Source organism: Brassica napus, chromosome A10 (genome assembly GCF_020379485.1).
Source record: "Brassica napus cultivar Da-Ae chromosome A10, Da-Ae, whole genome shotgun sequence".
Taxonomy (NCBI): domain Eukaryota; kingdom Viridiplantae; phylum Streptophyta; class Magnoliopsida; order Brassicales; family Brassicaceae; genus Brassica; species Brassica napus.
In genome coordinates, this window is record NC_063443.1 from 12,733,799 (window position 1) to 12,877,977 (window position 144,179).

At 33.5% G+C, this 144,179-nt stretch overlaps 13 protein-coding genes, 2 long non-coding RNA genes, 1 other non-coding gene and 1 pseudogene across 17 annotated transcripts; 8 read left to right on the forward strand and 9 right to left on the reverse strand.

The window, feature by feature from the left end:
* The first annotated feature begins 11,097 nt into the window (after positions 1-11,097).
* On the forward strand, positions 11,098-16,184 carry LOC106371619 (homeobox-leucine zipper protein REVOLUTA). The gene is made up of 18 exons (XM_048743037.1): positions 11,098-11,953; positions 12,106-12,271; positions 12,356-12,429; positions 12,524-12,614; positions 12,704-12,799; positions 12,927-13,040; positions 13,128-13,211; positions 13,285-13,440; positions 13,514-13,588; positions 13,657-13,763; positions 13,850-14,024; positions 14,105-14,293; positions 14,363-14,443; positions 14,753-14,887; positions 14,968-15,305; positions 15,394-15,502; positions 15,580-15,729; positions 15,800-16,184. Exons 1-18 carry the CDS (start codon positions 11,721-11,723, stop codon positions 15,977-15,979), a joined length of 2,553 nt encoding a protein of 850 aa, XP_048598994.1. The 5' UTR covers positions 11,098-11,720; the 3' UTR covers positions 15,980-16,184.
* Positions 16,185-16,298: 114 nt separating this feature from the next.
* Positions 16,299-19,807, reverse strand: LOC106371618. The gene is made up of 3 exons (XM_048743036.1): positions 18,508-19,807; positions 17,582-18,252; positions 16,299-17,503 (listed from the first exon to the last, which is right to left on the reverse strand). Exons 1-3 carry the CDS (start codon positions 19,794-19,796, stop codon positions 16,482-16,484), a joined length of 2,982 nt encoding a protein of 993 aa, XP_048598993.1. The 5' UTR covers positions 19,797-19,807; the 3' UTR covers positions 16,299-16,481.
* Positions 19,808-26,913: 7,106 nt separating this feature from the next.
* LOC125579677 lies at positions 26,914-27,032 on the forward strand. The gene has a single exon (XR_007317734.1). It is a non-coding gene; the product is annotated as a U6atac minor spliceosomal RNA (small nuclear RNA).
* Positions 27,033-33,669: 6,637 nt separating this feature from the next.
* LOC106371621 (E3 ubiquitin-protein ligase WAV3) lies at positions 33,670-38,150 on the reverse strand. Its single transcript, XM_048743038.1, has 2 exons — positions 37,738-38,150; positions 33,670-35,853 (listed from the first exon to the last, which is right to left on the reverse strand). The coding sequence occupies exons 1-2, from the start codon at positions 37,945-37,947 to the stop codon at positions 33,961-33,963; spliced, it is 2,103 nt and encodes a 700-aa protein (XP_048598995.1). The 5' UTR covers positions 37,948-38,150; the 3' UTR covers positions 33,670-33,960.
* Positions 38,151-45,654: 7,504 nt separating this feature from the next.
* On the reverse strand, positions 45,655-50,755 carry LOC106370396 (annotated as a pseudogene).
* A 1,078-nt stretch (positions 50,756-51,833) lies between these two features.
* LOC106370397 lies at positions 51,834-54,345 on the forward strand. The gene is made up of 3 exons (XR_007317215.1): positions 51,834-52,570; positions 52,727-52,878; positions 53,032-54,345. It is a non-coding gene; the product is annotated as an uncharacterized LOC106370397 (long non-coding RNA).
* A 2,820-nt stretch (positions 54,346-57,165) lies between these two features.
* LOC125579001 lies at positions 57,166-58,446 on the reverse strand. The gene is made up of 2 exons (XM_048742179.1): positions 57,288-58,446; positions 57,166-57,230 (listed from the first exon to the last, which is right to left on the reverse strand). Exons 1-2 carry the CDS (start codon positions 58,444-58,446, stop codon positions 57,166-57,168), a joined length of 1,224 nt encoding a protein of 407 aa, XP_048598136.1.
* Positions 58,447-67,170: 8,724 nt separating this feature from the next.
* LOC106371622 (P-loop NTPase domain-containing protein LPA1 homolog 1) lies at positions 67,171-71,159 on the forward strand. Its single transcript, XM_013811702.3, has 8 exons — positions 67,171-67,425; positions 67,519-67,699; positions 68,332-68,648; positions 68,754-68,835; positions 68,941-69,342; positions 69,415-70,131; positions 70,206-70,319; positions 70,547-71,159. Exons 2-8 carry the CDS (start codon positions 67,523-67,525, stop codon positions 70,913-70,915), a joined length of 2,178 nt encoding a protein of 725 aa, XP_013667156.1. The 5' UTR covers positions 67,171-67,425; positions 67,519-67,522; the 3' UTR covers positions 70,916-71,159.
* A 2,465-nt stretch (positions 71,160-73,624) lies between these two features.
* Positions 73,625-78,165, forward strand: LOC106370398 (high affinity nitrate transporter 2.4). The gene is made up of 4 exons (XM_013810410.3): positions 73,625-76,157; positions 76,348-76,699; positions 77,178-77,293; positions 77,411-78,165. The coding sequence occupies exons 1-4, from the start codon at positions 75,700-75,702 to the stop codon at positions 78,066-78,068; spliced, it is 1,584 nt and encodes a 527-aa protein (XP_013665864.1). The 5' UTR covers positions 73,625-75,699; the 3' UTR covers positions 78,069-78,165.
* A 1,586-nt stretch (positions 78,166-79,751) lies between these two features.
* LOC106363943 lies at positions 79,752-87,931 on the forward strand. The gene is made up of 6 exons (XR_007317216.1): positions 79,752-80,843; positions 80,939-81,002; positions 81,081-81,200; positions 81,282-81,443; positions 81,530-81,700; positions 82,477-87,931. It is a non-coding gene; the product is annotated as an uncharacterized LOC106363943 (long non-coding RNA).
* Positions 87,932-88,549: 618 nt separating this feature from the next.
* Positions 88,550-92,899, forward strand: LOC106370400 (high affinity nitrate transporter 2.3-like). Its single transcript, XM_013810412.3, has 3 exons — positions 88,550-91,451; positions 91,699-91,814; positions 91,909-92,899. Exons 1-3 carry the CDS (start codon positions 90,630-90,632, stop codon positions 92,579-92,581), a joined length of 1,611 nt encoding a protein of 536 aa, XP_013665866.1. The 5' UTR covers positions 88,550-90,629; the 3' UTR covers positions 92,582-92,899.
* Positions 92,900-106,671: 13,772 nt separating this feature from the next.
* Positions 106,672-108,207, reverse strand: LOC106371623 (heavy metal-associated isoprenylated plant protein 3). The gene is made up of 5 exons (XM_013811703.3): positions 108,076-108,207; positions 107,813-107,951; positions 107,521-107,729; positions 107,336-107,423; positions 106,672-107,253 (listed from the first exon to the last, which is right to left on the reverse strand). Exons 1-5 carry the CDS (start codon positions 108,082-108,084, stop codon positions 106,904-106,906), a joined length of 795 nt encoding a protein of 264 aa, XP_013667157.2. The 5' UTR covers positions 108,085-108,207; the 3' UTR covers positions 106,672-106,903.
* A 2,377-nt stretch (positions 108,208-110,584) lies between these two features.
* LOC125579217 (transcription factor RAX1-like) lies at positions 110,585-115,094 on the reverse strand. Its single transcript, XM_048743040.1, has 3 exons — positions 114,197-115,094; positions 113,931-114,060; positions 110,585-113,536 (listed from the first exon to the last, which is right to left on the reverse strand). Exons 1-3 carry the CDS (start codon positions 114,330-114,332, stop codon positions 112,798-112,800), a joined length of 1,005 nt encoding a protein of 334 aa, XP_048598997.1. The 5' UTR covers positions 114,333-115,094; the 3' UTR covers positions 110,585-112,797.
* Positions 115,095-117,353: 2,259 nt separating this feature from the next.
* On the forward strand, positions 117,354-120,405 carry LOC125579216. The gene has a single exon (XM_048743039.1). It carries the CDS (start codon positions 119,155-119,157, stop codon positions 120,247-120,249), a length of 1,095 nt encoding a protein of 364 aa, XP_048598996.1. The 5' UTR covers positions 117,354-119,154; the 3' UTR covers positions 120,250-120,405.
* A 7,980-nt stretch (positions 120,406-128,385) lies between these two features.
* Positions 128,386-137,210, reverse strand: LOC106371625 (vacuolar protein sorting-associated protein 24 homolog 1). Of its 2 annotated transcripts, none has more exons than XM_048743041.1 (6): positions 136,987-137,210; positions 136,723-136,799; positions 136,552-136,654; positions 136,341-136,462; positions 128,603-128,797; positions 128,386-128,484 (listed from the first exon to the last, which is right to left on the reverse strand). In XM_048743041.1, exons 1-6 carry the CDS (start codon positions 137,096-137,098, stop codon positions 128,401-128,403), a joined length of 693 nt encoding a protein of 230 aa, XP_048598998.1. In that variant the 5' UTR covers positions 137,099-137,210; the 3' UTR covers positions 128,386-128,400. The 2 variants fall into 2 exon arrangements, with proteins under 2 accessions (XP_048598998.1, XP_013667160.1); XM_013811706.3 differs by lacking the exons at positions 128,386-128,484; positions 128,603-128,797 and adding exons at positions 135,670-135,919; positions 136,043-136,237 and having other exon boundaries at positions 136,987-137,209.
* Positions 131,951-135,550, reverse strand: LOC106369732 (serine carboxypeptidase-like 47). The gene is made up of 10 exons (XM_048743042.1): positions 134,637-135,550; positions 133,956-133,998; positions 133,673-133,841; positions 133,475-133,594; positions 133,256-133,399; positions 132,987-133,137; positions 132,797-132,885; positions 132,454-132,712; positions 132,216-132,339; positions 131,951-132,120 (listed from the first exon to the last, which is right to left on the reverse strand). The coding sequence occupies exons 1-9, from the start codon at positions 134,740-134,742 to the stop codon at positions 132,323-132,325; spliced, it is 1,098 nt and encodes a 365-aa protein (XP_048598999.1). The 5' UTR covers positions 134,743-135,550; the 3' UTR covers positions 131,951-132,120; positions 132,216-132,322.
* A 1,265-nt stretch (positions 137,211-138,475) lies between the features above and the next one.
* Positions 138,476-140,881, reverse strand: LOC106371629 (probable glucuronoxylan glucuronosyltransferase F8H). Its single transcript, XM_013811707.3, has 3 exons — positions 139,842-140,881; positions 139,477-139,727; positions 138,476-139,363 (listed from the first exon to the last, which is right to left on the reverse strand). Exons 1-3 carry the CDS (start codon positions 140,526-140,528, stop codon positions 138,898-138,900), a joined length of 1,404 nt encoding a protein of 467 aa, XP_013667161.2. The 5' UTR covers positions 140,529-140,881; the 3' UTR covers positions 138,476-138,897.
* Positions 140,882-144,179: the final 3,298 nt, after the last annotated feature.

Consider the following 144,179-nt stretch of genomic DNA (forward strand, 5'->3'; position numbering starts at 1 on the left):
TATACCAATGTGATTTAGTTTTACACAGCACGTAGATCGAATTTGAAATGTGTTGGCATCCAAATAATTCCTTTTACCACTTGACCACATAGTCCTGAATTATTCATCTAGCATATTTACATACAAGAATGTATACAGTTATTACAAGATAGATATTTTGGTTAGAAAAACGTTGAACAAATAATTGCAAACGTAAACTTTAATTTGTTACTATATATAATCATATATAGTATAGAAAAACAAACAAAATCACGGAAAGATCGTAGAATAATTAATATACATATTTGTGTTACAAAAAAAAATTAATATACATATGAATTCCAACAAAAAAAAAGTTACAAAAATACGAAATCACAAATAACCAAAACATCGCTGATGTGTTCATAATACAACTGTTCAATCTCAATTTTCAAATATTAGAACGAAATTATGTATCAAACTCTAAAAAGACCATGTTCAAAAAAATAATATGGCACTTTTTACTAATCTGAAATAATTTATGTTTTTCTTGCAAAATATTGTTATAATATATAATAAATACACCAATCTAATTTGAGTGGAAGAAACATCTTTTGGTTTTATAATTAAAACCTTATGAAAAATAACTCTCTGAAACTATGAATTTTTCAGTTTCTTTTTTCTTTTGATTTTTTCTGTATCTATAATCATGAGCTATAATCTATAAGAAAATTAATAGAGCAATAGAACATGGATAATGGTTAGACCAAAAGCTATAGATCAAGAAGTTTGAGACTCTTCATTTTTCTTCTCTATAGAAGCTTAGACTAGTCATTCTTCTTTATGTTTACTATTTTTTGTAAAAATTGCTGAAAATTATATATTTGTCTCTTTATTTATAATCACTAATTAAATAATAGTTTCCTAAATATAATCAAATTATAATATTAACTTTCTAAATTTACATTGAATATCAAATCAAACACCAACAGCTATTTTTTACTTTCCAAAATATATAAATTGATATAAATGTTCATTTTTTCATGACTTATTGCATTTTTGTTAGTTATGTAAACAAAATTTATTGGTTAATAAATACGAAAATTAAATTTAAATATAGCAATCTGATTTTTAATAAATATATGATTTTAAATTTATAATTATTACTAAAATAAATAAAAAATTATGGGCCCTCTAAAATTTTGAACTATGTTCCACCGTTCCACTTGCACGTGGAATGACAAACAAGCAACAACTAAATTCGATTAGCTTTACAGACGGCTTTTACAGGTAACGTATATAAATTATATAGTTTGTAATTTAAATATAACAAATGCATTTAGTTTCACCTCCTCAAGCCTCATCAAGGCATGAAGGAAACCCTAAAACTCATGTTCAGTTCTGGAGTAACGCTTATGTCAGCAATCTGTCAGAGCGATTAGTTTTGTAAAATAATACTGATTAGTGCTCTAATTACGCTAAAGACTAAAGTAGCTGATACATCAAATCTAGCCACATCCCCCTCCATTAACAAGTGGAAGGCTTTTTTCTTCTTTTGTTAAGAAAAGTGGAAGGTTTTAATTCCCTTTTAAACATAAACTACACACATATATAAATGAAAGAGAAAGTTTCCACCTTTTGTAATCTGTAAGGGTCAAGTATATTTTGAGGGATACTTCTGTAATCATGTGTATTGATATATACTTCTCGTACTAAACAACTTATGAAATGTATGTCTTGCTTTTCTTTGCCTCTGGCCAATGCTTACTTTTGGTCAAAGACTCAAAGTCTACAAAGCGTTCAAGACTTTCAACTCCATAGATTTATATATAATTACATAGTTTAAACTATCTTAATAATTATTGATCTGCATTAATTTCTTTTTCCTTGTCCTAGTTATCTGCTCACTAGCTTATGGTGGTGTACTGGTCAAATTGTCTTATAAAGTTTTATCATTGCAATGTCAATCATAGTTGTTTATTATAGACGTTAAGATATTGAAAATTCATATGTTCCAAAAACTTAGTTTGACTTTGGTAAAGATAAAAAAAGCAAAAGTTGAGGAGAAAACAAGAAAAATCATGAAGATCGTGCCACGGACGTTTATATAAAAATGGTAAACTGGTAACAACATATCAGCCTTCAGTCAACTACATTAATTAGCTTAGCCTTACTAAATACTCATCGAGTTGTCGTTATCAATGCCAATCGAGGAGGAGAGGACCAAACCTTTGTTTCTCCTAGATGGGGTTTTGAACAGTTATAATTTTATAACGCATTGTGGTCACACTCACATATGCAAAATCATTTCACGTAGGCCTAATTAAATACAAACGAGAAAAGAGCCTTTTGATTATTTCTTATATGTGTAAACTCAAACACAAAAAAAGTTACGTTTTTAAAACAATGCAGACGCAAAGGAGGAGAGGGCACAGAGACATTATCAAGATTTGAAGATGTGATGTGAAAAATTGACAATTATTCATTTTCGTTCATTAAGGAATTTAGTCGAACGACAAAAAGAATAATGAAGGGATCTGATGATTGGGTCCCAGTTAGGTCAGGTCTCCACATTCGACAGCTACCTCTAAAAGTACTGATGGGGCCCATCATAGAGACAAAGTGGGCCCATATGATTGGATCTTTTATTGGCCCAGAATATTTGGGTTTATCGAAGCATGTCCCATTTCCCACATTATTCTCTTTCTCCTGCAAGCAATGGGCTCTCATCACCTCTGTAAAGAAGGCAACAATCTCATCACAAATACACTGTATACATACCTAATCTTAACCTAAAATATTAGGTGTATAGTCTCTCTTGTATAATCACACTATGTACATATAACATATTACATTCTGTATAGGTGTACATGATACTAATATATACTTCAACTACATACTCTATGAGCTTGTAAACACTTCAACTTTTACGTTCCAGAACTTAGCACTGCTACTAGTTATTTTGGAGTTGGATCACACGAAAACTTTGTTTCCTCTTCAAAATTACAACTAGAATAAGAAGCTTCTTAAATCGGTAGAAAATGTTGTCCACAACAGTTAAAAAAAATAAAACAGGTTGAAAACATTCGGAGGATAACAATTATGAACGAAAACATATGAGTACTTTAGTGTTTTAAATATTTAATTAACAACAATTATTAGTTTGAAAATGAAACAAAATGTGAATATTTTGTTTTTAGTTCTTTTATCGTGGCCAAGAATATTATTATGAATAAGACAATTATAATCACAAAATCAATAGACGACTACAAAGTATTTAACACATATTTATTATTATATATTGAATTTAGGCTGCTACAAATATTTTTAACACATATTTATTATTATATATATACACACATATCTGTGTTTCTAACATGTATCTGCTTTCTTAATTTTTTTGTTGCTAAATTTCTTAAAATTAGAATCGGTTTTGATGTTTTCAAGTGCTTTTATATGCAGTTTAAATTTTTATTAATTTTGATTCAAACGTTTTCACTATGGGTTTTGGGATAGGATATTTTTCTTTATTTGAATTATGACTGTGTTTGCTGTTAGCACAATGACCATAAATGTGTATATTAATATATATTGATATCACCATTAAATAACTTTGTCTACACTGAATGCTATCACTCATGTATCTGGTTGACTGGTTGAAACATTTCAAAATATACGGGTTAGTTTTATCGATCAAATTACATAATTATCTTATTTTTACGTACAAGTTTATCTTGGCATCAGTCGGAAACTATTCTAAATTCAGATCATGCATGATACGTTTTCGAACTATTCTACCTTGTAATCGACTAGATAATCGATAGGGTTAATAAAAAAAATTAGTTTGTTCCTTCTGTCTATTCTACGCTATTTATGTTAGTAGTACATTACATCAATACCCAATAGTCTATTTCTTTTTGAGAAAAGATTTAAGGTTCACCGCACCGTAGCGTTGTTAATAATAACAAAAATTTCTACATATACCTATATATTTATATATTTTTGTTATTATTCGAGCCACACTACAATTGTTCCGCATATTACAATTTGGAGTCTTAGTATATGTACCCGGTAGTTTCATCCTTTTATTCAGTGCTTTAACCTTTTGAAGACTATATATGCTCTTTTAATTTTCAAAAATGTTATTCAATATAATTTTTGATAACCAAAAATAATAGCCACGGACCACAGCAGAAAGAATAGTTCTACAGTAAATACATATTTTATTAGCTTAAAATCTACTAAACGTCAGAACATGGATTCAAATTTATTTAATTGTTCGAATATTTAGATTTTTTTCTCATCTAAAACATTTGGTTTATTGTTTCTATGTTTTAACTTTATTACTAGTGAAAAGAAAAATCAGCCATTAAGATGAGAATTCTCTAGCTGAATATATACAAGAAAAAGCAATTACAGCTTTTGACCCAAAAAGGGAAAAGATAATTCTAGCTTAAAACCTTAGTCATTAATCAGTTTAATCATTTGTATAGACACACTTTAGATATATATTTCTTTTTGCGAGACAAATGATATATAAGAAATACGATTGAGGGTATTATCTTATATAAGCGATGCTTTCAACAAAATAATAAAGAACGTATTAAGATTTGAGTGAGGCTTAGATAGAAGGCCGACAAGTCACATTATATCGTATGTATATGATTATTCATAAATGGTACACTAAACCTATACGTTATATTGAGAGGTAAGTAAAGTGGACAATAAATAGGAGAAGAAAATGTTAAATTTGGGTGGGGAAGTTAGGAGGGGACAAAGTGGAGGAATATTAATATCCCATCAAGACCAGCAACATCAACAACACAATATATATATTTGACAAATAAAAAGCAAAAGATAATATTTAAAACAAAAAAACAAAGCAAGAGTGTGACATTTTGACCTTTTCCATATTTAAATTTGGATTTATTTCGGCTTCCAAATGGTTTATTTATCTCAAGGAATATTATTGTGTATAATTTGAGTTTGTACTATAATGCGAAACTAGTGGGGACACTTCTTTTTTCTTTGTAGCAACTCGCGACATGATTTTTTTTTCAGGCAAAACGATTAAAATTTGTTAATATCAAATACAATTTGACACATTTACATGAAATATGATTTATAACCAATTTTTTCTAACATTTTTTTCTAAAAAAAATTGGAACTTCAAAAATATCAACATGATGGTATAACTGTAACATAGACTGATTCGTTAACTTATACTATATCTTCCGTTACAGTCTTCTATGATTTTGTTTTTGATTGTCATTTAATATGATTAAAAAGAGGATTTCAATCTCATAAATACCTTATTTTGTTTTACTCAGTACTAACATCATATTTTAAGTGAAAATGCTTTGAATTCAATGGTATTTTAAATTAAACAATATACAAGTCAATCGTTAATTCGTTGTGTTTCTTACCATGTTTAGTGCTTAGATATGTAATATGCAGTTTACGTAGATTCCGTAGGTAAGCTAGTGCATAATGCAACATGCTGCAAAATTGAATTCTGTTTAAAAAAAAAAGTTGAACTATTTCTCTACGTTTCGGGCGTGTTAGATCGTGTATTGCATTATTTAATAAAAAAAACGTTCGTCATTGATTGTAAATTGTTTTACTGTAAAATGTTAAGTCTGTATTTATGAATATGATAATGTAATTGAATCGAATTTGTAAGCGTTCTACATATATACACATACATAAATGAATGAACGTACTTGGTTAGGACATGTTTAATTATATTGCATGTCCAGTTAAATCTTAAAAGGAATATTCGTACTCTATTTTCAACAAAGATGGTGAAAAAGCAACAACGATGGTTACGTTCTAAACACTTCCCTTAGGCCTTAACTGGACATGTTAGCCAATAATTTGATTTAAACAGTTTCAGTTTCTCTTTGGTTTAGGCTATTGTCGTCATGTTACACATACACATGCACACATTAATTAATTTGCATAAAATACTTTATTGTTGAAACATATAAAATATTTATATAGCGCGTAATTTTCTATAGAATTTGAAAGAATAGAACAAAGAATCATGGTTTCATCACTAGACACTACGAATAAAATAAGGTAATCATTGTAACCAAAAAGAGTAATTTCAACCTCAAGTTAAAAAGAAGAAGTTGATTATATAACCATTTTTAATAACTGTTTTAAAACTGTTTAATTTGTCGCTTGCGAAACAATCAAGCACATGGGTCAAACATATATACTATTTTAGTATAGTATGAAATTGTGCATTATCATTATGAGCCACAGCTAACGACAAGTGCCTCAAAATTTGAATGAATCTTAAAAATAAATAAAAACATGACTGAAGAGAACCTTAAAGCAACAGATCTATGAGTGACAATAACAATCATATACATTAACAAAACCGATATATTTCTATTTCATATGCAATACAGAGTTGATTCAGTTAGTTGTAAGATGACACTTCGTTAATGGATCCGACTCCAGGTGTGGTTGGTTTTTTTTTTTTTTTTTTTTTTGTCAAACCCAGGTGTGGTTGGTTCTACACATGAAAAAGGTATTTTGCCATAGCTGAATATATATAATAGTATGATCAAGTTAACTTCTCGGTCAGAATAATATATCCACCTTTGATAAAAAAATAAAATAATATATCCACCAAATAACAAAACTATTTTTGAAACAATTTTGTAAAATGTGTGTTTAGCAAAACAAAATAATTGTGTAAAATGTATAACTACAGTCAAACTTGTAAGAATATCTCTAATCTATAGCTATTTCTACTTCTAAAATAGTATTTAGAGTTAAAATTGCTCTGACCCACCTTTATTTCTTCCTTTATAATAGAGATTTCTATTTTTTCCTTTATATATAGAGAAATAATGCAGAGTTGATTGCATTGTTCATATACATTGAAGCATATCTCATCTCTATTATGGAGTTCCTCTATTTTAGAAGTGAAAATAGCAAAATATATTGGAGATGGTGACAAACGGAATGAGAATATCGTAAAAGATAAAATAAATTAAATTAGCACTAGCTGCTACAGTACCTCATGTTCGTAACTGGTTATATAATAGCTGAACAAAGGTTATTATACTGAAAAGTAGCTGGTAAAATATTAAGATCATAAATAAACATGGTAAAATATATAGGTAAGCATATAGATTACCAAAACAATAAAATTGTTGAAAATAATGAAGAAAATAAAATAAAGAGATAAATGGGTGTAAATGTGTGGTCAGCACGTGAGAGTTACTTTTGGCGCATGCGAAAAGCTGATGAAAATACCACGTCGTCAACACTTTTCATTTTATATTATACTGAAATGGTTTCAGATTGAAAAGTAAATAAAAACATTAAAATGAAAATTCTTTCGGCAAATCAATATTCATACAATCAAATCAACGTGCAAAATGGCAATTGTGTTTGTCATGGTTGGGGAGTAAAAATGCGGTAAACGTATACACTTTGTTCGTCACTAACGTTTTAACTGCATGTTGGTCTAAACACGGTTTTTTCAAAAGTGGTTTAACACGGTAAGGAAAATGTAGATAGAATAATAGAATACCCATTAAAAACATAAAACGATATAGCTAGCATAAAAAAACACATAAAAAAGTTATGTAGATATACAGTGAGTTTAAATAGATATATATAGTACAAGAACGAATTATAAGAAAAAAAATAAAAAGAATAGAAGAAAAAGGGAGAAAACTATTGAGGCGATGTGTGACAGATAATCGAAGTCTGAGAGAGAGTGAGGCCATAAAAGAGACGGAGATTGTCTGGAATTAAGGAACCATTATTATTTTCTATTCCCCCTTCTCTCATTTTTTTCGTTTATCTCTCGCATTTTCCGTAGATTGTTTTCTTTACTTTTATAAAATCCACATTTAGTAGACAAAACAAACTTCTAAAATGTAAGGCTATATTGTTAAATGCTTGGTTCCCTGCAATTTATGCGATGTCCTTTTATGTTTTTTAAAATGATAACATGGTTTAAATTAAGTTCTAGACTTTTAGTTTAAAAAAACGTTGTAACAATTTCTATACTTGGGTTGCATATTTGTTGAATATTAGCCTGAGTCATTCAATAAATTTGAGATATTTTCAGATTAATTTAAAAAAAACACTTTCCAGTTAGACGAAAATATATATTCCATCTATTTTAAAATTTATAGATCTTGATATTAATAAAACATATTGAAATTTTAATAATATATTCTTCCTATGGTTATATATTTATCTTAGTTTTAAATCATAAATATCAATAAATATTTTATTTATACAAACTACAGTTAATTATTATTATTATTATCTAATAAAATGCTTAAAATATAAAATGTATAGTTTTGAGATAATTTTTAAGAAACACATATGTTTCTGATATGGAGAGATCATTTATATATGACAGCATATAGATGATACATATTTTGTTAATCTATCGGACTCATAACAAACTCTTTTATATGTAAAATTACTTGGAGTTTTATTGCGCTATGTGCATAAACAATAATTTGAATGTAATATTTTTTTATTTTATATTTTTATATTTTAGCTTCAATGGTTTGAAAAAAAAATCATATACATATTTCTGTAATCTTATTTTTTTTTGTTTTGGTTTAACTTTCTCAATTTGAGTTTACTTAAATTTTAATAAAGTTAGAATTGTATTTCATAAAAACAATTTTAGTAATACTATATTATATTAAATTAGATTATTATTTATTTTAAATATATCTCTTACGACTTAGTTATATATATGTATATAACATATTTAAATATATTATAATAATTTTGGATTTTTGTTGGTTTTAGTTAAAAATATGTTAAACTGAGAAAAATCAATTTGTTAATTAATCTAATGAACCGATAAATTTAAATAATTTTTTAATCATTTACCAAAAAAAGTTGATTAGTGCTTTATTTTTGTATTTTTTGATGAGACATTTACAATTAATTTTGGTAAAAAGTATATTTATAAAAATATGATTTGTAAGGTCGTGTCAAAAATTATATTCGTAACTATATTTACTAATTAGTTTATTTTTATAATGCATATATATACATATATATATATATTAATTTAATAGTGATATATGAGTTATTAGTTTAAATATATTTTAATGGTTTTACCAAAAAATGAATAATTATATAGAAATAAATAATGATGATATAGAAGTTAATAGTTATTAGCATATTTAAAAAAAACTTACCAGAAATATGTAAAAATTTAAAAAATAAAATTTACATGTCATAATTAGATTAGTATCATGTCACATTTTTTGAAAGTCATGTCATTATTTTTTTTAAAGTGATTGTAATGATGATACATGTACAAATCACTTCGTAAATAATGTATAGAGAATCTAATATTTTGTCAATATGAAATTATTTACTTAAAAGTAAAAAAAATACAGAACTAAAAGAGGTATTTTACTCGGAACCAAAAGAAAGTAACTTTTATATTTGGAAGTTGGAACCAAAAGAAAGTAAAAAAGTTCTTTTTTACAGAAAGTAATTACACTTACAGATGAAAGTAAAAAAGGCAGTATGATGTGTTGTGTAAAATTTTCAAAGAGGTTTAGTCGTAGCACTGCGTTTGACTGACTGATCACTGTCTTCTGATTGCTTTTTTGATTTTAAAAATTGTTTTCAAATAAATGATGCGCTGCCTTAATCAGTTTGTAAATGGTAGTTTAATAGTAACTGGCCAACTTAACCTTTTAATAACTCCAACGATGGCTTTTAAATTAGCATTCGTGTCTTGGCGTGTTCTTAGCGGTTTAGCTCCTTTAGACAGCCTTTTGTAGGATAGCAGTCATAGCACCAAGTTATTCTCGTAAACCTTTTAACAGAGTTTATATTTATATTCTTGAAATAAAACAAAATTGGTTCGTATAATAAAGGAAGATAAGACATGCTAACAAATAAAACACCACCATTACAAGACATACTTTGATTGCTTGATGTGTTAAAATGATTATGTCAGAGACAGAGCGATCATAGGCTTTTCTTTCTTAAACGTCCATTCTCGTTTCCAGTAATATATATAGTTCGCGATATTCTGAAATTTTACAATTCAAAATTTTCTTTTTAGTAAAAGTATTATATATTATGGTGGATATCTTAAACTCCATTTGTATTCACAGAATGTTACCTCCTTAGCATTAAAAAACCAAGATATGGATATGCGACACAAAACAGCACTTGATATTTTATGTGATCTCATGAATGTATTCTTCAAAACCTTGATAACTCTCTCGTCCATCTTCCTATCATGTATCATCAAATATAATGTCCCAATATTTTAGAAAATTTTAGGCAAGCTAACTAAAAATCCCATGATAGTTGTTGGAGGTATTCGTACGTTATGGACTTCTCATGTGAATTTGGATCAACTATGCGTTCATTCCTTTGTGTGTTAATTTGAGCTTTGACGTCAATGTTCTTATTTCATTCTTGCCGGAACAATCTATTATTATTTTTATTTATCAAAACCATTCCTTTCATCCAACTATGACTTTTATCTTTAAAGTTAGGTTTCTCTAGAGTGATCTCACTTTCATCATTTGGCGGCAGCTTATTTTTATTTTTTACAGTCTAGTAAAAACTAACTGAAAATTATTATAAGAATATAAATAAGTCATCTAAAATTAATTACTCACGGGACTAAATTTTTATTATTTTCTATCTGTATATACATTTTATTTTTCTACAAACAGAAAAAAATATGAATTACAATCAATCAAACAACCAACACTTCATAAAAGAAATAGACATACAACAATAATGTATAAAAAACTAGATTTTGTTCCTTTAGATTCTTACCATTCGCCAACTAGAGTTGACAGATTATTCTTCCAGTTTAGTCAAGATTTTCTTAAATAAAGTCGATTATGAACCGAGCTGATCTTAATCCAAATGGCAAATTCAAAGTAAACAAGTTACGCTATAAAATAAAATAAAATAAAACAAATGTAATAAAGTCTTACAAAGTTGTCATTTCAGACAAACAATAGGGTCAGCATCGTAAATAAACGCCGAATAAATAAAATAAAATAAAAAGAAAAGAAAAAACGCACAAGTTTAGCTTTTTTTTTTACAGCAGCTTGTCGGTTTGCGTGCAAATCCTCTGTTTCACAATTTCTTCTTTCTTTTATTCTTCCCCCTCTCTCTCTCTCTGTTCTTATTAAGCTCAGACAGCGGACACACATCACTTAAACTCTCCCCCCTTCTTTCTCTCTCCTTCACTTTCTCACTTAACCACACACTCTCTCTGTCTCTCCTCTGTATTTTAATTCCGTTTAAATTGTCTTCAGATTCTTGAAAAGAAACTTCTCAGCTTCAATTGTACCCAAAGGCTTATTATGTGTCCTCAATTCTGATAATGCTTCCTTCATCCAGTTAGTGTTTCTCATCACTCTTTAAATTGTGTGAGTGTTACTCTGTTTTCATAAAAGAATCTCTCAAAATTCTCAGATCTTCTGAATCTTTCTTCTTATAAACTTCTTTTTTTAAATTTTATTTTAAAACTTCTCATCTTTTTTTTTTCTTTTATCCAAAATTCTCAGAATCCACATGTCGGATTTGGTCTTTCGCTACAAGCCACGACCATAGAATCTTCTTTGTCTGAACCAAAAAACAAAAAAGACTTTCAATTTACGTTTCTCTTAAGAAACTGAAACATAAACAGACGGACTTTCCTAAGAAAAAACAAATAATTAATTAAAAAAGAAGTAAAGAAGAAGAAGAAGAAAGTTTGGAGAAAGAAGATGGAGATGGCGGTGGCGAATCACCGAGAGAGAAGCAGTGATAGCATGAACAGACATTTAGACAGCAGCGGCAAGTACGTCAGGTACACGGCTGAGCAAGTCGAGGCCCTCGAGCGTGTCTACGCCGAGTGTCCTAAGCCTAGCTCGCTCCGGAGACAGCAGTTGATCCGTGAATGTTCTATCTTGGCCAACATCGAGCCTAAGCAGATCAAAGTCTGGTTCCAAAACCGGAGGTAATATACGATCTTGGACCACTTTGTGGGGACTATTAGTCCTTTTTTGTCTGCTTGCTTTGCTCTTACAAAGAGTTTCCTGTTTAGTGGGTTTGTTGTGAAAGGACCAGATTTGGATCCACAGCTAATTATCTTGTTTATGTTTGGTTTAGGTGTCGAGATAAGCAGAGGAAAGAGGCGTCGAGGCTCCAGAGCGTAAACAGGAAGCTTTCGGCTATGAACAAGCTGTTGATGGAGGAGAATGATAGGTTGCAGAAGCAAGTTTCTCAGCTCGTCTGTGAAAATGGATATATGAAGCAGCAGCTTACTACTACTGTTGTATGTTAAAAACTTCTTTGTATTTAAATGTTTTGTTAAATGGATCAATTAAGTTATTTGACTTTGATGATGTGTGTTCATCAGGTGAATGATCCAAGCTGTGATTCTGTGGTGACAACTCCTCAGCATTCGCTTAGAGACGCTAATAGTCCTGCTGGGTAAGAGTTTTTTTTTTTTTTTTTTTTTTTTTGTGAATTTGTAGTGACGTTTATCTCTTGGGGCTAATGAGTTAATTTTTTTTTGGTTTATTAGACTGCTCTCGATCGCAGAGGAGACATTGGCAGAGTTCCTATCCAAGGCTACAGGAACTGCTGTTGATTGGGTTCAGATGCCTGGGATGAAGGTTTTACACTCCTCTCCTCTCCTCTCATTACTTTTGTTGCTATGTGTAATATTGAGATCTGATGTTTTGTTTTGTTGTGTTTGTTTAAGCCTGGTCCGGATTCGGTTGGGATCTTTGCTATTTCGCAAAGATGCAGTGGGGTGGCAGCTCGAGCCTGTGGTCTTGTTAGTCTAGAGCCTGTCAAGGTAAGAAAGAGCCATTCAAGACTTATTAGTGTCAAACATGTTACATTGTTAAACCAGTTTGGTGTTATTAGTGTCAAACATGTCACATTGTTAAACCAGTTTGGTGTTATTTTCTTTCTTTTTGCAGATTGCAGAGATCCTCAAAGATAGGCCATCTTGGTTCCGTGACTGTAGGAGCCTTGAAGTCTTCACTATGTTCCCTGCTGGTAATGGCGGCACCATTGAGCTCGTCTATATGCAGGTAATTCTATCTCTCTTTTGGTTTAGTATTCTATCTCCCTTTTTGAAAATAAATAAATAAAAGTTTATAAATGACTTTTGGTTTAAGACATATGCACCAACGACTCTGGCTCCTGCCCGCGATTTCTGGACCCTGAGATACACAACGAGCCTAGACAATGGCAGTTTTGTGGTATGCAACTCCCCATAATGTTATGTTTGTGTATGTCTATCTCTCTGGTTATTGACTTTTTTTCTTTAATAAGGTTTGTGAGAGGTCACTCTCTGGTTCTGGTGCTGGTCCTAACGCTGCATCAGCTTCTCAGTTTGTAAGAGCAGAAATGCTTTCTAGTGGGTATCTAATAAGGCCTTGTGATGGTGGCGGTTCCATTATTCACATTGTGGATCACCTTAATCTTGAGGTAAGTAGAATCTTCTTATTGTACATTTTGTGTTTGCTTCCTTTGATTCTTAATCAGTCTACTTGCATTGTAGGCTTGGAGTGTTCCTGATGTGCTTCGACCCCTTTACGAGTCATCTAAAGTCGTCGCACAGAAAATGACCATTTCCGTGAGTGTATATAACATTGACATATGATTGATTCATAAGCATATCTAATGGATGAGTTCATGTTGTAGGCATTGAGGTATATCAGGCAACTAGCTCAGGAGTCTAATGGTGAATTAGTGTATGGATTAGGAAGACAGCCTGCTGTTTTAAGAACGTTTAGTCAAAGATTAAGCAGGTAATTCAATCATAAGCTTGTAATTGTATTTGATCTCTTGCTTGGTGCTTAAGTTATTATTATGGTCTTGGTGTGTTTTCTTGCAGGGGATTTAATGATGCGGTTAATGGGTTTGGTGACGACGGATGGTCTACAATGCATTGTGATGGGGCTGAAGACATTATCGTTGCTATTAACTCTACAAAGCATTTGAATAATATGTCTAATTCTCTTTCCTTCCTTGGAGGTGTCCTTTGTGCCAAGGCTTCTATGCTTCTCCAAGTAAGTTACTTGTGACTTAGTTTTGGTACTCTTGTGTCCTTGGACCCTTTGTAATGTGTGTTGTTTTTTTTTTGTTGTAGAATGTTCCTCCTGCGGTTTTGATCCGGTTTCTAAGAGAGCATCGGTCCGAGTGGGCTGACTTCAATGTTGATGCATATTCTGCTGCAACTCTTAAAGCTGGTTCTTTTGCTTATCCGGGGATGAGGCCTACAAGGTTCACCGGGAGCCAGATCATAATGCCTCTAGGACATACCATCGAACACGAAGAAGTAAGGCTTCAAACTCTTTTCTGCTGAAGACTAAACCATTATTTTTAATGTGGTGTTAATTTATTGCAGATGCTTGAAGTTGTTAGACTAGAAGGTCATTCTCTTGCACAAGAAGATGCGTTCATGTCCCGTGATGTCCATCTTCTTCAGGTATATCTTTTAAGGGTGTGGTTGGTTAACTTTTGAGTAACTGAGAGTAATTTAATTGGAGTAAATAGGAAGGAAAAGAGGTAGAGTAATAAAAACAAGAAATAATGAAAGTCTAAACAGTGCTGGGAGTAATTGTTTTTCACCTCAAAAACAGTGAGAGAATAAAGTGATATGTGTACCCTCTTTCTAAACAGTACTCTGGGCGTAAAAGTGATGAAAAGCAATTTCAAATGTGTTTTTCAGTCATACCCTAAATCTTGAAGTTTCTCACTGTTTTATAGTTGAACTGACCTTAATGATGTATGGCAGATATGTACTGGGATTGATGAGAACGCTGTTGGAGCATGTTCAGAACTAATATTTGCTCCCATCAATGAGATGTTCCCAGATGATGCTCCTCTTGTTCCTTCTGGATTCAGAGTCATACCCGTTGATGCTAAAACGGTACTTGTCTTAGCTCCATCTTTACTTTTATACATTGCTTGTGTTCGAAGGCTCACATTTTTTGTTTTCATTTCATTCAGGGAGATGCGCAAGATCTGTTGACAGCTAACCACCGAACGCTAGACTTAACTTCTAGCCTTGAAGTTGGTCCAACACCAGAGACCGCTTCTGGAAACTCTTCTTCTAGCTCAAGCTCAAGATGTATCCTCACCATCGCGTTTCAGTTCCCTTTTGAAAACAACTTGCAAGACAATGTTGCTGGCATGGCTTGTCAGTACGTGCGGAGCGTGATCTCATCGGTTCAACGTGTTGCAATGGCCATCTCACCCTCTGGGATAAGCCCAAGTCTGGGATCCAAACTGTCCCCGGGGTCTCCTGAAGCTGTTACTCTTGCCCAATGGATCTCACAAAGTTACACGTTAGTTTTTTTTTTTTTACTTATGATTCTTTATTACATACCCTAGCTAAGTAATTACTGTCTTAACGTATAATGCTTGTTGTTACAGTCACCACTTAGGCTCGGAGTTGCTGACGGTTGACTCGCTTGGAAGCAACGACTCGGTATTGAAACTTCTATGGGATCACCAAGATGCCATTTTGTGTTGCTCTTTAAAGGTGTGTGTCGTGAACACCATTAGTTCTAAACATTTTTAACTGTACTCCGTTTTAATATAGTCTGGTTATGTTTGCAGCCTCAGCCAGTGTTTATGTTCGCGAACCAAGCTGGTTTAGACATGCTAGAGACAACACTTGTAGCCTTACAAGACATTACACTGGAAAAGATCTTTGATGAATCTGGTCGAAAGGCTCTCTGCTCTGATTTCGCCAAGCTGATGCAACAGGTATAAACAAAAAAAAGAACTCTTTGGTCAGAAGAAAATGTTTTGAGACTCATTTGTCTTGTCTGTACAGGGATATGCATGCTTGCCTTCAGGGATCTGTTTGTCTACGATGGGAAGACATGTGACTTATGAACAAGCTGTTGCTTGGAAAGTGTTTGCTCCTGCTGCATCATCATCTGAAAACAACGACGGCAATGATAATACTTTGCATTGTCTTGCTTTCTCCTTTGTAAACTGGTCGTTTGTGTAATTTGTATTTTCCTGTGAGGTTATTTAGGAAGGGCTAATCAAATCTACATTTAGACAACTCTGTTTTTTTTGGGATGTGTAGACATCTGTTTGTCTCTGTTTTGGTCAGATGCTCCTCTCTTTTCATTGTGTTTTATTCTAGTGAGGATTTAAAAAGAGACTTGGTATGATGAATCTATTTTATGAAGGAGATGATTTGCCATCTACATAGAAAGAAACATTGATGTCTCTTGTGATGGCTACAGAGACAAAGGTGACAACAACAGTGTATTCATCAGAATCAAATCATGTTTCTTTTGATGACACTTCAAGTTCAGAGCTATAGTGAAAAAGTGGAGTTAATCAAAGGTTACAGAACATTTACTCTTTTGCCTTTAGACAGTTACATATCTCCTTATATTTATTTCCATTCTACCATATAGTAATATATAACTAATTTAAAAAACAAAGAATCAACAAGAATCCACAGAGAAAAATTACCGGTCGGCAAAATGGGAGTATCTTCAGAATTTCATGCATCTAGCTGGTAAACCTGTCTGATGATTGACGGCAACAATCTCAGAGACATTGTTGCAACGAAGAACATCTTGACCAAGCTTAGCACCTGCAGCTTTAAGGCCTTTAAGAGAAACCGGCATGTTAAAGAGGTTGAGTGACGGAAGCTTTGAAGCCGGAGGGAGTTTCTGGTTCGGTAAGAAGTTTCTGAAATCATCCATAAGCAAAGGAACTTCGAAGTCGGTTTTGTTGTGTTTCACCACGTTGTCTTTGGCTGCAATGTGAGCTCCTGGTTCCATGTGGTTGGTCGAGAAGCTTTGCTGGTTAGGGAAGTTCGGGTAGAGACTAACGTACCCTCTAAGGTACATCATGTCGATCAAGAACTTCTTCCAAGAAGCTTGCCAACCATTGGTTCTCGATTTCGGAATCTGAACGGGATTGGCTTTAGCGTTCTCGGTGAATCTCATGTTCATGTAGACGTAGAACTCTCTCCACTGCTTTGGGAAGAAAACAGCTCCCCAGCTGCAAGGTAGCTGGTGAAGGTACGGTGTGTGTGGGTGGATCTGTTTGAAGAAGTCTGTTGGGTTCCATTTGGGTCTCTCTTTAACGACCTCGACGATCTTGGGTGTGTAGAGAGAGATGGATGCGAGTTCCGGGAAGGAGATTTGAGGGTCGTAGTGGTAAGCGAGGAGAGAGTATTTGATCCAGAGGTAGTAGTAAGGAGAGACTTCGATGTCGTCTTCGAGTAAGAGACCAAAGTCATCATCAGAAGCTGGGTACCAACTCTCACTCACGGCTCGGATTAATCCTCCTTGGATGATTCTTCTTCTTAAGGTTTTTGGTCCGTGAGGCCAGTCGAATGTGGTCACTACTTTGATCGTCTCTTCGTCCACTTTGCTATCCATGTTGAAGCTGATAGGTATCTCGTCGCCAAGATAGTATGCATTGCTCAAAGACCTAAGCAATCTCAGTAAAGATTGAGCTCGGTTTTGTGTGATGATGTTCACTGAGACTCTCATCTTATTCCAGTCTGCAACCATTTCAAATTTCAGATAAGCAAAAAGCCAAAGGAAAAAAACAGTAAAGAGGTAATGAAGATTCTTCTTACTTGGCAAAGCTGTTGATCTTAAATCAGCCATCCACAAAACCTTAGAGATAGAAGCTCTAGGAAGAAGAACCAATGCAGTGCCATTACGGTTAGTCTCAGTAGCCATTTTCAAAGCTTTCTTGACATTAGGATCAGCATCAGCTACCGTAATCACCACGCTCGGGTTATGGATCTTGATAAGCCCTTTCATACTCGAATACACAGCTTGCAACACAGGAACCTCAGAGTTCGACACACCCAAGATAGCTCCCACTTCCAAATCGAAAATCTTGAATCTCCTCTCATTGCAAACCACCTTAGGCCAGTTCAAAGCCGATGCAGCATCCTCGCACGCACAAAACTTCCCTCCTGAAACCGCGATGTAAGCCTTTTTACCAACGGTAGTTCTGAACTTCTCAAGCAAAGGACCAAGCGCTTTGACTTCATCGATCGAATGCGCGTAGAACAGAGCGTCGATCTTCTGAGGATACATTGCAGCCCATTGGGTTATGTAACCAGTCGAAAGCGCTTTCCACCATTGGTTGTCTCTGACTTCCACAATGTTTTTGAAGATCACTGTGGTCTCAGAGACGTAAGCGAGTCTATGTTCACTATCTCCCCACGTCTCTTTGTCATTTGGATCCACAGGAAGCACAAAAGAACCTGCGTTTCTATACTTCTGAAGCTGGTAGCTGCCAAAACACAAACAAATCATTACGTCAGAACAAAGTTTCCTTTTTAATATAATCATCATGATTACATAACATTGCCTAAACACGTGAATCATTTACTCTCACGAAAATCATCATCCTATAGACGTTACCGCAATGATTATGAAAGTACACAACTTTTAGGTTATTATTATAATACTTTTCTATTTCTTGACTTTCAAGTAATTAGAACACTGCCTTGTTATACACCCCAACATGTGAAAAGACGAAACTAACCTCAGGTGAAGATCTTCGCCAGTAGCGAACGTGAACGGCTTCTCGATGAACAACGCTTTAACGAGCTCAGCTGACAAGAACCACGAGCTAGACAAGAAATCAACCTGGAGGATCCGATCCAGAGTGATGTCGTACGCCGGATCAGGCAAGTAAAGCCCCGCCTCCTTTGATCGGAACTTCCTGTAGCTCGGGAACGTGAAATCCTTCTGCCGGAAAGGAAGAATCCGTCCGATGCTTCCGAGAACAGAGTTCTCGTACTTCTCCGTCCCCGCGACGTGCGCGAGCATCTGAAGCATCTTCTTCCCGGGGATCATATCGTCGTCGAGGATGTAGACTAGATCCGCCTCCGTTTGGAGCGCGATCTGGAATCTCCCGTAGTACTTGAAGTCGTAGTTCGAGCTGATGAAGCTGATCCGAGAGTCGTTGTAGCTCCCGGCGATTCGCCGGAGAGAGGGTTCGTTGGGGCTCCCGAAGGCGAGGACCCAGACATGGTGAAACGGCAGCGTTTGGTGGAGGAGAGAATCGAGCTGAGCGCAAAGCGTTTTTCGTTTGAAATGGTTTAGGATCACTGTTACTTTGGGTTTGTTGGGCCCGTTTAAGGCCCATTTAGACTTCATCTTCATCAGCTCTTCTAAACTCTCGGAACCGAGATTCTTCTTCTGGAAGACTAAAACGTCGTCGTATAGCTCTCTTTTCATCTTGATCATCTTCTCGTCGTTTGATTTCTTCTGAGAGAAGTCAATCTTCTCGTACTCGCAAACCTCCGCCGGAGAGAACACCGCCGGAATATTCTCCTCCGATGATTTCAGAAAGGAGGCAGAGTCTTGTATATGGCTGACGACATGAGGGGTAACAATGTAACTACGCATGTTATGGGCCCATTTGGTGGCCCAAGTGAAGTCCGGTTTGGCCCGCAAGTCAATAGAAGGACTCATGTAGTAGAGAAGTCCAGTGGCGTAGACGGCAAATACGAACTGAAGAAGCGTCAGCACCGTCACGAACTTGGTGGAGTTGATCTTCCGACTTGGTTTTGTTTTGCCGGCGGAATAGTCTCCAAAGATGCTCTCTATGTAGTCACCGTCCTTTCTCACCGCCGGTGGCCGGATAAATCCCATTTTCTCAGAATCCAAAACCTTATTAATCTGAAGAAAACAAGAAAGAGAGATATAAGAACGTAAAGGTTGGTGTTTACTTTTCTCTTCGAGCTTTTTATAGCGATGTATATATAAGAGGAACGAGAGAAATGCAAATATAAATATATAAACTGAGATTTGTGGGCGAAGAAGCATTACGCAAGGAGGATATCTTCACATGGGGCAAACGTTCATTAAGAATAAAGTAAAGGGTTTTGTAACTCCTTGAGTTGTTATTTATTGAAGAAAATATGATTTAATAATTGATAATTAGGACAATACGCAACGGGAAAAGCCGGGTTCATTGGCGTATAAAATGGTTACCTTTGCATTTAACACTTGCATATGCTATGTTTTTCATTCTGTAAATTCTATATTGTGTTTGTATATATAAACAATTATACGATCACACGTAGTCCTATGATCACTCCAATCGCGTTGTTACATATGAACGAACAATATATGTCACTTTTCTCAGTATGAAACATAGTAAAACTTGTGGCATCCAGATTTGTTCAAAAAGCTTAACCAAAACGAATTTTGATGCTCTCTATTCATTGATATCATTTAAATGATAATTTAAAGATTAATTATGCAGCCTAATCGAGAACGAGATACATAAAATATTTTTTTTGGAACTCAACTTTCATGAGATGCATAAAGTATATTACCTTTGAGTACATGATCGATCGTATTGTGGGAACTCAAGCCTTTTCTTATTCAACAGACGATCCACACGATATATTATAATACAGTAGAGATTCTCCTCGAAATAATTCAAAACTGAAGTGAAAAGAGTCCAAAGAATCGAAAGAACGAAAGATTTGAGTAGAGAGTTTGACCCCAAAAAGTATAAAGAAGAAAGATTTGAGTAGAGAATGAGTTATTGAAAGTTTGGAGTACAAAAACATTTTATACAAAATGTTTCGGACAAGCGACGGTTTGACTTTGCATGTCAGATACGTAGTTGAACTTTGCAGCAATTTGCCACCTTTTGATTATATTATATATATAGTCTCTCTGTTATCTTAATATTCTACATTTTAATGGCCTTTAGCCGAACATTTTACCAGAAAAGCTCCGTTTAAATCCATACATATATAATGACAAGAAAATACTTCTTTTTTTTTTTTGCTTACAGAAAACGACATCTTTGGGCAAATTAGTACCTTTCTTTCTTATGATTGTTTTGATCAATGGTTATTTTCTTACTTAGATTACGAGTTTTTGAGGTCGTTCACGCATGTGTAATTTTAATTAAGAATTTAATTATCCTTAATCACTCAATTGGAAATACAGTAAACATGATTGCTAACTTTTTTGGACGTCGCTTGCAATTTAATAGTATAGATTTAGCACTATACGTATGCGATTCAATACGTGTCGAAGTAGATACCAAATGTTCGTGTACACATTACTTCTAACTTTTTTTTGGTTGTATAAATTAGGCTAATAACGGTGTCCAGAGTGTTTCTCACGATAAATTCAGAATCCATTTACATGATCGGATTTTCTAACTTACATATATACATCTTGGATACATTTCAAAATGAGAATACATGTGAGTAAATTTCCGTACGTAGAGCTACTGATGAGCATAAACAAATTCTCAGACATTTAACTACTCATGTAAATTTTGCAGTCAAGTACTAAAAAGATATGAATCAAGAAAGACAACGTATGATCAAGGAGAGCAAACTATTTCAAAAAAAAAAAGGAAAGAGAAAACCACCATATCTTTTACAACCTGTTTTTTTTTGTGGTATGAATGTTAAAAAGCATTACAACCTGTTAGTTGAAGTATCTTAATTTTTGATTTTGTGTACAATGATATGTTTAGGCCGCTGGTTGATAAAGTTTGGAGACTAGCTAGAAAATAACATAAAAGGAAAATTTAACGAAAATTAAATCGTGATGGCCGGTCTCTTCATATATAGAAAGTTCTGTAATTATATATTTTTGAAGGAAGTTGTAATTTGACTTCTCAGAAACCAACCCTTTTTCACGACCAAGCAGCTTCGTTTGTTTCATTGTACCTAATATATGTGGACCGACACATAGTCATGAAGACACGGATTGTATAGTGTAATTACTCATTTGAACTTCACCAAACTTAGCTTTTTGTAATTTGTCAACTTTCATCATAGTGTCAAATACACCACTTTCTAATGTGTATACAAATATCTGATTAAAGTCCATGTTCGAGTGGTATACCGTGTACATATGTTTGATTCAAAGTCGAGGTACTAGTGCGTTATTATTAAATTATAATGTACTTTTGCTTGGTGTTTTTATTGTCACATATTTCGATCATAGCCTATGGTTTTCTCATCATCTTCTAACATGAACACCTTACACATAAAGTTGATATTTGTATAAGAAAAATTAAGAATCAGCTATTAGAACTAATAAAGCTTATTAGATGGTATGTCCAAAAAAAAGGATGAATAGCATAATAATTCTCTCCATGCACTTTGACATATAATTTTTTTTTTTTTTGAAAAAGGTTTACTTTGACATATAATTCTGTCAATATACATTAACAATTTCTTGATTTCTCAACGAAATGGTAAATTGTTTTCTCATTGCAACTTGAGAAGTATCTAAATAAGAAGACTAATTCTTGGGTTCACCCCTTAGGGTGAACCTATAGGTTCACCAACCACTAATAAGTTGCCAACTCATATCCAGTTTTTTAGAAAAAAAAAGTTAAGAAATAATTAAAAATATTATTATCAACCAGAAAAAAAAACAAAAAAAGGAAAAAAAAAACACGACGGCTTGACAAGCCGGGCTTGTAAACCTTGTTTTGTGACCAAAGAGTCACGTAGAAGAAGATGAGCAAATAAGAGTAGCAGAGAAGAAGGTACAGAGTCGTTAACATAATTGACCATATAATTGTTAGATTTTCTAACATAATTGAGGTGGCAAACGTCAAAGTCGTTTAAAGCCGTGGTAAAAAATTCTTCTTCTTATTGGTTACAGAGAAGATAGATTACAGAGAAGAGACGAAGCTGTGTTTGTGATTTTCGAGTCTCCAATTCCTTGCTTTCAGATCTAATTTTGAATAAACCTCCGTCCAATGTACTTGTAACCCTAACAAACTATTTCTTTTTTTTTTGGTCAACTAACCCTAACAATTTATATATAAGATTGTTCTTGCTTTTGGTTTTACAGAAAGTTTGAGAAAGAATGGAGAATAATCAATTAAGTGGTCAAAAAACTATTCTTGGTGGTCAGTATACATGTGCTCACTTATGTGTGCCGTCCTTTGGAAATGAAATGCGAATCCAACTTTGAGAAGCTCGTGGTCTAGTTTGTACACAAGTGCATAGAACATACTGAGAGCGTTCTTGCTGACTTTAATTTCAATCATGGTTCTAACCATAACAGAGACTTGATCCAACATTTTTAACAGTCCTGTAATCAAAATTTTATTGATTAGATTAGAAGACTTCTTTGATATAGTAACTCATTTTTTTGTTGAAATTGTTGAACTTTTGGCTTGGCCTCACCTCACAGCCAGCCCACTCTTGCTCTTGCTCTTACTCTTTTTTTTTGTTCTCTCTTTGTCTCTGTTTTTACTCTCTCAGTTCTGCTTGTGTTTCAATACACAAGCTAGCACACACTCTCTTTACTCTTTCACGTTTGGTTTGTTCTTGTAGAGAGAGGAGAGATAACTTTGTATGCCTACATTTTTACTTACTCCAACTCTTATTCTTATGAGAATTGGATTTATCTTTCTTACAAGACCACATATACATACATTTTTAATTACTCCAACTCTTATTCTTATGAGAATTGGATTTATCTTTTTTACAACACCACACATTAACTACTACACATGTGTTTGTAACCAATGTCAAGTAGTGGCATCTTCTCTCACATTGATTTTCTTCTTCTACGTGACTCTCCTTGGTCACTTCTTCTTGTTTCTTCGTTTCTTACGCTTCAAGCTTCCTTCTTCTTCTGCTTTTTGTTCCTTTTTTGTAGCTTCTTCTCTACAATTCTTCTTTGCTCCTCTTCTTCTTCTACGTGACTCAAAATAATATAAAATTCTATAATCAAACAAGGATGAAAACTAGAGAAGAGGCAAGGGAGAATATGCAAACCACAGAAACGTAACTTACGGCTTTAAGGACGTATCCAGTAGAGATGAAATCAAAAACATCTTTGCCAAATTCATCAGTATGATATTTTTGGTGACGCGACATATATAAGTACAACTACAAGACATAGTAAATGCAGACATACCAAAATGTCAAACTGAAACATACATAGCATACAACGATTTAAATTGATCTCTAAATAGTCGTCGCTCCCAACCCTATAGAAAGCAACAAGCGCTGCCGTCGTAATTCTAGCTGCTGCTCCTGTGGTCGGTGTTTCTCACCGCCACCGGGAGCTGCCTCCTCTCATCGATAGCTCTGTCCTCTCAGCCTTCAATCACGGTATCCTAGACGCGTTCGAGAGATATGGTTCCGTCTGAGTTTTAGGGAAGGATTCGTTGTCTGTCCAGATACGGGATCTCCTTTGTTTGGATGGAGTTCTGAGTGGTGCAGGTCTCGTCGGCTTCGGGTGGTGGTCGTGAGCTAGTCAGCTGGGCTCCGACATCGGTGAGGTTGGATGGCCTTGTTTAGCCGCTTGGTCCTCCTTTTTGGACTGTCCTTCTGATGTTTAGTATATGTGGTTGATTTGTATTTAGTCATGTGTTCCAGCTATCGTTAGTTAGTGTATCCTGAGACCTTTATGGACTGGGATTTCACGGAGAAGAGGTTGAGTTTCCTCATCATTATTTTGTCTTGTGTAGGTTGTTTTGTTAGCTTCGAAGCTTTTTCTGGTGCGCGGTGCAGGACTAAACCGGCTCTGATGTGGGTTGCTACTTCTTCCATCGATGTTGGTAAGGCGACTTTTAGGTGGATTTTTGATGGTATAGCGTATTCGGCTTTCGGTTCAGTTCCTCAGTTCTTTTGTGTTAAAGGTTAACCAAACGACGATCTATGTTGGTTTAGATATGGAATGCGAATTTGATTTGGGTTTGTGTGTCATAAGGCAGTGTTGGTTGTGGCTGTTTAGTTTCTCCGGCTTGGATGTTTAGGCCGTGGGATTTGGCTTCGTCTCATGTCCTCTATAGTGTTAAGTCGCTTACCATGCCTGTCTTCGGTAAGGTCTCGTCGCTCGACCTGTGGTTCTATTGTTGATATGTTTAGTGTGAGGCTGCGATGCTGTGAAGTGGTGCTTTCCCTTGGTTTTAAACCGACGGGTTCTCCAAATTTCTTGGTAAGGGACTTTGGAGCTTTAGCTCAATCGCGATCGGCTTGTGAGTAGTTGATTGTTAACCGCCGTCTTTGTCGGCTGCTCGAGTTGGAGATCCGTTATCTCGTGGCTTCCTCCAGTTGAAGCTTATTCTTGAGTGATGGTTGCTCGTGGTTCTATGTCGGACCTGATCTTGGATCTCTTCTCGCAACTCAAATAAATGGAATCGCCATCGCCTTTCGCTTATTCTAGCTTCCTTTGCTTTATGATTAGTATTATGAACTTTAATGGTTTTAACTATGGTTCTGAGGGGTAATGTTTACCTCGTCGGCTTATGGCTCCGAAAAGGTTTTAGACCTTTGTCGGCTTTGTGCATTCGTGCTTTAAGTTAATAAAAATCTAATAGATGACAAAAAAATATACATAGCATAAACTCTTGTGTGCTTCTAAAGATATCGCCATCTAAAGGTTAAATCAAAACTACCGATCGTTGTTAATCATAGGCTGTGATTGGTAAAATCTGAGCGTAAACTAGAGTAAATCTTTTTAACCTGGTCCCAACACATTCGGAGTAAACATTTTTTTTGCAATCACAAGTTCTGTTTTTTTTTTCAGTGATAATATTTCCACTTCATAAAAGTAGCAAGCAAGTTTACTCTAGTTTGGTTGGCCCATATACGTTTTACTCTACTTTTTGTTGCGCCAACGGACTAACCAATCACAGCCATAATGTTTTATTTTGCTTTGAATGCATTGATTCTAGATAACTGCTATGTAAATCCTTTTTTCATCTACAATGGTATTAATGTTTTTTTTTTGGTAAAATATTAAATTTACTACCAATTTTTGAATTGTGACAGAAATACAGACACAATACTAGAAAAGTAGAGAAATAAAAACAAAACTACAACAAAGATACACCCAACAACAACCAATAATTCAGCTTTAGAAAAAGATACATCAGAAAAACCAAACAACCACCGCAACGAAGGATAAAGTTCCAACCACATCAATCCAGCTACGAAGAAAACACGCCGCAACTTTTCTGGAAAAGTACGAAGCCGCAGTCACAACAGACCCGCAACAACAATAAATCACTGCAGCTTTCTTACGAAGTTACAACCACATCAGTTCCGTCACAACGAAAAACCACAGTTTTGCTGGAAATACGCAACCACAACCACATCAGTCCCGTCACAGATTTGAACAAAAATAAATGTTTCCACTTTACTTCTTTCTTTCTTTACAATTTGAATTAATCTGAATTTTATTGGAATACAAAAAGGGAAAACGAAAAAAGTAGAATAACATTCACCATACGAAAAAGAAAGAATTGATAAGTCCTAGTTGGCCATTCACTGATCGAGCGGGTTTTGGTGGATAAAATTATTTAAAACCGACTGACATATAATTCCTTTTTTATTCATGAGTCATGCCATAAAATTGTTTAATTGATTTTTACTATAAAATACTGTTAATTACTATTTCACTTTTACAGATAAATATAAGTAATTTGAATTTACTGTGAGACTTGGGAGGTAGATCTTGAGATCCAAGAACACAGGCTGCAGCACATGAGCCAGTCATATACCGATTGTCCTAAATACCAAACAAATTTATTAATATTCACGGAAAAGAATATACGAATAGTTACGTATGCAGTTGTGTTGAACAGAAGAAAGTTATTTAGGACGTCTCGTGATATTTTTCGTGATGGTGATTTTTTGTCAACTTTTACTCTGTAACATACAAAAATACTAGGTATGTGAGTATGTGAGTTGATTTCATATTAAAAACTAGGTATGTTGATTTTTAGTTTCGGTCTGTACTGTTTTATTTTTAGAGATGTTACTTATTTTTATTTAAATAGTTATATGTTCGAAATTGTCTATTTTGTTTTACAATTATTGAAAAAATATAAATAAACTGGAACATACATAATATCTATTTGAGGATTAAGATTGATAAAAAAATATCTAAAACCTTTTTTTATATTTTTGAAAATATCTCAAATATGTTGCTCGTTGAAATGAGAGATGATTGGCATCTCTTCTGACAAAGATGTGATTAACCTTCGGGTCTTTGAATGCATCTGGTTAAGTTTCTCCACCCTCGGGTAGATCTTAACCCATTTCAAAAAAAAAAATATCTTAAATATTTATTTTTTAGCCCTTGATATATATACTCATAGATTGCAAGGAGCTGATTGCAACGATAGAACAATCACAAGTTTGGCCCAAATTTTTAACTAAGCTGGAAATCATTCAAACTCTTCGGTTCTGTTTTTCATCCTTCAGTATCAACTACTTCCCAAGGACACAGAATGCGATTGTAGATTCATTAGCTAGGAAAGCCCGTTCTTTTCATAGACCTTTATGTTATATTAGTTGTTCTATTCCGGTCTAGTTACCCAGACCACCTCAAGTTTGAGTAATAAAATAGCCGTTTATTGCAAAAAAAAAAACTCTATCTCAAATATTCGTTATGAAATCATTCTTATATCTTCCTCAATTCAAACCACAAAAATAATTCACTGTTGGTGGCCGAAATATTAGTTAAATATGATTTGATGTTTAAGTAGAAAAAGATGGTTCTTTCGTCTTGGATCCGTAGTATACTAAAAACTTATCTATTTAAGGTGAATTGGTTTAAAACCCTAAAAAGATGAAAATACTTATGATGTTACTAGTTTGTGTCTATGGAGAAATGTATAACATTGTGGGATTTAAGGTATTTGATTAATTAAGGTAAAAGTCTAGTGTATGGAATGTAATTTCCAATCTATTTATATAAAATAGAGTTTGCTCTCTCCTTAAAGAGTCACCTAGAATTCCAGCTGGTGTTAATATAAACTAGACAAAATGCCGACAATAATATTTATATAACATGTTTATTGATTTAAGTGGAAAATAATTCTTTTTTTTTTGTTGTTAATTCGAGTGACTTGAATCAGAGTCGGGATATACTTAGTCCAATCAAATATTGAACTGGGTGGAATCTCAAATAAAATTAACTAATAAACTATGTAATTTAAAACAAAAAAAATCATTTACTTCTTCCATATAGTACGATTTATAACTTAAACATATACATCAAAACAAAAATACTAATTTATATCAAACATTGTTACGAACCCAAAAAAAATAAAGCGCGAATCACAATCTAGTTTCAAATTTGAAATAAAATATTAATTTATTTTCTTATTTTATATTTATAATTGAATTAACAATTTATATAATTTATGAAATAATATTTTCTGTTTCATAGGAAGTAAAATTTTGTCATTTTTCTTATTACATAAAGATTATCATTTTGAGTTACAATGCAATTTTTATTAAATTTGACTTCAATATTAAGAACATAGATGTGTTTCTTAAGAACATGAATTCATTGTTGCTAAAAAAACCATGAATTCACTGAAGTTATTTTTTAAGAGTATGTATGCATTTATTAAGAACATGAACGTAGATCTATTTATTAAGAACAAAAATTATGTTTCTTAAATTTTATTAGTTAAATAGATGTATTTATTAAGAACATGAACATAGATCTATTTATTAAGAACACAAATTATGTTTCTTAAATTTTATTAGTTAAATAGATCTATTTATTAAGAATATAAATTATGTTTCTTAAATTTTACTAGTTAAATAGATGTATTTATTAATATACACCATTAGTTAAATATATGTATTTATTAATATAGAACATCTAGTATTACTTGAATATTATGTTTAATATAGACCACTGTACTACTAATAGTTTATATGTAATGTAAAAAAATTCCATTACTTCATGTCCAGCCAACAATATCAACTTCAACCTCAGCTGTTTGGTTGTTGAGGTAGATTTAAGCCGATGTAGTTGGCTGGTCCGGTGGTAATGTAATTTTTCAACGCGAGTCGTCGTAACAAGAACAGCTGAATTAATCAGCTGACGTTTTTGTTTTGGCTGGTCGGGCGGTAATGACATTAACACAAATTGTTTGTAAAAACATGTATTTTCCAGAAGATAAAGAATGTTTCTGAAAATATAATTAATCTAAAAATAAGAATATATCCTACAAAATTTATATATAATAGACAAAAATATAATAGTAAAAATTAAATATAAACTATATAAGTGATGTTAACATCCTCATCATTTATATATGTTAATTAAAATATATGTACAATGTATATGTAAAGTTATAAGTAATAAAAAAAAATGTAAAACTAAAATATTAAAAAAAATATTTGATAAAAATGTAGGAAATAAACAGCAAAAAATCGTCAAAATACTAGAAAATAAAATTAGATAATAAAGGAATTTCATTATCAAATCTTATGAAATAAATATGATGTAAAACAGATTAAACTAAATAAATATAGATAATTAATAATTAGTTCATTAATTTAAATATAAAAGTAAAATATAATTGGCCAACTATTTAAATAAAGTAAAAAAAAATGTTGAGACCTTTAAAAATTTTCATGTGAAAAAAGTGTGAGTCAATGGTTTTTTTTTCTCAAAGCATTGACCGCACGCAAGGCCGGCTTAAATATGGAGACAAACGATCGCCCCTGACTCAATTCGTTGTCCTCTATATCTTAATAGATAGGGATCCGATTTAAAAAAACATGTATTTTTATATTAAAAATAAGAAAAGGGGCCCAAATTTTTTTTTATATGAAAGTAACTCTATAATATTATTTGAGAAGTCAGTTTCCTATGTGTCACTCTCATGTTAACTCTTACGATGGTTGATTACACTGATATTCTTAATGAATTAACTTACATTTAAAATACTATTATTTATTATTTTATTTAGTTTCCTTTTTAAAAAAATTCTAAAAATATACACATATAATAAAAATGAATTTTTTTATGAAGTTAAAAAAAAGAAGAATTGAAAAACGAAAATATATGTATATATATTATATGATTTCATAAAAAAAAGAAAGTTCACAAAATAGTAATATTACATTTTTTTTTTTTTAAATAACATAAAAGTTTATTTAGAACTAATAAAATACTTTCTTTATATCTATATTTTCTTAGATGAAAATTATAAATTTCTATATAACATGATTTCATTAAAAACAATTTACACATATAATCTTGATATTAGAAACAGAAATATTATTTCTTCTAAAACATAATTTAAACAATACAAAATAGTTCAAATTAATAAAAATATTTTTATATACCTATATATTTTCTTAGATGATTACATAAAATAATTAAGTAACATAAACTAATATATGTTTAATCATCTAAAAATATTTTATAATTAGTATATTGAATTGTTTTATTTATTTTTCATAAATTTAGTTGACTATAATATCTTTCAATTACAGCAAAAAAATATAGATAAATTATATTTTACTTATATAATATTATTTTAAATACAATCACAATTTGTTTAATGCTTATTTTTAAGAGTTTCATAAATTTAGTTGACTATAATATCTTTCAATTACAGCAAAAAATATTGATAAATTATATTTTACTTATATAATATTAGTTTAAATACAATCACAATTTTTTACTGCTTATTTTAAAGAGATATTAAAAAAACTAAAAAGAAAATTCTAAAATAAACATCGTTTGATCAAATAGTTACAAAATAGTTTAATGAGGTATATATATATTATATTTTATCATTATTAAAGTTATTTTTTCTTAATATTAAATATGCTTTTAAATTTTATGTTTTTGTATTTGTGGAACTTAATAGAACCATAATCAAAATACCAAAGCAAATCTGAATTCTCATTTTTAAGATTATTCAAATAAATTTTAGTTTCCATTCAATAAATCAAAAGCATGAAGTTATTTAGAATTTTTAAAATATTTTAATTATTGTAAATATTGATATGTGTACATGAGCTTTCAAAAATGTATCAGCTACTTACGCATGTAACTTCATATTGATCATCCTTTATTTTCTAATATTTTTTTTAAAAAACATCAACATATAATATAAAAATACATGCACATTTGACTTAATTATAATAAAAAAATAATTATACTTCATTTATAATTTGAAAGAATATATGTAACTCAATATACTCACAACATGAATGATTCGACTAATCCAACTTATATCTAAAATCATAGATTTAACTACGATAAGATTATATAATTTTATAAGAATAGTAATTTATTTTATAAATATAAATCATAGGATAACTAAAAAAATATTAAAAATCAAAATAAAATATTAACCAACTGTTACAATTTAGTTCTTTTGTAAAATTTATATATATAAATGAGACTTCAGAATATTATCGTTTCGTTATATTAATTTATGTAATTTGGAATCATACACTTTAGTTTATTTTTTTATTTCATTCTAAGCACAATATATCTTAAGTTATACATAATCTTCATAAAATATATTTATATATCTAAGATAACAACCAGCTAAATGTAAATAAGAAATTAATCAAAATTTTAATATATAGAATAAAAAATATTACAATTGAATTCATATATGCAATCTAATTTACCCAAATGATAACTTAATCGACTAAAAAACAACAAAACCGATTAGATATAACATACATAAAAATTAAAGTAATATAATATTATTAATATAAATGATGCATATAAATTATAAATTAATTTAATATTAAATGTAAGTAGCAATCAATTATTATAATATATTTACTTTAGAAATATTTATATCTGTGCATGAGTATGGGAAAATCACCTAGTTTTTTTTTTATTTTCACAGATTTATTTTCAAAATTACTACTGGTATTTTGAAAAAAAAACAAATATCTATCAGTCTTTTTAAAGAAAAATAATAGTTTAGAAATTAAAAATTTGTTTTGTCCCAAGACCCCTGACACAATTGAACCGGTCCTCATTGCACGGCTCTGTCCACAAGAAAATATAGGTGTATTTTCTTTTTGTGAAATTATGGAAACATAAACTGTATATGTATAAGATATTAAGAATAGTTGACAAAATAAACGTTGACGAAAAAAAAAAGGGTATATGTATAAGAATATATTGATTTAATATATGCATGTGTAAGCTAGCTAACGCACAAATAACGGAAGAACCGAATTGAATTTGTCAGTATGATTTTTCTGATGGCTGAAGACGACGAAATTTCCCATAAAAGTTTTTAACCAGAAAACGTAAATTGGTACCAAAGCACCCAACTAACCAACACGCGGACGTTAATAGTATTAGAAATACCAACTTCTTATAAGTTGATACTATATGTTGTAGTAAGTCTAGACATGCATTTTCTATCAGGAAATACATAACAGTCGTGAAAACTATTTACATAGTTCATCATTTGGAAAATAAGGTGTGCTAAGGGAAATTAGCAAAAGTATATTAAATTTTAGCATATTTATGAAAGTTTCTCCACAATCACAAGATTCACAACTCACAAAAGCTTATACCCGGACGACACGGTTAGAAACGAGTCGTTCGAGCAATTAAGAGAGAGGTGAGAGAATATTCTCTCTGTTCTCTCTCTTCCCCAAATCTCATCTTCCTCGGCGTTTCCTTTTGATTCTCCTCCGGTGGCTGGCGGTGAGCCTTTAACCGTCGGCCACCACCCCTAATCGCTCTCCTTGATCCAATCCTCAACCCTGTTAAGCTAAGGTCTCCTCACCTCCTCTTTGCTCCTCCTTCTCTAGTCTTCACCTGATTGCGGCCGGATCCGGTGACTAAATCGACATCTGGGTGTATCCCCACTGTCTCCGGAGAGAGGGCGAGGTCGTGATTGGCCGGCTGCTTGCAGGAGGCACCGTCGGCTTGGTGGATCTAGGGTTTTGTCTAGGTGTGGATCTGGGTCAGATCTGCCTCTGAGGCTTGCTGGAATGAAGTGTTTCGCTTCCCCTCCGGTCTCCGCCTCCTCTGACTTTCCCCTGCCTCCTCCTTCGGTTGCTCATGTTAGAGCTTCCCCGCTTTTGTTCCCCTGGTTCGAAACGATATGACGAGCATGAGGATCTCGTTGGAGACCTCTTCCTTATTTCAAGAGACAACAGCCATGGCTTCCTACGGTGGTCGTTTGACTCCCCTGCTTGCTACCGAGGTCGTCTACTAGGGTTTTGAGGACAACCCGATGTGGTGATTCATTTGCATTTAGGTGGAGCCCTCTATCACCTCTCGGACAGTCTGTTATCGAGGAGCTTCAAACCTCCTTTGCGTTTCATACCCTTGCTTTCAAAGCTCCGACAGTCTGACATTGTGTTATCTCGTAGTCGTGCTGCATTCTTTGTGTCGCGTGGGTGGTTTTGGAGCCTGTTTGTACCACCTACGCTTGACCGTAACTTGAGCCTCAGCGTAAGCAGCATCACTTCAGGACTAAACTTTTGTTAACTGTCGAGATAGCTAGGGGTTGGTTGGTTGACGTCCTCCTCCAGCGGAGCTCTGGGGCGTAAGGAAGGCGCTTCCGTCGATGCCTGCTTGGAGCCACTTCGGTGAGTTCTCGACTAAATCTTCTCTGGCTATTCTCTTGCTCTTTCGGCTTTGTTCCGGTTCAGCAAGAAGCGTTTTGGATAGGGTGCTTACATTGTTGTTTCTCTTGATCTTATTGCATTATTAACTTCAAGCTTTCTCTTGTTAGAAGCTTGAATTTAATCTCTTAGTCTCTTAGAGGTTTTTTTAAACTTTTTGCGGCCTTTAAGATGCAAATTGGCTTTGTAAGCGAATTGTGGATGCAATTTATTTGTATCCAAAACTTTCATTTTGATTAATGATATTTACCATTTAGCAAAAAAAAAAAAAAAAAAAAGCTTATACCCCCACCAAACACATTAAGGAAAAATAACAAAATTATAATTATAATGAGGAAAAAAAAAACAAGTCACTCTTACTAAAAATGCCAATATATACGATGTACCTAATATATTTTTCTTACCACCGATTCCACATTTGTCCCGTTTTCTTTTTGTTTCAACCACTCCAGAAGCTAATCATTCAACTTATACCCCCAAAACTGAAAAATTAAACGTAAACTACCCCTCCCAAATTGCAAACAAATCTTCATAACAAAACAAAAAACGAAGAAAATTTAAAAAATGCATAATGTCATCAAATAGCTTCTAGCAATTCACCTAGCTCTCGGCCTCGCCGGAAAAGTGAGAGCTTGCCGGAGCTTCCTCCGAGCCGAGGGGCTTGGATTAGGATTCGAGCTCGAGTTCGCATTAGAACTAGCCCTAGGGCATCCAAACGTCATGGTCTGAGAGAGATTCACCATATCCACCATCGACTGCGTCTGGTAACTCATCGTCGTAGTATCACTCATGTCACCTCTCGCCGTGGCTCTCTGCCACGAGTGCGAGCTAAGCCCCGCGAGTACGTAAGCTCTCCCCGAACTCTCGTACACTTGTCGGCTCGCCATCCTCTCCTGCGTCTCCTTCAGCTCCGCACACAGCGACACACACAACGCATCTCCCGCTTTTCCCGACACAGTCTCCGACAAAACCCCACGACAAGTCTCTAAAACCGAAACAGCTCCGGTTAAATCCCCCCGTTCAGCTAAAACCCTAGCTTCAGAGATTGCTTCCGCCGCACGCAACCTAATTTTTTGCCTGTCAACTTCAACAGACACCACAGGTCTTTGTTCCAACACCGGTCTGAGAATCTTCACTTCGCCGGAATTACTCAAATCAACCGTCTCTTTCGTCACGGGGTCTCTGTAAACGCATCCAACCTTGAGCAACGACATTGAATCCAAAACCCCATCCACAACGGGAACATCAAGATTCACCAAGAAGTTCCTCTCCTCCTCTGCATAAAGATCACCGACTTCGATCGAACCGGTTCTCGAGTCAAACCGGTAGCTTCCAGCTTTAACCGAACCAATCTTCAACATAGGATGAACACACTCAATCTTAACGCGCAGCTCTTGAACCATAACGCTAAGAAGACCACCAATGCACTGCGCAAACGCGTCTTGTATAACCGTCTCGGACTCTATGAAAGAAAACGTCCCTCCCGAGTTTTCAGCAATGGAATGCATCAAGGAAGCGTCGTGGTCAGCGCCGAACCCGAACGCGTGAACCGGGATCCGGTTTACTTCTTTAGGAAGAAGCGTTTTGTAATCAGCACCTTTGGTGTTGGAACCGGTGGGACTAGTCATGGTGTATGTATCCTGACCGTCGGATAAGAGGACGATGCTGGATACAGAGTTCTTGAATCTACGGTCGATCAAAACCTTTGCACCTTTCGTTAACCCCTCTGCTATGTTTGTCCCACCGTTTGAGACCAACGAGTTAACAGCTTGTAACGCCTCTTGCTTACCTGTCTCCGTCATGAGACGGAGAGGGAAGCTACGGCGAGATGTTGAGGAGAAGGAGATGACTGAGAGACGGTCGAACGGGCCAAGATTCTGAATCACAAACCCCATTGCTCGTTTCAGTAAAGCTAGTTTCGTTCCCGCCATGCTTCCGCTTACATCAAGAACCGTGACTAGATCAACAGGAGCTCGGGAGGAAGAAGAAGAGGATGAAACAGGAGGAGCTTTTAGGTTGATCAGTACAGAGAAGTCCTTAAACGAAACCGATCTCACAACTTCAGAGATCTCTGGATACGTTTTAACTTCCAGCTTCCCAGAGACACCACCAGGTTTGGTTGATTCAGCAGGATTGTGGTGTTGAGGTTCCAGAGCCTCGTCGTCGTTAAAAACAGCAGGCTCGTTGTTAAAGATCATGGAGACGGGTCTTAGACGTTCAGGACGCGGAGAAGGTTGGTTCTGAGACGACCTGCGCGGTGGTATTGTCATCCATGCATCGTCTCTTGGTCTAACTATCGGTTTAGACTTAGCGTTAGGGATCTGAAGAGGGACTTCGTTCCATTTCGCGCGACAAACGGGGCAAATCTGGTTGCCGTGTTGAACGTTGGTGGTGATGCAGTGGAAATGAAAGGAGTGAGAGCATTCCGCTGTGAAGATTGCGTGGCCTTGTCCTGCTTTCATCGTCGTCAAGCATATAGCACATGTTTTCTGCAATGTAACAAAGCAGAATCAGATTATGGATAAAGATTCTTCTTAGTTTGAAGAAAATTGAAAACTTTTAAGGAGAATGAAAATGGGTTCCACGTAATACAGACAAGTCATTACAAGAATCCAAAGGAACCTGACATAAGTGAGTCTGTGACATAGTCTCTGACACATTTGTTTCTGTTACTATGAGCCTCTATTATTGAATAATGCATAAAAAGAAGAGCAAACCAAAAAAAAAGATGGAATCTTCCATTACCATATAATACCAGGGGGAAAAAGTCTCAGAGAATGAGTTTAGTCTAACCATTAGGTATAGAAGTTTGACCATTCAATAATATTAGACCCAAACAAAAGCTGGTTTCTTTGTTAGAATATTGGATATTGGAATCTTGATCAAAGTTTATTCGGAATCTATGAGGTCAAACAGTTAAAAGAACAATGGACAAAGGACACAGCTTTATAAAGTTAAAGGACAGAATTAACCAGATCAGTAATTAAAAGCTTTTTAGGCATATTCAACGCCATAAAGATGAAGGTTGAAAAGTATTAAGTAAATGCAAAGCAAAGTTAAAGAAAGCTTTAAAATTTTGAAGAATAATATCAAATTAGTCTGAGTTTTTCTTCACAAAGATAAACCAAATGCTTATGTAAACAGTAACGTAATTTAATGGCTAAATCTAAGAATTATCTTGGTGAAGTTTTAAAGTACAACTTTGGTTAACTGTATACTTAAGATTAAGATAAATGTAAATCAAGAACAGAAAAGCTAAAGTGGATTAAGGATAATATATATATAGTTAACAGCAGATTTAAAACTCTAAGAAGGGTATCAATCAACAATAATTGAAAAGTTGAATGCAAAAAAAAAGCAACCAAAAAAGAAGATTGGTCCTTGAAGTGCACTTGACTATTGTCCAAAAACTTTATCACTATAGTGATTCCATTACATTACAACAAGTTGCTCATCTTTAACAATACCAAGAAATATTACACTCTAAAACAAAATTAAAAAAAAATTGAGAAAGAAAGAAAGAGACAGAAGGCACTATAAACCAGCGACAAAGACAGAACAAATAGAATCCAATCTTAAGCCAGCTATCATGTCAAAATTTTGATGAAGATATAATGATTCCTGTTATAAGTTAAAGTTTGTTTTGGAGGAAAGACGTTTACCAAATTCTAATCTCACTAATCATTCTACATTTTTATCTACTAATATCCCCATTAGCCCTCAAGACATTATTACTTAACCTTAAAAACAAGTTTTTATTTCATTCATAGTTTTCAGAATGGTTAATATTTTCAAATTCTAGTAAATCTCTAACACAATAAAATCTATTAGCTGATTTTAAGTTGATAAACACAAACATATGAGGGTCATAGTAGTTGAAAACCACATCTAATCACATGGAACATTTTCCATTTAACTGCTTGGTTTTTCATAAATTTGTTTTTAAGTAAATGAGTTGTTATTGTTTACTCACAAATTAAAAAAAAAACTACTCCTAGTAAAGATCATTTGATGTGCGTGAAGATCCAAACACTTTTAAGAGAAAAGAGATTAACTGAAGATTAAACAATTAAAAAGTACAAAATAACAACTAAAAAGTAAATTTTAAATTAGTTTTGGATTTCCAAGAAAGATTAGCACTTGGATTTGCTGTATTAAACCAAAACACAAAGTTTTGAACAAAATCAAAATTTCACAATTTAATATATTTTTAATTTTGCATAAACAAAACAAATTTGACTGGAAATATTCAACCAGAAGAAATCTAATGGATCAAACACAGAGATGAAGAACACGGAAAAAAAAATCTAAACTTTGTAATCGAACGTAAACAGAAACGCTTTATAACGATGATTGGAGAAAAAAAATCAAACCTTTGAAGAGGATATGCTAATGGACCTAGGCAATCGGAGACCAGAGGATGACGGAGTCGGCGTCGTGGGCCTTGGAACCGTTACGGGAGAAAGCGAAACGGCGTCGTTGGATCTTCTCGAGAGAGAAGAAGACTCTTCGAGCGTTTTAGGAACGTAAAGGCACAAGTTTAGACCCAAAGCTAGCTTTGCTTTTCGCCATTTGCTTCCCATTTCTTTTCTTGCAAGAATCAAAATCTATAGAAATGAACGAAAAAAAACGAAAATTTCGAAAAGGGCTTGTCTGAAAATTTGAGGAGAAAATCTTCACGTCTTATCTTCTGTAGACATGTGTTTAGAGCATCTCCAAAGTTTATTTGTCTGCGCAGAGAGAGAGAGAGAAACGGTGGGGAAGTTTTTGACCTTCTTTTAGATGATGGACGGGTAAAGGGTAGTTTGGTCAATACGTTTCATAATGAAAACTTGGGAATTTTTTTTTTTTTCCGTCAATAGTTTTTTAATTAATAGAAACGGGCCAAGCCCAGAAACAAATTACAACAAAAGCCCACTAAACCTGTCGGCCTAAAATTCGTTACACAATTGGGCCCATTCCAGCGGCCCACCTTGAGAAACCCTAGACACACACTGGAGTGAAGCGCGGCCGCCTCGCAGATCCGTCTTATCGTCGCGAGGACACGTGTCAACATCCTCGACGTCGAGGGTCACGTGTCGCGAGATCAGCACGTCACACCCGCTTCTCGTCCTCACCGGAGATCGAACTTTAGGATCAACCGGCCACACCGGGACTCCGCAGATCCGAACCTCTTCACCGTCTCTTCACCGTCAAGAGCTTATGGGACTCTAATGCCGGAGAGAATCAATCGCCGTGGCGAGATCTCATCCACCCCCGTTCACCGCAGCCGCCCAAAGCCTCGCAAGCAACCTCACTCTTTCCGTCGGAAATCATCCTTTCCTCCGACGCGACCAGAAAAAAACTCAAAACCGCAACTAGACGCCGAAACTAAAAAGAAAAGACGGAAAAAATCTAAACCCTAAAAGACTAGGGGACTGAAGCCGGCGACGTAAAGCTGTGATAGCCTTTACCCCCCGGAAGCTAGATCCGACGACGGCGGAACTAAAGAAGCTTCTCCGCCGCGAAGACAAAGGACCGGCGGCGACGGATCTGTGAGAGCCTCCGTCTCCCGGAGCTAGAACTCGAACTATTGACCCCCCCCCCCTCCTATCCGCAAACCCCGCCGCGACTCCCGAACCAGAACCACACCGGTTGGTGGCTGATCTGAACTCCGGCAAACGGCAACCGAATAAGAAGAAGAACGACATGACCGGATGATTTTACCGAAGGGAAAAGGGTTCCGGCGACGGCACGGATGCTCACGCGCCGGCCGACCGCCGGATCCCCTTTGAAAAGACTTTTCTCTCTCTAACTTTTCTCTCTCTTATCCTCAAAGCTTTTTTCTTTTTCTCTTCTCGAAAAAAAAAAAAACTTGGGATTATACCAAAGTTAAATTTGACCTTTGATTTTTATGTTTTTAGTGTTCTTTTATTGGTCAGATACGACTTTTACTATTGTTCATTATTTTGTTTCCTAATTTAATGCTACTGACTAGCTAGTACATCTAATTTTTGTTTTGATTTGATTACAGCCGCTTAAAATACAACTTTCATAAATTAATATTTAAGAAACTAATAATTTAATAAATCAGTATTTATTGGTTGTGAATAAAATTTACAATTTAATAAATTAATAAAACGTTATAATTTTGACATTATTAACATTAATATAAAATGCTTTATTGTACTTTTGTAATCATTTTGATCCATATATATATATGACATTTTTTTTCTAATAATTACATCATATCTTCCAAATATGGCTTTATATTTTGATAATTTATTACAGTTATTTTGTTTTCCTAAAATTATTTACTTGATGATGTTTGACAATGTTTTTGTCAAACAACAAGATGAAGGTATGAATTTTCAGTTAGACGATTTTAAAAATTTTCTATATATTTTTCTGGCTGTACTTTTTCCTCCCAAGAAAAAGACTTCCAACACAATCTGATTCTTCCATGAATGCATCTACCTTTTCTTTCATAAGAAAATGACTGTGCTAGCGTTCATTAAAACTTGTAATAAGAAAGAAAGAAAAAATAGACTGAAACTTGTAATAAGATTTAAGCCGTGGCCGCTGAAGTAGTTGGAAATTATTCAATGCATGCATGCCTTATACAGCCTACTTGTTTAGTTTTTGTGAAGCAATTTCTGCAGTTAATATTTTGCAAAATATAAGCCATACCTTGAATTATACATGACCTTAACTTGCAAACTATCCAAAATTAGCTGAGGAGTAATGACAAAACAGTTGATTGTCACGACTTATGGTCATATATCATCAGCAACTTAAATTTAAGCGTATTTTAAGATTAAAATTGCATATTGTTTTGGATTCTCTTAGTTCCACAAGTAAAAGCTCTGTCAATGGAATTTAATATACAGTCACAGAATGATGGATCACCAACTTCTAACCACTGCTCCAGAGGGGGAAAAAATACATGCACGTATATAAAACAAAGATCCTACTCCTAAGATAAAGGTAGATAGTTTATCTTAAAATAGAAAATTTGGAAGTTGTAAATTCTCTCGCTGACTCGCTCTTATTTAGACTAAGTTTTTCCCAGAAATTTACCAAAATATATTTGAACATAAGAAGGATTCTGCCAAGTGATATTAATTGGTATTTTATGAAAGTTAACTGATAATGAAATAAGTTCTTACATTCATAAACTGATAAAAGTCATTGTCCTAAAATACGGCTAAAACCATTTGAACTATGAGTGTAGGAAGCCCTTTTTCCAAAAAAAAATTATTTAAATAAAAAACTATGAGTGTAGGAGTATCAGAGTATGGGTTGTGTCAAATGCGTGCGGGTGCGTGCATTGATTCATGGGAGTGTAGTAACTCTTAATGCTATAGAGGAAAATTGATAAGGAAGTGCATTAAGTATGGTTGAATAGGAGAGGGAGAAGAAAAAGAGAGGAGAAATGAGTTGAGGATAGGAAAAAAGCAGGGGACAAAGATAAAGCAAAAAACTTCATAGCCATTAATTAGAGCCCATTCATTAGGTGGAGAATATTGAAATTGTAGTCTATTACAGGGTGTCAACCATCATAAAGAATTCTTTAGACAAAACAAAAATCTCATGGAGAAAATAAAATCCAACCAAACAAAATATCTAATATTCACATCTTTAGATTATAATAAGTTGCTTATTGTGTAATCTTTTAGGAGTCCTTTCATTTATAATAACTTTCAGGTATAGAAGAATATTTACATGTCATATAGCCTTTTCTGATAGAAGAGAATTAGACATGAGAGTATTATTGTAAATATAAAGAATGTGTAACATCCCAAGTTGAGAGTAAGGAACACATGAGTGAAAAGTGATATCATTCCACATGGCATAGAGGTTGATTTTTGTAGAAAGTACATTGATCGGACTAGTATAAGGTATATACTAAATTACTAATATACCATACGAAAAGTTGGGTCGGATTACCCCCACCCCCCCCCCCCCCCCCCCCCCCCCCCCCCCCCGGCTACTCAAGTATTTCTAGATAGACAATCCGGACTAGTGAAGTACTTCTACATATTTCTGTTGTCCTGATCGACAAATATTATTAATATATGGGGGAGTGAAGATAAATAGTTAAGTTACAATAAGAAAATATAAATAGTTGCAGAGTCTCCCATATTCGCCATCTTTATACATTTGTAAATGGTGAATGAGCTAGTTTTGTTTTATTTGTCTTGGCACGTAGAAATAAGATAACTTTAACACACAGAATTTAGGATAAGAACAAATCTAAGCAGTGGGTGTCATGCTCTCTTAGAAGTATATTTGGGGTTCTAAGGGTATAAGTTAGAGTTATATGAGCCTTTTAAATTTAGAGTGGAGACTGTGTAGTTGTTGATCAGATGAATATATACACATAACTTTGATGGTGTTACAAAAACATATATTTGATTAACTTAATAACTTAACCTATATATATGCCGTTGAATTTGAAAATCTGGTAATAATACTACGTCGGCATTTTATATAAATGACTAGACTATAAATTTGGTCAAGGAACTGATACATATGTTGTCTAATATACTATAAACAACAAAATTGGATATAGTAACTTTTTGTTGTTAATTCTTTATATGTGCGTGTCACAGTGGATAAATGTGGTGGAATAATTCGTCTATATGGAGTTTTGATGAATAGATGTTATATATGATATTATGATGCTTCGTCTATTAATACAAACACCATGCTTTGCTGTATACAACCTAACCAAGATTGCGAAATGTAAAAGAAAACAGATCACTTGCAGCCACCAAAAGTCATTCTCCCATCTATTAAAAGTCACCCCTAAAAACCGGTTTCATTTATTTGCACCCACGGTATCTTGTGACTCTTGTCGTGTTATTATTAACCTTGTTCTTTTCATTTTACAAATTCCACGCGATTTTTTTATAATCACATATATATATATATATATATATATATATTATTGGCTAATTTATTTGAGATAATACAGACAGCTATGGAGAGAGTGAGATGTCAATGAAAAAACATTAAATTATATGCAGAAAATGGATTTTGGATAACATGCCAAAGCCGAGAGTTTCTCATTGGTTTGCGCTGAATCTTCCTCTTCCCTCAAGTTCTCTTACTTGAACCTCCGCCGTTTTGTTTGAACTAAACATATCTTTTTCGCTTCTTATTAAAATAGTATACACATGAAAGCCGAAGATACGTGTTGTCATTAACCACCCTTGGTTTTTTACTCAAAGATTTTAGGTTTTCTATAACCTCGTCTAGTAGAAAATAAAAACCAAAGCGATAAAAAGCGAAGAACAAAACAATGGTCTACTAACGGTGTTTTAACGTTCAATGATTCCAACTATGAATCGAACTCTTATCTTATCTTAGTACTAAAAAAAAAAAAAAACTCTTATCTTATGCTATGCAGATCTCGATTTGAAGTTACAGAAAAAAACAAAAATAAATGTAGATGGTTGGTTTAAATACCGGACGTGAAAAACAAAAGAAAAATACCGGACGTGATCATTTTACATGCAACATATTATAAAAAAAAACTCTCTTTTGGTTATTACTTTTTAGTTTTATCAATAAAGTTTAATCATTTATAATTTTACGTTTTATTTTATATTTTAGTTTCAAAAATAAATACATTAATTATATTCTAAAATATCAATCTTCTGTATACCAAAAAAGCTAGAACATCAATATTTTATTTACGAAGGGAGTATGATTTTAATTAGTGTAAATGTATATAAATCATTGTGTATTAAAATGCTTTTTATTCAAATGATGACATAATGTTAGTGAAGAATATTAACTAACACATAGTTTGAATTCAAAGATAGACGATTTGGTCAACAAGCAACCTAATATATATTTTGGATAACAAAGCACGAAATCAATTGTTTAGCAAAAATACAATATTTTATTTTTAGAATGTTATTATTAGCAAAAACTGGTCAAGATCAACATTTAATTATGAATTGTTTGAACATGCCATGTGGCTTAATAATTTATAAATATTATTTTGTGTCTAAATTCAAATCTGCATAAATATACTCATTCAGCAAAAAAAAGAAGAAGTAATTATCATTGTCCCGTTAAATAAAAATTTACCAAATTTTTTTGCTTATTGTTTAATAAAAATTGGTATAATACAAATTCCAGTTGGCAAACCATTTACATAAATAGTTCCTAAATCCTTTTTAGTTTATTTTGCCGTAACTTTTTAATTCAGTTTTAGACAAATTATAAGAATATAGAGAAAGGTGCAAGGGATCAAATTATCAGTTTTCATTTGTAACATTATTCGTTTTCAGTCCATAACTTGAATAGTTTTACCAAATATATTCTATTAGAATAGAAGTCATAACTTCATTCATGTAAGATTTTTTAATTTGAAACATCTTTTAAAAATTTTATGTATTTTATTAAAACTAATATCACATAAAATCTTTGGGTTACTTTAATCTTAATATCTTTTGATGATTTTTCATTTTAAATATAAAAATATATATTTTGAAAAATCTAACAAATCTGTTTGAAAAGATTTTAACAAGATCTTAATTTTCAAAAATTAAATATAAATATTTACATTAATTTTGTAATTAGTTTAAATTATTATTATACATTAATATATAACTTATCATTTATAAAATAAAAATAAAAATTATATCCTATTTTTTTTATCTATTATATAATCATAATCAATCTTATTAAAAAATATTATATTGAGCTAAATACATGTAAATGTTTCTACATGTATTATATAGTTTGATAATATTAACCCATCTTACCAACATAAAATATTTATGTTCAAAAATATAATATGTTGGTAAGCCGGATTAACATTATCAAACTATATAGTACATGTATAAAAATTTACTTGTATTTTATTAAAACTAATAATATAAAATATTTGTAACTATTTTAATTATGATATATTTTCATTTAAAAAATAATAATAATAAAAGTATTCTAACAAATCTATTGATAATTATTTTAACGATATTTTAATTTTCAGAAAGTTTATGTAAATATTTTCACTAATTTATAATTAGAGATGAACTATTATTATGCATTAATATATATTCAATTATCGTTTATAAAATGAAATATTCTATCATATTTTATAATCATCATCAATCATGTTAAAACAAAATTATTATATTGAACTAAAATGATAAAGTTATATTAAATTGATAAATTTATAAATTTTACTTTTCATAAATGTAAAATATTCATGTTAAAATATAATATGATGACATAACGACTTAATATTAGTAAACTATATAATACATGTATAAAATTAAGATTTTTCTATATACAATAATATATTATTTTAAAATAAAAGTAAAAAAACATATTGCTAAAAAGAAACCAGCTTTGAAAGGTAGGTCCGAATTTAGCATAAATTAAATACAAAATTATTTTCAAATATGTTGTTTCGTGCATATATTAATTTGTTTAATAATTAAATGCAAATACAATAAGATAAATATATAATAAGAAGCAAAAAATATATGGTTGTTTAAACAATTGATTAACTACAACATATAAATTATTAAATCATTAAATTATTGTATCTGAAATAGTTATATAAATATTTAAATATATGATTAATTTTAAAAAATATATATTATTAATAATCTAAAATAAATATCTACCTATATAAAATAGAAAACAAACATCGCACAGTTGCGCGGATCAAGATCTAGATCTCGTATCAGTCTTACTATTCAAGTCTCAAGATGGTCATGATCAAACCATGAAAATCATTAATCAATAAAATCTAAAACATCATAATAATTTAAATCTCAAAAACCATTTAAAAAAAAACAACACACAGAAACTATCTATTTCGAGCTACAATTTAATTAAAGACTAAAGTTTATCCAAGCGTTGTTCCTCTTGTACTTCGTCTCTACGGAAATGAAAACCTATATATATGAGCAACAATAGTCACCATGTTCTCACAGGTTGGCCAGACGTTATGGGAATTAAAAGAACCAAAAAATGTTGAAGATTAATTTATGCAGCACGATCTGATATATGTCCTTTCACGGTTTCACCACTGTTTGGTGGTACGGTGTTTTCGTATACACCTTCCTGTTTGGAATGTTTCCGCAGCTTCACCTGGTCCCGAAGGTGTCTTACTGTCATGCAATATTGTGCTATGTTACGTTATTGATGAACCCGGCTCATATTCCTATCGTCGTTTTATATTTCTAGTAAACTTGAAATCCATAGAAAGAAGTGAAGGTGACAAGATGTAATGTATGTTGTCATAATCCATGATGTTGAGAAAAGATGTAAAAGGATCATGATCAGGCAATACATGTCAGTGTAACAATACCTTATAAAAATGTAGTACAAACTTTGATATTTTTTATTTAAAAACAAAAGATTTCCAAAAAGGACGAATAAAAAAGTTACTATATCTTAAATGGCTAAAAGATACTGAAACTCAAAATCATAATGGATCTTCTCAACCACCAGAGATGAAGAAGAAGCTTTGGAGTTTTGATTCTTTAAACAATCCACCATTGATTTTCTTAAGGAACCAGAGGTTGGTAATTGGTTGCAAACCCATTTTACTAGAGATCCCATCTCTCCGCAGCTGTTATCTGCCCTTGCATCCACGAAATCGGCTGCGTGTTTCACCAGAAGCTCCGACAAGATTACTCGTTTAGCCTCCGTAACCACCACCGAGGCTTGCAGATACTCCATTTTAGATTTCTCTAGCTCTGTTGCCACTCCATCTCCGGTGTATATCCTCACCTTCATTATTGTTACAAAATTAAATAACCATTAATAGTGATAATCTAAAACTTTAAAATGATAATGTACAGTTTATCTATAACAGATCTCTATTTTTTTTTTTTTTTTTTACAGATCTCTATTTTATCTATCAAGTGCTTGAAGTAGTGAACATAAAAAATACAACACTGCTCTAATGATACTAAGAATGCTAATTAACCTTATAAATTAATTCAAGTATAGACATTAAAAGGTTCATTGTAGCAGATTGCTTTAACAAAAGTGAGAAGTATAACTTTTTTTTTAAAGTATAACTTACCGCAGGAGAGGATCGAGTTCCGCATGAGAGAGCAAATATGATGTTAGGTTCCGTTGTTTCTACGCCGTATAGTTTACGAATGATCCTTTCTTCGCGATCCTATGATTATATATGCATGTACTAATTAGCGAATTCTTAAGATTAGTCGGATAAATTGAAGATGATTATTGAAATTTTACATATACCTTACTCATGGTAGAGTTTGCAGGCTTCCGTAGAATAAAATGCTCTATGGTATTAGCACTTATATTTTTGCCTCCAACATTTATTGTAGCCTATAGTTTGTACTTCGGTTATTGCAGAATTTTAATAGGTACGTATGAGTAATTTGGAGTTGGTTCATCTAGTGTTTATTTTAGAAGGGTAAAAAGAAAAACATACCTTATTGTAAACAAGAGATTGTAATTTCTCAGTTGTTTTTGGAACTCCATGTTGTAAGTATCCCTGGTCATACGTGGAAGCAATTAGAATACGTATATACATAAATATGGACGTTGATTTGTATTTAAAAAGAAGAAACTATCAAGTCTCTTGTAATCAATAAGAATATCGAAGTAGAGCATATTACATGCATAATACACGCATTGAACATGTTGATCCAAAACGCTAGCTTTTGCTGATGGCTCAACACTCTCAAATCCACTGTACATATGTCTCGAGATTGTTCATCAACACCCTGCATTTGGTTCATAGCTATAAATTTAGCCTATATAAGAAAAAAAGTAGTGGCCAAGTTTTTTCGAATTGTACCTGAGTTTCCGGATCAAAGAAACTGAGCTAGAGCTCGAAATGCACTTGGAATCCATAGAACTCGAAGTGAAGATGACTAGATTTTTGTACGGACCAATGTCTCTAGCCAAAGATGCTTCTACATCAAATATTCCATAGGGATCTTGTTGTCTTGATTCTTTATAAGACACAAGATTCACGGATTTAGACAAACCGGATGCTGTGTTGTCCACCCTAAAGCTTTTTGAGCTTAAAGAGAAATGAGCGGATCTCGAGACAGGACCCGATTTCTCTAGCTCCATGACTCTTGTGGTTCTAAGGAGACGAACGTAGATAAAATTGAGACACTTCATGATGTCCTCGGCGAGCTTGTTTGGGTGCCACTTCTGTATGTTTTGTCCATCTTCCATTAAAATTGTGCTAGATAGAGATTTTGGTGGGAGGTCTTGTGATGTATCAAGTGCTACACGATCCTTATTAGGCTGCAATAACACATCATATTAAGCATATAGTAAGAGTAAATTAAACGAACTAAATGAAGCATGAATTTTTTTTTTTGTTGGTCACTGAAGCATGAATTAAAAAATATATATAAAACACACCTTCGGAGAGGAGTATCTAGGTTCACGTAGGGGCGAAGGCGATTTCATCGTCCTAATCACCTTCTTCGTATTAGTATTCTCTTGCAACTTAGACCGATGATTTTCCTTCTCGACTAATCCAACTTTCTCGTTAGATTTGTGGAAGCTTTGGGTCGTGTAATCACCTTTTATGGCTTTGTTGATGAAATGCAATGTCCTTGTCTCAAATGTGGCATTCTCTTGATGATGACTAGTGGGAGATCTGCTGTTGTTGTTTTCATTCTTCATCATGCCTTTGTTCACTATAGGGCTTGGAGGTGGGAAATTAGGGTATTTTGGTAATTCAGGAGTTTGATGAGTGGTTATATCATCATTATTGTAACTCTCATTAGCTTGCCACGCTCTTCTTGATGAACTTGTTGTTGCTTGTCTCAAAGTTTCATCTTGTTCTTGCTTGAGATTTATCTGGAGATGGCTTATTTGAATCTCTAGTCTTGAGATTTCCCCTTCCACTAGCGATAGTTCCGTTATCAGTTCCTTCATCTGCATTATAATAGTGTAAGGTAACTTGTTTGAATGCTCTGCTGCTAACAAAACGTTAATAGTTTTTTCCTTTTCATAACAAATGATAGTTACTACTTCAGAAATGATAATAAATTATTTCTTTACAAGTTTGATATATATATTATTTACTCAAATATTAGAAGTTTTTTTTTAAAATATAATTAATATGTTAATTAATTAGGAATATCAAAATACTCAAGACATCAATTACTAAAAAACTAGGAAAATATGTATTTTAGATATTTAAACCTCACAGCATATATATTCTTAATACTTAATAGCGATTGAATATATGGTTTATTTGAAACATTATTTTCTAATCGAGGATGCCTGAACTCGGTTTATTATTTATTAGGGGTGGGCGTTCGGGTACCCGTTCGGGTTCGGGTCGGGTATTTCGGATTTTCGGGTATTTCGGTATAGAGGTGTAGAACCCGTTCGGGTATTTTTGTAGTTCGGGTCGGGTTCGGATATTTTTAGTTCGGATTCGGTTATTTCGGATCGGGTTCGGATATTTAGATTTTGAAAAAAAAAATTAAAATTTTCATTTCTCAAGTTTCTTGTATTTAAAAATATAACTTTCAGTTAACTAATTTTTATTTCTAATAGATTGAATGGTTAATAGATTTGGACATAACATTTTAAAACTAAAAAGACACTAATTTAGTTATTTTTTAAAAATTTTGGATGTATCTTTTTGTTAATTTTTGAAATAAAAAATTTGACATGCATTTTAAGTGAATAACAAATCATTTTTTTCCGTAATTGTATGTATATCATATGAACTTAAAGTATGTGTAGTATCAATATAAATATTTTATATAAAATGAGAGATATAAACTAGAAATATAAGGTTAATTATACATATGTTCGGTTATCTTCGGATATCCATTCGGGTTCGGGTATTACCCGTTCGGGTTCGGGTATCCAATCTCTCCTTATTCAATACCCGTTCGGGTATTTTGTTACTTCGGTTCGGATTTCGGTTCGGGTTTTTCGGATCGGGTTCGGGTGCCACTTCGGATATCGGGTAAAGTGCCCACCCCTATTAATATTTATCATGCCTTTTGTCCAGAAAGCGGATCTAACTATTTTGTTTGATTCGCAAAATATTAATTAATAATTATATGGTTGACCTGAGGCTTGGTTTAAAAGCAACGTTACCAAAAATACGTGTATGATAGTTTATAATCATCATCACATATTATGGTTTTGCTGCTTTTTTACTCTATCCAAACTTGGAAAACATTACTTGCTCTGCCACAAGTATATTAATATACACAGGTATATATGGAGAAACATGTATTAAAAGTAGGTACCTTAGGAGGGAGAGAAGCAGGAAGAGTAACGGAAGAAGAAGAAGGATGTTCATGTTTTTGGACTCTCTCCAGTATCTCACGTGTCTTTTCTTCTTCATCTAGCATCTCCCTTAACATCCACACCTAACATTATAAATTAATACATTTTCTAACTAATTAGTAGTTACCATAATATTACCTGAAATTATGTGAAAAACTTTGTGCTTTTAAACAAATGATAAAGCGTTAAATTGCCAGGGAAGTTTATTTTGTAAATGTAGAAATACCACAACTTATCAACTTTTTGTCTGCTTATTTTTGATCATATATAGTGCCATTCATGGGACAGTATATTTCATGAAACAATTTCAAAGATAATATTGAATCGGAAACGTAATTGGGCACCTACAATACCTTGATATATGTATATATTAGTATGTAGATTTATAACAACATCCCTTGGTGTTTGCCTAGATATAAGCATAAATATGCAAACTGCTTTAAAATTGATTCCCATACCTCTTTCTCTATTTCTTCCTTTTTCTGCTGCCCATTTGGCTTTTTTGTCCTCTATACACACCAAAATTTTACAAGAGAAAATAATAATCCACTAAGCGAGAACATACAAAAATTTATTCATAATACTTTTCATATGACAAGGAATCATGCAGAAACAACTGATGATCAGAATATGTGTTGAGGTTTATGACTGGTTATATAAATTCGAGGTTTCACCATAATTAACTCGGATATATATATATATATGTTTATGCTAGCCACTGATTTTTTTTTTAAATAATAGATATCTATAGTTCGAGTTGTATGCAAACAATTCATTAATTTGAACTTTAAAATGATAATAAACAAGAATCACAACAAAATAAAACTCACAACACTATGAGGGACATTGAAGGGAGAGATAGAGCGAGGGAGAGTTGTGGTGGGCATGGCTAAGATGGAGCAGTCGTCCTCGGGACTAGACCACCGATATGAAGATGGAGCAGTGAGGCAGAACCGGGAGGAAGATTGGTTGTGCCCTGAAGGGAGGTAATGGTAATGAAGAAGGTTAATAGAAGAAGAACGAGACATTGAGCTAGGTTGGCTTAAGCTTCAAGATGAAGAAGAGAGCGACCGATGGTGAGGGTTTGGTGAAGGAAGACGGGAAGCAGTTTTCGTAGCTGATGCTCTTAACCGTCCTTGAGGGAGAGTGGTGGGTAGTGTGATATTATTTTAATAACGATTTCTCATTTTAATATTCGGTTTACTGTTATATGATTTGTCGTTAGAGTACAAGGGGATTATAATTTTAGGCTCACCAATCATTAAGAACAATTAATATATTTGTAGTTGTAGAATTAATGTAGAGGAAAACCATCCCATCACCACACACAGGAGAGGAGGTAAAAAGCAGTTTCTCGTAATTTCCTAATTTTCTTACAAAATGAGTTAAAGAAGGTTACTGCAATCTTATTAATTTGATGAGATCAACAAGAATTGAAAGGAACTTGTATACTAAATTTTTATTTATAACTTTTAAATGTTAGCCCTGTTCGTTAGCTGACACGGTGACGAGCGTTCAAAACTAAAGGAACAAAAACAGAATTCAAAAGGCAAAAATAAAAGATCTGGTGAAAGAATCTTTGGGTTTCTCAACGCTGGGAAGAGAGAGAAACATATAAACAAGCCGCTGTTTTAATTAGCGACACCTGAACCACCAAATTTTTTTATTATTTTGCCGCTGCGTCTTCTGTTTTACACTCCGGCGACCAGAAAAGAAAAAAATCATGCCTAATTTTTAGTCGCTGACGCCAGTCGTGGCGATCTCGAAACGAACAAAGCTGTTGTTTATTACAAAAGATTTGAGTCCTTTTTGGTTAATCAGCAGAGGATTTTTATAGAAACTTTATTTATTACTACTTGAAATTATTTGTAGTATTTATATGTATATAAATATCATTTAAATTTCTGTTCGAATTCTTATAGATTTAATAAATAATTAGATTTTTTTACTATAAACGTTACCAATTAATCTGTCACTAATATCCAATGTTCAAAAAATATGTCACTAAATTGTTTAATTTAACATATTTAGACTAATTTAGATCGGTTTAAACCGATTTAGAACAGTTTAAATCGATAGAAATCAATATAAATCAGAATTTAAGAAAATTGTTTCGGATGAAACCGAGTTGCCACCTAAACCGATTTTTAAGACCCTGCTAATATCATTAGTAGGCTAACTATATCCAAAGGAGTCGGTCGCTAATCATTGTTATTGGGCTTGAAGATGAGCCCATGTAAAAAATGCTTCTTTCAGCGAGACATGATTTTCTGAGCAATCCCCGAAGCTAACTCCGAACCTCAAACTGTTTTCTTCACCGCCTACAAAAAAGTTGGTTGGTTATTAAGCATCCCTGGTTCACGCCTTTTTGGCGGTTGTTGGTAGTTTAGTATCGATTTATGATCGAACCCGGTCCGACCAGCGTGTATGGAAAAATTGAGTGGTTTAATTTGCCAATTATCTAGAAGAACCTCGCTAAACCCCTCCCTCCAACTTTCTCGGCATCCTCCGGCGGAAGAAGATTCTCCGGTACACTCATATGTTTATGCAAGAGTTTGAGTTAGGCTTTCCAGTAGAATAGCTATAGTTTCAGATCCGAATTGGGTTTAAAATTTCGAACTTTAATTACTGTTTCTGCTCTTACTTACTGATTCTATCTTTGAAGTTGTAAGATGAGAACTTTCTTTTCACTGATTAGGAATCATCTGGTTGAAGAGTGAGTTAGGTGTGTGTGAGTTTGTCATTGTCTGGTTTGAGAAACTTTGTTAATCGTCATGGAAGATATGTTAGTCCATTTTTCTTTTTTGGTAGTTAGGGGACTTGAATCTTGAAGATATGCTCAATGCTGCATCACCTGGTATTGACGAAATAGTGACATAAATATTCTTTTTCTTCACTACTGAGTTTGTCAGTGTAACCATCCCAACGGTAACACCATTCTCTTACTTGTTCATAAAGATCATTTAGTTTACATGTGGTTACTGAGACACTTAGCTTTATTCTTCTACCACATTAAGGATAACTTTGAATATAAGTCGGTCTCTCCTTCTGGCATGTTCACTTGGCTATTACCTTTCCTTTTAGGTCATGGCAATAAACGAGTCTTTGGGATTACATGCATCTTTAAGAAAAGAAAATGTGGCCAGTTCACAGGCTTGTTGTTAATCATCTTCTCCCTCGTTCTGAATCCGACTGCAAATTTTGCTCAGTGAGACGAAAGGTAGCTCTAATTTCAGGTATAGAAGGCTACTTCTTTTGAAAAGTTACCATACAAAAGAACGCTGCACAGCGGCTCAAGATGATCAACTGTGTCTTTTCACTTGTTGCTAGCTACTAGATTGTTTACTTGGTTACTAATCTTGCAATTACCTGTCGTCATACTTGCTCAGGTAATGCTTTTATGGATAGCCGCGGGTTTGGTGTGCGATTCTTGTGAGTTCAGTTGCGTTTGCTTTGGTGCATTTTAATGATGTTTTGGTGTTCCTTGGAGTGGTTTTGGGTTTGATATTCGCAAGGTCAAGGAACTTGTTACCTTCGATGTTGTTGCATAGCTTGTGGAATGGCTTTGTGTTCATGGAACTAATGCGATGGAGATATCTTCTGTAGGTGTCTGTTTTTTACCTTCTTATTCTTGTAATTGATTCATGTTATGATTTGTAGTATTCTTTTAATTAAATGGACAGTTCAGTTGTAAAAAGAAAAGAAAAATGTCAAAAAGAAGAAAAGGAAATGAGAAATTTTCAAAAAAAAAAAGAAAGAAGTTTAGCACTTTTAAATCAAATAGAAAAAGAAAGACCATACTGAAATATTAATCTATACAGCAAAAAGTTTTGGTACAAAAAGAAAAAGATTAAACTGGTTATACTTTGATTTCGTCTTTTTGATCTTTGTAAACGATTGGATTAAGCTTCCATCTTGATAGATATGAAGCATATCATATGAAAATGACATTCACATAATATATATATCTATATAGGCAAGATGTGAATAAGTAAAAAAGAAAAACATGAAGTGCATGTCTTGTAGCTTCTAAGTCTTATCATTATCTCAGTTTAAGGTGGTGATATCAGTTATCCGCCCCTTGAGCTCGATTAAGGCCAACTAATCCTTCTTCAACTTATAAATCCATTACTAATACTGACAAAAAAAATCCATTAGTTATAACTCTTTTTACTTTTTTTTTTAATTCCACTTATCGCGAAAGGTTTGGATTTTTAAACAACTTTCCCAAATCTTTTCTTCCTCTTTTCTATGTATAATATCCAAGTATAGTATACATGCCATACTTAGCGAAGAGTTTATATCTATTAATATTAGCCTTACACATGTTCATGGAGCTTATATTATTCTATATAGAACACTTTGTTTAATCCCTAGTTATAACTTTTTGTTTTGTAATAAAATATTTAAATAACTTGGTCTTACCGGCTGCCCTCGAGTTGCAAACTTAGTTTTGATTAATATATAACACACTACGGTAGAAGTTTACTTTTGGCTGCGTATCTTTTTGCTTATTTGCATATCTCCGCAAAGACTAATGCAAGAAATGAATTCAACGTAAGTCCATATTAAAAATATAGCTTAGATAGACTCGGACCAAACATCGACCTCCTCGGGATAGCGGGGAATGTATAATTTGGCCAGCCGAAGCCATCGCCGTCAAATCAGACACATTAATTTGGTCAACAAATTCGGGGATCAACCCTCCGATCTATGTTAATATGTATGGTTGGTTTTATATATGTGTTTGTTGGTTAACTAAAACTCCACTCACATATAAATGTATATTACAATATGAGTAGATGAATTTATTAAGATTGTGATACTTTCTTTCTCTAATCTTATAAAGTTGCCTAGAGCGATATTTATAGTGACCAAAGATATAAAATAAGCTAGAGTGATTGTATTCTCACTTGTTTGCTTATCAATTGAGTGTATATCACACCTAAATATCGAATCAGTTATTTTTACTGTTTTATAGACAAAGTTGGGTTATAGATCTCATACTTTACTAGAGAAACTAAATAATTAATTAATTTAATTGATTTGTAAGTTTCAATATTTCTAAATACAGGCAGACTTACCGGTCCTTTGTAAAACACTAAACAATAAATTGAACTAAAATGTTTACTTTCTTATTTAAACTGACAATAATATTATGGTTTAGAGAATGATGTAGTTGAGTGCTTATGTAATTGGCTGCTTATGAGTCGGCACTTCTTAATACATCGTTTGGTTATTTAAATATGATCACCTGTGGCGAAATTGGATGATTTGGCTGTCGACAAGATGTGGTAGCCTCTTTGGCACTAGGATTCTGAATTGCAACATATAACTTTGTATAAACATATATTAGGAAAGTACAATTTGAAGAAGGAAAAGTTCAACAAAGATTCGTAAAATGAAAATGACAGAAGATAATTTATAATGGAAAAGATAAATATAAAGTCCGCGAAGCAGCTAGTGTTTGTGTAATTAATATCTAGTAACTCTTATTTTTATCATTGTATATTCATCGGCGAGCTTTGTTACCTTTGAACATTGAATTTCAAGATAGGCATAACAATCAAGAAGAATCTTAGTTGGCAATTTGTAAACAACTAAGAAAATATAAAAGAATTTCATTTGTGTTTAGCTTTATGTGCATGCTAACAAATAAAATAAAATAAACTGACATGTTGTATTTGCATATATATAATCAATGTAATGGAACTCAACTACCTAAAGCTTTTTTTACCAAAAAAAAAACTACCTAAAGCTTTTTAAAGTTGTTTTCTAGAGATTGAGAAAGAAGAAAATCATTTTATGTTCCAACATGCAAAAGATACAGATTTTCTCCGTTTGTGCATGTTTAGTGAACTTGTAACTTAGTGGTGGGTCTCCACAAAGATCAGTTATGTACGCCAATGACCATAATCCTAACCAATGGCTATTTGTTGAATCCCATAGGTTTTAATTTTTAATCAGGAGAACAAATAAAGATGGTCAAGCAAAAGTTATAATTATTTTCCTATACAAACTAGGCTATATAAAAATTTGCAATAATATAATTGGATAGACGTGTTCGTACAAAAATATGTTCCCTTTTCCGCAAAATAAAGTAACCAGCTATTTGTTTTGGAAATTAGATATTGAAGTTTTGACACAAAAAATTCAATTTGTGGTAATTTAAATATATATTGAAGATAAGCTCCAACTATGTATTTCAGAAGATTAAAGGATCAATACGCATGAAACTTGATATATATTATAAGCACGCAAGTTTAACCTAATTTAAAATATATATGGAGGAAATTCACCACTGTATATTTCAATATGTTTTATCAAAAGGCTGTTGCATGTTTTTTTTTTTTGAGAAAAAAAGGGCTGTTACATGTTATAAGGTAATTACAACCCATTACAAATTCAGATTTCAAACCAACTAGTGGAGACTATACAATTTTCACATAGAACAGGAGTGTTTTAAGAAGCTTGAGTGGAGAAGGGTATGCATGCTAAGATAGGGACGACAACTATATACATTACTATTGAGACTCTGGAACATAACATAACTTAACTTAAATTTGATATAATCTCTTTGAATTTGATTCCTAGGTTGTGTAATTCTCAAAGTGATGTATTGCTCGTCAAGTACACATTTTCTTAACTGAATTTATAAACTGAAAATAGAGATTCATACCCAAAAAATTACAATATAGGGTAAAAGCTCTAGCTCGTATAACTCAAACACATCCTACCTATGATATCACAAATTAGTGTAAGTAGATAATTTATCAGGAAACCGGTGAAAGATCTAGGATAACTAAAGTAAAGAACACTCAAGGATTTTCAAACACAAACTTGTTTTATTAAGAATCTTTTAGACAATCCAACAGGACTTAGTCTAATCCGAATGATACAACGTCTAACCTGACTTGTAACGGACCAATTCTCAATCTACCCAGTGCACTAACGATGACAGCTTCACCGTTTGCTAACCTAACGTCTGCTACTGAACAAACCTCAGAGCATGTAAAACAATTCTCAAAAGCGTAACCTCGACACCCTGTCAAGTTCCCTTTTTATATCCTATTCCCTAAGATATCTAATCTTCCTGATATCTCTCCAACAGACGAGATCTCTGATTGCTTCTCTCTGAAGCAATATCTCCGTAATGGTTATCTGCCACGTCATTAACTTGTAACGGCTTTGTTACGCGATATGTCACATACCGGTTCAACCGTGTAGCACTTGCTCTGCTCAACATTGAACCGGCTCCAACTTGGAGCTAACATTCTCCCCCTTTTTGTCTGAATGTGACACTCTCAGCATCCTGCACATGTTATAGCCCAAACAAGAATTCACAAGAACAAGAGCTCATAGAATACTAACTAATGGATACAATTAGTAACCGAATCAAAGCACATGTCATGAGTTACACTCCTAAGGATAATCCGATACATAATCCGAAAACATGAAATGAAACAAATTACATGACACAGGTTCTAAGTCTGTGTTTAGTTGTGCTGGTTCATCCATGCTGCTCAGCCACTCTCTGTGTCTTCATTCTCTGTGTCTTCATTCTCCCCTTGGAGTGGATATTCTCCCCCTGCAGAGATGCACATTAAGACAAAAACCATTAGATAGTGATCAAAAGCACATTTACCCCGCAAAGACATCTTACTCCTGAGCCTGCCGCGAATTCCTTTGAGAAAGGAGATTGCATGGTCAATGTCTTCTTCAAGATTAGGTTCCTTCGAATCCGCTCCAGAGCCAAGACCAGCTTTCTTGTCCTTGACAACCAGCTTAGGAAAGTCTGACTCTGCTTCATCACTATTGTCTGGAGGTATAGTGCGCTGAATTAGGATAACTTGCTGGATTAAGGTGGGCAAGATGATCCTTCTTTTCTTTTCAGTCTCGGTGTTCTCAGCCATCCTCAGGATCTGGTTGTAGATGAACTTTCCAAAGTTGAATCCTTTCCGAAGATGAAGCATGTAGACGAATCGGAGACGTTCAGCATTCATGGCTGTGTAGCTCATTGTTGGAATCCAGTTTGAGCACACTAGTTTGTACAACACTTGATTTGTAACTGTCAAGTACTTCGAGCTCATGTCTTCCCAACGTTTGATTCTGTTCCCAGAGAGAAAAGTGCAGACTTTGTCAAGTTTCTCCTTCATCCAGCTAGGGTCTTCCTCACAGTGCGGAATGCAGTACATTGTGTTGATCAAACTCGGAGAGAATTCTACCAACGATCCTCGTACGTAGACCGCAACTCCATCTCCTCTAGGTTCTGCATCCCCTAGATTGGCAACAAATTCCCGAACTACAGACGGCTGGAATGAATCAGAGTCACAGACCGTATAGAGTAGACCGGCGTCTGCAACTATCTTTTTAACATCTTGAAGATTCTTATCTGAGAGAGAGAGACACTGCTGGTGAATGAACTTCCTCGGTTTGAGACTGACATACCTTTCTCTAGCCTCTTGAGTCATGAATCGGGCTGACAAAGGTTTCTTTGATGGTCGCAGGAGATCTGGTTTCTCTTGATACAAACCTTGGAACGCAGTTCGACTGTTTTCATACCGGGTTTCTTTGGGAAGAATCTCTTCCTGCATGTCTTCTTCCTCTTCCGATGAGTTCTTTTCGGACAGAGACTCCACTTCGGGTTCGGAGTCCTCCGGAGGTGGAGTACATCTGATTCGGCGTTGGGATGATTTGCGTGGGTTCTTCCGAGAGCTGGAGACTGCAGTTTCAGGTACCTGTGTCGGTGGTTGAGCTGAGTTGGTATGGCGAGTGAGTCGCGAGCTTCGCCTTAACGGTTGCATGTTGTGGAGCTGTGAGATCGCCGACTTGGTGTGTTACACTAGAGGGGGTCGCGTTTTACCTAAAAAGAACCCCTTCCACCCTGCAAACACACATTACTTGGCCCAAGATAAAATGGCCCATTAAGCAACATTAATTGTGAAAAGCAAGCTAGGCTTAATGATTCATGTTTTTCAATAGGTTACACTACCCATTATGTGTGTCACACACTCTCTTTACATGACACATTTGTGAGAGACCAGGTGAGCAACCATCAATAGATCATGAACCTGAGTGACCTGAGATTCGGATTACAAGGTTTTACGTACAGGGCTACTTACATAGAGTCTGTCACGATGGGCCAGTCACGGAAGTTCAAACTCATGCACAAATCTAACCACACATCAAGTCACCAGCAAAGTCTTCTAAGTATCCTGCTGAGCATACACCAATGAGTAGCTGTTTCTCAGCTGAGTAGCTGTCACACATCAGTTCCAACCGTTTGAGCCACACACACTGTTCCTGAGGTTACATTGCTGACACATTACCTGCCTCTCACTTCAAGCTCATCGGGAGGATTAGTCAACTTCTTATTTCCCCAGAGGTCAGACCATGTTTATGTTCAATCAGAACAGTGATCGGTGCCAGTTGAAAGTGTGGTAACACCCTGATCCAGACCGAGTGCTCGTCACACTGAACCATTGTTCTGACATCTGCCCAATCAAGACAGTGATCGGCTCCAGAAGCACGAGTATGGTTATACCCTGTTCCAGGACGAGTGTCTATCACGCTGGGCCTTGCTTACCCCTTCCTTTAATATTTTCTCTTTTGTGGGCACTTCACCATTTTTTTTTTTTTTTTTTTTTTTCTTTTAGTTGTTTTCAGGTGTTTCTTGATCCACTCCAGACAGTGATCTTAGCTCAGACCGAAAATGCGGTGACATCCTGATCCGAGAAGAGTGTCTTTCTCCATGGGATATGTGTCAGCACCGTGTTCCTCAGGTCTGGTGTGAGTCTTTCAGCTAGTTGAATTTGTACGCTCAGGGTCTTGCTTGATGTGGACTCGATATGTGTTTATTTTTGTACATGCAGACCTTCCCAGCTGACCCCATGATGCTCTGTTCAGAGGTCTACGATTCCCAGGGCTTTTCGGAGCCCCAGGAAAGTGTTGAAATCCAGTGGTTTAGTGAAAATATCTGCAAGCTGATTCTCAGATGGTACATGTTCAATAACTATCAATTTTTGCTCAACCAGTTCTCTTACAAAGTGGTGTCGTAGGTCGACATGCTTAGTACGAGAGTGCTGCACTGGATTTTTGGTTAGGTTAATAGCACTCATGTTATCACAATGAACAAGCATAGAGTCAGAGAGATACCCGTAGTCCACCAGCATTTGTCTCATCCAGAGTAGTTGAGTGCAACAACTCCCCAATGCGATGTACTCAGCTTCTGCTGTGGATAGTGACACACAGTTCTGTTTTTTGCTGTGCCAAGACACTAAGTTGTTCCCAAGGAAGAAGCACCCTCCAGACGTGCTTCTTCTGTCATCGACACATCCTGCCCAATCAGCGTCGCAATATCCTGCTAGATTCACATTAGTCTCAAATGTATAATGTAGACCAAACTCTAGTGTACCTTTCACATATTTGATGATTCGTTTGACAGCATTCATATGGGATTCTTTGGGTGAGGCCTGGTATCGAGCACAGATGCCCACACTGAGACAAATGTCTGGTCGGCTTGCAGTGAGGTACAAAAGGCTGCCAATCATGGCTCGATATAGTTTTTCGTCCACTCTAGTCCCTTCTTCATCTTTAGATAGTTTGGTTGTTATACTCATGGGGGTTCTGGCAGTCTTGCTGGTTTGCAGACCAAATCTCTTCACCAAGTTCTTCGCATAGGTGCTTTGAGTAACAAAAATTCCATCATCCATTTGTTTGACTTGAAGCCCAAGGAAGTAGCTGAGCTCACCCACCATGCTCATTTCAAATTCCCTTGTCATTGTGTATACAAATTCATCAACTAGGGTCTTTGAAGTGCTTCCAAAGATGATGTCGTCGACATACACTTGTATCACCAGAATGTGTGAGTCTATCTCTTGAATGAACAATGTCTTGTCCACGCCTCCTCTCTTGAAACCGGAGGCGATGAGGAACTGAGTCAATCTCTCATACCAGGCTCTAGGGGCCTGTTTCAGACCGTAGAGAGCTTTCCTCAGTTTGTATACATGATCAGGGAAATGTGGATCTTCAAATCCCTTTGGCTGGCTCACGTAGACTTCTTCTTGGAGAAGTCCATTTAGGAAGGCGCTCTTGACGTCCATCTGATATAGTTTGATCTTCAGTTTACACGCAATTCCAAATAGTAGACGTATTGACTCTAAGCGAGCTACCGGAGCGAACGTCTCATCAAAGTCAACACCTTCTATCTGTGAATAGCCTTGTGCAACTAGTCGAGACTTGTTTCTGACCACATTGCCGTTCTCGTCAGTTTTGTTCTTGTGTAACCACTTGGTTCCGATAATGTTCGCACCGTCGGGTTTTGGAACTAAGTCCCACACATGTAGTCTTGTGAACTGTTCCATCTCCTCATGCATTGATGCAGTCCAGAATTCATCCTCCAGTGCCTCTTGTAGGTTCTTTGGTTCCGATAGAGAGATGAAGCATTCCACTTTTGCTAGCTCTGTGAGAAAGCATGCTAGCTTGACCATATCTTTAAAGTTTATTTGCTTCTTCCGAGTTAGGCGTTCATCATACACTCCTCCAATGACGTCGTCAGGTGAGTGATTCTTGTGCACATTGACTTCGGAAGGTATGATCTGGTCATCAATCTCAGAGATCTCTTCCTGAGGAGGAGTTAGTTCAGTATCTCCAGTTATTTCTTGTGTGACACACACGTTTCTTCGAGTTACACCTTCTTGATAGAAGCCAACTCTGTCATCAAAGACTACATTCACTTTGTCATCAATTAGCTTAGTTCTAGAATTATAGACACGGTAAGCTGAGCTATTTGTAGAGTAACCAAGAAACATCCCAACATCACTTTTAGCATCGAACTTCCCCAAATGATCCTTATCGTTCAGAATGTAACAGAGACATCCAAAAACATGGCAGTAGCTGAGGTTCGGTGTCTTTCCTTTGAAGATCTCATATGGTGTAGTCTTGGTCTTAGGCTTGACATACACTCGGTTGATGATGTAGCACGCTGTATTCACAGCTTCTGCCCAGAATCCAGATGGAACCTGATTACCAGCCAGCATTGCTCTGGCCATTTCTTGAAGTGTTCTGTTTTTCCGCTCAACGATTCCATTTTGCTGAGGTGTTCGTGGTGCAGCATACTGATGTTGTATGCCTTGATCCTCGCAGAACTTGTCAAACAGGTTGTTCTCAAACTCACCTCCGTGGTCACTGCGAATTTGAACGATTCCTCCTCCTCTCTCTTGTTTGAGTTGCAGAGCTAGAATCCGAAAGCTTTCAAGGGCATCTGATTTATGTCGTAGAAATCTTACCCAAGTGAACCTGGAAAAATCATCAACTAACACAAAGATGTATTGCTTTCCAGCAACACTTTCAGGTGAGATTGGACCCATAAGGTCTATATGAATTAATTCAAGGACACGTTTTGAGTTAATTTGAGATACCTGTTTGTGCTGAACTTTGATCTGCTTACCTTTGCAGCATGCACCACATATGCTATCTGTCTGTTCTGTGAGAGCTGGGACTCCTCTGACTACCTCAGCCTTCACGAGTCTTGAAAGACCATTGGTGTTCATGTGACCAAGTTTCTTGTGCCAGAGTTCTGTCTGTGATTCTTTAGCAGTCAGACATTGACTTGATGGTTTCCACATGTAGCAGTTGTTACCCGAACGATATCCACACAATACAAGATCCCCTCTGTCGTTTACTGCTCGGCACTCTTTTCTGTCAAAGATGACTTGGAGTCCTTCGTCACAGAGTTGGCTCACACTGATGAGATTGGCTTTCAGACCTTCGACATAAAACACATTTATGAGACGTGGGAGATCAGCTCTATCTGTCAAACCAACACCGAGTATCTTCCCTTGACCTCCATCACCGAAGGTTACTTTTCCACCTTGAATTTCTTCTACATTCTCCAGACATTCCAGGGTTCCTGTCATGTGCCTAGAGCAGCCACTATCAAAATACCATGGGAGATCAGTCTGCTTAGCGCTGTCAGTTGATGTGTATGCCACGTTTCCCACTATCATCTTATTACTCATGTCTTCATGTAGATGATCACAGTTCTGAGGAAGTGACATTTCATCATTGTGTTGTAACACAGCCACTTCATCAGATGGTTCCCAGTCTCGAATGAATGCAAGATTGCACATTATGGCTTTTCCTTCTCTCTGATCACTGATAGGAGTGGGTTCAGGTCCTGATCCAGTCGTCTCATCAGCGTTGATCCTTAGTGGTGAGACTCTGTTTCCATATTTTGGATACAGATCAGTCTTAGCGATCCACACATGTCCCACTTTGCTAGGTTCCATGAAGCATCTGCTGGTCCTCCAAGCGCGTTGAAGTTGATTTCTCATGAAATGACAGTTAGTGGCCTTATGACCTGTTTTGCAGCAAAACATACATCCATTCTTTCGTTTAGTGGAAGATACATTGAAGCTCTTTGTGGTTGTTGGATTGACGAAACCAACTGTCTGAGGTGTGCTTGAACTCGTCTGTTGAGAACCTTTCACAAACGTCACTCCTTGAGTCAGATCCTTTGACTGAGAACAATAACCTTGATATCCAAGTCCACGGCAGGTGGCTGGTGATTGTCCGACACTCAAAATGTGATCAAGTTTGTCAGATCCAGTGTTAAGCATCCTCACTTTCTTGTAGTTCTCACTGAGCTCGTACTGCAGCAGTCGACTCTTTTCTAACTCCTCATTCAGCAACAGCTTGGCTTGATCATATCTGGTCTCCAGGCCTTTTAAACGATGTGCCTGATCTGAGATGGTTTTCTCAAGAGAGTCTCGTCTCTCTTTTTCTCTGTTTTCAGCATCCACAGGAGTAATTTCATCACCTTTTGCCGGTTGTTCCAGTTCAAGAATGTTTACCTGAGCCTTTAGCATTGCTCGATCCTTGATCAGTTGAAGATTCTCAAGACTCAGCTCAGTGAATTTATCAAACAGAAGTCGGTACTCAGATTTGAGATCGGGGTTATCTCCTTCTGGTTCTATCTCAGATTCTGAATCTGTCATAGAGATTGTCTCACATGCGTCATCTTGGCCAACCAGAGCTACAAAGTTCATAAGTAGTTCTTCATTGTCACTGCCCTCCTCAGACTCTGTGTCGCTGAAACAGATGAGTGATTTGTCCTTTTTGAGGTTGTTAGGACACTCGCTCCTTGTGTGTCCATACCCCTTGCATTCAATGCATTTCAGTTCCTTTCTTTTGGTCAAGGGACATTCATTACGATAGTGACCGTAGCCTTCGCATTCATGACATTGTAGTTCCTTTTTACGGTTTCCTCTTCCTGAGTCATTTCGTGCGTTCGAGCGATCACTGTCTCTGCTCTGAAATCGGTTGCTAGACCTGTTCTGTCCCTTCTCAACCCGTTTAAGCATTTTGTTGAAGTTCTTAGCCATAAGACTCATGTTGTCCTCAATTCGTTTGACACGATCAATCTCCTTATTGTCTGCAGTAAAAGCAATTCCTTTTTGCTCTTTGGGAAGTCCTTCTGTTCGTTCAAGGTCATGAACTTTGAGAATCCCTGCCAGTTGATCAAATTTCATCTCATCGGTGTTGATTGCAATCTTCAAGACAGCTTTGTATGCCTCAAATCGAGGAGGGAGACATCTCAACACCTTTTTTACAAGTTTCTTTTCATTATACTTCTTTCCGAGAACAGAGGCTTCATTGGCTATGGAACTGATCTTTGAGATGAAGCTCCCAATTGACTCATCATCCTCCATACGTAGATTCTCGAACTTAGAGGCAAGATGGTCAATTCTAGTGCGTCTTACACTCGTGTTTCCCTCAAAGTGATTGATGAGTGTGTCCCACGCTTCCTTGGCTGATTCACATCCCTGAATGATTTTGAATTGATCAAGATCAACAGCTGAAAAGATCGTTGTGAGAGCCTTAGAGTTGAACTTTGATGCAGCCTTATCAGAGTCAGTCCACCTTTCCTTGGGTAAGGGTCCAATGGACTTGTCATCCATCACCATGGTGGGAACAGTCCACCCTTGTTCAACAGCAGTCCATGCGTCTTCATCTATCCCTCGAATGATATGTCTCATTCTTGCTTTCCAATGCCCAAAGTTCCCCTCATCCAACATGATAGGTTTTTGTAGTGCAACGAGTTCCTTCATAGTTTCCATGATTGTCGCAGGACCTCAACCTGTGTGTAGACTCAATGAGTCCACAGAGGTGACCTGCTCTGATACCAAATGAAAGATCTAGGATAACTAAAGTAAAGAACACTCAAGGATTTTCAAACACAAACTTGTTTTATTAAGAATCTTTTAGACAATCCAACAGGACTTAGTCTAATCCGAATGATACAACGTCTAACCTGACTTGTAACGGACCAATTCTCAATCTACCCAGTGCACTAACGATGACAGCTTCACCGTTTGCTAACCTAACGTCTGCTACTGAACAAACCTCAGAGCATGTAAAACAATTCTCAAAAGCGTAACCTCGACACCCTGTCAAGTTCCCTTTTTATATCCTATTCCCTAAGATATCTAATCTTCCTGATATCTCTCCAACAGACGAGATCTCTGATTGCTTCTCTCTGAAGCAATATCTCCGTAATGGTTATCTGCCACGTCATTAACTTGTAACGGCTTTGTTACGCGATATGTCACATACCGGTTCAACCGTGTAGCACTTGCTCTGCTCAACATTGAACCGGCTCCAACTTGGAGCTAACAACCGGAACACCTGAATCTAACCGGCCGGACCAGTTTAGAACCAACAAAGTCCGCCATGAATTGATTTACCAATACATTTGATCATTTTATAAATTTCTTTTGTAAACAAATTAATATTAAAGAACTTATGGAGCTCCGTTACAAACAAGAGAGAAATATGAAAATAATTGACGGGGTCCAGTCATGGCCGCTTAGTCACCTTCATGGATGCAACGTTTGTCCTCTGACCCGATATGGGCCACTATTCTTGTCTTTTTGGTCTTTTTCTTTCCTTTTCTCATCACAGTCAGCTGCTTTGCCCTTGTTATTATCACATGATTACTACATTTTTTACCACTGCTTGATTCTTTCTTTCTGGCCCCACAGGATGGCTTTTAAATGCAATCAAGAAGGCCCATCAAAAAAAAAAACTGGTGGTTCCCTAAAACACCCTTTGATCTAGGAGCTGATAGTGATACAATGCGTTGGTTGAACACATGATTTATGGCGGAAACTAGGGCGACTTTCGTCATTCAAGGAAGGAATTCTTGTCCCAGGAAGACTTTAAAAGTCAAGACCGTTAAGTTTTTGATTAGATGAATCATGCGACAATGAATATTCAGTTAAGTTCGTTTTTGTTTCTGGAAAGATCATAATGTTTTGGACAAGGAGAGCAAGTCTAGGCGAAAATAGATTTAATATTATACGATGATTTAACAGATTTATTTTTGTATAATTTCTACTTGTGCACAGTCCCAAATTTTAATTTGTTTCTGTTGTTCTGGTTGATGATAACAAAAACAGAAAAAAAGATCTGTGGTTACGAAATAATTAAAAAAAAAACAAAACCAACTTAACATTACCAATTAACGATTGATTAAACTGAAAAGTGAATCTGAATTATCAATTTTGCATTTAGTTACATATTTGTGAATTTTATAAAGAGGAAAAATATCTTTCGAAACATACCATTTTGATCTTCTTTTTTTTTAACGCTGATTTATTATGATCTTACAATTATGATATAGGAAAGATTACATAGACGATTCGACAACCGCGCTGTAGTCTGCATAATTGTTTAATAAACCGCGCTCTTTCCGGGACTTGAAACCTAGATTTCCTGTAATCTGCAATAAATTGCATAGTCTGGGATTTGAATCCCAGACCTGGGTGTAGAAGCCTTTAAACCTTAACCAATAAGCTTCGGTGCTTCCACATATACCATTTTGATCATGCTTTTGGTATTTAGCCAAAAAAAGTTTTCCAGAAATTGGGTCATCATATATAATGATACATTTATTTAGAACAGATTTTGGTAATACAAACTCGTCAAATAGATTATTCACTAATTTTTGTCAACTATAGATTGTTTACTTTTGTGAGTTGGATACATGAAGTTTTGGATTGAGTTTTTCTTTTACAGGAACTAAGATCATGTATTTTAAAATATATAGTATAATAACCATAGTGTATGTAATTTTTTAGTTTAAAACTTATTACTACTTTTCCTCTTAAAATTTGGATCCTAATTAATTGTTGACGAAGACCGGATGAATTGGGGTCGGCGAAAAACTTGGTTATAGTTAAAGAAAACACTTGGTTATAGAAAATTTAAAATAAAAAAGGTCAATTAAAAACCCCGACACATGTTGATTCGCCGGTTCGGTATGTAACTTAAGCTGGTTCTAACTAAAAGTTCTTATACCAGAATTAACCGACTGTAATAAAGAGCAAACCGGAAGTCTGAATATGTATTGACGCGGATTAGATTTGGTAGGGAGCAATTTAATTAAAAACAAAGTTAATCTATCAACATTTAAAAGGAAAAAGATAGATACTGTCTGAATTAGAAAAAAATCCAAATTAATACCCCAACAAAAGAAAAAAAAAGTTTTCTTCATCTGTAAAGGAAACGCGACAAAAGAAAAAGAGAGAGAGAGAGAGAGAGAGAGAGAAGAGGAAGGTGGGCTTTAAAAAGAGAGGACTCGTGGAGGCTTTACTGAAGCGATCCGTGGAACCAAGCTGACACAAAGTGGCCACAACATCTTCTCCTTCTCCGCCTTATAACGTTTGATACATTCACAAATCTGCACCCTAATCTTCACGCTTGTTTCCTTCCTAAACAAGGTACGCATTCCCTCATGGATCCATTATTTATTCCTGCATGTTATTGGTTTTATTATCAATCTCACAATCAAAAACTTCTTTATTATTTTGAAGAAACATGACGGACACGACGAAGGTGATGTACATAGTGGTGGTCGACGGCGATGTTGATATAACGACGGCGATTCTCGAAGAAGACGGAAGCGGGAATTGGAAAGATTCGTTTAGGTATACGCGTCCGGTTTTGCAAAGTACTCTTCAGCTCATGGGATGCAAAGCGCGTCACGCCTTCAAGGTCATCACGCTCCTTCTTTCTTTTTTTTTTTTTCTCAGATTCTTTTTTTTTTTTGGGGTTTGATTTATTTTCCGATAACATCGCTTTCATCGAGTTCTGATTCTTTATTCTTGTCCTTTAATGGTTTGAGAGTATTTCCATTTAATTTTTATTTTAATTATAAAAGTTATATGGATGGAACAATATCATTCATACTAACGAATATGCATTTTTAGTCAGGACTTTTAATGGATTCTAGAACAGAGTTGTGTCTGGATTTAGACAAGTTTTAAGCACGTTGTTTTGTCGTCTCAGTTTCGTACTTTGGCTTTACTGACCGACATGTCTTTTCTCTTACAATATTTATTTTTTTGGTGAATGAGATGATTAATTATTTTACTAATATTTGAGATTGAAAGTAAACATGACTTTGATTCTACCAATGTTTTTTCTAATTTGGATTGTTTACTGATTTTACAGAATAATATGTTTACATTTGATTAGTGTGATGTTATCTAATTGTATTATGTTCCTCATGTCTTTGGATTCTATGTTCAGTCTTTTCATTAGCGTCTTTGGTTTCTTATAAAGGCACTATGTTTCAAGATAGACCCTGAAGTCCTGGTATTTTTTTTTTCTTTGGTTGTGAGCAGATTAGCCGCAGGGTTTTTGAGTTAATAAGAAGTGAGGGATCATTAATACTTTCCCCCTCGCATGGGAAAGAATCTGTATTTGGGAAGGCAGTTGATGCTCCTTCAGCTTGTGATGGTGTAGAAAAGGTTAACAAAGTTAATTTCTCAGCTACCAATGATGCTGATGATAAGAGCAAAAGTAAGCCGTTTGAGATGTATAAAAAGCGCACAACAGTTGTTGTTTTGAGGGAGACATTTGTAAACGTTGTCTGTGACGCTCTTGCTGAATACAAGTATGTGGGTCATGACCAAAGGGCTGACTTGATTCTGGCCTGCAAGTAATTTTTCTTACCATTAATCAGAAACATTTATGTGGTGAAGATATCAATATGCTCTTTTACTTCTCATAATCATATCTTAAGAGTTCTTATTATTTGATGCAGGATTAGAGAAAGGAAAGAATCTGTAACGGTTCTGCTGTGTGGCACTAGTGGCTGTGGCAAATCTACACTCTCTGCACTTTTGGTATTATTCATAATAACTATTTATGAGCTTTAGATAGCCTTTGGGAATTCGATTTTAGGTTACATTTTGAGAAGCTTATATTAATGATGCATCTTGTGTTAACAGGGCAGCAGGTTGGGGATTACAACAGTTGTATCAACCGACTCAATCCGTCATATGATGAGAAGTTTCGTTGATGAGAAGCAGGATCCTCTGCTCTGGGCTTCAACCTACCATGCTGGAGAGTACCTCGACCCTGTGGCAGTTGCCGAGTCTAAAGCCAAAAGAAGAAGAGACAAAAAGATGGATAGTTATGGAAAATCACTACTTGAGGACGAGAAACCAAATGCCTTTGCAGATTCTCAGTCAACCACTCCTGTATTGTTAAGCCACAAGCAAATGGCTGTAGAAGGATTCAAGGCTCAGAGTGAAATGGTGATTGATAATCTCGATAGGCTCATTACCTCATGGGAAGAAAGGAAAGAGTCTGTGGTCGTTGAAGGAGTCCATCTAAGCCTTAACTTTGTGGTAATTAAGTCTCTCTCTTTGTAACACATCTCATTTTGTAATAAGTAATTCTAACTTCTTGTTTTTTTATAGATGGGGCTGATGAAAAAGCATCCTTCAATAGTTCCTTTCATGGTTTACATCTCAAACGAGGAGAAACATTTGGAACGGTTTGCTGTAAGAGCCAAGTACATGACCTTGGACCCAGAGAAAAACAAGTACGTGAAGTATATACGTAACATCAGAACCATACAAGACTACTTGTGTAAGCGAGCCGACAAACATCTAGTTCCCAAGATAAACAACACCAACGTTGACAAGAGCGTGGCAGCAATCCACGCGACGGTCTTCAGTTGCATGCGTAGGCGAGAAGCAGGAGAACAGCTCTATGATGCTACCACCAATACCGTCTCTGTGATAGATGACGAGTATAGGAACCAGTGTACAGCTAACTCGCTGAGTTCCAAGGGAATGTTTCAGCTGATCCAAAGAAAAGGCTCTTCTAGGAATCTAATGGCTCTTCTGAATACAGATGGGACTTTTGCAAGAACTTGGCCGCTTGCTGGTAAGGTTGATGAGACTGGGAAGCCTGTCTTTAGTAATGAGACAAATGGAATGGAGCATCCTGTTTATGGATACTTACAGAAAGCTGAACCGGTGAATCTTCAGTTTGGTCTGTTTGGGATCAGTGCTTGGCCTAGTGATGGAGCCACGAGCCGCGCTGGGAGTGTGGACTTGGGTGAAAACGCTAGTAGGCATTACTCTTCTTGTTGCAGCTCGCCTAGGATGTCTGAAGGAACTTCCAAAGAGGTATACTCTTGTTTGATTCTAATGTGGAATTTTTTTTTGATGATTCAGTATCTTATATGGTATGTTATTTTCAGCTTAAGGAGGAGCAGTCCGTGCATGGTAGCGATGAAGAAGTGGAGGATGATCCTCCTGAGCAAGAAGATACAGATTTTAGCGATGATGATGATAACAAGCGAGACCATGAAGAGGTAAGATGTGTGTTTCAAATGGTTTTCTTCAGACCGACCCTGAAATTTTAGGGGATATTTAGTAAGAGTTTTTTAATAATTTTTAATATAAATTTGTGAATTTATATGTAATTTATTTAAAAAATTGTGGGGGCCATTTTGGCCTATGTTTCACTAGTCTATGCTCAGAATCCGGTCGTGTTTTCTTGTGTTTCAGTAACTTGAGTGTGTTGGTGTGATTGTTACAGGTGGGTTCAGTTGATGAGCAGTCTACAAAGTCAGACGAGGAGTACGATGATCTTGCAATGGAAGACAAAAGCTACTGGACAGATGACGAGGAAGAGTCTAGAGATACGGTCGCGGTAATGTCTGAGAAAAACCACAAGCCGGCAACAAAAGATGACAAGTACATACAGAACTTGGATCTTTTCCTCAAGACAGCGAATCAGCAGCTGGTCGAGCCGCTTGAGCTATGTGCGTCGCTGCTCACGTGCGAGTATGGAGATGCAAGACTCTGGTCGGGTAAAGAAAAGATGAGGAAGCGTTCTCTAAGCATATCAGCTCTTGGAAAACGCGGGTCGGGTTTGGGTGATCCGATTCTCTTGGGTGCCCCATGATCCTTAGCTTTGGTTGCTAGCAAACTCCTCAGTTTATTAATTATGGTTTAGTCTTTAGTTTAAGTTTTGTGTGTTCGTGTGTGTGTATAGTCTTGCCTCAAACCTTGGGGTTGCTTAATGTGCACTTTTTTTCTTATGACTTGAGACCTTAGATTCTAACTTTGCTTCAGATTTTAAGACTAAAGTGTATACTTCGCTTTACTTGGGAGTTCAAATCAAACAAGTAAAATCTTGGATTCATGTCACTTTCTACATACAATTCCTGGCATTGACAGAAACAAAGTTGGTTCAGAGTTGTTTTGACTGTTTTATGTAAACGACAGTACATAGATTGACACTGTCGAAATAAAGTGGTGCAGCGCGAAGCAGATGGTTATGTCCAGTGGCGGAGCCAGAAATATTTTTTAGTAGGGTCAAAACAAAATTATTCATATTTTTTTAAAAAAATAACCTACATTACAATTCATCTATTCTTTATTTGTATCACAATTTTTTTAACAATATTTAGATTTTATTTGAATAAACAATAAATACAACCACCTAAAAACCAAACATCATTAAAAACATCGTTATAATTTTTAACATTTTTAATATTTGTATTTTGGGAACAGATGCATTATCTATTAAGAATAACAAACTAAATTACATATTTAAATACATAAATTGCAAATATAGATCTTAAATTTTCAATGAGTTTAAATCATGTCATATCTAACTTGATATAAACACAAAATATGACCTACAGATACTAAAGTAAATTAGAACGTAAACATGTTTTACTTGTCTTTTTGTAATGAAAAGTAAAATATATGAAAACGAAAAACACTAGCAAGAAAATAAAACAATAAACGTAAAAGATTTGTTGACATTTTAGATAGTAATTTGTGGATTCATATTAAAGTGGATTCAAATTAAAACTGAGTCCAAAATGAAGTAAGCCCAAAAATAACTTAAAATAATTCTTTGATTATTTTGTCTTTCGCGTTATTTTTATTTGTGGGGTCAGTTAGAAATTTATGCTGGGTCACAAACAAAATTTATACAAGAAAAACACATAATTTTTTTTATTTAGGTGGGGTCAGCTGACCCCCCTACCACCTTACTACCTCCGCCCCTGGTTATGTCTTAGATTCAAGATTTAAAAATCTTAAATGTTGAGTAATGAACCTAAAAATGGAATTATGTGTATATGTGGCTGAGGTCAAGCAGTGTACGAGCAATGTATGCAATGTTGTATAACAGACCACGAGTGGATTTTTATTCACAACTTTATTTTGGATATATTTTTGTTTGTTTAACTATCTCTGAAATATAAAGTTTTATTGATTCCAAAAAAAAAAAAAAACTTTTATTAATTCCAAGCGGGGATTGTGATAGAACACAGGACATAATATCAAGACGATTAGGATTTTTCTTTCAAACGCCTTAATCAAATACTAAATTGCCCAACTGAGCTAAACTATAAATTAGCTTTAACGTAAGATGAACTCCATAACCAAATGTATCAAAAAGCAAAACTTAGAAATGTACATTCAGTATTCGATATGACCAAATTAATATGTTGTTCTGATTTCTGATTTAGAGGAATTATAGATTTTGATCTAGAACTTGGATTAAAAAAATGCATTCATTACCAAAATAAAATAACATAACCTGATGACATCATCGAATTAAATTCGCTAATGGAATCCAGAGAATTTGACATGCAATTGTTGGACCGCTTTAGTCTTAGATACACGTATAATTCACAATTTGGTATATATAATTATTTGTATGCGTCTGTAAATCTGCTGGCATTGTAACCAGCATGTTGCTAAGGCAGTGGACAATATAAGATTCCTTTTGAGTGTTTTGCTTCTTTTTTTCTTTAGAATACATTCCCAAAAAATACATATAAAATGAAAACAATCAGAATAATTTATATGGTAGCGATAAGGATTTTTTTGAACACCGATTATTATACTATTAAAAAGAAAGCTACCACCCAACTAGGGCAGAGTTGCAGTAGCAGTACAAAGGGCTGATTTTGCTAAGTGATCAGATGTGGAATTCAGAAGTCTTGCAATCAATTTAAAAGAAACAGAGCAGAAAATTAAAGATAGATTTTCGATTTTATGAATGATTCCGTAGAGATCAGCCGGATGATCCTTCGAGATGATTGCTGCCAAGAGATATTGGCAGTCTGTGTTGATGGTCTAGTGAAGATCTAAATAACAAAAAAAGACGAAATTAAATTGAGAGAGAGAGAGTAGAGAAATAGAAAGAGAAAGTGGAGTTTTAGTTAGTCAGTATATTTATGATTTTTGTTTTTGAATCACAGTGGATTTATGATTTTTTGTGTATATATGCAGGACCGGCTCAACACTGTTAGGGATCCTACGACAAAAGTATTTTTTTAACTCTCTAAAATTTATATACAGATAATATTTAAAATATTATTAAAATTTAATCGATAAAATTTTGTAATGAAAATAAAATTATATACATATCAAATAATTTTAGACCCTTTTCAATTTTATTTATTATATTTATAATTTTTTTCTATATAAAATATAGATTTATAAAAAAAAAAATTGAACCTCTTAATTATTAGTATACGAAAGGATATGTGCTTGAGTCCGGGGTAGTCGCACTGTTTGTCTGCCCCAAAGAGCCGGCCATGTATATATGACCCAATTTTTCTAGTAATAAGTTGTCTTAATAGAAATTTCAAATTTCCTTGCGGAAAAGACCATAAACGCAGAACCGCTAAAAGTAGAAACACGTTTTTTGTCACAAAACATGTACGTCATCATGAATTAACACTAGCTAAGGAACAAATATAACGTTCTCTAAATATTATGTGATCACTCTTTCTAAAAGTGTTAATCAAAAAACTTATATATGGTTCTTTTTGTCATCTTGAGTATTTTTTTGTTACAAACATACAAATTAAATTATCGAAAACAAAATATTATTTATTGCACGTATCCTCTGTATTTTCCCAATTTTGTATTAGTTTTAGTGAGGAAAACGCATTGTGACTTTTTAACTATAATAAGTACAACTGTTATTCTGCTGTTACAATATTTCTAAGCATAGTTAGGGATCTGATTACATCATCATCAAAACTATATTTTAATAAGTAAGAATCTAATATTTTGTTTCTTTCTATGACACTAGCTAATATATTTTAAAAAATTAACCCCAAAATAATATACATATCAAATGAAACCTTTCAGTCAATGCAAAGACATTTTCACGTAGAGAGGAAGGATCACCTGACTTTTCCCCATGTATGAATGAATATAACGTAATGAATCACGCCGTGATTTTCTTGGATTGATTACCCCATTATGTGAAGAAAACTCAAATTTACCAGTTTACTCCCCTCCTCTTGCATCACAACTTTCAAGAAAAATTTACTTCTAATAACCAGTAGAGCTATAATTAACCTAAATGAATTTCTCATCTGTAACACTCTATGGTTCCTAAATAAAAAGAACCCTACCTCTGCCATCGATATTTTTTTTGATAAACCCTATCGGCCGATCCGGTCGGTTTCAGGAGGAACGCACTTAATGCTACAGAGTGAATTGGCTACCACACTGCTTACTGCTTGAACCGAGTTTAGAATACTTTCCGACTAATGCTAGAAGATAAACCGATCATCTATTGCGATCCACCATGTAAATCACTTGGGCCCAAGTCAAGATTGACCAAATAATGATAATTTAGTTCCCATAGAAAATTGAATCCATAACTAATGTTGATATACACCAAGTCTCAAGAGATTATCACTAGACTACCACCACTAGACTACCACCACTTGATTGCCACCGATACTTTATGGTATATAATATTTGTAAAGGCAAAAATTTACTCTCTGCAAGGAGGAATTGCTGTGTATTTACATATGAAAGATCACTATAATTTTCTCGAACTTACATTTCGTGCAGTTTTTTTATTTCCATTTAAGAAGTTTAGGACCGAATCCCATAATCTTTTTATACCAGAGACAAAAACCGATTACTAAATCTCTTTCTCGTAGAGACTGAGATTCGTACCTAACATATTCACCCTTAGAGCAGAAGGTTTTACCAATAGAGTTATAGTAGCTCCGGGTTCGTGCAGTATATTATCAATGTACACACCTTAGAATATAAATATATTTAGCTTTCTTATATCGGGTATAAAATTATTTATTGGAGAGAAGATCCCACATCGGATATATGAAAGGGACCATGATAAGTTTCTTGGACTTCCAACTTAAAACCAATTGGCAATTAGTGGATTGACCCAAGTCCCTTATATATTACTCAAGTCCCTTTCATATATCCGATGTGGGATCTTCTCTCCAATATTATTAAATCAAAGAAAACATATTACAGCGACGAAACTCGAAATAAGTAGTAATTCTCCTTTCAAACATCTAATTCTGAGAATACGGACAGGTGTTTATAAATACTAAATTGGAATCTAAGTGAACCTTTGGGACGTAAGACGAGGCTTAACTCTCGTTTAAGCATGCTCGCGGCGAAAGTGAATATTCCACATTATTATTATAAGACACAACTAGTATAATTGTAATCAGTATCACATAAGACAAATTTTGGGTCATTAATTAGCGTTAAGAACTATACTAATATAGTATAACTATATTATATGCGTTAAACGAATCCCACTTATGGCCTTTTAGAATCTCCATCGGCTCTTGCTAAAACTTTCGTATCTCTATATAAACCAATCCTTCTCCTTTTGTTCAATATAACACAAACCCACAAGCAAAATAATAATAATACAAAATGGCTAATGGTTTGGGTGAACCGGGAAGCTCAATGCACGGAGTCACCGGACGAGAACAAAGCTATGCATTCTCGGTCCAGTCTCCTGTGGTTCCTTCGGACACATCAGCAATGTTTTCTCTTCCCGTGGATACCGAACACAAAGCCAAAGTCTTCAAACTCCTCTCATTTGCAGCTCCACACATGAGAACTTTCCATCTTGCATGGATCTCATTCTTCACTTGCTTCATTTCCACTTTTGCTGCTGCTCCTCTTGTCCCCATTATTCGAGATAACCTTAATCTCACCAGACAAGATGTAGGAAACGCCGGTGTTGCCTCTGTCTCCGGAAGTATCTTCTCTAGGCTTGTTATGGGAGCCGTTTGCGATCTCCTTGGGCCACGTTATGGATGCGCATTCCTCGTCATGCTCTCGGCTCCAACTGTCTTCTCAATGTCTTTCGTTGCTGATGCCGGCGGGTAAGCAGGCTTGTATATTGTAAAATTGCACAAATCTAAAGTGTTACTTTTACTAGTTTGAGACGTCTTATCTAAAAATATTTTTGCTAAAAGTTATTTTATTTTCAACAAAAAGGTTAATTAATTATTTGTTAATGATTTCATATATATGTATTCAATGTGAAATTTCTAACAAGTTGTTTTACGATAGGTACATAACGGTAAGATTCATGATCGGGTTCTGCCTTGCCACCTTCGTGTCATGCCAATATTGGATGAGCACGATGTTCAACGGTCAGATCATAGGTTTAGTGAACGGGACAGCGGCTGGGTGGGGAAATATGGGCGGTGGAGTCACGCAGCTGCTCATGCCTCTGGTCTATGAGATCATCCGACGGTTAGGGTCCACGTCCTTCACAGCGTGGAGGATGGCTTTCTTCGTCCCCGGGTGGATGCACATCATTATGGGCATCTTGGTCTTGACTCTAGGACAAGATCTCCCTGATGGTAATAGAAGCACACTTGAGAAGAAAGGTGCTGTCACGAAAGACAAGTTCTCAAAGGTACTACTTGAATTAAATAAGTGCTTCTTCTTGGATCCTTTGAATCTTAATCTTACATATATTAAGGTCTGCAGAAGTACAGATCGTTGTCTAGATTATATATTTTTCCATTGTATTTTTTAATGTTGTTCTGAGACAACTTAACTTCCTATTTTTTCAACGAGGCAACTTAACTAGATTAATATTTAAATATACAGATTTTTTTTTCTTTTAGACAGATAAATTTATCCAACAAAACAGTCTAATTCATGGCTTTCTTAGTCATTTCAAACTCTCACAAGTATGTAAATATGTTTTAAAAGGAAATTTCGATGCCCTTATTTTATTTTATTTTATTTTTACTGCGAAACCCTTATACTTAAGTCTAAGGATTGTAATAATTTATACCATACCTACATAAATTTTCTCATTTTTGTTGTTATATATCTTTTCTCGTTTTTATGAAGACTCTTAATTTTCGTGTGGACAACTTTACCAGGTTTTATGGTACGCGATCACAAACTATAGGACATGGGTCTTCGTGCTACTATATGGATATTCTATGGGAGTAGAGCTCACAACCGATAACGTCATCGCCGAGTACTTTTTTGACAGGTTAAATAATTAAATGTAACACGTACTTAAATTTAATTTGTTACCAATTAAACCCCAAAATATATAAATAACGTATATGGATAAAACGACTCAGTATATGGTGACCATTATTTGTAGGTTCCATCTCAAGCTTCACACGGCCGGTATAATCGCAGCAAGCTTTGGTATGGCTAATTTCTTTGCACGTCCTATTGGTGGATGGGCCTCAGACATTTCGGCTAGATACTTTGGCATGAGAGGCCGTCTCTGGACCCTATGGATCATTCAAACCTTAGGCGGTTGCTTCTGCGTATTGCTAGGCCGAGCCACGACCCTCCCAACGGCGGTTTTCTCTATGATCCTCTTCTCTCTCGGCGCTCAAGCCGCTTGTGGAGCCACTTTCGCCATCATACCTTTCATCTCACGCCGATCCTTAGGCATCATCTCTGGGTTAACTGGAGCTGGAGGAAACTTCGGCTCTGGGTTGACCCAGCTTGTGTTCTTCTCGACCTCGACGTTCACCACTGAACAAGGGCTGACGTGGATGGGGGTGATGATTATGGCATGCACATTACCTGTCACTTTAGTGCATTTCCCGCAATGGGGGAGCATGTTTTTGTCTTCCACGGGAGATGAAGTGAAGTCGACGGAGGAATATTATTACTTGAAAGAGTGGACGGAAACGGAGAAGCAAAAGGGAATGCATGAAGGAAGTTTAAAGTTCGCCGTCAATAGTAGGTCGGAGCGTGGACGGTTCGTGGCTTCTGGACCTGATCGTACCCCGGAACACGTTTGAGAGTTATTTTGTATTTTAAATGTGTTATCAATTGCTATTGCTCCGGATGTGTAAGTACTTGCTCGATATGTTTACTTTTTATAAGAGGAACATGCTACTCTTTCTGTAATTTCGTTAACAAGTTAAATTGTTTTAAATTTTATTGTTTGTTTCAGTCGTATCTCTTTAATCAATTTTTATGCTCATGTAGCCAAAATACCCCATAGCGTTATTGGATATAGTAATTTAAAGGAATTGAATCTGAGTATTGGAATGTGAGTTTGAGTGAGTTTTTAATGGATTTGTTGAATTCAATTCAAGGCAAGCAGATTTCACTGTAATTGATTGTGATGTTTATTACTGATGACAGTGTAATTTATTATTTTTAAAACTACCGAATTTCAAAAAAAAAAAAAAAATTGGAGGACTTTTTATATTAAGATTTTGGAATATGAAGTTATGACACATGAGAAAGTCTTTCGAAACCGTCATCGACACGTTCTGATTGGGTTAGCGTACACGACTTCCCGGCGCCAGAGTTAATTAGGAACGGAGGTCACACGTGACGCTAACGATTCCACTGCTGAGACGAGCGCCAAGGAGCTTTAAGTTGCTGATGGCGAGCGTGGAGAAATGGAACTCATTTGTAGCTTCACCTAAGTGGCAGAAGAAGCAGAGCAAGACTGAAACTGAAAATAGAAATGGGAGAAAGGACATATTAGTATTAAGGACATAGATGTAGATATGGAAGACTCTAATGTAAATAATATTAACCTAAATTAGCATCTTATGCTATCTATATATTGTAACTAAGTGGTAACTCGCGCCCTACGCGGAGTGAATGAACTAAAAGAGATTATAATTTTTAATCTATAGATATTAAAAAGTTAAAAGCCATGGTCACAAATTTTACATGTTATATAATGAAATATTGAACGAAATTGTACATATTTATATAAGGTAAGCTTGGATTTTTCAAAAAGCTTGTGTTATTGGTTAGGTGTAATTGAAGTATAGTTTGTGAAAGCAAATCTACGAAAGTAAGCAAAAACTTATATAAAATTAGTTATGAATTTAAGATAAAACGAAACATAGGCAATATAATTACTGATTTCATAATATAAGTTAAGATAAAATGAAACATAGGTTGTAGAATAATATAATATGAAAGGAACAAATTATAGGCCACAAGAATTGAGTCAAATATTATATCGTGAGACTAATGGTAAATAATTCTCTACAATTTTGTGTATAATTTTAATTGGTCATGAAAGTTGTGTATAAATTAGTAGTAACTTTCCTATATTAACCGAAATCATATTGTGTTATATCGATTGTGTATATCAGTTTCTTATATTTTATATGTTGCATAAATTACCGTCAAATGTAAAATTTGAAAAGGAATCATGTAAATATATGAAACCAATATTATTGGATTTGATATTAAAAGATGCCATCAGATCCCCCATTTATTTAATTTCTAGGGTTGATTCCCCATTTATTTATTTGAATCATATAAGTATTGTCATATATAATAAGAATATATATATATATATATATATATATATATGTTTAGACAAATGATATATGTTTATACAATGTTATTGTCCTAAACAAAAACCAATTAACAAAAAAAAAACAATGTGTCTTTCTGCAAAGATTAGTACAAAGATGTTTGATTACTTTTATGTTTCAGATATAAAGATGAGAAGATGAGAATAAATCGAGGCTTTGATAACATTATCTTCGTGTACACCCGAGAAATGTAGCTACGTCTAGGATATTAAAGAAATGTTATAATGTTCTTCCTATATGAATATGCATACAAAGAAGAAGAAAACTGTAAACTCATATATATATAAGAAGTAAAAACTCTTAGATATCAAACGTTTAATGTGAAAAGCATATAGTGTAGTCACTATCTAGTTTTAATTTTAATGTGCAATGGAATTATATGTAATTTATCTACTCAAATGAGGTTCTTTAATTTTTTTAAAAACAAAAGTGTTAAAAGAGCTTTCATGATGACACATAAGTAATGGCAATTGTGTTAATCACATGAAGATAAGGTTAATAAATAAAAGTACTCCTCAAAAATAAAAAGATGATGTGTTTACCTCTAATAAAAATCACATTCCCCATTGTATAATTAGTTGGTAACAAAAGTTCCAAATATGAGCCATAAAAGAAGAGTAACTGAGAGAGAAAAAAATTAAAGTATTTTTAAAATCCTTCCAATTGGTGAAAAGACATACTTATTTTACTTTTGGTTTAAAAATAAAGTCCATTAAATTCCAAAATAACTGAATTCTAACAAATCAGTTGGATATTGAATAACAGTGGATTTTAATTCATCACAATACTAAAAGCCACATATACTGAATTTCTAGGTTGCCACATTAACAAAAATAATCAACCAATCATAACATTTTATTTTTGAGTCTGGGCTTAAGGTGTGTTTAAAGTAGATTAGGTGTGTGGGCTTTGTTTGTTTAGGTTTGGACTTCATTTTTTATTGAACTAAACCTAGAAACTAATCTACGACGCAGAGATGCCGAGACTCTTCTCCTCTACCACTTCGTCTTCTCCCCAGTGAAACAATTTCGACTGAGTTCTAATCCATCCATCAATACTCTACAATCAATTACATCTCCTTCTTTTACTCCTTCTTCTTACTTACGTGGTCTGTCAAACTCAGAGCAGGAACCATCAACACAGCCAATATCAAAGCTTGAGTTTGATTTTGAGAGAAAGAAGTTGAACAAAGATGATGTCAGAGAATTAATCTACCGAGAGGTAACTCAAAAAAAAAAGATTTTGACCCTGTCTTATTGTCCTCTGGTTCTCTTCATTGATCTAACTATCGCTTATCTCTGGAAAAAAAACACTAGATATTCCTCAGATGCTGGAGGAATACAAGCACGATGGTGATCAGCTTAGCTTCATGTACCCTAGGTTAGCTAATTAAACAACTCATGAACTATTATTCCCTGAAACAGAATGAAACCGAGAAATCTTCTGTTGTTTATGCAGTGGGGTTGATCGATTCAAGAGGCAGTTTGCTCACCTTGAAGAGAATCAAGGTAAACCAGGGGCAGGAGCAGGAGGAGGAGGAAGTACTGCAATGCATAGACACCATGCTTCCTTGCCAAGGTAATGTCTTTTCACAGAATCTCTTGCTTTGCTCTCTCTTTCTCTGAAAGCATTGGGCTTCTCTGTGATTGTGTCTTGCAGAGAGAGAGTTCCTGCTCAGAGTGGTCAACAGCTGCTGTGGCTTCAACTTTGGAATCTGAGGAACCAGACAATGGAAGAGGTTACAGTGCTTGTAGCCTCATGAAGAGTTCGAGCATCAGCGGTTCTAAATGCATTGGTGTCCAATCTAAAACCGACAAAGAGGTTAGTTGGAAAAAAAAAACAGAGGATCTTCAAAGGAACATGAAGATGGAGTTTACTTACTGTTGTTTATGTTCTGTGCGTTGCAGGACACCATAGCTGAGGAAGGAGATGGTGAATCAGTGGCGGAGCTTACTGAAAGAGTAGCTTCTCTATGTGATTCTTAGAACGTTTTTTTTTTTTGGCGTTTGGTGAAAGTTTTCTGGTGAAAACACCCACCGTGTTGCTGGTCATGGCCGTTAACGCAAAGACTCTCAGAGGTACAGTTTTCTATCTTTAATATAGGTTTATTACAGTTATATGTATCTGATTTTGTGTTCTTTAATGGCTTTTTCTTGATACAATATGTACTCTGCTTTTAGGATTACTCTTCTTAGTTAATTATTTAGAAATCTATGATAATTACGATGATATAGTTTGAGGAACATATATGACAGGTAAGGATTACATCCGCATAGTGTAAATTAATATTGTGATCAACAAGTAATCTTTTTCATATTTTTACGTGATTGTCAATGTATGAATTCGAAAGATTGTCATATTTTTCATATGCATGATGAACATAGAAAGATACTTTCATTGAGGCTTCCGTTTTTAATATTCAGAGTATCTAATTCAATAAATAGGAAATATTCCTCCTAAAGCGTTTATGGTAAGAGTATCTTTGAGGCTTCCGTTTTTCTTCTAGGATTTACATGTTCGTTATTTTCTAAAGCGTTTAAAAATATTAACAACTCTATAGCAGAGGCATCTGTTCATAGCTCAAAACAAGCAAAGTATTTGCATCTGCCATAATGGAGACGAAAATCCATTTGATTTTTCCTAACTCTGTTCTGTAAATGTGTAAATGATTGTTTACTTTCTTGATCTTGCTTTGTTTTCTGTAAACTTCATTGATTAGAATTTTCGCCTTAGAGTTACTTTCTGAAACGTGACCTCAGATGAATAGGTTCGTCTTAATCTTTCTTTGATGATAAACACAGACTTGAGAAGAAAATCTGATTTTGGTTTGTCATCTTTTTTTGATGATACACAGGGACCTGAGAAGGATATCAGATTTTGGGAAAAATTGACAGTGAGATGAGACCAGGATTAAGATGGGAACAAATACAAGACTAGAATGGACCGGTGAATTTTTGAAATATTTTAAAGTAAGCCCACACGTTATAAAGAAGTGTTAGTATTTTAGGTTTTTGTGAACCTTCGGGTTTATACAATAAATACAAACACTTCGTCATCATTGTAAAAGTGTACACTTGATGATTATAATATTTTTTCCCTTAAAATTGTACACTTCTCTGATGTCTTAATAAGTGATATTGGTTATGAACACTACAAGCAGCCTTCTCTTTTTTTTTTCGGTAAAAACAAGCAGTTTTCTCTTATCAAGGAGAAATCACCTAATTATTGAGTTAGTAATGAAAATGTATGTTTTCTACGTGATATTCCGCTTTGTATAGTATCTATGTTTTTCAATCAATTCCCAATTGTCTTTTTAAACTACCGTAAGAAGATTAGATGATCAAAAATGTTGGGTTATGTATATATTGTGGCACACTAATTTCCATAACAATTAAGATTAGCGATAAGTTTTTGGCAATAAGTTTTTGCTGACCTTTGTATCTGCAATACTTCCAAAAAATATAGTAAATTTACCAAACTATATCAGTGTATGTATCTTCCAAATCAAAACAAAAATTGCATTGATTAAATATTATTCAAAACATTTAAAACAAAAAGATTTAAACATTTTTTTAAAAAAAAGGTCCACAGAAATACAAAACAATATTCTTTAAGACGGCGGAAAATGTCTCAAGGTGGATTAAGAAACAAACTACTATATTTGATATATTATATTCAACTTAATTTTTGTTTATCATATCAAAACTTTTGACAATTTAAAAAATCTAATATAACATGTCTACATTTCTATGTTTAGTAACATATAGGGATAACTTTAACCTTTTAACATATATCCTAATCATATTATTGCAATCTCTATCGTAAATTACATATACAAGAAAAATAATTTTAAGAAATATACAGGAAACATGAGATATGACCTGATTTAACTTATTGAAGCTGTATTTATACATATATACTTGACAATACTTTGGTGTTACCAAAAAATATAATTGTAACACTGCTTCACGTAAATAAATCTAAAAAGAAGATGTTTAGGGGGTTTGTTATAATCTGGTGGTGTTTTCTGTTTGAAGGAGGAGCACATGATATAATTTATATTTGAAATTCAAAAGGTATATAGAATTTGAGAATTATCGTAGACATATTTTCTTACATTTTTTTTTACAATTTATTTCTTCACAAGTGATGCCAAGAAAATTATGTGTAGATAATTAGTGAAAGGTTCATGTATCTAAATCTTAAACTCATTTTTGGCTATGAAGTTAGTTAGATCTTTCACCACTCTATGTTTTAGATAACAAACAAATACAAAGGCGCAAACTAAATTGTTTCCAAGTTACCATTAAACAAGTTTTGTATTGATAGACATATAATTTTCTTTCGATCCATAAGATCTGAGTATTATAAAAATGTTATAGAAAATTAATCCGGGCGTAGCCCGGAAAAGGCCCTAGTTTTTATAAATACACAATTGAATAATGCTGGATTTCATTTGGGAATTAAAATATATCTAATTAAATAATTCCATTAAAATACCATGTTCAGTAACACCCACTTAAAATCACTTTTTCTGTATAGCTCATTAGCATTTCGTGCTTGAATAAAAGCCTAACAAATACTTGACTTTTCAGGAAGTTAATGAAGCCCATATAGATTTCAGTTTCATCCTCACAATTTGCTTAATTAAAGCAAGCCCATATTAATACAATTTGGATCTCATCATGATTTGCTCTATAAACGTTTGAACCATCACTGAAATCAAGAAAGAGTATTCATAACTGATTTTCAGCATGCCATATCCGTTGACCACTTAGACTACTATATTCAATAGGTTATAGTTTAACTATTATTACGGAAGCTCCGTAATAATTGGGTGGTTTTATAGCTAAATCCAAACTATATATGAGAGTTTTGTTGGAGTGAAAAACTTTGTAGAGATGGAGCATCATAGTCGATTCCGGTTCTTTAACTATAGCCTTTTGCCACCAATCTTGCTTTGTACCTTTCAACTTTTTCTTTAAAATTCTTCTTTGCCTTGTACACCCACTTCACACCGATTGTTTTATGTCCATTTGGAAGTGAAGATAACTCTCATTTATCATTCTTTTGAATCGACTTGATTTCTTCATCTATTTCACTTTTCCATGATTTCTTTTCTTGAGCTTTTTAAAAGTTCCTCGCAATCCGCAAATAGAAAAAATAGAGTAAGGTTGTCATGATTTTCGGTTACCTCGTAGATGTCTTGTAGACTTCTAAAACGTGGAGTCATTTCACTTGAACTTTCATCTCCTCGAGAACTTGTTGGCGAAATTGGTGGGGTAGCTGGCTCTTCTCTTGGTTGCTCCAAATTATCTTCTTCAAAAGACGGAAAGAAGTTTTAATCTTCATCATTTGATCTCCAATCCCATTCTCTTTCTTCATCAAAGATGATATTCCGACTAATGATTATCTTCTTTGTTTCAGGATTGTAGAGCTTGTAGCCTTTGGAGTTAGCGTCATATCCAATAAAGATGTACTCTCACTTTTATCTTCTATTTTTCTCCGCTTCTCATCTAGAACATGAGCGTGAGCAATGCTTCCAAAAACTCTTAGGTGTGAGACACCGAGATTCCCGTTCCAAGCTTCTTGTGGTGTCTTTCCCAAAACACTTTTAGTTGGAGATCGGTTTGATATATAAACCGCACACGCAACTGCTTCTGCCTAAAACTCCTTTGGTATCTTCTTGCTCTTGAGTATGTTTCTTGTCATCTCAAGTATTATCCTATTTTTTCTTTCCACCACTCCATTTTGTTGAGGGATTCTTAGCACCGCCAACTGTCTTCGAATGCCATTATCTTCATAAATTCATAATACTTCAGAAACTCCTTAGACATGAATTCTCCTCCTATGGACTTGATCTTAAGACCACTTTTCTTCTCAACATGGACTTTGAATTTTTTGAAAATTTCAAACACTTCTGATTTTTCTTTCAAAAAGTAAACCCATGTTTTTCTTGAAAAGTCATCAATAAAGAGAATGAAGTAGTTATTCATACCAAATGAACTTGGTTTGATCGGGCCACATACATTTGTATGTATAAGTTCTAGTGCCTTTCTTGCTCTTATCTCCGACTCCTTTGGAAAACTCATCTTGAATTTCTTTTCAAGTATGCACCCTTCACACACTTGATTTGGATGGTTGATGCAAGGTAATCATTTCACCATTTATTTCTTGGAAAGTAGATCTAAGCCTCCAAAGTCGAGATGCCCAAATCGAAGATGCCAAAGCCAAGTTCCTCCTTGTAGTACATCTTGAGACATCGTGCAATGTCCTTTTGAATGTTTAGGACAAACATTATATTCCTTGAAATTGACACCTTTTTGATGAGATTATTTGCATTATATCTTAAAGAACGTCTATTATCCTTTAGTCGAATGTAATAACCTTTCTTTAAAAATTGTCCTAGGCTCAAGATGTTGGTCTTCATGCTTGGAATGTTGTAAACGTTGGAAATGAATTGATGATCTCCATTCTTCAAGCGGATGAAAATATTTATTTTACCTTTCACTTCCATCTTCGATTCATTTCCCAAAGCCACATTAGTTTTCAACGATTCGTCGAGCTCCACGAACATGCTTTTATTCTCACACATGTGGTTGCTTGCACCACTATCAAGGTACCACTTGTGAACCTCATTTGGTTCATCATTCTTGTAAGCCATCAATAGCATATCTTATTCTTTACTCCTTTCTTCAACATAGTTGGACTTGTCTTCAACTCTGTTGTTGTTTGGAGTTTTGCATTCAGAAGCATAATGTCCAAACTTCCAGCAATTATAACATTTGATGCTTGATTTATCGTACCTTGATTTTGGATTTCCTCTTCCACGACCTCTTGATGAGTTCTCTTCTCTTTGGTTAAAGTTTTCTTCATATGGTCTCCAACCTCGTCCATTTACACCACGACCTCGTCCTCGGAATTGACCGCCACCATGTTTTGGATTGCTTCGGCCACTTTCTTCCTTGTGATCAATTCTCATCTTGAGAACTTTCTCTATAATATATTATTTCTTCTTCTTCTTTTCTTCATATGCTTGTAGTGATCCAAGAAGTTTCTCCATCGTCATAGTCCCAAGTCTTTTGTCTCTTCAATCACGGTAACAATGTGCTCAAATTTTGAATCCAATGATCTAAGAACGTTCTCCATGATTCTCACCTCATCTAATTTCTCACCATTTCTCTTTAGGTTATTAGTAATCGTCAAGACTCTTGAGAAGTAATCTGAGATGAGCTCTCCTTCCTTCATTTGTAACGCTTCAAATTGTCCTCTTAGAATTTAAAGACGTATTTTCTTAACTTGTTCCGCTCCCTTGTAAGATGTATGAAGCTTCTCCCATGCTTCTTTGGACGTCTTTCCTCCAGCAACCTTCTAAAATGTATCTTCATCTAATCCTTGATAGATTAGACAGAGAGCCTTCTTGTCTCTCTTCCTTGAATCTCTTAAACCATTTTTTTGTGTTTGAGATAAACCACCATCATTCTCTGGTTCAACGAAGCCTTTCTCGACTATGTCCCATAGATCATGTGCTCCTAGGATAGCCATCATCCTTAGACTCCAATTGTCATAGTTGCTCTTTGTAAGCAATGGAACTTGGAAGGGAACACCATTATTTGCTATCTTCAAAAGGAATATGTAGCTCTGATACCACTTTGTTGAAATGAAAAAATTTGAAGAGATGGAGAAAGTGTTTCAAGTGTTTGAAGAGAAATAAACTTTGTGAAGAGAAATTTTTTTATAACTTAGAAGAAGATTTCTATTACTTGAAAGTTTCTTACAAACTTTATATTTTTTCTTGATAATCCAAAATGAGAAGGGAGTGGAAGTATTTATAGCTTTCATAGTATAAAATATTTTAAATATTTTAATCCTAAATCTAGATAATTCTAGTATAATATTTAGATTATTTTATCCTAATTATCTAGATAATTCTATAAGAATATCTAAATTTTTATTTTATAGAGGCGGATGATTTCTCTAGAACTTGGACTAAGTTTTGGATCAACACATGATTAGCCCAATAATATTTGATCCAAATCAAGTTTATTTTTCAACAAGTTTGTGGCGGTCTGTCATGTAAATTTTACAGTGACCAGTTATGTGATATATTCAGCTGAAATGGTTGCATGGCAAGTAGCATTTCACCAACAAAGTACGTCTGGATTATTGTAACGTTTACGTTTTGATAACATACTTATTAATATAGGTTTTACAATTAACTTTTTTCTCAAAAGCAACGCATAACGAAGAAGGATGATCATGTCTACATTGTTTTGTTTCTTCTTTTCTATAGCATATTCTCTGCTCCTTTCATGATAATTTGTCTATATATCTGTGAAGAAACTAAGCGGTTCAGCTTTCATTTCATTCTATTAAAGATGGTCATTAATCAGAGCTAAAATACATGCCCGTTTACTGATCACGTCTATACCCAAAACGTTCCGATTATTATCAGTCTTTTTAAAGTACCAATTATACTATCTTAAGAATTTTTGTCCACGTATGAGAACAAGACAGCTAGATGACGTGTGATAACTCAGTTGTTTGAATGATGAGGATTACAGTCAGAGAAAGGATGCCAAACGGCCCGTACATCTTCCGCATCATAAGGAAAGAACCCAATGTTGTGATCTGTACGGTTCTAAAAATAGTATTCAGAGATAAGTCAATTGGACTATCATTAATGTATGTCAAGCAAGTCAATAATTAGCACCCAGCAGAAAACCAATATGAGCACGTTAAGCATCAACTACTTTTCTGGTGAACAAGCTCCGCGTTCACTGTTAGGTGAAATTGCCGTCATTCGAGCGACTATTTTCTGAATTAAATATTTGTGGGAAGTACATGTTAGAAAAGGGAGCCCAATTTATTCACGCAGAAAAGAGAATATATTTTTAACCCACAAGTTTTGACTCCAATCTATTCACACCCGTTTACTTTTGAATATAGCCTCTTGAAGTCTATAAACTGCCACTTGAAGTCTATTATCTATACTAGGGTTTCTTCACTACAAAATCCCGTATCTACGCAATCCAGATCAATTGAAAAGCCAATCTGAAAGGGCATCTGAATCTTTCAATTTGTCTGGTTCGTTGTATTTTTCTATATTTGTCAAACTATAACCTGAACCAGACAAACCATATAATAAAAAAAGATTGAGAATGTGACCTATTAAAGACAAAACCAATCCAAACAAGTGTAGGTTTCGATTCGTTCTATACATAGATCTTAATTAAACCGAAACAGTAAAGACTATTTCCGAGTCCATGCTAAATTTCTCAAAAACTAATCAATGTACAAATTACTGGTTAAGCAATGGAGTTCCAAGAAACAAAAAACGTTTTTTAGAAAAGGGTTAAAAAACGTTTTTATGCAATAGGATTAGATCATTCAGATTATATAAAAAATGAAATAATACGAGCCGTTCACTACGCTCACTGAAACTACACCATCTTAATTTGCTGGAAAATAGGCCCTAGGATGTTTGCATTCTTTGTTCAACATATATATGATGCTTTGAAATCTACCAAGTTGCAACTAAGATAAGCCATATGAACATTGAGTAAATTTAAAAAAGTCAATGAGCCATTACTCATGTTCTGAAAGATCGATTGAGAATTTGTTTTTATTTGACATTTCCACAAGATTTGAACTTCATAACCTATACAAATTGGACTTTAATAGTTGCATGCCTTCCCTACATGTGAAAACAATAAAACAAAAAGCATTACCATCATATTATTTTTTGGTAATGCTTTTAGTTGTATTGTTTTCTCTTATAGTTAAATCTTAATCTGATGGGAAAAAAATGTAGCGAGTATATACGATGTTTGGTTTTTATTTTATAACATTAACTAGTTACAATCTTGTATAAATTAGAAACATAAAGCTGGACAAAACTCTTGTAATATGTTATTTTGAGAATTATTTTATTTAGAACTAACCATTTGACGGATACTATAACACTTAGAAACCATATATATTAAAAAAATATATGTTAGAGCATATATATACTGAGATGTAACAAGATTTAGGAAGATTTAAGATTGTCAACTTATCATTTCGTTTCATAGTGAGCAATGAGGATAACCTATGAACTAGACAATAGTTATATATTATATAAAGTTCAGAAACGTTAAGGCATGCATATATTATATAAAGTTTAGAAAAGTGAGGGCACTTTTGTAGGACTTATATTAAGATAGTAATTATTTCATTTGGTGAGTCGACCACATGAAATGCTCAAGAGACATTTTAAATCGTTAAAAGACATTTTGACGCTTTCCCCATCATTGATGTGTACGGCCTTAGGCCTTTTTAGCTATTGCTACTGGCATGCCAACTGTCAACCTTCGTATATATATCACCAATTTAGAACAATTTCACATAATACTTTTTATATAACCTGCCCAATCTATCGAAAACCTTTTTACGAAATGATACTGGAAATGAAACGTTTTTCTTATGATTTTTTTACTCAGTATCATTTTTTGTTAAAACATTGTACTTAATTCATAGGAAAGACTTTGCGGATGTTGCTTGATAAAACCTCACGACTTCTGTATCAAAATACCAAAATAAAAAAAATGTCGATTGATAAATCAGAAAGGATTAGGTATTTAGGTTTGTTCTGGGGTTAGTAAATACACTTATAACTTCTTGCATAGCGTATGTGTAAGGCAAAACTCAAAACATAAATGTGGTACGCAAGTAATGAACTAATGATCAAGCACGTAATAGCAGCTACATTATGGAGAAAGAATATGAAATTAGTTCTCAAATTCTAAAACTGAATTGCCTTATCTTTTTCCGCCGTTTATAACCAAAATATATAAGTACACATTTCATCTTTGGACCCACCTAACCCTACCTACAATAGGATGTTCATATTCCCCCGGGCTATATATAGTTGCATTTCTCAATCTCCCAATGCACCAAACACACAACAAAGAGCAATAAACAATTCTCACCCCACTCAAGATCTTTCATCCTACTCTCAACATCTAAATGGCTTCTAATGAAGAAGGCTCTATTGGAACCTCCTTGCATGGAGTCACTGCAAAAGAACACGTCTTCTCCTTCTCTGCCGATGCTTCATCCCAAGTTGTCCCATCGAACGACCCAACTTCTAAATTCGCCCTTCCTGTTGATTCGGAACACCGGGCCAAAGTGTTCAACCCACTCTCATTTGCTAAACCTCACATGAGAGCCTTTCACTTAGGATGGATCTCATTCTTCACTTGCTTCATCTCAACCTTCGCCGCTGCACCTTTAGTCCCCATCATCCGTGACAACCTCGACCTCACCAAAACCGACATCGGGAACGCAGGAGTAGCCTCCGTCTCCGGTGCCATTTTCTCAAGGTTAGCCATGGGAGCGGTTTGTGACCTCCTCGGAGCACGGTACGGAACCGCCTTCTCGCTCATGCTAACCGCTCCAATGGTCTTCACAATGTCGTTTGTGACCGGCCCGGTTGGATACTTAGCCGTCCGGTTCATGATCGGGTTCTGCCTCGCCACGTTCGTGTCTTGCCAGTATTGGACCAGCGTCATGTTTAACGGGAAGATCATAGGGCTAGTGAACGGCTGTGCCGGTGGGTGGGGCGATATGGGAGGTGGAGTTACTCAGCTACTCATGCCAATGGTCTTCCACGTCATCAAGTTGGCAGGAGCCACTCCGTTCATGGCTTGGCGCATAGCATTCTTCGTCCCTGGCTTTCTTCAAGTAGTAATGGGCATCCTCGTCCTCACTTTTGGCCAAGATCTTCCTGATGGTAACCTCAGTACCCTTCAGAAGAGTGGTCAAGTCTCTAAAGACAAATTCTCCAAGGTATACATAGACTGATATATATATATATATATATATATAATATTATGAATTTCGTCTCATTTTCCTGATCAAGAACAATATGACTATTATAAGAATTATGCAAACATTAAAGCATAGTCATGGAATTTTATAATAAGCTTCACTTTTACAAAATTTGAGAATATCTTACAGAAGTTTAACAACATTATTGCAACAAATGACAATGGTTAGCACCAAACTTCCAGTGTCTTAATGGTTTTTTTTTTAGGTTTTCTGGTTCGCTGTGAAGAACTACAGAACATGGATTCTATTCGTTCTTTATGGATTTTCCATGGGAATTGAATTAACTATCAACAACGTTATCTCCGGATATTTCTTCGACAGGTTTGATCTCTTCTTCTTAAAAACAAATGATAATATTTACTTACTTCTCGCACAAGTAACAACAGTTTTTGTTTTCTTGTTCTCTACGGATCAGGTTTAACCTAAAACTTCAAACAGCCGGTATTGTAGCAGCCAGCTTCGGAATGGCAAACTTCTTCGCCCGTCCCTTCGGTGGCTACGCTTCTGATGTAGCAGCCAAACTATTTGGCATGAGAGGCCGGTTATGGATCTTATGGATCTTTCAAACCGTGGGAGCTCTCTTTTGCATCTGGCTAGGTCGTGCTAATTCACTTCCCATTGCAGTTTTAGCAATGATACTTTTCTCAATCGGTACACAAGCCGCTTGTGGAGCCCTCTTCGGGGTTGCACCATTCGTCTCTCGCCGCTCTCTAGGGCTCATATCGGGACTAACTGGCGCCGGAGGAAACTTCGGATCCGGTTTGACTCAACTGCTTTTCTTCTCAACTTCGAGGTTTAGTACAGCGGAAGGACTCTCGTTGATGGGCGCTATGGCGGTTTTGTGCACGCTCCCGGTTGCGTTTATACATTTTCCGCAATGGGGAAGCATGTTTCTGAGACCGTCGAGGGATGGGGAGAGATCCAAGGAGGAGTATTACTACAGCTCTGAGTGGACAGAGGATGAGAAACGACAAGGGTTGCACGAGGGAAGCATCAAATTCGCTGAGAATAGTCGGTCTGAGAGAAGCCGGAAAGTAGCTTTAGCTGACTTTCCGACACAGGAGACTGGAAATCAGACTATTGTTTGAAGACAATTCGCAAGAGATATTTCCTTATATATGCATAACCATTTTATAGTTTCAAATTCGTGTCATAACGTATCTGATTTCGGCACTTACGTATATAAGTTACTGTAATCTCGTTTCAGTGAAAGGCAAAGAGTATTCAACAAACATCTTTTTCAGCAATTAGAAGCAATTTTCAGTCAGATGTGTGTCAAGGGATAACAAGAAAAAATGTTCATCCATTAAGATGCATGAAGTGCTTAAGAGTGCACATGAAAACTTTATGAAACCAAGACTACGGAAGAAGCAATCTAAAGAGTAAGTCTTCACATCACTGAAACAGATCACACACCCCAAAACAAATCCGAACAGAGTGAGCATGTGGATAATGTTTGTACACACTCCATTCAAGAAATTCTATCAGTGGGATATCACAACAAGGATACAGTCAAAATTCTTCAGACTCTCCTCCAACCATATACATGCTTCCAAATCAGGGCAGTAATAAAGAGTTAGCATTAACAAAAACACAATACTAATGAACAAACAACAAAAAATCATCCGAAACAAATACAAAAGAAAAAAGATCACAAACCTAAATGATTTGTCGGCTCATCCAACAGAAGGATCGTTGGCATAATGAAAAGTGCTCTTGCCAACGTAATCCTCATCCTCTATCCACCATAAAAGTCTTTTGTCTTCTTAGCTTGCATCTCCTTATCAGAACCAAGACCAAGCAGTCTCAGCAACACGCTTCTCTGCAGATGAAGCATCCATGGCTTCCAACCGCTCATAGATGGTATCGAGTCACTCTCCACCTCCATCATCCTAATTAAAGCCAAAACAATAACCAACCTTACAATCAGCATCTAACATAAAATATTGAATTAAGCATCAATTCTATTGTTCTTTCAACAAACCTGGTCAACAAGAGTTTTGATCTCCTTCTCTAACTTCAAAAGTCTGACTTTCTTAATTCGCCTAAACTCTTATACTACCGGATAGGTCCACTATGTATTTGTTGATATGGTGACATTTTGAAGTTGTGAATTTTTCAGTTCCTGAAAGGCCCATTATGTATTTATTGATATGCTGAAATTTTGAAGTTGTGAATTTTCCAGCCATGTTTCCTGAGGATATTGCATTAATGTATGTCTTCTTTATATAAGAAATCATTGTCTAACAGTGTTATCTTGATCTTCTGCTTAATATGAACTCTTAGCTATCGCAATTTCCTGGTGATATAGAATGGCTCAACTAGCTTCGATGAAAAGTGGTTCTAAGTAGATATGTGAAGGAGAGATTAGGGCTTAAGAAAAAAAAAGGTTGCATCAGACAGTGGAAGCCTTATTTGTCTTGTATGAATGTGTCGGCTTATGATAACACGGTATAGATTGTTTTAAATGTAATTTGCATCGGCGTTAAGTTTAATCCTTTCTTCTCCCAATGATTTTTGCAGTCTTAAGGTGGTTTCTTTATAGTTCAAGTGATATTTAACAGTTGTGCTTTGTTTACATGATAGGTACAATCTTAAGAGTACGATACTGATGTAAATAAGAAACTCCTCCTCGAAGATGATCATGATGATTGATCATGAACATGATAGGTCTTATCGAAAAATTCCGTCAGCTTTTGTGTTCTATTTCACCTTGTAGATAGACTGTAGAATGTAGTCAGGTCCACGAGTATACAAGTTGGGAATAGTTATTCCTTGTATATAAAGTGTAAATAGATAAAAGCTGGTTCTACGTGGAAGTTGAAGACTCTCTCGTACAAGTAGATGGATTGTTGTTCATTTGATATGATGTATCATCAAGATCTTAATCATTTCTTTCACCTTGTAATTTATCATATATTTCTCTGTATATTTAAAACGCATGTGCATTTTCAAATTTGTGACTCAAATATGTTTATCTAAATTTTTGGTATGTGCAACAAAAAGAATTCTTTTCTCAAAATGATAAATGTGTCACTCTTCCGCCCTAAACTTTATTTTCGAGAATAGTGACCGGATATTCGTTGTAATCTAATTCTGTTTTTTGTTTGTTTGTTTATGTGTCACTAATAATCTTATTTTCAAGTCCTCGTTGGTTATAGGGACATGCATATAACCAAACCGAATTTGTGAATTATAGTTGAACCTAGAAAAATGTAATTAAGCATTGGTAAAGTAAAGTGTAAGCATATTCCAGTTTAAAGTACGATAGGGTTCTAGTTTCCTTTCTATATCTCCCAACATACAAAATTGTTGATAGTTTAATTTTATTTCAGTATTTAAATTTCTGTTATTGTTTTTTCTTCTAAAATATGTGAATTGTGATATTAATAAATATTTTTTTTGTTTTTTTTGCTTAATTAAAGATAATTTTTGTTCCAAAATAGTTTTGCTAGTTTGAAGTATCATGCATGTTTTCTATTGAAGTTATTGTTATAAAAAGTTTTAAATTTAGTAGATTTTCTTTTATCATAATCTAGTGTTATTTGACTTGTTATTTTAGGACTTTTTAAGCATGAAATTTTTAAATTTTAATTGTATATGTTATATTCGCATATTATTTATGATGTTTTGTTAATGTAACTTATGTTTGATGACACCACATACACATTCATGTTTTCACTATAATTCTATACAACCTAGACTGAAACTCAGATAGAACAAAAAAAAACTGAATCATTGACTCATATTTGTTAAGTCAATGAAATCGTCTGGTTTGGGAGGAAGATTCAACCAAACCGTCAATTGGGTTACGTCTCCGTATAAAAATTAATGTCTGAAATGTTTTGTCCAGCGAAGAAGAAAGTTCGTCGTCCTTATCATCATCATTCACTCATTGTAACAGAACTTTGGAAATTAGCGTGGAGAAATAAAATAAATCATATAAAAGTTTTACAAAATACCAAAGTAGAGAAAAAATGTGAACATGAAGAAAGAAAAAAGGCAAAAGGCAAACCATTGACTCCTATAAAGGCCACATGCCTTTCTCTTTTCTTTCTTTTAATTTGATAGATTATTGTTCTCTCATTGTGGGTCTCATCATGTCCTACTTGTGCAAGAAGGTGTTGTGAATAGAGTCTATATTCGGTTTACTTATGTCTCTACTATACACGTCGGTCAGTTTATTTGTGCAGCAGTGATAGTAGTTCAAGCGAGAATTCAAATGAACCAAATAGATTGAAAGTGATTTTTGTAGTGATCACTTCGTTGAAATGTTTGATGGCATTCTTATTGTATTCGTATCGAAGGACAGTAACAATCGAATGGATATTCAAATAGTATAAGAAGTTGCATTTAACTCTTAACATCGATGGATGGACTTTGCCGTCATTTTCAAAACGTATATGGAGAAAAGTCTTATGCTCTATGCGATTTAATTAAAACATATAGTATCATAGTCATTGTATCATAAGCTGCCACTTTTATCGTTGTTAGTTGTTTAAACTTTGTAGCTTTATGTCTTGGACCTCCGATAATAGGATTTAAATTCAAATGACAAGTGTGAATATGTTTTATAATTAGTTTGAATTTTCTATTATCTTGAAAAAACTGAAATCGCACATCTAAATATTACATGTGATAATAATCTATACGAAGAAAGTGGATCACGACACAACAAATTATATATGTTTTTCCACAAAAAACAAATTATATATGCATGCATGAAAGAATCCTCGAATATTCTGGTTACAATTTCGTTTTTATCAAGATAATGATGTGCATTATAATTCTATAACATCTCCCATGTATTTCTTTCTCTTTATTTGCCTTTTTCTTAATTTTTCTTTTTCTTTTCTTTTATGGTCTTTTGGTCCACTTTTCTTGGCATGCCCCCACGTGGTAAGAACCCAAGACAATCATCAAGGCTATGAAAATGATAAAAATAACGGGGAATAATTTTTGGTCCCTTCTTTGGTTTAAGATTACCTGGCACAAAACTATATAAAAATAAAGATAAAAATATATACCGTTTTACTATTTTAGTCATTTTCTCTTAACCTTTTTTAAAAACACAGTCATTTTCTCTTAACCAAAATGTATAATAAAAGACCTCTTGCATAGCAACCACCTTTAATTATTAATAAAATAAGTTTTAAATGAGGAAAATCATGTGCCTTCATGTTATTCTCGACGACTCAACCAAACCCTTCTTATAGCAACATGCAGTAATTGATTTAATTAACGAGTTTGGTTATATTATATAACTTTATTTCTTATTTTACCATTTTCACTAGATCTATAAACTGTATATCGTTCCTAACCATGTACAATATGTACAAGCGCCACGGTAGAAAAGATTTGAAACGAATCTTTAAAATGTTGTTTCTTTATTAAAAGAATTATAATGTGGTCTCCTTATTTCTTGGATTCTTTTGGCTTATACATGATTTTTTCAACATGAAATTTAAATGTCTAGAGTAGAGAAATCACTTGAAATGGAAATTCCATGATCGTATGACTCGTTTTCTAGTTTAGGCCAACTCCAATAAGGCACCAAAATACCAAATTTCATCTACAATAGAACACTAAAAATTATATTATTTCACTAAATTTGGTGTAATACTATTTATCACACCAAATATTTAATATATATATTTTATTGTTTCATTTAATAATATAGTTATTTTTTAGTTATATTTACACCAAATTTGTAACTAAATATAAATATATTGTATTATTTTTATTTTTAAATGATTTTCTATAATTAAACTTTTTTATATTTTTTCAAGTAAGAAATCAAGAAATGATTGTTATCATTTAATTTATATTGTAAAACAATATCATAGAACTTTTATATTTTATTTTTAATAATATAAAATCTTAAATAGTATTTTATAAAATATAGAAATTAATAATATAAGTTAGATAAGATTAAAATGCATATTAAATTTGAAATAAACACTCAAAACATGAAATAAATATATTATTTTGTTATGTGCTTTTCATAGTCAATAGATTGTAAACTTTCATATATTATTTTATATAAAATGAATACATAAAATTATAATATTTTTCGAAAATATAAATTTAATTAAATTTTATAAACATAAAATTACAAAAAATTAGCAAACATAATATCTAAGTATGATAAAATAATAATTTATGAATTTTAAATTATAAAAAAGATATAAAAGTTATTAAAACTAAAAACATCATATAATAATATTATTTTTGGTGTAATATTTGGTGTTATGATTTGAGATGACAAAAAACATAATACAAAAACACCAAATTTGGTGTCATGGTTGGAGATGCCCTTATAAATTTACAAAAATATAATTCAACCACTACTAATTTATTGTCTTTTTTTTAACTAAGTCCTAATTTACTATCAACCAGCAGTTGATTAAACTCTCCCGTTTAACTGTTAGTTTAAAGTATGATTAAAAAAGACAATAATTTGGAACATTATGGTAAAATATGATAAAACTTTTAATTTTTCTAAAGTGAAAAAGGCTTTTACAAAATAATTTCAGTTATATTTGCTGATAAAAAATGGATATATAAAAGGATGAATTCTATAAGCGTGTTGAAAAGTTTTTTTGTTACTTTTATGTTATTTATTTTTTAAATCCTTTAGTTTCCTCGAACTCGAATGGAACTTTCCTAGAAGAAAGTTGAAAACTCGAAAACTAGCATGCATATATAATGATGATGATCACCATCATGAACGACGTGCATGATGATAATAGATGGAAGCAACACTAATCATGATCCCAAGTTCTCAATACATGTTCATGTACAACGATATGAATTAATATTGAATGATATGTCGCATCAAACGCACATGCACAATAAGAAATGAATACGACGGCTATGTTGATGTTAGTTTTAATTTCTTATTAGTGACTGTGTTTATACAGAAATAAATAAATAATTTTGGCTTTACTACCATTAAGAGTGAGAGGAAGTAAGTAGTAACTAGAGCTTGATCCGCGCACCCGCGCAGGTGTTAGTTTTGTTTATAAATGAATATTTATTTGTATAAGTGATAATATATATTTTAAAATTTATTTTTTTAATTTGACATTTCTAAACACAATAATTTTATAGTTTATATTGAGTAGTTTTATTTTATCATGTAAACCCTTAGTTATATCATGCATTTATTTAGAATATGACATGTAAAGTCACACAAATATATTTTTATTTTTTATGGATCAAAATTTTATGATTATATATAATAAAATTGTTGTATAAACTGGTTTTATGGATCAAAACTTTATGATTATGTATAATAAAATTGTTGTATACTATTTATTATGTATATGTGAAATTAGTAAAATAATTACCGTATAATGTATGTAATTACAAAATATATATATGGAATTAATTATTTTCAAACACACATATGTATAATAAAAAAAAGGAAAAGACAAAAAATATTAAGAGTTAGGTTTATTAATTATTGTTGCCATGATTTTTTAGTTAGAATTTGATTTTGAAAATACATTAATTGAAGAGAAAAGACAAAAATCCTAAAAGATAGGTTAATTAATAACTTCAGTGGCATACCATTGTAAATATAGTGGAAAACTAAGGGATAATCTAATTTTGTACTCCTCTTTTAATAAATTTAATTAAATTTAATGTATTAAATTTATTAAAACTAAAAACATCAAATAATAATATTATTTTTGGTGTAATATTTGGTGTTATGATTTGAGATGACAAAAAACATAATACAAAAACACCAAATTTGGTGTCATGGTTGGAGATGCCCTTATAAATTTACAAAAATATAATTCAACCACTACTAATTTATTGTCTTTTTTTTAACTAAGTCCTAATTTACTATCAACCAGCAGTTGATTAAACTCTCCCGTTTAACTGTTAGTTTAAAGTATGATTAAAAAAGACAATAATTTGGAACATTATGGTAAAATATGATAAAACTTTTAATTTTTCTAAAGTGAAAAAGGCTTTTACAAAATAATTTCAGTTATATTTGCTGATAAAAAATGGATATATAAAAGGATGTATCATCAAGATCTTAATCATTTCTTTCACCTTGTAATTTATCATATATTTCTCTGTATATTTAAAACGCATGTGCATTTTCAAATTTGTGACTCAAATATGTTTATCTAAATTTTTGGTATGTGCAACAAAAAGAATTCTTTTCTCAAAATGATAAATGTGTCACTCTTCCGCCCTAAACTTTATTTTCGAGAATAGTGACCGGATATTCGTTGTAATCTAATTCTGTTTTTTGTTTGTTTGTTTATGTGTCACTAATAATCTTATTTTCAAGTCCTCGTTGGTTATAGGGACATGCATATAACCAAACCGAATTTGTGAATTATAGTTGAACCTAGAAAAATGTAATTAAGCATTGGTAAAGTAAAGTGTAAGCATATTCCAGTTTAAAGTACGATAGGGTTCTAGTTTCCTTTCTATATCTCCCAACATACAAAATTGTTGATAGTTTAATTTTATTTCAGTATTTAAATTTCTGTTATTGTTTTTTCTTCTAAAATATGTGAATTGTGATATTAATAAATATTTTTTTTGTTTTTTTTGCTTAATTAAAGATAATTTTTGTTCCAAAATAGTTTTGCTAGTTTGAAGTATCATGCATGTTTTCTATTGAAGTTATTGTTATAAAAAGTTTTAAATTTAGTAGATTTTCTTTTATCATAATCTAGTGTTATTTGACTTGTTATTTTAGGACTTTTTAAGCATGAAATTTTTAAATTTTAATTGTATATGTTATATTCGCATATTATTTATGATGTTTTGTTAATGTAACTTATGTTTGATGACACCACATACACATTCATGTTTTCACTATAATTCTATACAACCTAGACTGAAACTCAGATAGAACAAAAAAAAACTGAATCATTGACTCATATTTGTTAAGTCAATGAAATCGTCTGGTTTGGGAGGAAGATTCAACCAAACCGTCAATTGGGTTACGTCTCCGTATAAAAATTAATGTCTGAAATGTTTTGTCCAGCGAAGAAGAAAGTTCGTCGTCCTTATCATCATCATTCACTCATTGTAACAGAACTTTGGAAATTAGCGTGGAGAAATAAAATAAATCATATAAAAGTTTTACAAAATACCAAAGTAGAGAAAAAATGTGAACATGAAGAAAGAAAAAAGGCAAAAGGCAAACCATTGACTCCTATAAAGGCCACATGCCTTTCTCTTTTCTTTCTTTTAATTTGATAGATTATTGTTCTCTCATTGTGGGTCTCATCATGTCCTACTTGTGCAAGAAGGTGTTGTGAATAGAGTCTATATTCGGTTTACTTATGTCTCTACTATACACGTCGGTCAGTTTATTTGTGCAGCAGTGATAGTAGTTCAAGCGAGAATTCAAATGAACCAAATAGATTGAAAGTGATTTTTGTAGTGATCACTTCGTTGAAATGTTTGATGGCATTCTTATTGTATTCGTATCGAAGGACAGTAACAATCGAATGGATATTCAAATAGTATAAGAAGTTGCATTTAACTCTTAACATCGATGGATGGACTTTGCCGTCATTTTCAAAACGTATATGGAGAAAAGTCTTATGCTCTATGCGATTTAATTAAAACATATAGTATCATAGTCATTGTATCATAAGCTGCCACTTTTATCGTTGTTAGTTGTTTAAACTTTGTAGCTTTATGTCTTGGACCTCCGATAATAGGATTTAAATTCAAATGACAAGTGTGAATATGTTTTATAATTAGTTTGAATTTTCTATTATCTTGAAAAAAACTGAAATCGCACATCTAAATATTACATGTGATAATAATCTATACGAAGAAAGTGGATCACGACACAACAAATTATATATGTTTTTCCACAAAAAACAAATTATATATGCATGCATGAAAGAATCCTCGAATATTCTGGTTACAATTTCGTTTTTATCAAGATAATGATGTGCATTATAATTCTATAACATCTCCCATGTATTTCTTTCTCTTTATTTGCCTTTTTCTTAATTTTTCTTTTTCTTTTCTTTTATGGTCTTTTGGTCCACTTTTCTTGGCATGCCCCCACGTGGTAAGAACCCAAGACAATCATCAAGGCTATGAAAATGATAAAAATAACGGGGAATAATTTTTGGTCCCTTCTTTGGTTTAAGATTACCTGGCACAAAACTATATAAAAATAAAGATAAAAATATATACCGTTTTACTATTTTAGTCATTTTCTCTTAACCTTTTTTAAAAACACAATCATTTTCTCTTAACCAAAATGTATAATAAAAGACCTCTTGCATAGCAACCACCTTTAATTATTAATAAAATAAGTTTTAAATGAGGAAAATCATGTGCCTTCATGTTATTCTCGACGACTCAACCAAACCCTTCTTATAGCAACATGCAGTAATTGATTTAATTAACGAGTTTGGTTATATTATATAACTTTATTTCTTATTTTACCATTTTCACTAGATCTATAAACTGTATATCGTTCCTAACCATGTACAATATGTACAAGCGCCACGGTAGAAAAGATTTGAAACGAATCTTTAAAATGTTGTTTCTTTATTAAAAGAATTATAATGTGGTCTCCTTATTTCTTGGATTCTTTTGGCTTATACATGATTTTTTCAACATGAAATTTAAATGTCTAGAGTAGAGAAATCACTTGAAATGGAAATTCCATGATCGTATGACTCGTTTTCTAGTTTAGGCCAACTCCAATAAGGCACCAAAATACCAAATTTCATCTACAATAGAACACTAAAAATTATATTATTTCACTAAATTTGGTGTAATACTATTTATCACACCAAATATTTAATATATATATTTTATTGTTTCATTTAATAATATAGTTATTTTTTAGTTATATTTACACCAAATTTGTAACTAAATATAAATATATTGTATTATTTTTATTTTTAAATGATTTTCTATAATTAAACTTTTTTATATTTTTTCAAGTAAGAAATCAAGAAATGATTGTTATCATTTAATTTATATTGTAAAACAATATCATAGAACTTTTATATTTTATTTTTAATAATATAAAATCTTAAATAGTATTTTATAAAATATAGAAATTAATAATATAAGTTAGATAAGATTAAAATGCATATTAAATTTGAAATAAACACTCAAAACATGAAATAAATATATTATTTTGTTATGTGCTTTTCATAGTCAATAGATTGTAAACTTTCATATATTATTTTATATAAAATGAATACATAAAATTATAATATTTTTCGAAAATATAAATTTAATTAAATTTTATAAACATAAAATTACAAAAAATTAGCAAACATAATATCTAAGTATGATAAAATAATAATTTATGAATTTTAAATTATAAAAAAGATATAAAAGTTATTAAAACTAAAAACATCATATAATAATATTATTTTTGGTGTAATATTTGGTGTTATGATTTGAGATGACAAAAAACATAATACAAAAACACCAAATTTGGTGTCATGGTTGGAGATGCCCTTATAAATTTACAAAAATATAATTCAACCACTACTAATTTATTGTCTTTTTTTTAACTAAGTCCTAATTTACTATCAACCAGCAGTTGATTAAACTCTCCCGTTTAACTGTTAGTTTAAAGTATGATTAAAAAAGACAATAATTTGGAACATTATGGTAAAATATGATAAAACTTTTAATTTTTCTAAAGTGAAAAAGGCTTTTACAAAATAATTTCAGTTATATTTGCTGATAAAAAATGGATATATAAAAGGATGAATTCTATAAGCGTGTTGAAAAGTTTTTTTGTTACTTTTATGTTATTTATTTTTTAAATCCTTTAGTTTCCTCGAACTCGAATGGAACTTTCCTAGAAGAAAGTTGAAAACTCGAAAACTAGCATGCATATATAATGATGATGATCACCATCATGAACGACGTGCATGATGATAATAGATGGAAGCAACACTAATCATGATCCCAAGTTCTCAATACATGTTCATGTACAACGATATGAATTAATATTGAATGATATGTCGCATCAAACGCACATGCACAATAAGAAATGAATACGACGGCTATGTTGATGTTAGTTTTAATTTCTTATTAGTGACTGTGTTTATACAGAAATAAATAAATAATTTTGGCTTTACTACCATTAAGAGTGAGAGGAAGTAAGTAGTAACTAGAGCTTGATCCGCGCACCCGCGCAGGTGTTAGTTTTGTTTATAAATGAATATTTATTTGTATAAGTGATAATATATATTTTAAAATTTATTTTTTTAATTTGACATTTCTAAACACAATAATTTTATAGTTTATATTGAGTAGTTTTATTTTATCATGTAAACCCTTAGTTATATCATGCATTTATTTAGAATATGACATGTAAAGTCACACAAATATATTTTTATTTTTTATGGATCAAAATTTTATGATTATATATAATAAAATTGTTGTATAAACTGGTTTTATGGATCAAAACTTTATGATTATGTATAATAAAATTGTTGTATACTATTTATTATGTATATGTGAAATTAGTAAAATAATTACCGTATAATGTATGTAATTACAAAATATATATATGGAATTAATTATTTTCAAACACACATATGTATAATAAAAAAAAGGAAAAGACAAAAAATATTAAGAGTTAGGTTTATTAATTATTGTTGCCATGATTTTTTAGTTAGAATTTGATTTTGAAAATACATTAATTGAAGAGAAAAGACAAAAATCCTAAAAGATAGGTTAATTAATAACTTCAGTGGCATACCATTGTAAATATAGTGGAAAACTAAGGGATAATCTAATTTTGTACTCCTCTTTTAATAGATTAGATGTCTTGGGTTGGCATTCACTACATGTTGACTTTACCTATTAAATTCGCTAACATGTAGATTAACTTTAGTTTTTGACCAAATCAATACTTATTCATGTTGCTTTTTCACTTGTCATTAAGTCATTACCAAAGAAAACCAAACCGTAACTTTACAAAGACTAGCATGAATATATACCAAAAGTACGTAACTACCATGTACGTGCATGCCTTGGCATCTACTAATAAACAAATATGGTTTCAGTTCATGATAATTGATTTAGTATAATTCGATATTAATAGGAACTGAACGAAAATATATTTTGTTTCTCTTGGCAATCTTGAAGTTATAAAAACAGAGTATATTATTAGGTAGTGATTGTTTTTGCTTATTTTTAATATTATAATAAAAAAGGACCTGTTGTACTAGTTCAGTTTGAGATATATATTTATGAATTTTACCAAAAAAAATATATATTTATGAAATTATATGTGTCCAAAAATTAAGGAATGATATAATTCGAACAGGGACAACTTATAAGACGAGAGAGGGCATGAAGCAGAGGACAAGACTCAAAAGCATTCACCATCCAACTGGCTCAAAAAAAAAAAGTAGATACCTAATACCGAAACCTTAACTTCAAAATCTTTTTTTTTTTTTGGCTAACATTTGGACTGTAAAAACTATACATTTAAATGACTATCTTTAAAAAAAAAAAAACTATTACTTGACTTTTAAGTAAGTATTAAAAACGATTAACATAAGTAATACTCTTTGGGTCTTATGTTATTATTATTTTAACAATATAACACAACCATTGGTAGATTAGTTTGAGATATATTCCCTCAACGTTTTAGGATCGCAAAATAATAATAACATAAGACCCAAAGAGTATTACTTATGTTAATCGTTTTTAATACAATTTGACTAGTTCTCATTCGCATTGTCAGCATATCACCTTTCATTATCGAGTTAGTTAAAAAGGTCTAACAAATTATCGTTTCCAATTTTAGTTTTTAACGAAAGCAAAGTTGAATTAACTTTTCTGCAACATGTTTTTGTCATCATTCATGTATTTCCACCATCTAGATAATATGTTTTGCTGTAATGTTCTTGTTTTATATTAAGTGAATAAAATACATCATATTGATTTAATGAATAAAATAGATCTTTGACCTGCTGGTTTTAATTTTTCTATACTAAAATATTACAATTTATCTAACAATACTATTTTACATAATTTTTTGTATTTTGTAAAAACTTTTTTGTAAATATTATTATGTAACAATACTATTTACTTAGTTTTATGTTTTATTTCAAAAATTTGGAATTTATGTGGAAATTTAACTAAACTGAACCTATATAATAGAGAAGAATTGTTTTGGGATATTATTAAAAACATCGAAACTATTTGTGTTGAAATAGTGTTGAAATATTAATCTTTTGACATATATAGGTCATTCATGCTATGACATTAGTATGTATATAGATGATAAAAGTGTATTCATGTTTAATGAATTCGTTCATTATACATTCATTTCAAATATATTGTTCGCCCATTTATAGTTAGAGTAGGAGATGTAAAACTTTATATATAGTGATTATTAAACTAATTTGGTATATTTTAAAAATATTAAAATGAAATAGGTTTTTTAACTCAATGGAATATATAAACGCTAATAATAGTTGACTAAAGTTTTATATATACAATATGTAAAGAGGTTAAATGTTTCATCTAGGAAGGGGGTGCAAATTAAAATTTAACCACTAATAAAAATTTTATATTTGTGTTAAAAATTATTGATATAAATTGTAATGTTACATGATAGGAGCATTTAAAATTGTGACATGTAAGAAATAGTTTAAATTAAAAAAAATTACACATGTAATAAATCATAATTTATGTGTTTAATAAATAAGATATTTTTATCTTTAAATTAAATAGAAATGGATATTGTTTTCCAACTAAAAAAATTTAAATCTTTGTAAAAAGTATTTTTGAAAAGTATGAGCAAACAATGGAGATTTGGTTTGCTAGAGATAATTGAAGCTTTTGGAGGATAGAGATTATATCAAATTGAGTTTTTATGCAATTCTGTATAGAGTAGCAGATCAAAATCTGTAAAAATGTTTTTTTATTTGAATAAATTTAAAATTCTTTTAAAAAAAGTATTTTGAAAAGTAATAATTTTAAGTTGATATTATCATTAAAATTTATTATATAATTTAAAATTTTTGTTTGTAAATCAAATCTAAATTAAATTTAAAATATTTTATTAGAATTTTCTTAAATAAATACACATGAAATAAAGTTGTAATTTATCTTTTAATAGATCAGAAGCGAGTGTAACTATTGAACTGTAGTTTATTATAGTATTCTCAGTTGAAAATAGAATAGGAACAAACAAATTAAAATGATCTTAACCGTGGGAAATATTTGCATATTTAAATAAAAACTAAAAAAAGCTCATATAAAAGGGAAATGTTAAAACTGAAGCTTTAGTAGAAAAAAAAAGAGTTTACAAACTAAAGTAAATACTCGACTTTCTGGAAACTACCCCAAAGATTATAAGCATATTTACAACTCCCCACCACCACTCTCCAATATTTTCACCCGCCGCCTCACATAACGACGCAAGCATTCGGATTCTCATCACTGAACATCTGAGGCGCGTGGGCCTGAACCGGATAGTACCCATATGGCCCACCCGGGTAATACGCTGACTCGTAATAAGGCTGAGCCGCCACGTACTCCATCATGTTCACCCCCTCGCCGCCTTTGTTATCCTTTCCCCCGCCGCCTTTCTTCTTGTCGCCACACTCGTTCTCTTTGTCTTTATCCTTCTTCGGCGGCACAATCTCCACCGGACGTTTCAGCTTCTCCGACAAACTCTCCACGAGCTTCTTCACGTCCATTGTTCCTTTAACCGTCACCAACTGCTTCTCTTTGTCCATTGTCATCCCACTCACACCTAAACGATTCCAACAAACAAACAAATGTGAGCGTTTTGTAAAAATAGCGTTTTGAACAAAAAAGCGTTTTCTGTAACTAACCTTTGGTTTTAGTGACAGTCTTTTGGATGTTAGCGATACAGCCTTCACAGTGAAAGTTCAGCTTCAACACCGCCGTTGTCACCGGAGCCTGAACACATTATAATAAATATAAATAAATAACATAACCACAACACTCAGAATCAGATTCATGGCATTGTATAATACAGTAAAGGTCGAAGCTTTACCTCTTTGGGTTTCTTCTCCTCAGATGATTTCTTTTCTTTGTTTTTCTCTTCATCGCTTTTGTTCTTATTGTCCTTTTTGGGCTGAGGAGAAACCAAGTCGACTTTCTTCTTTGTCTTCTCTTGAAGTGTCTCCCGGAGTTTCGCCGGATCTACTTCTCCGGTCACCGTTAGCTTGCCAGTCTCTGACTCTGATTTCACCGTCTCAACGCCTGAGAAGAGAGACATTAACGTTGTTACTTTTACAGTGAAGACATTAGCTTTGTGTCTTTTAAAGAAGAAAAAAAAAACAAACCTTTGAAAGCACGAGCGCATTTGACGATTTTGGAAGCGCAGCCGTCGCAATGCATATCGACCTTCAAAACGACGGTGATAGACGCCGTTTTCTTATCGCCGCCACCGTCTCCTTTGTTCTCGTTGTTGCTGTTCTTCTTCTGCTTAGAGACAAAACAGAGAGAGAGAGAGAGAGAGCAAATCAAACCCATTATTAAACTTACGCAGAGAGAGAAACAAGAAGAGAAGATTCTTGATAGTTGTTTAGGGGTTTGAGTGAGTTACCTTGGCCATGGTGAGTCGGACTCGGTTAGTAGTGGGAGAGAAGGAAGTTGTTGGAGACAGAGTCGGAGAAAGACGAGACCTTGAGAAAGAAAGAAAGAACCTTTCGTTTCTATTTATACTACCCACTCCGTTTAATGCGTTTTATTATGATGTGATGATGATGAATGGTGTATGGTATGGGTCTATGATGATGTTATGGACCGTCCACATACGTTTTTCCGTATTACATTGTTTTTTGTTTTATTCGGTACGATTTTCCCGGTTAGTGCCTGCCTATGTACGTCCCTTTATTTGCTTTTGTAATTTCGGCGTATATGTTGTGAGTTGTGACAGTGTCTGCTAGTACTTGTATTTAGTCGTAAATAAATAGGGGAATATGAAACATTTGTTTGTTGCACGGTAATAAAAATAGATCATGTCGACTAATTGTAATTGAGCGATTGACTGTTTTAATTTCTATGTAATGCTTTCACGTATAACCCCAAAAAATTGGCTTAAACTTTATCTCTAAGTTTACATTCTTTTAAAACCCCCTAGCTGCAGTTTTTTTTTCTAATGGGTTATCGAGATGAAGTTAATACAATGGACATCATCGATTTTACGAACCAATACAATGGGCCTTACTGAGCCCAGTCATACGTGCTTTTGTTTAGTGGTGTAATAAAAACCTTGCTGAGCCTCCTAATTCAATAAGTTAAAAGTTAAAACTATCATACGTTAACGTTTGTTATATAAGCTTCATTCTGAAGACGACCGGGCCAGCTATGAGTTCTCTTCTTATAAAGTTATGAAAAATGTATCACAGGAATTGAACAACTCTTACATTCAGAATTGCTCGATACATTGCATGTTTTCTAACACTTAGCGGATGTTTCTTGTAATGATCAATTAAGAAATAAACTTTGGAATTGTATTTTATTGTATTATACTATTCTTGATATATTTGGAAGTATTTCAAGCTCCAAGTGCTTTCTTGTTATCAAAAAGACTTCAATCAAACCACCAGCTTGGATTTTTCATCACATCATAAAAGTGATACTACAGGGCCTTATTATTTGGTGTAATTAAGCCCAAATAAAGATAGTTTTTGGTGTAATTATTTGTATGTTACTAGAACAGAGGAAATGACAATATTTATTTTGCAGGTGAATAAAGCCGATATGTGAGGGTAACCAAATATGAAATATGTATATTTTAAAACATGTATTTTATTGTTTTTACATTTTTTTATAATCTTTATCATCTTCTCCTTAGATATCACTGAATACTGAAGATGATCGAGAGTAAATATTACTATTACTACTAGGTAACGTTCTATTAGGTTAGCGTGTTACATTTCTATTCCTACACTATCTTTTCTGTTTTTTTTTTTTTCCGACAAAGTTTATTTAATAAAGGCCCAAAGCCCATCACAATTACAAGGCCCACATCAAATACGGCCCACTAACAAACCACTAACAAACCGCAAGCCCAAGAACGGCCCTAGGCCCAAGAGAGCAAAATGATGTCGGCCGCGTTCCATCGCGAACCGCCGCATCACTTCTGCCTCGACTATCACCGGAGAACCACCCACCGGTACACCGAAACCACCCCGGAGCACTTCGACTCCACACCATCTTCACCGCGACCGCCTATCCTCCCAATTAAGCCTAATCTCGGAGAGAATCAATCGTGGCCGAGATCTCATCCGCCACAGTTCAATACAGGGCCAAAAAGTAGGGGGCTTCGCTCAAACAAACGATCTTCCACCAGAGAGCATCCATCGTCCTCCGACGAGGGCTCAGCCAACAAAACCAGAGCCAACAACACATAACTAGTGACAAACACAGAAAATAAAAACTAGACCCTAGAAAGGAACTAAGGGACCGTTAGCCGGCAACAATGGAACTGTCGGAGCCTCCACGTTCCGGGAGCTTAAGCGGCGCTGCAGAGCTGACGAAGCCTCCACAACCCGGGAACTTGAGCGGCGATGCAAGAGCTATGGGAGCCTCTACATCCCGTGACCAAAACGACGCTGAAACGAAGATCTACCGGACGTACCTCCTCGCCGCGAATCCAGAAGAAGAAAAGTCGCCGCGAGCCGATCTCTTCCCGGAACGAAACCCTACCCCAGATCCGCGCGCATGTCGGAGATACCTGACAGATCGGAACAACCAGACGATGACTTGAACGGAATGACAGGGTAAAGAGCCAACGGCGCCGGTACGCGCTCGGACGCGCCACCGGACGCCGTGGCTACCTTACACGCTTTCTCTTTCTCTTTCTCTCTCTCTCTCTCTCTCTCTCTCTTTCTTTAATTCACTACGCGCTCGGACGCGCCACCGGACATTTATACCCCCTATAGAAGGTTTTGGACTCTTTGGTTTATCTTTTCCTTCAGCTAATTTTCCTCCCAGCATTAACATTTTCTTTCTTTCTATGAAAATAATGCAAAGGAAAACACTATCTTTTCTGTTTTCCTTTGCATTATTTTCATAGAAAGAAAGAAAATGTTAATGCTGGGAGGAAAATTAGCTGAAGGAAAAGATAAACCAAAGAGTCCAAAACCTTCTATAGGGGGTATAAATGTCCTCTGAAATAAATAAACAGTATATGTATTTCCATCAATCAGTTAGCCGTTTCAGACACTGACCAAAGGTGATGACTTTATACACAATCCTTACGTCTATATAAATAATATGTCGCTCAATTTACTCACACGCGCTGTATTAATAATATCAAAATTGAAACATTTGACAAATTTCAACTATAAATGAAGAAACAAAAGAATAATTTTTAATATATTTACAACATTAATACTATAATCCAAGTCTAAAAGGCTATCAAAAATGAATAAATTAGTGATAAATGTGTATACATGTTAATAGAATCAAAATTTGAAACATTGCAATTATTATTGCTTTTTTTGGTCATCTAAAATATTTCATTGAAATATTAACGATACAGAAACATTTACATAACCGGCAGAAAGAAGGTACATCCTCGGAATCAAAGCTGGCGGAAGACAAAATTTCCAAGAGACTACACTATTACCAAATTTAAAGCCATAAAAATTTACCAACCATAAAATAACAAAGAATCCATAGAGAAGAACTTGGAGCTTACAGACATAACCGGTTAAAACTTTACACATATAAAGCGCAAAATTTAACAGAAATGCTTCTGGCTAACCATCGTTTACAAGATCCTCCTAAAACTTACCTTTTGATTTCAAGAATCGAAGCTTCACTTCCGGTAAGACAAAGTCTCTAGCTCTCCGGAAAGCGGTGGAGCCGTCAATCGCAACTAGAACACTGCTATTAATATTGCTTTTTGTTAAATGTTTTAAAACACTGCTTCTAATACAGGTCTTAAATCATAGTATAAGAGTGTCTCTGTCCCATTGTTATTTTCACTTCTATAATAACATTTATTTTTCACTTCTATAATAATATTTACAGGTAAAACTGTTCCAACTCACCTCTATTTCTTCCTCTATAATAGAGATTTTTTATATTAATATCATTTCTTTATTATTTTTATCTATATTTAAAAATTGTTATTTTAAAAAAAAATATATTAGAGCATATCTCATCTCTATAATAGAGTTTTTCAATTTTAAAAGTGAAAATAATAAAATGCATTAAAGATAGTCTAAACGTAGAAAAAGACAACATATCCATTGTGTATGCCAATATATTGGCAGATATACATATATATTATTTTTTGGCAGATAGTCTAGTATATACTCTTTATGTAAATATATGAATATATATATATATATATACTGTAGTATGTACTCTTTATAATGAACAGATAGTCTAGTGGAAATAATATTTCTTACAAATGGTTCCATATCAAAATTTATCTCTGCAGAAAGGAACTCATGAGATTTTTTTTTGAGAAATATACTCTGTAGAGTGGAACTCATGAGATTTGGAAGAAACAAATCTTCAGAAATAGTGCCCTGACTTTGAATTAATTTTGGGTCATATATATTTCAAAACTAAAACAACAATACAGATGGATATATTTCACTTGACCAAAAGAAAAAAATGGATACATTTCACAACTAATAAAATTATATATCTTTTTTTTTTTGTAAGCTTAATAAAACTATATATCACCATGAACAAATCAGTAACTCTATCCATTTTTTGTAAAAATGATCAAGGAAACATTAATAGAATTATTTTTCCACCACTACACATTATATTCGGTGAACGCTTTGGATGCCTCAGCCCAGAGGCTTCACCATCTCTAGATACAAATTCCAAACCGACACTTGTTTTGCAAGAGTTTATCTTTAACGTATTATGTACTATTTAAAGCATATACTTACAATAGTAATAGTCTGATGGAATGTTAGTAACAATAACAATGCTGTATATATCATATACTTCAATTTCTTTTTTGTTAAAAAGGTATATCTTATGCTTTGTTGTAAGTTTGTAAGTTCTAGCTAAAAGCTGATATGATCTTACTCTTCACGACGGAAAAACAGAAGATCTACTCTTCAACCATAAATATATCCTTTGGGGTTTCATGGAATCAAATCTCCCATCGTCTCTTCTTAACTAGAAATCTTTCCAACATCGATGTTAAAAAAAAAAAACACAAATCCCATAAAACTGATCAGTGTCTCTCTCATTCTCTCTCCTCGCATACCCTATCAAATCTTTGATTTTACTAACAGTCAGTCCAATATATATTTATATAAGAAAACAAGAGAGTCTAGAAGAACTAGGAGTAGAAATAGGGCAAGCACTTGTGTTTTAGGAGGCTACTACTGGTTTTGTTCTCAGCTAGGTTGCTTATGAAACTAGAAGATGAAGCTGAGCCTGAACCTGAACCACCCATGTTTATGTTAGAATTAGTGCCAGTTCCACTAATCATTTGCTTCAAATCCCCATGTCCATTAATGTCGTTATTGTAATACCCTTGTGTGAAATCGCCATTGTACCCTTTTGTCATCTGGTCAATGTGGTGGTCTATCATCATCATCTCTTCTTGCTTCATCATAATCTCTGATCGCTTTCCATTGACATCTGAGGAGAAATTGGTGTGGTTGCTGTAATGATCACACATACTGTGGTTGAGCAAGAAACCACTTGTGCCTGAAATGTTGTTGTTGTTATTGCTGCTCATGTCCTCGAGAGAGAAATCGTGAGGATAATTAGGGTTAAAAAAGGGGAAGATCTGTTGATCATCAGCTTCGAAGCCATTGATGTTGGAGATGAGAGATGTTGTTGAGTTTTCAACATACGGATTGTAGGAAAAAGGTGCAATAGTTGCTGATGGGGTTATTGGTCTTTTCACATCATGAGAATTAGGGTTTAGAAAAGGAGTAGCCATGGCAGCTGATGAGTGAGAGGAAGAGGAGGAAGAAGAAGACATGATTTTCTTCCTTAGCTTTGTGTTCCAATAGTTTTTGATGTCGTTGTCTGTTCTTCCCGGTAGATGAGCTGCTATTATTGACCATCTACAAGTTTCATTATATACATGTGTGTTAGTAGTTAATGCCGGAGAAAATGTTGCAAAGCTATAGGAATAAATGCTGCTCGTAGTTTTGACTACAGTGATTAAGCTTGTTCTTCAATTTATCCAGGTTAAGAACTACTACAGACAACTAGTTCCAAACATTCATAAACTTAATGTAGATTCAGGATAGAACATAATTTAAAGAGAATCAATTAATCAAGGAGAGGGAAAAAAATATTCCTTTTAACCCATTTTATTGAATAACTATTCAAGGGGACTTAACAAGCAAAGTGGAAAACTAAACGATACTAATAGTCTACCATTAATATATTTTCACTTTAGTCTTAATTACTTTCTTATAATAAAAGATAATTTCAAGAGATAATTTAGAGAACCTGCTTCCGATGGCAGCAAAGAGGCTGAAAATGATCCTGTCTTCTTCTTCAGAGAAGTCGCCATGTTTTATGTTTGGTCTTAAATAGTTTAGCCACCTCAATCTACAACTCTTCCCACATCTCCTCAAACCTTAAACAACAACAACAACAATAAAGATGGTGCTTTAAGTAACAACAACAACAATAGCACACGCTCTTTTTTGGGATTTGAAGTACAGGTAATGCTGAATCAAAAGTTGAGTTTAAGTAACAACATATATACTTACCAGCTTTGAGAGGAAGAGAGATCCAATTTCCACCATTACCATACTTCTCAATGTAATCTCTGAGCTTAGCATCTTCCTCAGGAGACCAAGGCCCTCTCTTCACTTTTGTCTTGTCGCAACATGGAGCTCTTCCCATTTTCTCTCGTTAGTGTGTTATTATCTCTTACTTGCTTTTTAAGATTGAGCTTTTGAGTTTATGGAGGAGTAGTTGGATTTGTGGCCTTTTAATAAGAGACTTGGATTTGGACTCACCTATCAATTATTATTATTATTATTATTATTATTATTATTATTATTGAATTATATAAAGGAACTTTAATTTATAATATTTCAGTTTGTCTCAAAAGCTATGGGTGTGAGAGAAGTCAATATGATTGACATGCATGCATTTTCAATTATTCATTTGTGCGTGTTTTATAAAAAATAGATTTCTTTGTCTAAAAAAAATAGATTTCCAATAATTCAATTATTTTATTAGCTCTTCATATTGAGGAAATTACATTGAAATGTGACTTCAGCATGCCCAAAAATAAAATAAGATGAAGGAAATTTATATTACCATTCTTGATTTTTGCTTTGGTAATAAACCCTCCCTCTCGATTTATACATCTGAGGGTTTACGTATTTCATATATGTATTCTGCAATATTAAACACTTGATTTAGATATCCGAGAAGTATTTATCTTGAACATGATTGTTTTTCATTTTTTGAAAGATGAACAGTTGTTGAGCTGTCAAAATGAATTAAATTTGAATCGATTAATTTTTTGTACTTGTCACTCAAAGCGCAAAATATTCAATATCTAGAAACTTTGTGCTGAGTTTGAGGGAAAAATGAACAATCATTAACTTAAGTTATCTGCTTGATATTTCCTTGTTTCTTGTTTGGGGTTGTTTTGTTTGTTTGTTTCGCTCTAATAAGTTGCTAAGCAACATGTAAACTCTTGAAAATGGTATGAAATTTAACATGATTACCAAAAAAAAAGTTATCTGCTTGATTTGATCATTCATCAAAGTATATTCGCATTATCATGATCAACTATTCGGTATTGGATTTCAAAAAAAAAAAAGAACAAATGGAAAAGAAAAAAGTTACTAAAGGTGGTGATATTACACGGACAAAAGGAGAAAACATGTAATAAGCGGAGATTGCATCGGTCGGACCATTGAACTATGTTGAATTGTCTGATTATAAAGTGACAACAAAACAAAAACCAAAGAAAATAAAACAAAAACCCATATTGTGAAATCCCATTAATCAAAAATTTATCATCACGAGTTGACTTGCCAACGTTGTCTTCATTATTAGATTTAGAAAGTGCCAAATGAACCTTCATAATTATTCTTATCGTACTACTTTGATGGACACTTGCCTGAGTTAATTAATTTTACACACACACACACACACACATATATATATATGTGAATTTCATAATGATCAGGTGTATATTTGGACCGACTAATCAACTTCAGAGCTAATGACCCATCGATGGGTATGCATCCATATATGTACAATTGAAAGATCTACTGTTTACATCATTTAAGGTACTTGTGTGTTGATGAACATGTTTCACGCAGATACAGTCACACACTCATTTCCAGATTTGTGTAAGTAATATGTATGTATGCTTATTAATTCATGTAGGTATGTGTGTGTACAAATGGCCAAACAGAAGTTTCCTTATCAATGTACTTCCTCAGATTTTCCAGCAAACTTTTCGCTGCATTACTTTTTTTTTTTGACATCTGCTACATTACATTTACATGTGTTGACAATAGGAACTTAAATGTATGTGCGTGTTAGTTACACTTACTATATTATCGGTAACTTATATCATGTAAAAATGTTCTTTTATTAGTCTTGGTAGATCAATACTCCTTTTTCTCTGTTTTCACTTTTTCGTGTTCGTTTTGGCCTTATTTGATACCCACATCAAGCTTCAAATTCTTCCATTGCTCTGTTCACCTAAAAACAACTCAAAACGCATGTAGAACACCATATATACAAACTTAGATACCTATGCGAGATTATGCAAAAATGTTATTAATGTTCAACTTAAAATAATGTTTGATAATATATAAACCAAGAAATATAAAAGTCAAAAGCATGAAAAATGATTACATCATTGTATACTTGTAAATGTAAGTAACTATTCATTTTATTTGATGTCAACCTCATATGATGGTGTTCTACACAAATCCACTTTTGAAGTCAAGAACCACGTTTCATGAATGAACATACATTTAAGGAACATACATTTAACTATTCGTTTCATGAATGCCAAGTTACAAAAAAAAAAAAGAACCATGTTTCATTAGGCTTTTCATCATTTAGAATGTTTTAGTTTCTAATTAAAACTTTTTCAAATTTGAAATATTTTAGTAGATGTGCATCATAATTATTAATTTTCACTGAATTTTGTTTACAAAAAAAAAAAGACGTGGGTTTTCTACAGTTGCATTAATTAACGTGGATTAATTCGACCAGAAAGAACAGAAGATCTCGCGAGTGTATATGATCGGAGATGCTGACTGGCGTTTAGTGGTAGTGTTCAATGCATATGTAGAAAATATAATATATGAAATTAATAATTATACCCTTTTTTTTTTGACAAAGGGCTAATAATTATACTTACTTTAATATAATATATGGAAATTATACTTACTTATTTGATGTTAAAAAAGAGAGACAATTATTGTTTCGCTGGTTTTCACAACAAACTTTTCGTATCACTGAATAATTCTCATGCGTCACCTCCTAGACAGACAATTATGATATCATCTGGTTTGTTCATAATATATTTGCATGCATGAATTATTATTTTCTGAGATGCGTTGTACAGAAGCAATAAAATATATGAAGATAATCTAAAAAGGCATTATGAAATATTAATATGTATTATATATATTTGTGGATAAACAGTGATCGATCTATATTGGTTGAAAAAGAATTAATTTAAATTAGTTTGAGTCAAACTATGATTGGATGATGAATACCAAAAAGACAAGAGTCTTTTTCTCGTTTGACTCTCATTGTATTAGCTCGGGTTTTTCCTCAACGGTTGGCAAACTAAAGTGGACAAATTACTGGATTTTTCAACTTGACAAAAAAAAAATAGTTTTCAGCATATCATTTTCTAAAGGCAAACTTTCAAAAAAAAAAACTAAACAGGTGTATTAAAATATAAGGCATATTACAATATATATTTCAAATTCATCTAGTAATTTTCACAGTAATAAAAATACAATACTACTAAATGTGCTTTAGCGGTAATTAGACCTTTTTGCAAAAACAATATTTATAAATGACGTTTAACATAGGAAAAGATATAATCTTATAGTTCAACTAATAATTATGCAAATATTTTAGTATAACATCAAATTCTTTTGATTGGAAAAAATAAAACTATTAAAAAGTTATCGACATAGTGGTTTATCTTTAATTCACGGAGATTTTTACGATTTTTCTAGGTTTGACCTACACATCTCTTTGTGAAGTAGTATTTCAGCTAAAGACTCTAGGATCTCAAGTTTTTGTACTACATATGAGTTAAGAGTATCGTTTTTTCTTCTTAAATACGTAATGTCATATTTACTCGTTCTTTATGAAAGGAATTTCTGTACCAGTCCTAGTCACGATTCCAAAAGATCAATTAGATTGGTTTATGGCAATATATAACTTTTTCCTCGTTTTGAATTTCAAGCTCTATCATGCATTTTACAACAACAAAAAATACAGTTACGCATGTCTGAACTATATTAATCTAACGATTAATCATTGTATGCAAAATGATTAGTGTTTACAGCATTAACCCAGTAACCCATAACATTAATTTAGTGTTAAAACCACACTATTTAAGTGTAGTTTCAACACTAATAACTTTTTTTCAACTACAACACCAAACTTCATACTAAAACTATTCCAATACTATTATAATATTAAATTGTAACTTTTGAATTATTTAATAATTAAAATAGAAATAATCATTATGTAATTATATCACAATAAAATTTGAGTATGGTGAATAGTGTTACATAAAATTTGAGTGTTGTATTTCGCAATTTTTTGGTTGGACTGAAGATGGTTTGTATTGGATTGAGGATGGTTCATGCCAATCCTTAGGGACCATTAGCTCGGTTAGGATTGTAATAGTGGTTTGTCTTGTGTTTTTGAGTTAGTAGAAGTTATTGTATCATTGAGGTCGAATTTAGGAGGTTTTAAAAGTTGGAATACTTCGAGTTGTGGAGTATTTTCGGCTCTTTGTTGACTAGGAACCGTGTGTTTGATTACCGATAGTCTTGGTTCAAATCCAAAAGCACCTCGGTGTTACTGTTAATCCATGTTCTTCAAGGTAATATGTGGTGATTAACAGTTTGTACTTGATTGAATCTCGGAGTCGAATCAGAGTCTATTTGTGTAATTTGTGGTCTCAGTTATGTGGTCGAATTTAGGGTTTAAGAAACGTCTCAGCTCGGATTGCGTAGGATTTAACTTAGTGTTCTTAGATAGTATCAGATCGTGTCGTTAATATGTTGGGTTAAAGTTTATTGTGGTTGTAATCCCATTCACCTTGTTAACAAGTTGTTGTTTGAGCACAAAAAATCACAGTAAAATAGAATTTTGGAGTTGAGTTATATAAATGACATTAAACCCACAAAAGGAGGATAAAGACGGGAACAACGTACACGGAAAAAACGCGAACAGTAACAAGGATAGTCAATAATACACGTATCAATTGGTCATGAGGACCGCACAAGAGGATTGTCACAACATTAACATATATAAATAAAAAGAAATTTCATTTTTATTTTATCTATATACATTACCATACTGATAGAAGTTTATTTCTGTTAATAGCTAAAATTCAACAACTGAGATTACATACATTCAGAGTATCTAATATATTTCATAAATAATAAATTTAAAATAGATCTGTTTCCTTTATTGTTAAATTATTATGAATTTCCAAATTTGTTTCCTTCATTCGTACCAATATAAAAAGATACACAACAATAAAAAGGTTAACCAAGCTCTGAGATCAACTTACAAAATGTATTCAATCCCAAATGGTTTAAACTCTTATGGTGACAATACTATGAATCTTCACGATTCTGTTCCCACCCAAATGAACTCCAGCTTTGGGGATCCCGAGACTAAAATGTTTCGGTCAATGTTCACTACTTCTGTCATCACAAACCATCATGGTTTGTTCTCTTCCTCTCATGCTTCTAACTGTTATCGAGATTCATCTTCTTTTGGTTTCAATAATTCACATGCGGCTTATCAGATGAGAACCAACATGGTCTCTGATGTCGTTGATTACTTTCCTATTAACCATAACCCACAAGTTTCTCAAGTCTCCATCACCCAAACTATCACAAGAAGGTACTCTGTTATAGTTCCTACCCGTAGTTTGATCACTGCCCAAAATGAATACGAACGTGCTATGAATCCCAACATTTCATATCCTTCCTTTTACCCTCAAACTTTTGTTGACAATCAGAGAACCCACCCTCAAACTTTTGTTGACAATGAGAGAAACATTTTAAATCCTACACCTCTCAATACCATTTATCCTAGGAATGTAGACCAGTTTTCTTTTTCACCAAATCACCACCATGATCAACATGTTCCTCATCGTCGACCAGTGATTAAACGTCGAAAATTTGAAGAAATTTTTGACGGTTTTGATTTTGAGGATAATGGTGTATACGATGGTCGGACACATAGCCTACCGTATGAAAAGTACGGTCCATATACATGTCCCAAATGCAAAGACGTGTTTGATACTTCACAAAAGTTTGCAGCGCATATATCTTCTGTTCACTACAAGAATGAGACGGTCGAAGAAAAAGCAAAGAGATACAGCGCGAGGAACAAAAGAAGATTTCGTAAGATAGACCAAACGATGCATGACGAATCTCAAATGATCCAACCCGAAGAAAGAGTTGTAGAAGAAAGCGGAAGCAATAATAACATTGCAAGTGGCATTGAGGCTTCCCAACAACAGCTGGTTGTTAAGGAAGAACCTACTTATGATGTTGTTGATTGATATGTTTTCTGTTTGGAGTTTTATCATAATATATATGTATCTTTTGTTGTTGTTGTTGGAATTTCATCATCCTTGTTGATGAGTGATTTAATCACTGGGATTAAATCTCCGCATTAGTGAAAAAAATAATTGAATTATTATAAATGTTTTGCGTTATCTGTAGACTATGGTTCAGTTATATTTTGTTAGTTTACTCCCGAATTTCCTTCATTTCAAAAAGATTAAATTGTTTAGCGGATTCTATTGCTAAGTTTGCTCTTTGTAACCCAACTCTTTAATGGGCTAGGCTGGAATGTCTTTTTCTTAGTGAATCTTGTAAAAAAAATCAATAAATTTCATATTTCGCAAGAATTATATTGTAGTTTTAAAATTAGTTTAATTTAAATCAATAACTATCCAACAGTGTAACCATTATATAATTTCGCAAGAATTATATTGCAGTTTTAAAATTAGTTTAATCTAATCAATAACTACCCATGTAACATTTTTTGGGGTTTAATGATAAGGTTTAGATATATAGTGATTCATAAACATCTATAGTTCACCAAAAATAAAGATATATATATATATATATATATATATATATATATATATAAAATTTTTTGAACGAATGTTAAATTTATTCAATCCAAAATATTTTTACAATGGATGCTTCGTTAACTCAGAAAAAAACAGAGCTAGACTAATAATCTCTCTATATATTAAAAGAGAAGTCAATTTATTGAGGTCTAGTGACGTGTCGTTCATAGATGAAATTTCAAAAAAATTGTTATAATTGGATTGGTCGATTGTTTTTAATTTTTATTTATTTAAATTAGATTTAAAAATTTAAGGTAAGTCTAAAAACATTTAACATCACTTGCCATATAATTTAAAGAATATTACAAATAATAATTTATGGCAATTAATTCTCAAAATTATAAAAAGATTAATAATATTATATTTATTACTTTTAATATTTATAAACTATAAAATATAATGAACAAATTTTTATATGAGATAATTATAATAATTTTATACTCTACTTGATGAATTGTATTCGAATATAATTATATAATAACTATTTTAAATATTACAAAATCCAAACATGTTTATTAATATGATTTTTAAATTATTTATCGTTGTTTACAGAATAAATTTATCAGAATTTTAAAATTATTTATATAGTGTTATAAATTATTTATAAAAAATAAATCCTACTATATATTGATTGAGAAGTCACATAAGTGATTTTTTATTACGTGTTGATCATAAATGAACTCTTCAAATTGTTATCATTTGATTGACCGATGATTTTTAATTTTATTTATTATAATTATATCTAAAAGAAAAGGATAATTCAATTACCACTTTCTAAATAATCTACATAATATTAGAAATAATTATTTATGGTAACTAATTGTTGAAACTATGAAAGAGTAATAATACGATCAATTTTTTATATATTTATAAATTACGTAAAATAATAACAAAAGTGTTTATTTGAATTGATATAATGATTTTATATTCGTATAGAAAGAATTATATTTGTATATAAAGTATCATAATAAATATTAATGTCTAATAATTCAATGCATGCTTTATAAATCATTTATAAAATTATAAATACATTTATAAAAGTCAGACATTTTAAATTATTATCAGAGGTTCTAAGTCATTTATACAAGCTTATACATTAATTTATAAAATGTATTTTGAAACTTTATCTTCCTATTACAATATTTTGAATTTTTTACATTTTTAATGGTAAAATTTATCAACTATGTTTACTTAGTGTAGAAACTCATAAACTAAAGATTTACTGGTATTAATAGTAATTATGACCTGTTAGACTTTAATTCATTAAATAAAGTTAGTTTAGGGAGTTTTTCGTTAAATACTTAGTTTGAGGGTTTTTACCCAAAACAAACTTAGTTGAGGGGTTTTAACGTTAAAATTCTTTATTATTTCCTTATTATCTATTATTTAAATCCTTATAGTGTGATTTGTTTTATCAAAAACCAGTTGCAATCAACTGACGAGATATCTTCTTTGCAATTATATAATTTGTTATCTTTTGTTGATTGTTTACATCTTTAAATATTTTTGTTAGAATTAATTCTTTTCTGTCTCAAGGCTTAGAGAAGGAAACCGTAAATCATCTCTGCTATTACAATGAAACCAATGATAATAAATCTCAGGTAATTCAAATCTCTCTTTTATATTTCATGGCTGATTTTTTATCGTGGTTATGCGTGAAATATTTGTTTTTTCTCAATTATATTTTTCTGATGTTTTAAGATTAGTGTTAGATGTGATCGTTTTCTAAACGTTCTAATGTATTTTTTTTGTTTATATGAACATAGTATAAATATCAATATATAACATTGAATCTTTCATATTATCTATATACATGTAACATAATAAATATGTAATTATCAATTTAATATTAATGTTAATGCCCGCACATGCGTGCGGACGGTCCACCTAGTAAAAATTACATGTGCAGAGAATATCAGCTTGCTTGACAAGCAAACCATACAGCCTCGCTTTCTCGAAACCTTTTCGTCCCATGGTTTGAATTGTTCAGATTCTATTTCTGATTTGCTTATCTATTGTGTGTCGAAGTTTAAGAGCAGGCTGATGGTATATTAATTTTTATTAGTTCATTTTTACCAATCATTTGTTTATAAGCTATATAAATATTTTTTAAACAATTTATAGTAAGCAACATAACAGTTTTATGTTTTTTTATAAAACTTGAAATGGTTATTAACATTTTGAAAAACTATAACGTAATTTATAGGGGTGTTCAAATAAAATCAAACCAACCGAAATATAGAAAATGGTTTGGATTTAGTAATACCAAATAAACCGAAAGGATGTAATTTTTAAAAATCCACAGTGCATGGATATGGTTTGGTATATAACGATCCAACTGAAGAAATTGAATAATTAAAATATATTAGTATAATTATACGTAAATTTTCTGATAAAATTAATAATATATATAAATTATTTTATGAATATGATATTCATAATTAAAACATTGTTTTTAACAACTTGTTATTTTGTTTTAAGTTAAAAAGGTTATTTTATTTTTTCATTCAATCAAAATAAAAAAAAAATATTTTTATTTTTATTTTTATTGGAAATATTTGTGCTAACTTGAATTTATCTAATAATATTATGATATTATAATTTTCTTATTTTTATTTTAATAGTTGAGCAAAAGATAAAATATTATATTTAAAAGTTAGATTAAAAAATATGTTTTAATAAATGTGATTTCTAGTCATGTAAACTAAAACTTGTTATAAGAGATAGATATAATTATGGTTTGTGGTATAAAACCGAATAAACAAAAAACGATAGTATATAAACCGAAACAAACCAAATTAGATATAGTTCCAATATGGTAACTAATTTTTTATATGCTAAAATTCTAAAAACAAACTGAGAAAATCAAACCAAAACTAAACCGCAATCCAGACTGAACATGCTTAATAAAATAATTTATAGAATCATTTATCGATTTTATAATATTATTTTTAAAATTTATTTATAAGTATCTATAATAAATTCTCTTATAAGAATTTATAGTTTCATTTATAAAAAAATATAGATTCATTTATAAGGATTTATAAAATCATTTATAAAGGCTTGAAAAATAGTTTTACAAGATTTATAGATAATTATAAATTTTTATAAATATTTATAAAATTTATAATCATATAAATGTTTGTTATAAGAATTTATGAATCGCATAAACATGTATTACACATAACATAATAACTTGATATTTATGTAACGTTTACAAGAGTTATAAATATTTGTAAAGAGTTTCTAATGTTTATAAAATTTTAAAAATTAGTTATAAGAAAATACTATATCATTTTTAAGGGTTTATAAAACAACTTATTAGGTAAGAAAAATATACTAACTAAACTTACATTATTGTTATCAGACTATTTATAAACTCTTGTAGGGTATACTAACTGCAAAAAAGTAACTTAACATCTTTAATGTAATAGAGTGTAAAAATTTTAAAATCAGAAAATAATATAATTATTATTTTTTGTTATCTTCCGACTAAAAAAATTTACTTTCTTTTTTGTAAACTTGACTAAAAACATCTTACAATAAAATTAAAAGTCACATATAAACTAAAATCATTCTACTCTTTCTTTTATAAAGTCTAAAATTCAAACAAAAAACAAATATTTTCCCCTAAATTATCAAATTCTTCTCTTTATTAATTTACCAACTCTAATATAAAATTTAAATTAACACATGGCAATTAATGACCAATTTATTTAGATAATATTGTGTTGAGAATTATTTTCCTATATACAGATTCGGTATAGATTTAATTTGTTTTTATAAAATACAATATGATACAATTGATTCCAACTATTTAAATATTTCACAATAAATGATTTTTTATTACTTTCATATTTAATTGGTCAACTGATAGATGTTGGTGAGTTTACAACATTTAACACATTCCTATATGAAAAAAACAAATTAGCATTATATTTTCCAACAACGAAAAGTATCATTCAATATTATCTTTAAAACAATAACGAAAACAATAACTAAAAGTAATGTGTTTGTAATATGAATAGTTGTAATATTACCTTTAGAATGTTTCATGTGTAGTATCATTCAATATTATAAAATTCATGGAATTACCAATTATATTTACGTGAAAATAATTGTTTTAAGACTTTCATAATATTAAACGAAGAGGTTGAATTTTCATAATTAATTTTAATTTTATTTAAACATATATTATAATAGAAATAAAAACTTTATCTAAATCACCGATAATGATACAAAATGCAACATCCTTTAGGAATATTTTTTATGGGACATTTAACCTTTCTAGCGTATAATTTATATTGAAATATTTTTTGTATATACATATGTAAAGAAGCAATATAATGATGCAAACTGAATAAACTATAAATAATATTTATTTTTGTATTATTTACATCAATTAAATTACTTATAAGGATATCAATTTTTGACCTCGGTTAGTTTAAAAATCAAAGCCTCAATATTATATAACAAATAAAAAAAATTTTAATTTTTTAAAAATAAACATATATATATATATGACTAGTTTTAATATAGTTATCAATAAAACTCATAAAATATTATAATTAATTGTATTTATCCTTTTCAAAAATAATAAAATGCTTGGATATTTATATAAACTAGGTTTGTAAAATATATCAGTAAAATTATACATACTCCTAAAAATTAAAAAATATATTACTTTTACAAAAGTATAATAAAATATTTACATTTGTGAAGTCACGGACAAACATCTAATAAGTCAGTAAAACTGAAAATCCTTAGAATGTTCAAACAAACATTTCGATTCCAACTAAAAAAGAACTCCAACCCTCAGAAAATGTTTAAACTTGAATCAAGCTAACAAAACAAAGACATATTGTGAAAATTAAGATCAAACCTTACCAATCCAATTACAAAGGAAATCATATTCTCTAGCATAAACTAGAAGGTTGGTTCCATCTTTGATAAGAGTTGGGAGCTTAACCTCGAGATTAATCATCCAGTCATCCATCATTGCTTTATAAACTTCATTGTTGCACGATACAAATTCACTATCTCCAATTCCTAATGCTTCCACATTGGTATGGTCATAACACAACTGTTCTACACATTTCTTCCTCACGTTATAGAACTTCCACACATAAAGTATTTTTTAAGTTACTGATTTCTTATAAAACTTTGACCGTCAATGTAATATTATTGCTTTAGATCGGAATTTGAGATCAACATCATTTTGTACATAATCCCCATGCGCACCATATTAGATCATCAAGTTGATTAAACCATTAAAAATTACAAAACATGTATTTAAATATATATATATATATATAACGGTTTATTAAATTAAATATTGTTGAAACAAAGACTGATTTTTTATTTCTTATATTTTGCTCAAACTTTACTTTTGTTTTTCTCTGTATGTTGTCAGATTGTGTTTTTGTTAATATTTCAAACTTTAATAGTTGTAATATATTCATAGAGTTGTTGTAGAAAAAAAATATCATTGAATGGTTAAAAACTTATCATGAAGTTAGGAAATAACTAATATAATTATATTGATTATGTTCTACTAATATCAATGTTTTTGAAATTTAAAAAGCTAGAATAACAAATTAGTCGACGCATCACAGTTTCAATCTTCAATGTATATACAAGCTACAATATCAATATAATAAATAATGACTGAAACTAAACTAATTTGAACTGATTTATAGTTTACTTGACTGATTTCGTATTTGGCAAACTGTAGTAACCAGAATGATGATCCAATTCTTCAAGATATCACTGGAAATGTTTCCGTGTATGAATTGAGAGACAAAGAAAACAACCAAGAGGATAAGGAGAGAGAATGTCTTGGATTTAGTCATTTGTTTGTAAGTTTTCTCTTGTGCATTTGAAGAGGGTATTTAAAGACAATCCACACACACAAAATTAAGATGGATATTTCTTGGAGTAATAATATTCTATATAAAAAGACACTCTCAATAATATGGGTTTCCTAGACAAGACATGTATCTTACGACCGAACATACTACTACTTTGGTCATTTCTCTTGTATGATCCTAATTAAAATTTGCCTTGACAATTCTGTATATTTTCTAACATTACATGAGGTGGTATGCGTGTTGATTGTTACTACGCAAGGGAATGAAACACATTGCTGCCTTGGCTGTGCTACTAGAGACTAGTTACTTTGATATTACATAAGGTGGACTATGTATGTTGATTGTCACTATGAGTTGCTTTGACACTATGATACGCATAAGCGAAGGAAAGTTTTGTGTGTATATGATATCTAAAGAATTTGAATTATTACATGTCCTACGAAACCATTACAAAGTATAAACTCTCGCAAGTTTTGATGCTTAAATACTTAAATTTTGTTGCTTTATGTATAAACAAAGAGATCCCAATTTTAAACATGGTGGTATTTTTCTTGTTATTCATTGTTTGACTATGTAAATGGAATACTTTGGGTGTCTGTTGTTTAGTGTAGGTCTAGATTAATATACAAGTGTTATGATCCTTCATACAATAATTTTTTTTATAAATTAATAAAGTTAGGATTATGATCATCTATAAAATTATAGAGTTATTAATTTAACCAAATTTTTCTTTTTAGATTTATATTTAATAAAAAGTTTCTTTCAAAATAAAAAAAAAAGTAAAAATTTCTTTTTCGCTATTTATTATTAACTAAATTTTGTAGATTTGGATTTTATCTCATTTTTTAATATTTTGATAAACTTTAGGTATCAAAATATTTCATGTCCTAAAAATAAATACGTGTTTATATGTCTTTCAAAAAAATAACATCAAAATATTGAAATGTAAACAAGATTATAAATAAATTTTATTTTGAAAGAAAAACAAACAATATAATGTTTTGTTTAAGTTTATATAAAATTTATATGAATTATATAATATAACAATTATTATAATTTATAATTTAATGAAATTATATATTAAATTAAGAGTTTTCAATTTTATTTTATCAAATTATTTTCATATTTTGTATTAGCTTAATTTGGGACCAAAAATATTTATTAGTTTATCGTGCTTATAATTTATCGAGTATTGTTTATAAAGTGTTTATTAGTTTATCGAATATTAATCTGTAGAGTTTTTATTACATCTGAATTTACTTACAATACTGAATTTACAAATCTTACTTTATATTATGCAGTCAGCAATCTTTAGATCAATCCCCCGATGATCATCAGGATCATTAACCAAGCTTATTAGATGGTTCTTTGAAAGCACGAGGATGAATTAGAGGCTGGTTCGGAGTTGAGTATTAGCATTCAGATTCTTTTAAGGTGTTTAATTGAAAACTCAACTGAAAGTCCAAGAACCCCGGGTTTCAATCAATGAACTTTATATAGTATAAGATTAAGGAGAGTTTTGGATGAAATCCAATGAAAAGAAACGAAACTTAGTTAACAAAAGACAGCTTAAGATTACATTGTATACGGTAGTTCAATAATATTATACAGTACACTGCCATCTCTTTGTGTTGTCCTCAAACATTAAGAGTTGATCGAATCAATAAAAAAATGGACTGTAAATAGTCATTGGAATCATCAGTTAGGATCTAACTTTTGCAAGCCGAGCTCGAATTTCCTCTAGTTCTTCCTCCTCATCATCATCACCTTCTGCAATTGCCTCTTCCTGCAAAACAAAACAAAAATTGCAACGCCTTTAAGAATCTAATCTCCAAGGTGTTATGGTTCGAAAGTATCAAACTGTTTTTCTGTCTCTCGAAATGCATTTTGTTGGATGAGCTTACCTCGCGGGAAGTGCTCGCCTTCTGCGCAGGCACCTTTATCCTTTCCTTCCTGACAGCTTCTGGAAGCTCAGCAGCGGTTTCTCCAGCAATAGCTGTCAATACTTGATCAACCTCTTCGTCGATCTCATCTTCCATGTCCTCTGAATCTAGTGCATTGTCAATGGCATCATTCACAAACTCCTCAATAACTCCCGCCTGCATATCAAAGCAAACAAAAGATTCATTACTGATTACATGTCATCAGACACATTACCCATAGCTAAAAAACTAAGACCCTAACCAAGACCCTAACCTGATATTTCCTTGGTCTGCCTCTTGGTTTTTTAGGTGGGCTCTGAACAAAAGCCTTCCGACATATATTCTTGTAATGCCCTTCTTCTTTGCAATTAGAGCATGTCATTATCCTATTCGCACGGCTCAGCTTGGTAGTAGACACTGTCTCATTGGTTCCTTTTTTCGATCATGGTTTTTAGGCCTACCAGGCTGGCTATTTTGATTAGGTGGTGGAATCACACCTAATCTATTGGTCCGAGGCCACTCTATCATCCCATTTACAGGTCTGATCCCAAAACTGTAGGTTTCACGCCACTTAGAGATTGTGTAGCAAGGAGCAACAAATTCAGAAAGTTTTCTTCCCACACCAAAGATGACCTTAGCGGCATGGATGCATTGAATATCATTCATTTGCCAGCTTCGACATGCACAAGTCTCATTCTCCAAATTCACCACATATGACTGGTCTTTATCCTCCACCTCAGCTTCTGGCCCAACTGCCCAACGCAGACTACACTCTTTTGACTTCTTCTCAACCATGTCTAACTCTTTATGTGTCTTCTGGGTGAACCTAGTCTTCCTGTCCTTAGCCATCTTAGACCTATTGTAGTTCCTAGTCATACATTGGCGCCTTATCTCCTCTAACGTGTCTAGCAGAGGCTTCTTCCTAGGCTCCCTGATGGTCTTGTTGAAGGACTCACACAAGTTGTTCAGATTATCATTGCAGTAGGAGCCTATTTTGAAGAAAGCTCTAGACCAAGTCTCTGGCTTTGTCTTTATCAGAGATGCATGTGCGCCAGGATCATAGTTCTTAAGCTCGTCCATGCTCTAGTTGAACATACCAGGAGTATAGCTCCTTGCAATGAACCAGAAGAACCTCTGTAACCTTAGATCTTTTCCACCTTTCCTCCAGTTCCCGTATATATGGCGACAACACTGTCTATGCTCAGCTTCTGGAAGGAGGGTATGAACTGCCTTCACTAATCCCTACAAGATCAGAAAAAAAAAATCAGAAACAAGAATCAAACATTCATTGAGTATCATGAAAGCAAGGTATTTACCTTTTGTTTGTCAGACATTATAACAAAGCCGTTTCCATCTTCCAATCCCAAATCCAAGGCCAAACTCTTCACAAACCAATCTCAGTTTGTATCATTCTCTATCTCCACTACAGCTCCTATTGTCTCCATCTCTTCCAACCGCAGCCAACAACTGTCCCTTGATGTCCCATTTCAAAGAGGCTCCATCTAAGCCAATAACAGGCCTACAAGTCTTCTTCCATGCTTTCTTTTGTGCTTGGAAACACATGTAGAGCCTGTAGAACCTCTGCTTGCTTCCAACTGTGGCTCCTGGTATGGTCTCAATGTCCATGGTTTGACTATGTTGCATCTGTGTGTCTTAAATCTCTGTGCACCAGTAAAAGCCCAGCACTCGTGGGTCGGACGATTTGAAAATTTTATTTTTTCTAGATAAGTATGTATTCCTAAAGGATAAAGGAAATCGGGTTTTGAGTCTGCTATAAATATGAGTCTAAGGGTTTGTAAGATTATTCATTCACACAATACCTCTTTTGTTCTCTACTATCTTCTTGATTGATTTGTGGCTGTTCACAACAGACTATATGTCTAGATTGGATATGAAAATACTATTTAAAATTTAAACATTATAATAGAGAAATTTTAAAAATCATTTATTCCTAATAAAAATTTATAAAGTAATTCAAATTTTATCAAACAGACAACAAAAAATACCCGCGCTTCTCAAGCGCGAATCAAAATCTAGTTTGTATTCTTAAGACACAAGTCAGATTTTGATTTTTTTTGGAGAAAAAAAAAGATATTAAAAATTATCTCTCTAATTGCAACATTCACAAAAAGCTATAACAGACCAAGAGAGTGTCTATAATTAATTCTAATGGTAATTGTATTCAATTACTCCATATGTTTCATATTGATTGTCGTTTTAGACAAAAAAAATTCGTTACAAAATAAGTGTCGTTTTTAATTTTCAAATGCAAAATTTATTAATTTTATGCATCAATTATTTCTATTGGTTGAAATATGGTTAGGTGTATAGGTAATGGTGTTTTTGTATAGGAAATGTACAAAATTAATTGTTTTCTTAATCCACGTGCACAAACCAAAACAACACTTATAATGAAACGGAAAGAGTAGTATTATTTATTAATCACCCTTCAATTTAAAACGTACTACATGTTGTCAATGCTCCAGATTTGAGAAACCGAAGCGAGACCATATATATATAATGATTCATAGACTTCTAGTAGTTCACCAAACATAAAGATTTTGTATACTTCCACTACATAACGCACCTTTTCCACAAAATCAAAATACATGGACACTCTTATAATGGTATCGATCATGACCCTGTTGATCTTTGCTAGCTCCGGACCTGCACGTGCCGCCACTCTTATCGTATCCAACCAGATGCAGAAAAGTGCTAATGTTCCCGTCTTCGTCACGTGTAAAGGCTCAGCTCCAACGATGTATAAACCCGTACCTTTGGGTCAACTCTTGATGATAGAGATTACACCTACTAGCGAACCAAGTGCGACTAATGATATCACACCCACTGCTGGACAAAATGATAAACCGGCGGGATTCAGAGTGTCGCAGGAGATGAATTGCGTAGGTACGTTTTACCGCGAATCACGGGGCTTGCGTTCTCAGCCATGGTACGTATTGAACAGCTCATACCGAGAGCCGGTCGTGTGTAAAGATGTCTGTGTCGTCGTTGCCAAAGACGATGGGTTTTACCGTTGGAACAGTAAGAAGAATGCTTGGGACAAGATTCCTATGGAGATGTTCTTTTAACTAAATTTACTTTCGATCCAAATGCTATATTTTCGCCTACTTCCAATTCTTAACAATTGAATGAATATTAACCCATTAAAAATAAAATATACTATGGAAACTGGAAACGAAATATTTTGGTTATTGAAAATACTTTCTTGTTTAAAGAAAATGACACCATTTGTTTTTTAACTCAAACATACTTATCATATATTGCTAATCCATCTCAGCGATAGGGCTTGGACAACTTGTAAGAGAGTGATAACTAAGAAGACACGTTTTATTTTATTTTAACAATATATTCAGCTTGGACATTAGAATCAGTGACGAACTATCGCACCAGTTTGATTAGCGAGCTTTCCTTGCATCCAAGTCCGAAGCATTTGTAGAGAAGCCTTTGGCTGATCCATCGGAACCATGTGTATCATGAACCTGTTACAAAATTGAATTTACCAATAAAGTTTCTCGTCAACCGCACTTTACAATTAAAATTAGGTTATATATGTTCATCAGTTTGTTCGGATTACCTTAAGAAAAATGAGAGGACCGTGATTCTTCATTACACCGGCTTCTTTACCATCTACCATGAACGGCACTGTCTTGGCTGCTCCAAATTCCTTCTGGCCTGACCAATTCATCTGCTCAACCCACCTGGAGTTTCCAATTAAAAACAAAGAAAATAAAACACAAACCCTCACAAATGTTTAAGACTAGAATAAAGCTAACAAGAACATAAACATTGTGAAAATATAGATCAAATCTTACCAAGCCAATTACAAACCAAATCATATTCTCCGGCATAAACTAGAAGGCTGATTCCATCTTCGATAAGAGTTGGGATCTTAACCTCGAGATTAATCATCCAATCCTCTATCATCGCAACATAAACTGTAGCATTGCACGATACAAAAACGTTATCTCCAACTCCTAACGCTTTCCTTACATTCTCTTGGTTCAAGAATTTCTCCAGATTGGAATTGACATCACACATCAGCTCCCCACATTTCTTCCTCGCATCATAGGGCTTCAAAAAAGCAGAGAAATGATTGTAAACAAAGAAACTATTGTAAGCGACAAAACACGGTCAGTTTCGGATTCCGATGCTTATATTCATGTCTTTGTTTTCGGATTTGATATAGTCAAGGATTTGGAAGCAGACGTGGTAAGCAGAAGCACACGCTAAACCACCATCAATATCTGAAATTCACAAAAATATGACTCTTTAAAAAAAACAAAGCATTTTAGTAAGAACCAAATCCGACAAAATTCAAAAGAAAAGAGCGTTATATCTAAATTACTGCATTCTCTTATGGAGCCTTGACAGTTAACGTAGACTTGGTTGAGACTTTCATGATCAGACTGGGAGATTAACTTCATTTCCAGTGCATAATCCCCATATGCACCATACTGGATCTCGGGGTTGGTTAAGCCGTTACCAATCGCAATACCCTTATTTTCACCAAGATTAACACAAGAAATTTCTAGTTAATATTGGAAGGGGAAAAAAAAGATAAACAGCTTTACAACGAATAAAGAACAGAGTATTCACTAATTCATATAGACTTACCTTAAGTTTTATTGGAATCCCTTCATTGTTCTTATTTCCAGTGTGAATGCGAGAAGCCAAAGCTGGAATGTAATGGCCTGCATAAGATTCGCCCGTGATATAGAAATCGTTCCTCACGAGTTGCGGATGCTCCTTGAAAAACACCTACCCCAAGTTCAAAACAAAACGAACTCAAAATCATTATAGTTCAAATGTTTTAGAAGAAAACAAGAACCGAACCTGAAGGAAGTTGTAGAGGTCGTTGCTCACACCAGTTTCGTCATGCCGGAGAACGTCAGTGTCTGATACGCTACTGAAACCTGTCCCAACGGGTTGGTCAACGTAAATTATATTGGAGACCTGTTGAAAACAAAAGTAAGTTGAATGGTCGGAAATAATGTTTCTTGAGCGACAAATAATCTTTTTAATTATTCGAACCTGGTTCCAACTATACTCGTTCCGAGAGAGTGAGAGATCCTCATTTAGAGTGAACGGACCATTCTCAGCCAACAGACCGAAGCTGCTACTACAACCCGGTCCACCCGACAGCCAGATCACAACTGGATCCGTTATGTTGTTCCGTGACTCAAAGAAGAAATAGAACAACCTGTGAATAGCAGAATCAGCAACATTACCAGAGAAATCAGGTACGGTTTTTAATGGTTCAATGTGTATACGAGCTACTAAAACCAAACTAATTTTAATTGGTTTAAGAGTTTACCTGGATGATTTGGCGTTTGGCAAGCTGTAGTAGCCAGCATGATCAGAGCCGTGCTTAGAGGCTTTTGAAAAAGGCATTCGCCTAGGGCCCCCAAATTTTGTAGAAATTTTAGAATCCCAAATTACAAAAAAAAATACTTTTACATGGTAATTAACATATTCTATTAGTTAGATTTTTATTTATTTGAATTTAAATTGGACTTCTCTTTAAAGTAACTAGGTTTGTAATCATTTTTGCTATATTTTAAATAAAACTATAAAGATTCTACTTCTAAAAAACTGTAAATATTTGATCACATTAGTCTTTTCTTTTATATGCTATGAGTTAGATTTATTTTATATATTTATGAGAATTTGATAAAGAAAATATAATATTTTCAATATATAGTTCATTATAGTTAATTTAAATGCTAAGATTTACATTTTTGACAGCTACCAACATTTCAATCAAAAATTTATATCTTTGTATTTATATTATAAATTTATATTTTTTGTTCATGATTTAAAATTTTATTTTATAAAATTTTGGTGAAGAAAATTTAGAAAACGTTTATGTAATAATTCAAAATTTTTGAGTGTTATATATATATATATATATATATTATTAAAAATATATCATGTAAAATATATTTTTGAACTCGCCTCGGGCCTCCGAAAACCTTCGCACGGTACTGAGCATGATGACCCAATTCTTCAAGGTAAGGATCACTAGAAACGTAACCGTGTAGGAAGTGGGAGAAACTAAAAACAAAGAGGAGGAAAGGAAGAGAGAATATCTTGGATTTCATGTTTTGTTGGTAAGATTTCTCTTGTGAATTTTAACCGGTATTTAAAGACTCAATTCAAACACACAAAGATGGATACTTCTCAAAATATTAATATTCCATATGAAAAGACATTCTCGGTACGTAATATGGGTTTCCAAACAAAACATGTGTCTTACGACCAAACATGTTACTGGTTTGGTCATTCCTCATTTATGATCATAATTAATTTTTGTGTCTTTAACAAATACTGTCTAACATTACATGAGGTGGGTTATGCATGTTGATTGTCACTATGAGTTGCTTTCGTTTCGATATTGTAACATTACATGAGGTGGACTTTGCATGTTGATTGTCACTACAAGTTGCTTTCGGCATTATTGAGATATGCAAACGCTTAGGAATAAACAAGAATTAATTTAGAGATATATGATGTCTAGAGAGTTTGGAATTATTACATGTCCTATGAAACCAAACTCTCATAAGTTCTGATTCTTTAAAACCTAACTATTTTTTTCTTTTTCTGTTTGATATATATAATAAGCAAAGACGTGGAATGTGTATCCCAATCGTAAACGTGGTGATATTTTTCATGTTATTCTTTGTTTGACTATGTAAATGGAATACATTAGCTAAATGTATAGGTAGGTGTCTCTTGCTTAGTGTCAGTCTATATTAATATACAAGAATATATGATCCTACATAAATGACTATAACCATCTCAAATTCTATTATGGATTCAGTCACCTTTAGATCATGCAGGTGATATCATCATGATCACAATTCACAAACCAAGCTCATTAGATGGTTCTTTGAAAACACGAGGATGAATTTGAGGTTGGTTATGGAGTTGAGTATTAGCATTCAGATTCTTTTAAGTTGTTTTATTGGAAACTTAAACCGAAAATCCGATGAACCATAGTATAAGATCAAGAAGAGTTTGGGATGAAATACTATGAAAAGAAACAAAACTTAGTTAACAAAAGACAGCTTATGATTACATTGTATACGGTAGTTCAATTATATTATACAATACACAGTTATCTCCTTGTGTTGTCACCAACATTAAGAGTTGATCGGATCAATAAAAAATAGTGTAAAGAGTCAATTGAATCATCAGTTAGGATCTAACTTTAGCGAGCCGAGCTCGAATTTCCTCTAGTTCTTCCTCATCATCATCACCTTCTGCAACTGCCTCTTCCTGCAAAACAAAACAAAACAAAACAAAACAAAACAAATTGTAACTTCTTCTTTAAGAATCTAATCTCCAAGTACCAAACTGTTTTTCTTTCTCTCGCAATGAATTTTGGTGGATAAGTTTTACCTCGCGGGAAGTGCTCGCCTTCTGCGCAGGCACCTTTATCCTTTCCTTCCTGACAGCTTCTGGAAGCTCCGCAGCGGTTTCTCCAGCAATAGCTGTCAATACTTGATCAACCTCTTCGTCGATCTCTTCTTCCATATCCTCTGAATCCAGTGCATTGTCAATGGCATCATTCACAAACTCCTCAATAACTCCGGCCTGCATATCAAAGCAAACAAAAGATTCATTACTGATTACGTACAACGATACCACAACTCAGAAATTTCTAACAAGTTCAGGTATAAAAAAGCAATAAATGTACCTTAGTCATCTCTTTGCTAAACTCCTGCATAGTTGCAGCCATTTGTGGTGCTTTCATGAGGTTATTGACTAGCTTCATAACCTCCGCACTCTTGGACAGATGCCCAACTGTTCTAGCAACAGCTGAAGATCCAACGAAAGTAAAAGGAATAAGTGATAACACAATCACATTGCAAACACAGTATTAAGAAAACTAAAGCTTTTTATAATACCAACACTCTCCCCAAGGTGCATTGATATGGAATTCATCTGGGCCTTGTTTTCATATAACCGGTTAACCGTTCTTCTCGAACTCACAATCTCCTTAGCAAGCGCCTGAAACATCATCAGGAACACAATTTGAAAAGAGCTAAGCTTACAAAGGCTAAGACTTTTTGTTCTACCTTGGCTGAGACCATATCATTCCGCTTTGCAGCCTCTTTAATAGCTTTCTGAACATTTCTCTCTTCCTTCTGTATATCTAAAAACCCAAGGATCATAAATTTCTAGAACTCAACCCAAGACGATTCAGATCAATTTCTCGCAATTTTGGATGCAATTAACCAAACCCATCAATCTAATTTCAGCTAGAATCATCAAAGTTCAAAACTTTATCCTGAATCCAGAAAAATCCTAAATTCACCAACGTGAGGGGATGAAAATAGAACCTCGGATTTGGCGTTCGATGTTACGGCACTCCTGACGGAGCTTACGTTGCCAATCACGCAAGAGTTGCTTCGGATCAGGCTTTGGTTTTATGATCTTCATCACTCTCTCCATCCTTTTTGTACCTTCGCTTCTCTGTTTTCGGTTTTTCAAAGAATATTTTGTAAATTATGTTTTGTCCAAAGTATTTTAAAACTAAAATTATTTAGATCCTATAGATTATATGCCTTAACAGGGGATCTTACAGCCCTCTATTACACAACAGAAATGTCTAGGCCTTGTGTAGTATGGTCGGATTCGGCCCAACATAATATAGAGCCTAAGAATAAACAAAAAATGTAGGGCCTTTTAGTCAAATAAAATTATGGAGGCCCTTTGATATGAACTTTGTTTATCTAATTTATAAACAACAGTTTTAGCTAAAACACACAATTTTTCAAAAAAAATTATTATTTGTATCTTTAACCTTTAATTGAAAAGAGAGAATGACCAATCATAAATTAACTTAAAATTTTGATTTTTACTTTTTTAATTGAATATTGTGTAGCTAATTAACTTTTTTTGTACTGAACTTCTAATAATGTATATTGTGAAACAGAGTATATCTAAAAGTATTTATATTAAAAAGAGGGAGTACTGCATATAGGTCTACTACCTCTCTATTTCACTAACCCATCGATAGAGCAAGAGAATGGTACTTGACCAGTGACCATACTATATTACTATGTCACTTTCCTTCTAATCAAAACATTAATGTAAAGGATGATCATTCTTTTTGTTGCGGTTTAAGCAGCAGCACAACTGCGAGAGAAGAAAGGACGACAGTAATACAAACGTAGAAAGACCAAAACAAAACACAAGATTATTGTAAGAACAATATGTTGTCGTATATGTTTTTGGTTATATAGCCTCTCCAGCTCTAAAACATTCATTCATATCCGTCCATATGATAGGCTCAATTATCAAATGTAGTAGTACTGTTTAGTGACGATATCTACAAGACGTATGATAATAAAGTAAGGTGGGGCTGCAAAACAAACTGGGGTATTATTATATTTCAACATATTACATTTATTGGGTTATATGCATCTTCTGACACACTAGCTGTCTCTTGCTCACATTTCTCTGTCTTTCGTCTTTCCCTATACAACTCCACCCTTCTTTATTAATTACTTTCCACAACTTCATAAACATAATTAATCTTACTTTCAACAATTTTAAGCACGGTCAACTAGATCTTAGATCCGAGTGCTTATGTTTTGGCTTGGGTTGAGTTGAGTTTCGATCAGATTGTTTCTATGTTGGATTTGCATTTATAGAATAGATTTAGGTTGAGCGAAAATAAATTTAAAAGGTGTTAGAGTTTCTGAGACTGTCAAAACACTAACTGCGAATAAGATTGTGATTTGTGAGGTGCGTTCGGCATATTTCTAGATTGACAACTCATTGAAGAATCGCACTTTAGTCGAATGATTGGGTCATTTCATCGAATTAATGTAAAAAAGTATCCTATATCAAAGAACAATAAAAATCAAAAGTTAATTTTACGAGTTTAAACTACATTCGTGTTAAAACTGATAAAGTTGTTTACAATGATTGGATTTTAAACTGATACTAATAGAGATTTGATTTAACCCTGCATGCATTTCGATCTACAAGTCCTTTTATTATATTCAAAGAATTATATGACTACTCAACCAAAGAATTACACGTCAGCATACTTTACACTTTACTTCCCTGAGTCACATGTTACTCCACTCATTGATAGCCATCTCAGCAGACATCTCACGTGCCCAGGTTAATCTCCTCACGTTATGGACCCCACACGAGACATCCGGTTTCACAATATCGACAACAGTCCAAAAATTCCAGCCTGGCATCCATTTAGACACATGATCCTACGTGGCAACTACTCATTGGCTCAAAACACTTGACCTCCGGTATGATCGATCGAGCTTTCTCCGCAACGCCTCGAGAATATGCCACGTGGCATCACCTTCCATCATCGGCACATTGTACAAGAGGGCCCGCTTGAACGCCGGCTCACGTAAGTTTCGCTGTATCACAGACAAATTAGTCGCCGCCACGCGCTCTAGTATCTTACGCAGATTCTTCACGTCTTTCTCAGCCACCGTGAGAGAGATCTCCGACCACCGCACCGTCTCCGAGAACGGTAGCTTTATCCCATCCGCGATAACAACGGGCACGCATCCCAGCACGGCGGATTCCACTAGCCTAGGACTCCATGGGGCCCACCCGAGAGGACAGAGACAAAACACCGATCGCACGATCTCTGATCGGTATCCAGCAAACCGGTGCCGGTTTAGATAAAACCGTCTTCTCCCGCCGTATTTCTTCAAAATCGCCGTTCTCACTCCCCTGCACGCCGGGAAGTGGCATTTTAGTAAATTAACCAAACACACAAATTTTTCAAAGTCAACATGAACACGAAAAATAAAATAAAATCAAATAAATTAACCAAACGCACGCACTTGCTGTAAAAGCGTCCGCTTATATTCTTAGGGTTGACTTCCATCTTCCCCCGGAAAAACGCCCAAATGTCTCGCCGTCCGTTCGCCGGAGCTCTGTCTATTGCTCTCTGCACGCTCTCCGGCGGAATATACGGCGGGATCACCACGTGCTCCGCTTCTTGACATGGATGCTTGTAATTAACTCCAAACGTTTGTAAAATTATCGAATTTTTCATAAATTCTGGAATCCCTTCCTCAATCGCCATATCCTCCTTCGCAAAATAAAAATCAAAATTATAAAAACAAAAACTTTTTTTGATTGAAAAAATAAAAATCAAAACTTTATTCGAAAATTATCAAATTTTGAGGAGTTTAGTTTAATTTACCATGGCGTGGAAGCATGCGCCGAAGTCATGAGAAGCGACGAAGACGTGGTCGAAGCCTCGAGTTCTGTTCCAAAAGGGGTAACTGTCGGAGAGGAAATCGACGGCGGAGCTGATGAGGGAGCGAGCGTGGCTTAGAGAAGGGAAGCCGTTGGCTGTTGAGAAGTTGCAGGAGACGTAGACAGGGACGAAGAAGAAGTCTGCTTCTTCCGGGTCCGACGTACGGACGGAGGAGTCAGAGAGAAGGGCACGGTGAATGGCTACCTCCGCCGCGAATAGGTGACTGGCGCACCGGTCTGAGGCTGTTACCCAGTCGACGTTGAATCTCGCCGGTAGATCGTAAACGTATATCTTCATGCCGCTGAATGGACCGCCTGGTTTGAGAATGGCGGAAGATTCTATGAGAGCGCGAGATGGGAGGGAGGAGGACGTTTGGTGGTTAGAGAGGAGGCTTGTGGTGGTGGTGGTGGACGGGGAGGATTGGTCTCCGGCGAAGTAAGATGTGAAGAAATACAGAGAGAGGAACAACCAGATGACCCATCTGTAATAGTTTCTGAAGAAGATGAAGAAGAGGTTTGTTTTGTTGTGTCCACCTCTGTTGTTGTTGTTGTTGTTTAGTTGCATTTTGACGATGAAACCAGTCTTCTTCTTGGTCTTGTTGATGCTAGGTCTCTTAATGTCGAGCGACATTGCTTGATTGTTAAGAGGAGCAAGCAAAGATGAAACCAAGCTTTCTCTTTGTTGGTGATGATAATGATTGAGAAGTAGAAATCAAGGGTTGGAGATTGGGAGAGATGTAGAGAAAGGGTCGTTGGTGTTTCTCAAGAATGAATTGTTTTTCTATTTCATTTGGATCAAGATTGGTGTGATCTGGTTCTCATCATTCTCTCGTGTCATGGGTTTGGTTCGAATCCAATGGGGTCATTAAGAAAATTAAAAAAAAAAACAAATTTTCAGACAAGAGAGATAAAAAGAGAGAGAAAGAGGTCACATGGCTCTAGATGCAATGGAGCAGAATGGAGCTCGGCAATGGTCTCGGGTTCATCGCTTGGTCGTCTCGTAACCGTACCACTTATATGTGACATGACTATAATACCCATGTAATTATTACTTTTGCGCATTTGGGTAAGTTGGGGAGGACATGTGCTTCATAAATGGTCTCTTGATAAGCTAATGACAGTGTAGTTTTGGATAATTTTAGCTAATTTTTGTTTCTTTGTTTAGAATGTGTGATCATTAGAAGTTAGCTAGTTTTTTTTATCACTTAATAAAGGTACTTTTTATAGCTCGCATTTGGTTGTATAAAGTTAGCTTATCATGTACTCCTAAACTTCACAAACTAATATAGAAAAAATGAATGAATATAGATAAGAAAAATACTACTAACCAAATAAATATGATTGCTCCATACTGGAAATTAGCCTGGTATTTACAGCTGGTCTATTTGGAAGTAAGCAACCAAACATACATTGTTTTCGAGCTAGTATTAAAAGTACTTTATCCCAAACCAGTATAAAATACATGTTTTCGAGCCAGTATTTAAACTCGGATATCAAATTAAATATAATTATAAGATAAGTAAAATATGCACTCGAACAAATACATTTTAGAGTCAATTAGCTCAAAACCCATAAAGAAGTGGGAAATTAGGAATATACCTAATACAGTAAAAGTATGGCAGTTACTGTAGATAAAGTGTATGTAAAATTACATTTAGAGCCCTTTGATATATTGAGTTTGTAAGTCACATTAGGTGCCCCGTAAGTTTAAAAATATTATAAAATTTTGGTAAGATTACGATTAAACAAAAATTTCATTTTTCTCTCTCATGGTCCTTATCTTCTTCTTTATCTTCCTCCTCTGTTTCTTTTTTTTTTTTACAGAATCCCGACCAAATTGTGGTGCCTTTGTGTTTTTGTTTTTGTCTTTGAATAGTCTGGCTGTATCGTGGTAAGTGGGAGAAGAACGATGAACAAGAACGACATCACTGTGTTTTGTTCCTGAACCTCCTTTTTTCACTGTTAGTCAATCTAGTAGAGACAATCGTGGCTCCGGCGGAGGGGAACCTTGCCTACTGTTAAGAAGATGAGAGGACGACCTACTGGTTCTAGCAAAAGACAAAAGCTTCAAACCTTATGAAACATAAATAATTGTGTGTTGTTGTTGTTGGTTGATTGTGTTGGTTGATTGGATGATGATTAGAACAGAAGAAGCCATCTACTAAACTTCTTGCTGTCCCCGGAAAAGGATTTTTCTTGGATATCTTTTTGGCGGACCAAGTGATACTGAATCGAGAGAAAACAAAATTGTTAGCCGTTTAACAATAGGTGTTTGTGGTATTAAATATGTTAGCAATTTTAATAAATTGTTATACTTTATTAAATGTTTCGTGACTTTTGTTTGTTGGACATGAGATATAATGTTCGTATAATAGTTTTTTGTTCATTTGAAATGCAGAATAATTGTAGCTCATATTAGTTGTCTTGCGTTTGTTTTATTCGAAGTGAACTAATCTTATAATACGGTTTTGAAATGTGCTTGAGAGTTACAACCACTTCTATTTCTATATCAAAATGCAATGTCCTGATATTATAATAATTAGCTGGCTAAAATAATTTATTAAAAGTTAAATAATAGATTATATATAAATATTTAGTTTTACAATATTTTGCACTAGATTTGACGGATAACTTAATTGTTATACATAATTAGATATGTTAGCCGGCTAACAATAAATATATTAGTTGTCTACCAATGAATTTGAATGAATAATTGATGTTAGGAGTTTTCAAGGCTCCTAAGACAAATGTTGTAGTATAAATGATTGTCGAACCAGTTCTGAGGGATATCAAAGCACTGAGAATGCAAGTACTCACTTAATCTAAGTGCAACCAATGATTTAGAAGGGTTTTAAACTATGACTAAAACTAGAAAGCAATAACAGAATGATACTTTCTTGACTAAAGGAAAAGAGAACTCATGGGTATAGGGATTAGACCTTGGGTGATCAAGTATCGAACTAAGGATGGCAGATGATCAATCAAACTATCAACCTTAAGCCTAGACACAATTCTAAGCAAGCTCTATGTCTAGATGAATGCTCATTTGCTAACATATCTCAAACATCAAATGTCTTTGGTTGAATAATATGAAAGCAATCATTACTAACAAGTCTATTAGCTATCTTAGTACCTTTAACAACAAATGTCTTTGGCAAAGTATACTAAAAGCCTAGGAGAGTTGTCTCGGGCATTTCATCGAACACCTTTCGGGTGAGAAATGCCTAAGGATCAACAACTGAGTGGCCAACTCAGAAGATGCATTATGATTACTCTACTAGCAAGGAAATATGAATGATCTACACTAAAACATCCTAGCTCTAACCTAATCACCCTTAATCTCCCTAACCCATGAATTCAAAAGGTGATTACTCACTAATCTCCATGATTCCTCTTAAACCCATATTGGATTTCAGATTAATCATGTAAAGAAATAGATAAGAAATCAACAAGAACACAAGAACATAACAATCAAAATCCAAGAGATGAACTTCTCAAGAGAGTTCTTGTGTCTTTCTCAATAGATCAAAAGATAAAAGATAATCTGCCACTGGTGGCTACAAAAGATGTTTAAAACATAGGTTTTTCCAAGTGCAAAACGTCCAAAATAAATTGCAAAAAGGGCCTTAAGAAATCATGATTTTCGGCAGCAAAATAACGCGGAGCGACTTGCAGGTGTCGCTCCGGGAAGTCGCTCCAGGGTCGATTTTTGGTGTGTCCGGGCGAGAGGTCGCGAGCGACTTTGGTGTGTCGCTCCAACGGGTCGCTCTGGATCGGGAGCGACCTTGGTAGGTCGCTCTGAGAGGTCGCTCCAGGCTTCGCTTCGTGTCGTCTCGCCATAGAGACGCGAGCGACCTCGGGGTGTCGCTTTGGGAGGTCGCTCCGAGAAGGGTGTGAGATGCGAGCGACCTCGGTGCGTCGCTCTGGGCAAGTCGCTCTAGCTTCCTACGGGATGAATATGGCGAGCGACTTCACGGGGTCGCTCTAGCTAGGTCGCTCTGAGAGGTGCTTTGGAGCGACCTCATGACGTCGCTGCGGAACCTCGCTCCCATGCTCTGCTCGTCCAATGATCACCTGTTTCACGTCCTTTAAGCTCCAAATGCATCCAAATGTCCCCAAGAACTCCATGTGGCACTCCAACACCTAATAAGGACAATGAATGCAAAATGCAACCTAGACATGGCTAAATCCTAATCTATATGATGAAAATGCTAATGGATGAATGGATAAAACAATGCAAATATGCAAGATATCAACTCCCCCAAACTTGTTCTTTTACTTG

Coding starts and splice junctions, on each gene's coding strand:
- LOC106371619 (XM_048743037.1), top strand. CDS start 11,721: ATGGAGATGGCGGTGGCGAATCACCGAGAGAGAAGCAGTGATAGCATG. Junction 12,272..12,355: donor AGCAGCTTACTACTACTGTT/GTATGTTAAAAA, acceptor TGTGTTCATCAG/GTGAATGATCCAAGCTGTGA. Junction 12,615..12,703: donor TTCAGATGCCTGGGATGAAG/GTTTTACACTCC, acceptor TGTTTGTTTAAG/CCTGGTCCGGATTCGGTTGG.
- LOC106371618 (XM_048743036.1), bottom strand. CDS start 19,796: ATGCTTCTTCGCCCACAAATCTCAGTTTATATATTTATATTTGCATTT. Junction 18,253..18,507: donor GGCGAAGATCTTCACCTGAG/GTTAGTTTCGTC, acceptor GTGTTTTGGCAG/CTACCAGCTTCAGAAGTATA. Junction 17,504..17,581: donor AAGATCAACAGCTTTGCCAA/GTAAGAAGAATC, acceptor AAATGGTTGCAG/ACTGGAATAAGATGAGAGTC.
- LOC106371621 (XM_048743038.1), bottom strand. CDS start 37,947: ATGGGAAGCAAATGGCGAAAAGCAAAGCTAGCTTTGGGTCTAAACTTG. Junction 35,854..37,737: donor TTAGCATATCCTCTTCAAAG/GTTTGATTTTTT, acceptor GTTACATTGCAG/AAAACATGTGCTATATGCTT.
- LOC125579001 (XM_048742179.1), bottom strand. CDS start 58,446: ATGCAACCGTTAAGGCGAAGCTCGCGACTCACTCGCCATACCAACTCA. Junction 57,231..57,287: donor GAGTAAGATGTCTTTGCGGG/GTAAATGTGCTT, acceptor GCATCTCTGCAG/GGGGAGAATATCCACTCCAA.
- LOC106371622 (XM_013811702.3), top strand. CDS start 67,523: ATGACGGACACGACGAAGGTGATGTACATAGTGGTGGTCGACGGCGAT. Junction 67,700..68,331: donor AAGCGCGTCACGCCTTCAAG/GTCATCACGCTC, acceptor GGTTGTGAGCAG/ATTAGCCGCAGGGTTTTTGA. Junction 69,343..69,414: donor ATCTAAGCCTTAACTTTGTG/GTAATTAAGTCT, acceptor GTTTTTTTATAG/ATGGGGCTGATGAAAAAGCA.
- LOC106370398 (XM_013810410.3), top strand. CDS start 75,700: ATGGCTAATGGTTTGGGTGAACCGGGAAGCTCAATGCACGGAGTCACC. Junction 76,158..76,347: donor TTCGTTGCTGATGCCGGCGG/GTAAGCAGGCTT, acceptor GTTTTACGATAG/GTACATAACGGTAAGATTCA. Junction 77,294..77,410: donor GCCGAGTACTTTTTTGACAG/GTTAAATAATTA, acceptor CATTATTTGTAG/GTTCCATCTCAAGCTTCACA.
- LOC106370400 (XM_013810412.3), top strand. CDS start 90,630: ATGGCTTCTAATGAAGAAGGCTCTATTGGAACCTCCTTGCATGGAGTC. Junction 91,452..91,698: donor CTAAAGACAAATTCTCCAAG/GTATACATAGAC, acceptor TTTTTTTTTTAG/GTTTTCTGGTTCGCTGTGAA. Junction 91,815..91,908: donor TCCGGATATTTCTTCGACAG/GTTTGATCTCTT, acceptor TCTACGGATCAG/GTTTAACCTAAAACTTCAAA.
- LOC106371623 (XM_013811703.3), bottom strand. Junction 107,730..107,812: donor ATGCGCTCGTGCTTTCAAAG/GTTTGTTTTTTT, acceptor CTCTCTTCTCAG/GCGTTGAGACGGTGAAATCA. Junction 107,424..107,520: donor AGGAGAAGAAACCCAAAGAG/GTAAAGCTTCGA, acceptor TAATGTGTTCAG/GCTCCGGTGACAACGGCGGT.
- LOC125579217 (XM_048743040.1), bottom strand. CDS start 114,332: ATGGGAAGAGCTCCATGTTGCGACAAGACAAAAGTGAAGAGAGGGCCT. Junction 114,061..114,196: donor CTCTCTTCCTCTCAAAGCTG/GTAAGTATATAT, acceptor TTGTTGTTTAAG/GTTTGAGGAGATGTGGGAAG. Junction 113,537..113,930: donor TTTGCTGCCATCGGAAGCAG/GTTCTCTAAATT, acceptor TGAAACTTGTAG/ATGGTCAATAATAGCAGCTC.
- LOC125579216 (XM_048743039.1), top strand. CDS start 119,155: ATGAATTTCCAAATTTGTTTCCTTCATTCGTACCAATATAAAAAGATA.
- LOC106369732 (XM_048743042.1), bottom strand. CDS start 134,742: ATGAAATCCAAGATATTCTCTCTTCCTTTCCTCCTCTTTGTTTTTAGT. Junction 133,842..133,955: donor CCAAACGCCAAATCATCCAG/GTAAACTCTTAA, acceptor TGCTATTCACAG/GTTGTTCTATTTCTTCTTTG. Junction 133,138..133,255: donor GGATTCCAATAAAACTTAAG/GTAAGTCTATAT, acceptor GGTGAAAATAAG/GGTATTGCGATTGGTAACGG.
- LOC106371625 (XM_048743041.1), bottom strand. CDS start 137,098: ATGGAGAGAGTGATGAAGATCATAAAACCAAAGCCTGATCCGAAGCAA. Junction 136,463..136,551: donor GCACCTTGGGGAGAGTGTTG/GTATTATAAAAA, acceptor TTGGATCTTCAG/CTGTTGCTAGAACAGTTGGG. Junction 128,798..136,340: donor TTAGCAAAGAGATGACTAAG/GTACATTTATTG, acceptor TTTGATATGCAG/GCGGGAGTTATTGAGGAGTT.
- LOC106371629 (XM_013811707.3), bottom strand. CDS start 140,528: ATGTCGCTCGACATTAAGAGACCTAGCATCAACAAGACCAAGAAGAAG. Junction 139,728..139,841: donor GCGCATGCTTCCACGCCATG/GTAAATTAAACT, acceptor TATTTTGCGAAG/GAGGATATGGCGATTGAGGA. Junction 139,364..139,476: donor AGCGGACGCTTTTACAGCAA/GTGCGTGCGTTT, acceptor CCCGGCGTGCAG/GGGAGTGAGAACGGCGATTT.